Source organism: Vitis riparia, chromosome 14, assembly GCF_004353265.1.
Source record: "Vitis riparia cultivar Riparia Gloire de Montpellier isolate 1030 chromosome 14, EGFV_Vit.rip_1.0, whole genome shotgun sequence".
Taxonomy (NCBI): Eukaryota; Viridiplantae; Streptophyta; class Magnoliopsida; order Vitales; family Vitaceae; genus Vitis; species Vitis riparia.
The window spans coordinates 1200694-1334357 of NC_048444.1; the positions used below are offsets into that span (position 1 = coordinate 1200694).

At 34.4% G+C, this 133664-nt stretch overlaps 16 protein-coding genes, 2 non-coding genes and 3 pseudogenes across 21 annotated transcripts; 13 read left to right on the forward strand and 8 right to left on the reverse strand.

Moving 5' to 3' along the window:
* Positions 1-3219: 3219 nt before the first annotated feature.
* On the forward strand, positions 3220-5419 carry LOC117929953. The gene is made up of 4 exons (XM_034850400.1): positions 3220-3575; positions 3664-4071; positions 4222-4871; positions 4964-5419. The coding sequence occupies exons 1-4, from the start codon at positions 3302-3304 to the stop codon at positions 5417-5419; spliced, it is 1788 nt and encodes a 595-aa protein (XP_034706291.1). The 5' UTR covers positions 3220-3301.
* A 264-nt stretch (positions 5420-5683) lies between these two features.
* LOC117931330 lies at positions 5684-8805 on the reverse strand (annotated as a pseudogene).
* A 372-nt stretch (positions 8806-9177) lies between these two features.
* LOC117929954 lies at positions 9178-9867 on the reverse strand. Its single transcript, XM_034850401.1, has one exon. The coding sequence runs from the start codon at positions 9865-9867 to the stop codon at positions 9178-9180; it is 690 nt and encodes a 229-aa protein (XP_034706292.1).
* Positions 9868-12545: 2678 nt separating this feature from the next.
* Positions 12546-15780, forward strand: LOC117929922 (MDIS1-interacting receptor like kinase 2-like). Of its 3 annotated transcripts, XM_034850368.1 has the most exons (4): positions 12546-13312; positions 13367-14422; positions 15272-15641; positions 15692-15780. In XM_034850368.1, the coding sequence occupies exons 1-3, from the start codon at positions 12547-12549 to the stop codon at positions 15628-15630; spliced, it is 2181 nt and encodes a 726-aa protein (XP_034706259.1). In that variant the 5' UTR covers position 12546; the 3' UTR covers positions 15631-15641; positions 15692-15780. The 3 variants fall into 3 exon arrangements, with proteins under 3 accessions (XP_034706259.1, XP_034706257.1, XP_034706258.1); XM_034850366.1 differs by having other exon boundaries at positions 12546-14422; XM_034850367.1 differs by having other exon boundaries at positions 12546-14422; positions 15272-15771.
* Positions 15781-20446: 4666 nt separating this feature from the next.
* Positions 20447-22096, forward strand: LOC117929957 (annotated as a pseudogene).
* Positions 22097-30547: 8451 nt separating this feature from the next.
* LOC117929958 (MDIS1-interacting receptor like kinase 2-like) lies at positions 30548-32886 on the forward strand (the record flags this gene model as incomplete). The annotated part of the gene is made up of 2 exons (XM_034850404.1): positions 30548-32246; positions 32475-32886. A coding segment is annotated over one exon (1353 nt), but the record flags the coding sequence as incomplete, so codon positions are not given.
* LOC117929959 (MDIS1-interacting receptor like kinase 2-like) lies at positions 31964-32839 on the forward strand. Its single transcript, XM_034850405.1, has 2 exons — positions 31964-32246; positions 32475-32839. The coding sequence occupies exons 1-2, from the start codon at positions 31964-31966 to the stop codon at positions 32837-32839; spliced, it is 648 nt and encodes a 215-aa protein (XP_034706296.1).
* A 6911-nt stretch (positions 32887-39797) lies between the features above and the next one.
* On the forward strand, positions 39798-44038 carry LOC117929847 (probable leucine-rich repeat receptor-like protein kinase At1g35710). Its single transcript, XM_034850268.1, has 2 exons — positions 39798-42741; positions 43589-44038. The coding sequence occupies exons 1-2, from the start codon at positions 39810-39812 to the stop codon at positions 43780-43782; spliced, it is 3126 nt and encodes a 1041-aa protein (XP_034706159.1). The 5' UTR covers positions 39798-39809; the 3' UTR covers positions 43783-44038.
* A 5854-nt stretch (positions 44039-49892) lies between these two features.
* On the forward strand, positions 49893-52792 carry LOC117931189 (MDIS1-interacting receptor like kinase 2-like). Its single transcript, XM_034852101.1, has 2 exons — positions 49893-51588; positions 52467-52792. Exons 1-2 carry the CDS (start codon positions 50094-50096, stop codon positions 52577-52579), a joined length of 1608 nt encoding a protein of 535 aa, XP_034707992.1. The 5' UTR covers positions 49893-50093; the 3' UTR covers positions 52580-52792.
* An 11226-nt stretch (positions 52793-64018) lies between these two features.
* LOC117929963 (probable leucine-rich repeat receptor-like protein kinase At1g35710) lies at positions 64019-67106 on the forward strand. Its single transcript, XM_034850408.1, has 2 exons — positions 64019-65753; positions 66617-67106. Exons 1-2 carry the CDS (start codon positions 64061-64063, stop codon positions 66973-66975), a joined length of 2052 nt encoding a protein of 683 aa, XP_034706299.1. The 5' UTR covers positions 64019-64060; the 3' UTR covers positions 66976-67106.
* A 4136-nt stretch (positions 67107-71242) lies between these two features.
* On the reverse strand, positions 71243-77501 carry LOC117930856 (protein CLP1 homolog). The gene is made up of 10 exons (XM_034851614.1): positions 77250-77501; positions 76253-76321; positions 76084-76179; positions 74536-74777; positions 74233-74371; positions 74070-74126; positions 73040-73174; positions 72085-72320; positions 71632-71676; positions 71243-71539 (listed from the first exon to the last, which is right to left on the reverse strand). The coding sequence occupies exons 1-10, from the start codon at positions 77424-77426 to the stop codon at positions 71452-71454; spliced, it is 1284 nt and encodes a 427-aa protein (XP_034707505.1). The 5' UTR covers positions 77427-77501; the 3' UTR covers positions 71243-71451.
* Positions 77502-78053: 552 nt separating this feature from the next.
* LOC117930857 (probable RNA 3'-terminal phosphate cyclase-like protein) lies at positions 78054-81975 on the forward strand. The gene is made up of 6 exons (XM_034851615.1): positions 78054-78298; positions 78807-78956; positions 80119-80300; positions 80371-80537; positions 80675-80891; positions 81408-81975. Exons 1-6 carry the CDS (start codon positions 78094-78096, stop codon positions 81615-81617), a joined length of 1131 nt encoding a protein of 376 aa, XP_034707506.1. The 5' UTR covers positions 78054-78093; the 3' UTR covers positions 81618-81975.
* Positions 81976-87842: 5867 nt separating this feature from the next.
* Positions 87843-87915, reverse strand: TRNAA-AGC. The gene has a single exon. It is a non-coding gene; the product is annotated as a tRNA-Ala (tRNA).
* A 2728-nt stretch (positions 87916-90643) lies between these two features.
* On the reverse strand, positions 90644-90716 carry TRNAA-AGC. The gene has a single exon. It is a non-coding gene; the product is annotated as a tRNA-Ala (tRNA).
* A 23-nt stretch (positions 90717-90739) lies between these two features.
* On the forward strand, positions 90740-95164 carry LOC117931300 (protein arginine methyltransferase NDUFAF7, mitochondrial-like). The gene is made up of 10 exons (XM_034852242.1): positions 90740-91067; positions 91260-91321; positions 91640-91783; positions 91976-92086; positions 92249-92453; positions 92553-92611; positions 93253-93305; positions 93425-93647; positions 94344-94452; positions 94584-95164. The coding sequence occupies exons 1-10, from the start codon at positions 90842-90844 to the stop codon at positions 94844-94846; spliced, it is 1455 nt and encodes a 484-aa protein (XP_034708133.1). The 5' UTR covers positions 90740-90841; the 3' UTR covers positions 94847-95164.
* A 1868-nt stretch (positions 95165-97032) lies between these two features.
* LOC117931299 (protein NRT1/ PTR FAMILY 2.11-like) lies at positions 97033-99851 on the forward strand. The gene is made up of 4 exons (XM_034852241.1): positions 97033-97241; positions 97318-97535; positions 98136-98695; positions 98781-99851. Exons 1-4 carry the CDS (start codon positions 97154-97156, stop codon positions 99670-99672), a joined length of 1758 nt encoding a protein of 585 aa, XP_034708132.1. The 5' UTR covers positions 97033-97153; the 3' UTR covers positions 99673-99851.
* Positions 99852-101646: 1795 nt separating this feature from the next.
* Positions 101647-102646, forward strand: LOC117929960. The gene is made up of 4 exons (XM_034850406.1): positions 101647-101910; positions 102043-102114; positions 102248-102327; positions 102430-102646. The coding sequence occupies exons 1-4, from the start codon at positions 101647-101649 to the stop codon at positions 102644-102646; spliced, it is 633 nt and encodes a 210-aa protein (XP_034706297.1).
* A 2008-nt stretch (positions 102647-104654) lies between these two features.
* LOC117929964 lies at positions 104655-106911 on the reverse strand. Its single transcript, XM_034850409.1, has 7 exons — positions 106878-106911; positions 105874-106121; positions 105712-105783; positions 105522-105601; positions 105296-105419; positions 105101-105181; positions 104655-104774 (listed from the first exon to the last, which is right to left on the reverse strand). Exons 1-7 carry the CDS (start codon positions 106909-106911, stop codon positions 104655-104657), a joined length of 759 nt encoding a protein of 252 aa, XP_034706300.1.
* Positions 106912-110568: 3657 nt separating this feature from the next.
* LOC117929982 (thioredoxin H2-like) lies at positions 110569-111397 on the forward strand. Its single transcript, XM_034850431.1, has 3 exons — positions 110569-110755; positions 110851-110973; positions 111065-111397. The coding sequence occupies exons 1-3, from the start codon at positions 110612-110614 to the stop codon at positions 111206-111208; spliced, it is 411 nt and encodes a 136-aa protein (XP_034706322.1). The 5' UTR covers positions 110569-110611; the 3' UTR covers positions 111209-111397.
* A 575-nt stretch (positions 111398-111972) lies between these two features.
* On the reverse strand, positions 111973-121384 carry LOC117929981 (ATPase 4, plasma membrane-type-like). 2 transcript variants are annotated; one of them, XM_034850430.1, is made up of 22 exons: positions 121207-121384; positions 121035-121105; positions 120802-120921; positions 120433-120531; positions 120004-120141; positions 119694-119828; positions 119415-119594; positions 118886-119092; positions 118689-118808; positions 118477-118596; positions 118165-118287; positions 117975-118079; positions 117726-117870; positions 116122-116286; positions 115619-115857; positions 115172-115204; positions 114973-115054; positions 114672-114832; positions 113607-113792; positions 113329-113511; positions 113070-113245; positions 111973-112345 (listed from the first exon to the last, which is right to left on the reverse strand). In XM_034850430.1, exons 2-22 carry the CDS (start codon positions 121086-121088, stop codon positions 112249-112251), a joined length of 2868 nt encoding a protein of 955 aa, XP_034706321.1. In that variant the 5' UTR covers positions 121089-121105; positions 121207-121384; the 3' UTR covers positions 111973-112248. The 2 variants fall into 2 exon arrangements, with proteins under 2 accessions (XP_034706321.1, XP_034706320.1); XM_034850429.1 differs by having other exon boundaries at positions 121203-121384.
* A 4606-nt stretch (positions 121385-125990) lies between these two features.
* LOC117929965 overlaps positions 125991-133664 on the reverse strand; it is a 7808-nt pseudogene continuing 134 nt past the window's right edge.

Here is a 133664-nt window from a genome sequence, read left to right on the forward strand (position 1 = left end):
TAGAAATTAAATTTGAAGTCATAATTATAATTTTTGAAAGGACAATATTAGTATAATAAAAGTTTTATTAAAAAAAAAACTTTTATATAAACCAAAATAAAGCTTTTACAAAAAAACAATATATGTTTTGGTTGCTTTTATACAATTTTTTTATTTTTATTTAATGATAAACCCTTTAAACAAAATTAGTGAGAGCTTAAAAGTGAGTTTCAACTTCTTAAAAGTTGATCCAAATAGACTTAAATCTCTAATTTAATATCTGAAAATTTGAGCTAAATGAACAAATTTTAAAACCAATTGAAATCCCAATAATGGTTGTGTAAACAAAAAATATGGCTTTTATCCTAATTATATATCCACATGATTTTTAACTTATCATTGATAAACATAATCATTTACCACTTCATCAATTCATATTTTTTATTTTTTTCAAGTGAATGTTAATAACTAATTTCTTTTTGGATATAAAATTATATATTAGAATGAAAATGATGTTAGCCGTGGTTGAAAAGTTAAGATACATGTGGAAATTTTAGTGATATCCAATAGTCTTACATTATTGAGAGTGCATAACACGTTGTTTGGAATCTTGAAAAGTCTAACAGACAAATGTTGACCTACAATTTTTCTAGGTCGGTCACATAGTTTAGAAAAATGCATATATTAAAAATAATAGGTCCTTTGTAATTTATTTAATCTACCAAGCTTTCTACTTATTTGTTTGAATAGTACATTGATATTACTAAGGAAAAATAACAATAGCATTTTTTTTCTCATAACCTTGCTAATATGTCAAATTACAAGATTTTTCTTGAAAAATGAAGTAACAACAAAGAAGCCAACATACTATTCCAAAAAAATTATTAAAGTCATCAAGTACTTTATTCATGGAATACTAATTATTTGTTATAATATACGGGTTAAATCAATTTTTTTGAGTGCTTTTGACATCAAATCAAAGGAAATATTGTTGCATTAATCTTTATTAGTCTGATAATTATTTTACTTCAATACTTTAATGTTATATTTGATTCTTGAAAAATACTAAAGAAAAAAAATTATTAAGAAAAATGATTTTTTTATTAGATTTTATTATAGAAGATATGAAAGAAAATAAAATAGAATTAGAAATAGTAAATATATATATATATATATATATATATATATATATATATATATATATATATATATATATATATATATATTTTTTTTTTTTTAAATTATTTAATCTTTATGTAAAAAATTTAAATAAATAAAATGAGTTTGAAATAGGATATAAAAATAGTTTATTAAATTTAAACTTATTTTTAGTTTCTTCATTGTCAATAATATTTCTCAAATTACTCAAGTATAGGTGCTCAAACTTCTGTTGGTAGCAAGGATGAAATTTGAGGCTATTTTCCCCCATATATATCTATTCGTTTTGTCCTGCCGTGTTTACAAATTATGTGTCATTGAGTGTAAGTGACAGGTAAATTTTCTACACGTGCCATATGGTGTAGAAAATTGGATATATGGATGTCATTTATAATTTATTTCGCCTACCTAACAATCTTCTTCCTTGTCTGACTCCTCGTTGCCTTAATTTGGCCTACCAAACCAACCCCTATCTGTTGAGGCCTCGTATTCTCAGCGATCCATGTAACTGCTCAATGGATGGATATACGATCTCAACGAATACGAATTCCTGATTCAGCTGTCCCTGCAAAAGGTGTCCGGACAGGGGGTCCGGACACACCCTCCGATGGTTTTGTCAGCCATGGAAAGAGAGATAAAAGCAGATGGCACAGTTGGCCTTTTACTAGGTATTGAGAAGCTTACCTTTTTCTTTGTGCGAAGGTTCATATATATACCATTTAGAAACTCTCTCTCCTCCATAAATGATGGAAGGCTTTCTGGTTTACCATGATTGCCACTAGGTGGTGGCAGGGACATCCTCATCCTACGAACGGCTGTCAGAGGTCGTGGGAAGTGACTAGCTGTCACTTCTGTCTTTTCGCTCTGCAGGTATCGGAATATGATTTGTGACAGGATGTCAGAATGACGTAGTGAGGCACGCTTAGTTTGACCAGTGATCCGGATGATCATATCCGGGTGGAATATGAAAGGCCGCCGGATGAGTGATGGCGGTGGTCCGGGATGAACATATCCGGGTGGGATATGAAAGGTCGCCGGATGAGTGATGGAGGTGGTCCGGATAGGAAAGCGCGCCACGTGTACTCTTGGGGAAATCCGGATGTGGATATTCCGGGTAGGAACACGTGCCACGTGTCGTCAGGGGACGTGTGCCACGTGTCAACAGGGATGGGTCCCTACAATGCCCCCCTTTTAACTTATCGATTTTGCCCTAGCAAAATGGGCGGGTTAAAAAAGAATGATTGACTTTTGAAACCGGAGTTTGCTTTTTGTTCTTACTGGGCCACGTGGCGAGCGGGGGCGAAGAGACAGGAGAGCATTTATGGCAAGCCGCCGTCTCTGGGTATTCCCTAGGCAATGTGTCGGTTCAATGATAGCGTTTTGCTGAACGCTTGGAATACCGAGGGGCTGTCTCTTATAAATATCAGCCTGTGGACTCCCGTTGTTTTTTCTTACTGCATCTTCTTTGTTATCGCTTCATTTGTCTGCTGTTTGTCTTTGCTTGTAAGTGTATCGGCAGCATTCAGGTGGTGACGGTGACTGCATTTGCGACTTTCGACCCTGTTTTCGAGTTTACACTTGGTACGCAACTCTATTCTGATTTCTTTCTTTCTCATATGCTCTTTTCTTGGTTTGCCTTTGATTTGCTTGGGGAAGCTTTTTTTTTTTTTTTTTTTTTTTTTTTTGGGCGAGTGACTGTTTGATGCTAGCTTTTCCTGTGTTTTGGGGTTTCTGCTGCCCCCCCTGTGCTTTTTGCTTTTTGGTGGGGTATTGAATCTCCTGCGGGGTAGGGCTTGAGGTTTGGTGGGGTCGATTTCGCTTGTTTGACTTGCTGGGTTTCTTTCATGCAGATTGTGCTTCATCTTTGTACTGGAAAATGTCTGCTACCAAGGAAGTTACTTCAGCTCGCCCGTCTGGTGACGCTCGTGCTGAAAAGTCTGTAGAAAAGTTGGATGTGAAAGAATTTCGCGATCGGTTTTGCGTTCCTAATGGCGTGTCTGTGGAACTGTTTGATGGAGAGGGCGTGTTGCCTAAGAAGCCGGAAAATAACGCGATACTCTTTACCAAGGAGCGGTTTAATGCTGGGCTTCGATTCCCTGTCCCGTCTCTGCTCAAGGAATTTCTGCACTTCACCCAGATTCCTCCAGTGTACGTACATCCCAACATGATCCGGGTGCTGATGGGGTGCAGCATCCTGAGCATGTTGTTTAATTTGGACCTCTCATTACTGGAGGTTCTTTTCGTTTACTCGATCAAGAAGGTGAAGAGTAACATCTTCAGCTTCGTCGCCAGCCTTCCATCCCTGCAACTGGTGACAAACCTACCGGATTCGAATAAAAAGGCCGCCAAGGGGCAGGTGCTGGTCAAGGGCGTATGGGCAGGTTTGTCTGAGCATCCGGATAGGCCCTTTGTTCCCAATCAGTCACTGGAGATTCCAGGTATAGCTAAGCTACTTTATGTCTTTGCACAGTTTGTAAGTCAGCATTGTTTTTAGGCGGCTGACATATTTTGCTTGCTTGGGTGCAGACCAGGATAAGAGGGGAAAACTGGTGGAGTGGGTGGAGAAGGCTTCGTTCGACCGTTTGAACAAGCTCTTCGAGATAACTTCGGCCGAGCGGAGATGCGAACTGCTTCTTTCTGCGCAGAACCTCCGCTTGGTCGTCCAGCAGCCTCAGGCATACGTGCTGAACATACTTCCCAGGCGGCTGCCTGAAGAAGTGGTAGTCGGGGAGCACTTTATTCTTGAAGACCTTCCTTTCTATGAGGGGGTGCGGAAGGCAGATGCCCGGACACGCAAGGCCCTTCTCAACAATCGGGAGAAGAAAAGACAAGAAGGGCTTCTGCGGAAGGCTCCGGGTGGGAAACGGACTGCGTCCTCTCCACCTGCTGGTGCTCCAGCAAAAAAGAAGAAGAAGCTGAGTAAGAAAAGTAAGGGTAAGGCAATAAAAATCCCAACTCCTCCAAAAGAGTTTGTACCCCCTCCCATTGGCTATGAAAAAGAATGTAATATTGAAGAGCCGGAAAATCCTCTCCCGGCCTCTGTCTCAACCACTTTCGAATTTATTAGGGGCCTTAATCTTTCAGGGCCCTCGGTGGCACCAGACGTTCGGATGGCTCTTCTGGCCGAGGAAGCAGCTTCAATAAATCAACCCGGCTCAGCTCACCCGGATGAGGTTGCCGACTTGCCTCCTGTTACACCCCCAACAGGAGAGATGGGGGCAGATAGCCAGGAGTTGCCTGTACATGAGCCAAGCCCTCGTCCTCTTGTGCCTGTGAAGGGGCCAACTAGAAGAAGGTTGCGTCTGGTACGCGACTTGAAGTCTGGCCTCGCTGGGCGGCTTCAGGGCCGGTTCACAGAAGGCATCGAAGTCAGCTGTTCATCCGTCCCGGAGGGTCATCCGGAAGGCGATGCAGTGGAGATGACGGAAGAGAGCCCGGCCGTCCCAGCGCTGGTGCCGGCTGAGGTTCCAATTCTGGCTCCGGCTGAGGTTCCAATGCTGGCGTCGGCTGAGGTTCCACCCAGAGAGGCTCAGCCGGTTGAGAATGTTGAAGGTGTGGTTCCGGAGGGGGAATCACTCTCCAATGCCTCTTTGGGAGAGGGTCCTTTTGATGATGCCACTTTCATCCCTGCTAGCCCTTTTAGTTATGCGGAGATGGAAGAGAAGCTAAAACAGATTCCCTCTGTTGCAGACGCTGGGATACCTTCAGCCCTGATGTTCGAGACAGTAGAGACGGTATAATTTACTTTTTAATTCCTTCGTCATGCTGATGCGCTTGTCATATGATTTGTAACTTGGTTTTTCTTTGTTTGAGTATTTTCCTGCAGCTGGTGAGTGGCCTTCGCGGTATGGCTCTTCAACGCAATCTTCTTTCTGACCTGCTGGAGACTGCTGAGTATACAAAATCTTTTGTGTCTCAGCGAAAAAATGATGAAGAGAAGTTGCGCTTGAGAGTGGAGCAGGCTGAAGCCAGTTCATCTACTGCTCGAGAGGAGAACAAGGTTCTTCGAGAGGAGAACGAAGTTCTTCGAGAGGAGAACAAGGTTCTTCGAGAGGAGGTTGCTGAGGCAAAGAGCCGGGAGGATTCTATGGAAGTTCGCCTGCTTGAGGCGGAGGATGAGATGGCTCTTTTGAGGAGGGAGGTGAGGCACCTCCGGACAGAGGTGTCTATTGAGAGACGGCAGAGAGAAGAGTTGCAGTTGCGTTTGTCAACGCAAAAGGAAGAGCTGGAGGGTGAGTTTGCTGCGGAGAGGGGGGAACTTGAAGCGGAGTACCAGAAGTAAGTTGATGAAATGTACTTGTTCGGCTACCGCTGCTGTATGAAGAAACATGGCATCAAACGGGACGTTCCTTCAATTCCTCCGGGTGAATTGGAGAAGCTGCACAGCAAACCTGCTCAATGACAGCTTTTTCCTTTTGTAAAAGAAAATCTGCTATCTTCTTTCTATACCTTTGTAGTCCGGAGGTCTTTTTGTATATGATTTATTCCACAAATATCAATAAAAATACATTTGTTCATTTTGTATTCCTATCTTTTGCCTCATCTTTCACTGGTAATACTGCTTTAAATTAGATACATTCCATGGTCGCTGCAATGGGGTTCCATCCAACTTCTGTAGATGATAGGCTCCACTTTCACTTGTTTTAGATACTATGTAGGGGCCTTCCCAATTGGCTTGGAACTTTCCTGCCCCTATGTCAGCAGTATTTTCAAAAACTTTTCTAAAGACTAGCGTACCATTTTTGAAGCTTCTGGGCTTTACTTTGCGATTGTAGTGAGCTGATGCCCTTTGCTGATAGTCTGCCATCCAGATGGCTGCAGTTTCTCTTATTTCGTCCGCCCAGTCCAAATTTCTTCTTAATTCTACATTTGCATCATCCTGCCTTCCTATTTCGGTTCGGATAGTGGGTAGGCCAATTTCGGTGGGAATGATTGCGTCCATTCCGTATGCGAGGGCGAAGGGAGTATTTCCTGTTGGACGTCCGGGTGTGGTTCGATAAGCCCATAGGACGCCGGGTAGCTCCTCCACCCATTTCCCTTTGGCTTGCTCGAGTATTTTCTTCAAGGCAGTGACTAGAGTCTTGTTTGTGGCCTCCGCTTGCCCATTACTTTGAGGATAGCGTGGTGTAGAATATGAGTTCCGAATATTGAGTTCTGAACAGAACTTTCGGAAAATCTTGCTATCAAACTGTGGACCGTTGTCTGCTATGATTGTTTGGGGAATTCCGAAGCGACAAATGATGTTCTTCCATACGAATTTGGTGACATCTTTGTCTTTGATGCTAGCATATGCTTCGGCTTCTACCCACTTACTGAAGTAGTCTGTGGCGACAAGCAGGAATTTCTTCTGGGCAGGTGCGGCTGGTAGAGGTCCTACTATGTCCATGCCCCACTGTGCAAAGGGCCATGGGCCTGAGATCGTTTTCAACTCTCCCGATGGCATGTGTAGTATGGGGGCGTGCCTTTGACATTTGTCGCATTTTTTGACGTATGCTGCCGCGTCTTTTTTCATCGTAGGCCAGTAATAACCTTGCGAATGGGCTCTATGTGCCAGCGATCGCCCTCCAGCATGATTTCCACATACTCCCTCGTGCAACTCAGCTAATACATAAAGTACTTCTGAATGTTTCAGACATCTGAGGTAGGGGCCTGTAAAGGATCGCTTGTACAGGTGCCCTTCAACCAGGGTGAAGCGGGCGGCTTGCACCCGGATCTTGTGTGCTTGCTTAGATTCTTCAGGCAGGGTGCCTGTCTGGAGGTATTCAATGATATCTTTCATCCACCCTTTGTCATCTGTTTCGCCTGCCTTAATGGTGTTGCAAGTGGAGGTTTCCGTGATGGAAGGTTTGGATTGTAGATATATAGGCAGTAGTATTGCTTCTTTGGTGGGAAGGGAGGCAGCTATACCTGCCAGGGCGTCGGCGCGCGCATTTTCGTTCCGCCTGATTTTTTCAATTGTCCACTCGGTGAACCGTTGCAAAGTATCTTTTACTTTGTTTAAGTATTGTGCCATGCGCTCATCTTTGGCTTCGTATTCGTTTTGAACGTGTCTTACCACGAGTTGGGAATCGCTATAGACTCGAAGCCTGGAGACGGATAAAGCCAGGGCGAGATCCAATCCGGATAGGATGGCCTCATACTCCGCTTCATTGTTAGAGGCTTGGAACCCCAGCCGGATGGCTTGCTCCAGCTGTTCTCCGGTTGGGGATTGTAGGAGGAGCCCTACTCCGGAGCCGGATGATCGTGAGGCTCCATCAACCCGCAATGTCCACCATTGTTTTTCACTCGATTCGTCATGTTGGATGGGCCTTCGAGAGTATTCCAACACGAAGTCAGCCATTACTTGGCCTTTTATGGACAATCTGGGTTGGAACTCTATTCCAAATTCACTCAACTCTATGGCCCATTGAAGCATTCTCCCAGTTAGGTCCGGCTTGTGTAAGATATTGCGAAGGGGTTGGTCAGTTAATACGACCACTGGGTGCGCTTGAAAATAAGGGCGGAGTTTCTGGGCGGCACTTCGAAGAGCTAAGGCCGTTAATTCTATCTTTGAATATCTGGTTTCAACATCTGCCAACGCTCTGCTGATGTAGTAGATGGGTTTCTGCTCCTTGGGCGATGGGCAGCGGAATAAGACAGCGCTAACTGCCCACTCTGAGACAGCCAGGTACATATACAGTTTTTCTCTGGGGATGGGGCTGCTTAGGATGGGTGGTTGCATGAGGCGTTGCTTGATTTTTTCAAAAGCGTTTTGACAGCTGTCTGTCCATCCGCTGGGTCCTGCTTTACGGATTGCCAGGAAGAAGGGCTGTAGCTCATCGGTGAAACGGGCTATAAAACGCCCTAGAGCGACAAGCTTGCCTGTGAGGCGTTGTAATTCCTTTTTGTTCCTGGGGGGTGACGTTTCTACGACTGCCTTGACTTGTTCTGGGCACACCTCTATTCCCCTTTGACTGACCATAAAGCCTAGGAATTTCCCAGCACTCACGCCAAAGGCGCATTTGGAAGGATTCAACTTCATGTCGAACTTCCTTAAGAGGTGGAAAACTTCTTGTAAGTGGAGAACATGCTCTTCACGAGTTTTGCTTTTGACCACGACGTCATCAATATACACTTCCACTGTGCGGCCAATTAGAGGTTTGAATATCTTTGTCATCAGTCTTTGATAAGTGGCGCCAGCGTTTTTGAGACCAAATGGCATGACTTTGTAACAGTAAAGTCCGTGTGGCGTTATGAAGGTTGTTTTTTCTTGATCATCTGGGGCCATGGGGATTTGGTGATATCCGGAGAAAGCGTCCAGAAAGGAGAGCATCCCTTGCCCGGCGGTAGAATCCACAATCTGATCTATTCGTGGCAAAGGGAAACTGTCTTTTGGGCATGCTTTATTGAGGTTGGTATAGTCGACGCAGACCCGTCATTTGCCCTCTTTCTTGGGTACGACTACTACATTTGCCAACCAGTCTGGATATTCCACTTCTTTGATGAATCCGGCCTCCAGTAGTTTGTCAATCTCCATCCGGATGACTTTTTGCCTATCCGGGTGAAAACGTCTAACCTTTTGCCGGATGGGTTTTGCCATTGGTAAAATGTTAAGCTTATGCGAGACTATCGAGGGGTGAATTCCCTTCATATCAGAGTGTGTCCATGCGAAAACGTCATGGTTTTGTCGGAGGATGTCTTGGATGTTCTGGGTTTCTTCGGGCGTTAAAAGGGAACTTATATGAGTAAGATGAGAATCTTCTTCTGAAATTTGGATTGTTTGTAAGGGATCTGCTACCGGGGGATCTCTGTCCGTCGGATACAGTGACTGCTATTGGTCGAGCGCATGGGTGGATTCGGGGAGGGGTTCATTCTCCCGACTGGTCCCTGCTTCTCTTGCTATCTGGTAGCATTGGCGAGCGGCTAGTTGGCTGCCGTATAGGTTGGTTTGCCCATCTTCAGTGAGAAAGCTTACCATCTGATGATATGTGGAGGGGATGGCCTTCATACAGTGTAGCCATGTGCGTCCCAAGATAACATTGAAGGGTGATAGATCTTGTACTACCGGAAATTGAACGTTGAGAGTGACTGGGCCAGCTTGGACTGGTAGCACAATGTCTCCCAATGAGATAGTTGATGCCCCGTTGAATCCGGACAAATCCTTCCAGGGTTTTCGAGACCGACTAAGTTGTGTCCCATGTGGCTTATGACTGATGCTTGCACCAGATCAGCTGAGCTACCTGGGTCAATTAAGATGCGTCTTACGTCAAATTTGTCTATCCCCAAGGATAGAATGAGGGCATCACGGTGCGGACGTAATATCCGCGTGGGGTCTACTGGAGGAAAAATGATTGTCCCGTCTATGGGGTGCGGGCCTCCTTCGGTTATCCCAGGTCGGATGGAATTGATACGCTCACGCACCATCGCTTCCCGCAACAACCTCTGCCTTTTTCGCTTGGAATTGAGCTCTTCATCCGACGGGCCTCCATTAATGTAATTTATGACGGCTTTGGGGGCGGCCGGAGCCATGGGGGCCCCAGAGTCGCGGCCCCGGGAGGCATCTCCATCTCCAGCATCTGAACGGAGGTATTGCCTTAAATGACCCGCCTTTATAAGCCTTTCCACCAAATATTGGAGGCTTCTGCACGTCTCCGTTGTATGGCCGTGCTCCTTATGGTAAGCGCATTTTTTGCTATGGTCTCTCCTGGATGGATCCGATCCGAGGGGTCTGGGCCACCTGAAATCGGACATGCTCTAGATCATAGGGAGAAGCTTCTCATAAGTTATAGAGAGTGGTGTGAGAGGTGGCATTTCCGGGCGGCTTGGCCCTTCTTGCCTTCGATCGGATGGTCTTGGCCTGTCCGGAGGTTTAGTGCTTCCCTCTGTAGTACCCTTGGATGCCTGTCCGGCAACCAATACTTGCTGGGTGGCTGCCCGTACGTCATCTTCAAGCATTGAGTATTTGTTTGCACGTCGAAACAAGTCGTCCATTGTCATAGGAGGCTTTTTTGCTAGTGACTCAAAAAAGGGAGTGCCTGGGCAAATGCATCGTTTGAAAATCTGTAGGACAGCGTCCATGCTGCAAGCTTCCACTTGTAGGACAGCCTGGCCAAATCGTTTCACGAACTCCCTCAAGGATTCATTATCCTTCATTTTTATATTTTGCAAGGTGCTGATGTTTTGCTTATGTCGGGCGGAGCATAGGTATTGTCCCACGAAAGCTTCTGAAAGGTCTCTGAAATTATCCACCGAATTAGGAGGTAGGCGATGGAACCATGAAAGAGCCTGTCCTTGCAGACTGGCAGGGAATACTTTGCACAGCAGCGGGTCGTTGCCTATGTCGAGGGTCATGAGCTGTCGATAGTGCATGATATGGTCGAAGGGGTCACTGCACCCATCGTATGTGGAGAACTTTGGTACGAGAAACCCCCTTGGGGGTTCGTAATGAATGATATGAGAGCAGAAAGGCGTGGAGAGCATGTCATCCAACCTTTTGCTAATGGATCCCATGGGTGGCTCGCTCAGGAGATTTTTCCCAATGGTTCGTACCGCTTGGTGCGGTGGAACGTTCTGCATCATGGGGGTGACCAAGGGGTCACGGTGCGAGAGAACGTTCTGTGGTATGGGGGTGACCGTAGGGTCATGGTGCACTCCCCTTGTGGTGGTCATCGGTGGCTTGGGCCTGCCAGTTTGCTGGGGGCCCAGTCTCGCGCGCATGGCGCCCGACAATTGGGATCTTCTGTCACGTCGTCTTTTTGACGAGAAGTGGGTGGAATCTGAGCTCTCTTCACGGGGAGCTCGAGGCATAGGCGTGTGTGGCTCATGCGGCCTAGCGCTGCGTGTTTCAGGGATTGCTCCCGCTGTTCCAGGGTAAATCGACTCCTGGTGAGCCCTTGAGTTGGCCACCTGGCCCCGGGAGTGCTGACGACGGGGAACTCCTGTCGACGATGCCTGGATACGTAGTATTGCATTTTCTTCTCTTAACCTCGTCGTCTCCTGGAGGAGAGTTTGTAGTTGTCGCTCGCTCGTTAACTGCCTTCTTTCGATGGCTTGGCGCCATTCAGAATTATCTTCCTCTCTTCTACCAGATGAATGGCTTTGGGAAGGCGTAGCCATTTCTACTATTTACTGAATCAGCGAAAAACGTTCCCACAGACGGCGCCAATGTTGAGGCCTCGTATTCTCAGCGATCCATGTAACTGCTCAATGGATGGATATACGATCTCAACGAATACGAATTCCTGATTCAGCTGTCCCTGCAAAAGGTGTCCGGACAGGGGGTCCGGACACACCCTCCGATGGTTTTGTCAGCCATGGAAAGAGAGATAAAAGCAGATGGCACAGTTGACCTTTTACTAGGTATTGAGAAGCTTACATTTTTCTTTGTGCGAAGGTTCATATATATACCATTTAGAAACTCTCTCTCCTCCATAAATGATGGAAGGCTTTCTGGTTTACCATGATTGCCACTAGGTGGTGGCAGGGACATCCTCATCCTACGAACGGCTGTCAGAGGTCGTGGGAAGTGACTAGCTGTCACTTCTGTCTTTTCGCTCTGCAGGTATCGGAATATGATTTGTGACAGGATGTCAGAATGACGTAGTGAGGCACGCTTAGTTTGACCAGTGATCCGGATGATCATATCCGGGTGGAATATGAAAGGTCGCCGGATGAGTGATGGCGGTGGTCCGGGATGAACATATTCGGGTGGGATATGAAAGGTCGCCGGATGAGTGATGGAGGTGGTCCGGATAGGAAAGCGCGCCACGTGTACTCTTAGGGAAATCCGGATGTGGATATTCCGGGTAGGAACACGTGCCACGTGTCGTCAGGGGACGTGTGCCACGTGTCAACAGGGATGAGTCCCTACACTATCCACTCTTTACTGTATTCCATGGAATCCAAATATTCACCCCCATCTTCTGTGGAGAGGCAAATAATGGAAATCGTTATAGGAAATGCTTTCTCTGCTCCCCTTCCCTTACTTTTTCCTGGACTTCTCTCAAATGAACCTTCATTTTTTCAAAACTAATTCTTATTAGATATGCCTATCTGGGTACCTCAAACTTGGAAATTATTAGAAATGTTAATCATAAATAGCATTTTAAATTGCGGCAAAAGTAGTACTGTACAAGAGGTGAATATCAAGAATTTAGATGAAAATATGCTGAATGGATTTAATACCTAAAGGATTCACAGTTACAAATATGCTACATGATTTTAGAAAAGCAAGTTTCTTGTTTGTTTTTATTTTGCGTGATTTTTTATTTTTTATTATTTATTATTATTATTATTATTTTTGAAAAGAATACCAAAGAAGACTTGGTTGACTTGCTATGCTTCCGGGAAGAGTTGGCATAGACACCAATGTCACAGTATAAAGCGGGGGTGGTGGGATGTATGGAGTGAGACAAATATCAAATGGGAAAAATGGAGTGTGTGGTATCTAGTGCTGTGGCGGTGCTGCTGCTGCTGGTGGTACACACGGTATCAATGACTCATGCTGCTTCAACTCATTCATCTACTGATCACTCACAGGTTGTGGCTGAGGCTGACGCTCTGCGCAACTCCGGTTGGTGGATATGGAGCGACCCAGCTACCTCGAACCATTGCAGTTGGTTGGGCATAACTTGTAATGAGGCCAAACAAATCACTGGGATAAGATTACGAAATTATCAAGTACCCATAGGTGAGGTTAGTGAATTAAATCTTTCTTCACTTCCCAGCCTCAATTTTCTCATCCTTTCTAGAATGGGACTCAATGGTAGCATATCCGACCAAATAGGTAGTCTTACTAAACTAACCGTTCTTGATCTTTCTCATAATCAATTGACTGGCCCCATCCCACACCAAATAGGTAGTCTTACTAAACTCACCCATCTTGATCTTTTTGATAATAAACTGACTGGTCCCATCCCACACCAAATAGGTAGTCTTACTAAACTCATCCATCTTGATCTTTCTGGTAATCAACTGACTGGCCCCCTCCCACACCAAATAGGTACTCTAACAGGACTCACCTACCTTCACGTCTCTTCGAATGAACTCACTGGTGTCATCCCTTCATCTTTAGGCCGTCTTACTAAACTCACCCATCTTGATCTTTCTAATAATCAACTCAATGGTAGCATCCCACACCAAATAGGTACTCTCATAGAACTCACCTACCTTGACCTCTCTTGGGGTGAACTCACTGGTGCCATGCCTTCATCTTTAGGCTGTCTCACTAAGTTGACTTCTTTGGACCTTGGTATGAATCAAATCAATGGATCCATCCCCCCAGAAATTGGAAATATTAAGGATCTAGTCACTTTAGACCTTTCTAATAATTTAATCAGTGGAGAGATACCTTCCAACCTGGAAAATTTGAAGAGATTATGGCTCTTGGATCTCTCGTATAATAGATTGTCAGGCAAAGTCCCGTCCTTTATCACCAACAATTGCAAGCAAACAACATTTGATTTATCCCAAAATGATCATTTGGAGGGTTACTCCATTTGCACTGGAGGACACGCAACCTCACTCACCCTTATCATCTCTTTGCCCCTCACCTTGTTTTTTGTAACCTTGATACTGGGGATTGCTTTTGGCCTTTGGTGGAAGAAAAGACAACTTCAACCAGAGTCAGTGCCAGTAAAAAAAAGAAGAGGAGATTTTGGCCTTTGGTGGAAGAAAAGAAAAGTTCAACCAGATTCAATGTCAACCAAAAAAAATGGAGATTTGTTTTCCATATGGGACTATGATGGAAGAATTGCTTTTGAAGACATCATCTTGGCAACAGAGGATTTCGATATCAGATATTGCATAGGTGTTGGAGGCTATGGCAGTGTTTATAGAGCACAACTGCCCAGTGGAAAAGTGGTTGCTGTGAAGAAACTTCATCGATCAGAAATAGACGAGCCGGCATACTTGAGAAGTTTTAAGAATGAGGTACAGATGTTAAAAGAAATACGGCATCGGAACATTGTGAAACTGCATGGTTATTGTCTACATAATAGATGCATGTTTCTCATTTATATGTACATGGAAAGGGGAAGTTTGTATTGTATGCTGAGCAATGAGGTTGAGGCTGTTGAATTGGATTGGGTTAAAAGGGTGAATATTGTTAAAAATATGGCCCATGCTTTATCCTACATGCATCATGATCGTACCCCACCAATCATTCATCGGGACGTATCAAGCAATAATATTCTTTTAGATTCAAAACTTGAGGGTTTTGTATCAGATTTTGGTACAGCGAGATTATTAGACCCCGATTCGTCCAATCAAACCCTTGTTGTTGGCACCTATGGCTACATTGCACCGGGTAAGCATATTCATACCTTATTATATTTTCTACTTTAATTTGCATACATACCTTATTAGTATTTCATCTATTTTTTCCTTTCTTTTCTTTTTTTGAGAAGTGATGAATAAGAGAAAATTGAAGATTTCTCAAGAAACTTAGAAAAATCATAATAGAAGTTCAAAAATAACTTATAGTAGTCATATTATAGAAACTCTTAGGAAATATTTTTATCATATATAATAGAAAGAAAAGGGTTGAGAATATTAGAGTTAGAGATGTTTGTAAAGAATATATTTCTCACAAATTTCTTTAATATTTTCATGGTTCTTTAGATGTTTTAAGAAATACATAGAAATTTTTTTTCCCATGTATAGTAAAAAGAAAAGACTTTTAGAACAATAGACTAAGAGATATCAATAAATAACATATTTCCCACCATTTTTTTTTATAAACAAATTCATAGTTTTTTAAATGTTTTAAAAAATTGGTTAGATTGTTTCCACAAATTTTCTATTAACTTGACGAAATAGATTTAATTCATTTGTAAAATCAAGTTCCCTAATTATTGTATTTGATAGTGAAATGAAACTTTGTTTCATATAGTAATTGATAATTTTGTATAATAATATTTTACAATTAAATTTATTTTGAAATTGCCTCAATTATTGTCTATTATTTGATTAACTTATCCTTTAATTAGGGAGGATGAAGAGTCAACATTTTGGTAATTTCTTATGGGAGGATGAATTAGAATGACAACACTTTTATTAAGAATACATGCCATTAAGTTAAATCTTGATCATAGTTGCTAATTAAATTTTGTTTTCTCATGAGTACAATATTTATTTCTTATTTGGTATATAACAGAGCTTGCCTACACAATGGTTGTGACCGAAAAATGTGATGTATATAGCTTTGGGGTGGTGGCACTAGAGACAATGATAGGGAAGCATCCTGGAGAACTTATCACCTCATTATCATCATCGTTATGTCAGGATATAATGTTGAGGGATGTATTAGATTCACGTCTACCACTTCCTGAAGATCTTCAAGTTGCTAAAGATGTAGTTTTTGTGATACTTTTGGCTCTCAAATGCATCCATTCAAATCCGCAATCTCGTCCAACAATGCAACAAGTATCCTACAAACTTCTTAGTAACATACCATTTCCTAAGTCACCCTTTTATGCAATTTCCCTCCATGAATTGAAGAATCAAGAAATGTAATTTAACAACTTGTATATATATTATATAAAATTAGTTTTTCTTGTTTTCATGTTTCCAACATGTGCTTGTTATTTTTTTGTTTCTTCATTGTGTTTGGAGGCTATAATAAAGATGGAGATGTCATAAAGAACATATTCTTTTCATCATGTGTGGTAATTATCAATAATCCATGTCTTTATGTTTTTCTTTAGAAAGTTATAATGATATAGGGATAACAAGAATATAGCACCTTAATTTTTCCTAGAAAATTAATTAAGGATATAATTGTTGATGCTAATTTGGATTGTTGTGAATTCTTAAGCTATGATATTGCTAAAAAATGCTTCAAAATCCTTAAATTATATATTAATAGCCATTAAGGTTGATATATGAAAGGTTGCTTTTGTGTATTTCCTTTTGCTTTAAATTAAGGAATAATGTTTCCTTATACCATCCATGGAATGAGTCGTCAAAATCACTTATGGATTGGATTTGAATTTGATTAACGTATGTCAAAAAATTATTATTCCCACTAACTCAAATTATTACATATAATTGGGAGCTTAGTTGCAGGTTATGAATATGAAAATGCAAAATCTAAAACCAAATTTAAAAGAAGAAAAAGGAACAATTTGGACTTTTTTTTTTTAATCTTCTTTGTTTTCATGGATTTGCCTATTTACCTTATATTTAGAGGTTGGAGTGCAAGAGAAAACAAAAAACAAAAGCAGAAAAAATGACCATTTCCAATTGTCATCAAGGAATCACTACAGAATTGTTTTATTATTTGTATTCTTTCTCAAATTAAGAAACCTTCAGAGGGTCATTCAAAGAGAGATATTTCCTTTTGACTCCTTGGCTTGCTTTTGGGTGCTTAATATTCCCTTTTTTTTTTTAGTGGGAATCATACTTCGTTTTCATGATGTATATTATTTAAGCAATTCAATTCCAATGTCACATGCATCTATTTGATAAATAAATACCCAAACTAGCTTTGAATCCTATCATATATATATGGTCTTATATTTGACTATATGCTCTTTGAAAAATGCATTATTCGGAGCAAAGGATACAAGATTTAAATGGACGGTACACCCCATTTCCTAGTAATTAAACTCACGGCCAACTTCCATGAAATTTCTAAGTCTTGCTTAAGTACTTGCCAAAATTTTCCCATGTGAACACATTGAATGGACTTTGGAAAATATAGGCATGTCTTTATCCAATGAAGTCCATGTCTTTGATTTTTGGTGCCCATAGAGTCATCTGTTGATGATGAGCTTGTCCTTACCTGCAAAATGTTCTACAAGCCAATTATATTTATGTTTGCCTTTTTTTTTTTTCACTTTAGCAATTGTGATGATTATAATTTCTTTATAACACAACAGAAGAATGATATTTTCAAGGAAGGTTTAGAGGCTCTTTTGTGGCTTATAATCCTTTATTATATTACTTGAAAATAAATTTATTCTTTTAATTTATGTTATCCTGCTATTTTATGGTACCCTTTTGAACATTGAAAAAAAAGGATAATTAGTGTCCATATATTTTGACCAATTAGTTTTCATTTGAAATAATTTCTCATTTTTGGTTTTAATTAGAAATTGAAGTTGGAGTCAAAATTACAATTTTTGAAAGAATATATAATATTAGTACAATAAATTTTTTATTAAAAATAAAAGAACTTTTATATAAACCAAAATAAAGCTATTAAAAAAAAAAATATTTTGTTACTTCTATACTATTTTTGTTTTTTTAAAGTGATAAATCCTTTGAACAAAATTAGTGAAAGCTTAAAAAAAGAGTTTTAACTTCTTGGAAGTCGATCCAAATAGACTTAAATCTCGAATTTGATATTTGAAAATTTGACCTAAAAGAACATATTTTAAAACCAACTGAAGGTGTTTTGTTTATTAGCAACTCAAGAATCGTTGCATAAACCAAATCCAAATTATATATCTACATCACTTGTAACTTAATGTTCATAAACATAATCATTTAATACTTCATCAATTCATCTATAAGAATGAAAATGATGCTAGATGTTGTAGAAAAACTAAGGTATGTACATGTGGAAATTTGTATGATATCTGAAAGTCTTGCATTATTGAGAGTAAATAACGCGTTATTTGGAATCTTGAAAGGTCCAACAAAGAAGTTTTGACATATAATTTTTCTAGGTCTATCACATGGTTGAGAAAAATGCATGTATTGAAAATAGTAGGTCCTTCATAATTTATTTGACCTATCAAGCTTTCTACGTACTTATTTGGTTAAATAGAACATTGATGTAACTAAGGAAAAATAACAAATGTTTTTTTTTTTCTCACAACCTTGCTAATATGTCAAATTACAAGATTTTTCTTGAAAAATGAAGTAACAACAAAGAAACCAACATACTTTTCCAAAAAAATTATTAAAGTCATCAAGCACTTTATTTATGGACTATTGATTATTTGTTATGATATACAGGTTAAATCAATATTTTGAGAGCTTTTGACATCAAATCAAAGGAAATATTGTTGCATTAATCTTTATTAGTCTAATAATTATTCTACGTCATAACTTTAATGTTATTTGGTTCATGAAAAGTACTAAAGAAAAAAATATTATTAAGGAAAATGATTTTCTCCTATTAGATTTTATTATAGAAAATATATTTAAAAATAGTAAAAAGAAATAATATATTTTTAAATTATCCAATCTTTATGTAAAAAATTTAAATAAATAAAATAAATTTGAAATAGGATATAAAAATAATTTAAATTTAAACTTATTTTTTAATTTCTTTATTGTGAATAATATTTCTCAAGTTACTAAAGGCATAGGTGTTCAGACTTCTGTTGGTAGGAGAATTCAACCACAAAACAACAGGACTTTTCCACCATTGTGGACAACAATTTCCTTCCATGGTTCGAATATGTCTATATTTATTATTAGTAAACTTGGGGAGAACGTTCCACAAATTTTCCAATTATTGCTTAACTCGGCAAGTTTCTATAATGGTGTAACTATTTGTTTCAGCATCTTGAGTGCGTCGTGGAAACCATATGTCTGTCTCTATCTAATGAAGTCTTCTTTGGTGCCCCGTGGTCACCCATTGATGCTTGAAATATATGAGAACAAAAATATGCTATTATTAAAAGGTTGATGTGGAGAAATTAGTGGCTATTTTCTCTCATAGCTATCATTTTGTCCTGCAGTGTTTACAAATGTATTATTGAGAGCAAGTAACACGTTGCTTGAAATTTTGAAGGTCCAGAAATATTGACCTGTAAAGTTTCTGCACGTACCACATGGTTTAGAAAATTAGGTATAAAGATATCTCATCTATAATTTACTTGACCCATGTACCTAACAATCTTCCTCCTTGTATAAATCCTCATGGACTTAAGTTGGCGTACCAAACTAACCCCAATCCATACTCTTCACTGTATTCAATGGAATCCAACTGTTCACTTTAAAGATAAATTCTCAGTCTTTCAAATTATTGCATATTGTTGGAAAGTAAGAGGGTTATGATTATCAAAATGTTGAATCTAAAACCAAATAAAAAGGGAACAATTTAAACTTTTTTTTTTTTTTTTATCATCTTCTTTTTCATGAATTTGTTTATTTATAGCTTGGATTTAGAGCTTGGAGTGTCAAAATGGAGACAAAAAATCTCCGTTTAAAAAAAAAATAAATAAAGGCCCAATTTCTATAGTTTTCAAGGAATCACTACAAAATGGTTTCATATTTTATGTTCTTTCTCATACGAAGAAAACCAGAGCTAGGGGTGTCAAAAGAGGATTGAAAGTATCTTTTTGACTCCTTAGCTTGCTTTTGGGTCAACATTCCCACATGTGAATGGGAATCAAGTCCCATTTTCATGATTCCATATATACTATTTAAACAATTTCAATTATAATGTCGCATCCATTGGATCAAATAGTCTAGTTTCATGTGTGATTAAAGTTCTTTAGCTTGTAAGTAATGGGATGCCAGATAATCTAATTTAAATCATGGTTAAATTTGACCATTTATCTATTACCTCTTAGATTGGATGGAGACTAGTATGCATTTTGAAATGCAAATCAAGCACTAATTAAATGGCTCGAGGACTCTCCTATTTTGAATTAAAGAGGACAATAAACTCATTGCCTCCTCTTGTGGTGTTGGGTAACAAGTGGGGATTTCCCTATCAAAACATCTCGAACTAACTTTCAGTCTTAACATATATGTGGTCTCATATTTGTTATGAAATAAATAAATAAATAATATATACCAATTAGCTAGCAGAAAGGTTTCACCCGAGATTTTGTTTTAATTCTATGATGTTTATTGTCAATGTCATTATTTTTAATGGAAAATGCTTTCCAAGTTCCCACTTCCTTACCTTTTCCTGGACTACATATCAGTTACCCTAATATTTTGCCTTTACTTTTGGTCACTTCATGGAAACTTCAGTTCTCAAATGAGCCTTCAGCTTTTCAAAACTATCTTTATTAGATATGCCTATCTGAAACTTAAAAATAGAAATGTTAATCATAAATATCATTTTAAATTGCTTACAAGATGTGAAAATCAAGAATTTAGATGAAAATATGCTGAATGGATTTAATACCTAAAGGATTCACAGTTACAAATATATATGCCACATGATCCTGGAAAAGCAAGTTTCTTGTTTGTTTTTGTTTGTGTGATTTTTTTTTTAAATTTTTAATTTTTTCTGTTTGAAAAGAATTCCAAAGAAGACTTGCTATGCTTCCGGGAAGAGTTGGCATAGACACCAATGTCACAGTATAAAGCGGGGGTGGTGGGATGTATGAAGTGAGACAAATATCAAATGGGAAAAATGGAGTGTGTGGTATCTAGTGTTGTGGCGGTGCTGCTGCTGCTGCTGCTGCAGACGGTGTCAATGACTCATGCTGCTTCAACTCATTCATCTACTGATCACTCACAGGTTGTGGCTGAGGCTGACGCTCTGCGCAACTCCAGTTGGTGGAAACGGGCCGACCAGCCTGGATCTAACCATTGCACTTGGGTGGGCATATATTGTAATGAGGGCGGGCATGTCACTGGGATAAGCCTGTAATAGATTATCAGGCTCCATTCCTTCCTTTCTAGGCCATGGCCACAAGTGGAAATCAATTGACTTGTCACACAATGGTTTGAAGGGTCATACACCTTTGGAATCGCAAGACCAGTCCCACCACAAGATAGGACGAAAAAACACAATTGTCACCTTTGGCATCTCTTTCTTCATCACCTTGTTTCTTGCAGCCTTAATCCTTGGGTTTCTTTCCCTTTGGAGGAAGAAAAGAAGATTTCATCCCTCAATTCTTTTCCTTGGTCTGAAGAAAAGAAAAATTCAATCAGAGGCAGCAACAACTACAAAAAATGGTGATTTGTTCTCAATATGGGGCTATGATGGTAGGATTGCTTATGAAGACATCATTGAAGCAACAGAAGATTTTGATATCAAATATTGCATAGGTACTGGAGGCCATGGCAGTGTATACAAGGTACAGTTGCCTAGTGGAAATGTAGTTGCCGTGAAGAAAGTGAGGAGCCAGCATGCATGAAAAACTTTCAAAATGAGGTACATATGTTGACAAAATTAAGGCATAAGAACATTATGAAACTTCATGGTTATTGCCTCCACCAGAGGTGCATGTTTTTAATTTGCAACTATTTGGAAAGAGGAAGCTTGTATTGTATGTTAAGAGATGAAGTTGAAGCTAGGGAGTTGGATTGGACTAAAAGAGTGAATGTGATCAAAAGCATTGCCCATGCCTTATCCTACATGCATCATGACTGTACTCCACCAATCATTCACAGGGATGTATCAAGCAATAATATCCTCTTGAATTCAGAACTTGAAGCTTTTGTATCGGATTTTGGCACTGCTAGACTACTAGATCCCGATTAATCCAATCATTCGTGTAGGCACTTATGGCTATATTGCACCAGGTAAGATGACCAATTCTTTAGTTTAGACTTTGAAAAATTTTCACAAACAGTTCTCATGATCTCAATTTTAGAATTGGGCTTGCTAATGGTGATACAAATTTCATATCTAAACTTTTCTTTCTATTAATGTATTCTATGCTTGAGTGGTTCTAATTGAGAAACATTACCATAACTTCTAATTTTTCCATTTTTAATCCTTTTATTTCATTGTAGCATTCACGAATTATTTTATCATGTCTAATGATTTGTTTTTCATTTTTATATTTGACAGAGCTTGCCTATACGATGAAAGTAACTGAGAAATCCGATGTTTATAGTTTTGGGGTGGTGGCACTAGAGACAATGATGGGAAAACATCCAAGCGAACTGCTCACCTCATTGTCATCCTCATCAAGCCAAGATATAATGTTAAGAGATGTATTGGATTCGCGTCTCATATTGCCTGAAGATCCAAGGGTTGCTAAAGATGTAGTTGTTGTGACATTTTTGGCACTCAAATGCATCCATTCACAGCCGCAATGTCGTCCAACAATGCAACAATTATCCTACAATCTCCTTATTGATGTGCCATTTCCTATGTTACCATTTTACGGAATCACTAAACCAGTTGAAGAATCAAGTAATTTAATTGAATGTTAATAGTAATATATATTAAGAGATTTATTATGCATAGAACTAAATATGAATCAATGACCAATGAACTTGATATCTTTCTTCTGAATGCTATAATGGCAGATGATTAATAAAAATATTGCATTACAATTTTATTACTTATTAATGTATCATTGTGGTTTCGAAGTTATTGTATGCATCCATAAATTATTGGTCATAATAGTGGCTATGAACATGACCCTTATCGTTTTATTTTTATAACTAATAATGTTTTTTATGGGGGTCAAGATTTTTAATTTTTATCTTTAAAATTAAAAAAATGATTTTTTTTTTTAAATTCTATTTAATTACTAATTAGAACCAACATATGTGTTCAAATGACACGTATGTAGTATGAATTGTGCAATACAAAGGCTTAAGTCATTTAACTTACTTTAAATATTTAATACTAAGACCCTAGCATTGGTGCTAACACCTATTTTAAGTTTAACTTCATAGTGAAAAAATGGAAAAGAATGTAAAGAGAAACCCCCACCTCCTACCAAGGAAGAAAGGGAAGGGTTAAGTGAGTAAGGTGAGAAGTAGGACTTATGAAAAATTTAAGAGCAAAGGAAAACAAAAAGAACAAGCCATGGGCATGAGACTCAGATGACAAGGCTTGTGAAGTCGGTTTGAGAAGATAAAATTGTGTAGAAACTACTAGAATATCTGGATTGCTCTATTCCAAGTCCTGGATCACTTAGGGTACATGTTGCTAGTCCTAGGGCTCTTCAAATCTAATTGCAACGAAATACCATGGTAATAAAAACCATAAACAAGATATATATTCAAAGAGAATAAATGTGTCATACTTGAGATTTGGATGTTCCTAGATCAATTCCAGTCGGTGAAGATGTGCTAAAAATGAAACGAATCTCGTACACAAAACAATCTTCCACTCGATGGCTTCTTTTTAGATCCTAACATAGAGAGATGGAATCCTTGGAAGAGTTGGTGGCTAAGGGTCCTTTTCTCTCTAGAGAATGGAAGATTGAATGGAAAAAGGTTTGAAACCCTAACCCTTAAAAGCTTTCATATAAGCTTTTTATGGGTTTAAGTGACTTGAATTCATCCTTGTCTTGGATCACTTAAACTAGTTTACTTGGGTTCTAATTGATTAATTAACCCTATTGAGCTCCAATTAATCAATTAGCATAGTCCAGAGAGACCATTCATGAGCTCTTGTGCAACCTTACATATTTACCAAAATACCTTATACACATAAGTGAATAAAAAACATAACCAAACCTTATAAATTGTGTCACAATGGAAACTAAGCTCGAGTGGAGATCATTAGGACCCAAGGAAAATATTGGCTCTTAGAATCCAATCTGAAGTTGACTCAACATCCCACTATAGAAACTTAACTAGACTTTGGTGTTTGATGTATATTGCAACAAGATACAATAACATAGGTCCATGACCTGCCATCCCCTATATGTAGATTCCCTAGGAACTAGTATCTATCATCTAATAAAGTATGTTCTATCAACCTCTCAAGATTACCTTTCCATTATTGAGTTACAAATCATCATATTATAATGTAATCGACTAACATACTCTTATCTTACAAAGAGCATACGTCAAGTTTTACTAAAAGAATTACTATAACTACAAATTTCTTGATGACATGTCTTTAGGATCATTTAAGGAAACACATTGTCTTAATATCATGAGATATCATGGTACTTTTTTTGAGAATACCTGTTGCTACTAGCTTCCATCAACATTAACCTACTCCATATGGAATATATGACCATCTTAAGGTCTCACTTATAGGTCAAAGCTACTGAAGACTTTAGTACAAGCTTAGTACACTCTCAAGGTTGAGAACTCATACTGTATAGTAGCTTGGTGAGGTCATGATTGCCCAATAGCTAATGTCATAATTCATTGTAGGTTTTAACCAATGTATAACCATGTATACTATTGCATTCACCATAGGAACCCTATTCCGATGACTAAGATCAATCATCCTTCCAATTAGGAGGTAAGTGTACTACAACCTCAAATGAATTGCCTTAATCCATGAACTAATTGTAAACATATCATCTACTTATAAAGAATCTATGACTTGGATTTCCTGTACAACTCTTAATGCACTCAAGTTATGTACAATGCAAGAAATGTAAAACTTGAATGCTCAACATATATAATGCATAAATAAGATAGAAAAAAGAGAAATAGAATAATCCATTTATTGTTACATCATGCCATTTTTTAAAGGGCTTTATCTTAACAATCTTCTACTACTCCTGAAAGCAGACTAGGCACTGCAAAATGAATATGCTCCACAGTCATATCATCTTTATAAACTATCTCACAAAAAAAAAAAAAAAAAAACCACTTCCTCTTTATATGTTTTCTCTTATAGCAGTTTCTTGGTTCTTTAGACTATCTTATTGTTGTCATAAAACATGATTATAGACAATACAACCAAGGGAATTACTCATAGTCCCATAAGAAACATCTTAAACCAAATAGCTTTCTCTATTGCTTTAAAAGTAGTAATAGACACCACCTAGAGTGTACACATACTTAGAGATAGATTTGCGAGAGTCCTTATCATACTAGAAGTCTATATTTGTATACCCGATGGGTACTTGTTGAACTACCAATTTTCCTAAAAGCTAAAACTTGTAAGATTTGGGCTTAATATGTATATCATGCTCCTTAACACTCTTCTTTACATGTAAACCCATAAGGCCCGTACCCAATGTGCAGAGATAAATAAAATTTGGATTCATATCTAACAGACAACATACATAATTTGGATTTATATCCAATAGACAAATGAGAGAAATGCAAATTGCGGATGGACGGCTTAAACATGAGACCTCCCGTTAAACCAAACTCTAATACCATGTTGATCACCAATTTTTCTAAAACCTTATGCTCCTTAATAGTACCAACTCATTGCAATGGAACATAAACATATAATCCCTTATTCTCCTAAAATACTCAAGTATATGCTTGACATCTGTCTAATGTCGTAGTCTTGAATTGGATTAATCTTGATTGATGACAATAACCCTACATCATTCCGAATGAGTAGATTGTCATCTTCAATTAAGGTCTAAAACACTACCATGCTTCCCTGAATCTTTTTATTATATACACATGATACTTATCCTTGTTTTGATCAAAATCAAGAGTCTTGATTCTTGATCAAAACCTTTGTTTCATGAGTAAGATGTTTGCACTAATCCATAGATGGATTTATGCAACTTACATACTAGATGTTCTTGTTCCTTTGCTATGGAAACACCTAGTTGCATCATATAGATGTTATCATCAAGACAACTGTTCAAGAACATTATCTTAATATCTAACTACCATATCTCATAATAGAGATGCACTATAATGGATATGATTACTTTGATAGATTTGAGTATAATGTAGGACCTCAGGCGCTACCAACTCTCCTAAAAGCAATTGCTATTAGGAAAAACGCATACCTTAGCCTTATAGTGTATTCACCTAAGCGCCCACGACAAACACAAGGAGAGTTGATGGACGCGGCCAACCTTCCAATCTGCCAACAATCTCCCTCCCAGCTACACCCTTGGGGTTCGAATCCGTGACCTCAACTTTGATACCACTTGTAGGACCTTAGGTGCTACCAACTCTCCTAAAAACAATTGATGTTAGGAAAGACACATACCCTAACCTTATAGTGCATTCACCCAAGCGCCCACGGCGAACACAAGGAGAGTTGATAGACGCAACCAATCCTCCGATCTGCCAACATATAACTATTAGTGAAAAGGTTTCCCATAGTTAAAATAATGTTTCTAACTGCAACCTTAACAACATAAGTCGATCTCAATCTTTCCATCTACTTTTGTCTTCCTTTTGTAGACCAATTTACACTTATGGATTTTATCTCTTTAAGTACTTCTATAAGAACCCAAACTATGTTAGAACTCAAAATTAATTCTAACTCTCCCTTCATAGCTCTTTGTCATAAATGAATATCAAGAAATTTAATTTGAGCTAGATGAGCCCATCATATTGAAGGTTTTTTTCCAGAAAGAATGGCATGAAAGTACCATTTCGGAAACCAAAAATATGACTTTTATGGTAATTATGATTTTTAACTTAATGATAAATATAATCATTTTCTACATCATCAATTCATACTTTTTATTTTTCTAAGTGAATGTTAATTACTAATGTGATGTCTGAAAATCTTGAATTTGTTAGTTTATAGACCCTTGTTTGAGCTTAGCAATTTCAAGCTTTCTGATCATTTCCCAGCCTCATGTCTCTCGACCCTGATGGTAGTGGACTCAGTGGTAGAATCCCAAGTCAAGTAGGTACTCTTACTAACCTTACCTACCTATATGGCTATATATCTCTCTCCTATAATCAACTCAGTAACACCAAATAGTTACTCATATTAAACTTACCTAATCTTTTTTGAAACACATAAAATATTTTTTGAAAACTGATTTTACTACAAGCTTCTTGGATGATTATTAATAAAATTGTTAATTTTTTTTTTTTTTTTTTTTTTTTTTTTTGCTTATGCCGGAATTCATCAAGAACCTATAACTTCAAGAAGTGGAGCAATGGGGTTAAAAATCAGGGATTTTCATAATTTAAGAGGACTGGAGTTCATCCTCTTAGAGATGAAGGCACGAACACATCCATGTGATCCATGCATAGAAATGTAATTCCATTTGTTAATGATGCCCCATCAGTCAATTTGTTCATCTTAGTCTGCGCTTCTTTTACGTTTTTCTTTTGATGGTGGGGCAATTAAGGTCACTGTAGGTGTAGTAGGCAAGTGGAGAATGATAATAAAAAACTAGGAAAGTTGGCAATAATTCCAAAAGGCGTGTATATGGATAGGAAGATTCAAAAAGACTTGCTTGACTTGCTCTGTGTGGGTGGAACGACACTTCATCACCGATATCATCATATTATAAAACTATGTGGGAGATAAGAACTGAGACAATAATCAAATGAAAAATATGAAGACTACTTGCATACTTAGTAATTTGGTGGTGGTGGTGGTGGTGATGATGAACATGGTGTTCACACATGGTGCTCCAATTCATCATTCTTCTAATCAATCACAGGCTAAGAAGGAAGCACTGCTTGAGTTCGGTTGGTGGAGTGGGGAGACTGATCATGATGTTCAAATTGATAAATGGTAGTTTTTTCATTCATTCTTTCATTCATTCATGTACAAAGTATATATAGAGGGTAATCACCATTCTAAGAATGGGAAAGAATGATATAAGGAAAAAATAATTAATATCCTAATATCTCAACTTTCCTAATATCTCAAATATCTCAACTTTCCTAATATCTAAACATTCCTAATATCTCAACACTTCCCCTCAAGTTGGTGCATAGATGTCACACATGCCCAACTTGTCTAAAAATTTTGAGAACACTTGACTTGAGACAACTTTGGTGAAGATATCGACCAATTGATCTTCTGATCGAATCTTAGGCAATTCCACAATCTTATCATTTAACTTTTCCTTAATGAAGAATCTATCCACCTTGACATGCTTTGTACAATCATGTTGTATTAGATTATGAGCAATGTCACATGCGACTTTATTGTCACAAAGCAATCGGATTGGTTGCCTAGATAGGTAACCTAAATCCTGTAAGAGGAGTCTTAGCCATAATGCGTCACAAAGTCCAAGAGTCATACCTCTAAATTCCGCTTCTGCACTTGAACAAGCGACGACATTCTGCTTCTTACTTTTCCATGTCACAAGATTACCACCTACAAAAGTAAAGTAACCAGATGTAGATCGCCTATCATCCACTGCACCGGCCCAATCAGCATCAATATATACTTCTATACTCTGATGATCAACATTTTTAGCGAATAAAATTCCCTTCCCAGGAGCATTCTTCAAATACCTCAAAATACGCATGACTGCATTCATATGTTGCTCTCTAGGATTATACATGTATTGACTCACTACACTCAATGCATAAGCAAGATCTGGTCTTGTATGAGCTAAGTACATTAATCTCCTCACAAGTCTCTGGTATCTTCCCTTATCGGTTGATACTTGATTAGGCTCAACACACAATTTCAAACTTTCTACTATTGGTGTATTAACAGGTTGACATCCTGACATTCCAGTCTCTTGTAAAAGATCTAAGGCATACTTTCTTTGAGACAGAAAAATTCCTTCACTTGATCGAGAAACTTCAATCCCAAGAAAGTATTTTAGAGGACCTAGATATTTCATTTCGAATTCTCTAGATAGATAATTTTGCAGAGCTTTTCTTTCTTCAGGATAATTTCCTGTAACTACCATGTCATCCACATATACGATGAATGTCGTAATCTTACCATGTTGTTTTTTCAAGAACAAAGTGTGATCTGAGTTACTTTGACGATAGCCAAAAGCTCTCATTGACTTTGTGAACCTTCCAAACCATGCTCTCGGGGATTGCTTCAACCTATACAATGACTTCTTCAATTTGCACACCTTCCGACATTGCTTTTCTGACACCATGCATCCTGGTGGAAGATCCATATATACTTCTTCAGATAACTTGCCATGCAAAAAGACATTTTTTACATCGAACTGTTGTAATGGCCAATCCAGGTTTGCAGCTAAAGACAGTAATAGTCGAACTATGTTGATCTTAGTTATAGGTACAAATGTCTCTGTGTAGTCAATTCCATAAGTATGCGACAGATGTGATTGCTTCTCCCCAATAAGATATCAGTATTTTTTATGCTATCAAGGAAGCACGAACAACCTCTAACAAGTGCCGATTTTTTCGTTCATCGACTCTATTTTGTTGGGGTGTATTGGAACAAGTAGTCTGATGAATGATGTCATGTCCTTCCAAATACTTTTAAAGATCAGAACTCTGATATTCTCTACCATTATCGCTACGCAAAACCCGAATCTTTGCATTGTATTGAGTTTCAATCATTTATGAAAATTTCAAAACAACAAGTTCACTTCATCTTTGGTCTTCATCAAGCATAACCAAATCATTCTGGTACAATCATCAATAAAAGTAACAAACCAACGTGAGCCACTCAAAGTTGGGACTTTGGATGGGCCCCAAACATCAGAATGAATAACCATAAAAGGAAGTGAACTTTTATTCAAAATTAACGAAAACGAAGCACGATGACTTTTAGCCAATTCACAAATATCACAACGAAAACCAGAAATATCACTCTTTGCAAACAAACTAGGAAACAATTTTTTTAAATAACCAAAAGAAGCATCTCCCAGACGTCGATGCCACAACCAAATTTCAGACTTTTTCTTCTCTCCCTCAGATCCATCTGTCATCAAGGCTTATTGCAACTTATTTGAATCCTTTGACTGTAAGTCCAAGTAATAGAGTTTTCCCTGCTTAATACCACAACCAATCGTCTGTCTTGTTTGGATGTCCTTAATAACACAAAATTCAGGCCAAAAAATGACAATACAAGATAAGGCTGCAGTGATTTGAGAAACTGACAAAATATTGTAATCTAAATATGGAACAACTAAAACATAATCCAAATTCAAAGTATCAGTAAGAGTTAAGGATCTTTCCTCAATGACTGAGGTTGTGTTACCATTGGTTGTGGAAAATTTTTTTTGTGAGAAAGGTCTAAGGAGTGAAACCTGTCTAGAATCAAAAGTCAAATGATTTGTAGCACCAGAATCAATTATCCATGCAATATTAATAACAGGTGTAGAAGTATTTAAAAACTTACCACCATAATCTGTAGCGGCTACCAATGCAGAGGCTTTCTCAACAACATTAGCCTCTATTTTTATTTCGGTAACAGTTGCAGTCAAGGTTTTCTTGGAATCCTTTTTCCGTTGATCACGATTATTATCATTAATAACAAAGTGGTGATAGCATAAACATGATCTAAAGGTCCATGGATCAAACCCTCGGTTCCTCATTGTTTTCCTGGTCATACCAAGAGTCGTTGCTTTGAAATTGTGGGATATCCAAACTGGTGGGATCCGTCTTATTGCAGTGAGTGCATTTGAAGGTTAACTTATCAATATTATGGCTTGTCTTACGATGGTTGATTGCTGTCAGACTACCATAACGACAAAATATCCAGGATTTTAGTTCCATGGCTCTGATACCATGTTCAAATTGATAAATGGTAGTTTTTTCATTCATTCTTTCATTCGTTCATGTACAAAGTATATATAGAGGGTAATCACCATTCTAAGAATGGGAAAGAATGATACAAGGAAAGAATGATATAAGGAAAGAACAACTAATATCCTAATATCTCAACTTTCCTAATATCTCAAATATCTCAACTTTCCTAATATCTAAACATTCCTAATATCTCAACACATGATTCTGATCATTGCGACTGGTCTGGCATAACTTGCAACAAGGAGGGACATGTCATTGCAGTTTATATAGAGCCAGCGGTGAACTTAGCAAACTAAAGTTTTCTTCATTTTCCAGTCTCAGAACCATCAATCTTCACGACGATAGACTCAGTGGTAGAATCCCACACCAAATAGGTACTCTTACTAAGGTCATTTATCTTCATCTCTCTTGTAATGAACTCAGTGGTAGTATCCCAGACCAAATAACTACTCTTACTAAGCTCACTTACCTTGATCTCTCTAGGAATGAACTCAGTGGTAGCCTCCCGCCCCAAATAAACACTCTTACTAACCTCAACTACCTCAATCTTTCCCATAATGAGCTCAATGGTAGGATCCCGCAACAAATAGGAACTCTTATTAGACTCACCCATCTCGATCTCTATAGCAATGAACTTAGCGGTAGCATCCCAGACGAGATAGATACTCTTACTGAACTTGCCTACCTCGATCTCTCTAATAATGTGCTCAATGGCAGCATCCCACACCAACTAGGTGCTCTCGCTAAACTCACCTACTTTGATCTCTCTTGGAATGAACTCAGTGATGACATCCCTTCATCTTTTGGCCATCTTTCCAATTTAATTTCTCTATGTCTCAATAATAATCAAATCAACGGCCCCATCCCTGAAGATATTGGAAACCTCGAGGACTTGGTTGATTTGGACTTAAGTAGTAACTCGATCAGTGGGAAGATACCATCCCAAATCCAAAACTTGAAGAGGTTAGAGAACTTGAATCTCTCTCGTAACAAACTTTCAGGTGCCATTCATCCCTCGCTTACCTATGACTACAAGTGGACATCCATTGATTTATCATACAATGATTTGGAGGGTCACATACCCTTCGAATTGCAGTTTGAATCTCCCCCGGGGGTATTTGAGCACAACAAACATTTATGTGGAGAAATCAGACACTGGCCACACTGCAAAAAGGGACAAAAAATCACGCTCATCCTTGTTATTTCTCTACTTGCCACCTTGTGCATTGCATTTGCATTTCTTAAATTTCTCCTCCTTCCAAGAAAGATGAGAAAAATGCGACACATGTCAGCAAGCGCAGCAGAAACAAGAAGGGGAGATTTGTTCTCCGTATGGGACTATGATGGAACAATTGCTTACCAAGACATAATCCAATCAACGGAGAATTTTGACATCAAATATTGTGTAGGTGTTGGAGGATATGGCAGCGTTTACAGGGCACAACTGCCATGTGGAAAAGTTGTAGCCTTGAAGAAGCTTCATGGATGGGAAAGGGAGGAGCCCACCTACCTGAAAAGTTTTGAAAATGAGGCACAAATATTGTCCAAGATACGACATTGAAACATTGTGAAACTTCATGGCTTCTGTTTACATAGAAGAAGCATGTTTTTGGTTTACCAGTTCATGGAACGGGGAAGCTTATTTTGCATGTTAAGCCATGAAGTTGAGGCTCTAGAGTTGGATTGGACTAAGAGGCTGAATGTTGTCAAAAGTATTGCCCATGCTTTATCTTACATGCATCATGATTGTTCCCCACCCATCATTCACAGGGACATATCAAGCAATAATGTCCTCTTGAATTCACAACTTGAAGCTTCTGTATCAGATTTTGGTACCGCTAGACTACTAGATCCTGATTCATCCATTCAGACTCTTCTTGTAGGCACTTATGGGTATATTGCACCAGGTAAGATTACATGACTAGCTCCTTGTTTTCCTATTTTAATTTTACTCTATCAAGATAACGATTTTATCAAATTTATTTTATTTATTAAATTAATTGCTTTAATTACATGTATCTAGACCTTTTCCAACACCAACCAAATGGTAATATAATGTTACGATGTGTATCTTTTTCAATGTCCACCCTTCCATTTTGAAGAATGCATTAATAAAAATTTTTTTTTTTTGACAGAGCTTGCCTACACCATGACTGTAACTAAAAAATGCGATGTGTATAGTTTTGGAGTGGTGGCACTTGAGACAATGGTGGGGAAACATCCAAGAGAAGTTATCACTTCGTTGTCTTCCTCCTTAGGTCAAGATATATTGTTGAGGGATGTATTAGATCCACGCCTTGCACTTCCAGAAAACCCACAAGTTGCTAAAGATATAGTTTTTGTGGTGTTTTTGGCACTTAAATGCATCCATTCAAATCCACAATCCCGTCCAACAATGCAACAGATATCCTACAAGCTTCTTGGTGACATTCCATTTCCTAAATTGCCATTTTATGCAATTTCACTTTATGGACTAAATTATGAAGAAAATGTAATTTAAAAAATGATAGATGATATACAAAGTGAGTTTTCTGTGTTTTGATGTTACTAATATGTGTTTATTATTTTGTTGTTGACAATTCCTTAGACTATTGTAAAAGGCATATTCTTTATCATGTGTGGTAATTATCAATAATCCATGTCTTTATGTTTTTCTTTAGAAAGTTATAATGGCATAGCATTAATTAACAAAAATATTGCATTGAATCACATTTTTTCCTAGAAAATTAATTAAGGATGTAATTGTTGATGCTAATTTGGGTCATTGTGAATTCTTAAGTTATGGAATTACTAAAAAATTCTCTTAAATCCTTTAATTGTACATTAATAGCAACTAGATTTGGATTTTTTTTTTATAAAAAAATCTTCTTTGCTTTCATGGATTTGTTTATTTACCTGATATTTAGAGGTAATAGTGCAAGAAAAAAAAAAAAGACTATTTTCCAATTAATGGTCATCAAGGAATCACTACAAAATTGTTTTTTTTTATTTGTATTTATTCTGAAATTGAAAAAAACCGTAAAGGGCTAAAAGACCCACACTCAGGTAGAGATTTCCTTTTGGCTTCTTGGCTTGCTTTTGGGTACTCAACATTTCCATTTATTTTGATGGGAATCATAATCCATTTTCATGATTTATACTATTTAAGTAATTTAATTCCAATGTCACATCTGTTAGATAAATAAATACCCAAACTATCTTTGAATCTTATCATATACATATATGGTCTTATATTTGACTATATGCTCTTTGAAAAATGCATTCTATAAGATTTAAATGGGTGAAATACCCCATTTACTAGTAATTAAACTCACGGTAAGCTTCCTTCAAAATTTCTAAGTCTTACTTGAATACTTGCCAAAATTTTCCGATGTGAACACATTGAATGAGTTTTGGAAAATAAAGGCATGCCTCTATCCAATGAATCCATGTCTTTAATCTTTGGTGCCCCCACCACCCTCATCCTTGAAGGATGAGCTTATCCCCACTTGCAAAATGTTCTACAAGTCAATTTTATTCTATGATGCTTATACTTATGTTTTTTTTTTTTTTTTACTTTAGCAATCATAATGACTATAAATTCCTTATAACACAGTAGAAGAACGATATTTTCAAGAAAAGTTTAGAGGCTCTTTTATGGCTTATAATCCTTTATTATTTTACTTCAAAATAAATATATTCTTTTAATTTATGTTATCCTACTATTTTATTGTACCCTTGGAACATTGAAAAAAAATGATAATCAATGTATATATATTTTGAATAATTAGTTTTCATTTAGGATAATTTCTTATTTTTTATTTTAATTAGAAATTAAAGTTGAAGTCAAAATTACAATTTTTTTTTAAAATTTAGTATGATAAAAAATTTGTTAAAAATAAAAGAACTTTTATATAAACCAAAATAAAGCTTTTACAAAGAATAATATTTTGGTTCCTTCCATATATTTCTTTTTAAGTCAAATTTTTTTCTAAGTGTTTTAAAATATAAATATATGGTTTAAAATTTTCATCCTCCTGTGAAATTCAAGTTATTGAAAGGAGAGTTCTTGTGTTTATATTTGAATTTTTTTTTTTTTTTAAGAGAAAAAACTCAAGAAATTAGAAAAAAAAAAAAAAAAAAAAAGAAACCTAAAATCCATAATCTAACTTGGATCGCGACTTGATCAAAAGTTTTACATACAAGTAGACCCATGAAGACTTGCTTGACTTGCTATGCTTCCGGGAAGAGTCTTGGACCAATATTTCATTATAAAAATTGTAAATTGGTGGAATATGCCTATACTTGTTATTAATTAAGCTCATGGTAAAATTTCTTAAATTTTCCAAAGTCTTCCTTGACTTGCCAATTTTCTAAAGTGGGTCACATTTTTACACATTGAATGGCTTTTGTAAAATATAGGTCATATTTGTATACTTTGGTATACTTTGGTGCCCACAGAGTCGCCTATTGATGTTTCCACACTAAATCCATATGAGAACAAAAAGGATGCAATCACTCAAGTGTGGAAATCTTTATTTTCTCTTAAATCTATTCCTTTATTGTTATGTGATGTCTAAAAGTCTTCTATTATTGAGCGTAAATAACAAGTTATTTGGAAAATTTTTCAAGACCCATCATAAATGTTGACTTGAGAATTTTCTGAGTGTAAAACGATTTAGAAAATCGCATTATGAATGGGTCCTTTACAATTTATTTGACCCATAAAAAATTATTCTCCTTTATCTGAATTCTCCTTCACCTAAATTGACATTCCAAAGTGTCCATATTCCTAGCTTTATTCAATGAAGACCTGATATTCATCTTGGCCTTTGATAGAAGACTTAAGATCTACGAGCTCTCTGATATCATATTAAACTAACAATTTGACATAAAGTATAGGTCAACAATTTATGAAACATCAGTTACCACACTATTTGGGGTTACAATCACTTCAGTTTTCAAATGAGTCGTCATATTTTCTAAACTATTCTTATTGGATATGCCTATTTGATACAAATCATAAATATATAGCACTAAAAAGAATCAGGAATTTAGATGAAAATATGCTGAATGGATTTACTATTAAAAGGATTCATAGTTACAAATATGCTAAATAGTCATTAAAATGCAATTAGTTTCTTGTTTGGTTTTGTTTTGTGTTATTTTTTTCTTCTTGAAAAGTATACCAAAGAAGACTTACTTGACTTGCTAGGCTTCCCGGAAGAATTGGCTTAGACACCAATGTCACATTATAAAGTGGTGGTGGCGGGACGTATGAAGTGAGACAAATATCAAATGGGAAAAATGGAGTGTGTGGTATCTAGTGTTGTGGGGCTGCTGGTGATGGTGCACACGGTGGTATTTTGCGAGCTTTTGCCATCAAGTTAAAGAAAATATTGTTGCATTAATCTTTATGGTCCCAACCATAGGTCATGACTTTAACATTATATTTGGTCCATTAAAAGTACTAAAAATAAAAAATTAAAGAAAATGATTTTCTCTTATTAGGTTTTATTATAGAAAATATGAAGAAAATAAAATTTAATTAAAATTAGTAAAAAAAACTTATATATTTTTAAATTATTTAATTTTTATGTAAAATAATTAAATAGATAAAATGAGTTTGAAATATGATATAAAAATAATATATTGACTTTAAATTTATTTTTATTTTTTTCATTTATTTTATTTTATTTTATTTATTTTTATATATTTTCCCTCAAACTTTTAGAAAACCAAATATAACCTAAAAAAATTATAATTTTTTCACAAAAACAAAAAAAGAGAAGAAAAAGAAAGGGGAAACTTCCAACAATTATCCAAGAGAAACATAACTGGTAAAAAAAAAAGAGAGAGAATAATCATACACCTTTGGAATCGTAATACCAATCTCTTGCAGGTGAAATATCACAGTCATCATCATTGTCACCTCTTTCCTCATCACCTTGTTTCTTGCAGTCTCCATCCTTGGGCTTCTTTTCCTTCAGAGGAAGAAAAGCAAACTTCAACCAGAAGCATTGGGTATCATGTGAGAGAGAAATTAGATTCAGAAAATTATCTTCATTGGAGGATGAGTTTATGTCTCTATCTAATGAAGTATTCTTTGGTGCCACATGGTCACCCATTGATGTCTGAAATATATGAGAACCAAAAGCTGCTATTATTAAAAGGTTGATATGGAGAAATTTATCTTCTCTCACATCTATCGTTTTGTTTGACCTGTAAGGTTCCTACACGTCCCACATGGTTTAGAAAGTTGGGTATTTATAATTTATTTGACCCACCTAACAATCTTCCTCCCTGAATCCTCATTGACTCAACTTGGCCTACCAAACTAACGTCTATCCATACCCTTTACCTTCTTCAATGGAATCCAAATATTCACCCAATCTTTGTTGCCTATCCTCATATTGGACTACATATGTTAAGAGATACCAATAAAATACATATGTCCACCACCAATATCCTAATTAATTGACTATGAAATAAATAAATAAAAATTATATATATGACTAGCAGCTAATTTGGCCATGATCAATATTTTGCTTTGATCATGCAAGGGATGTGCAGAAGAATTTCATCACTTTTTACTTTGATCAATTTTTACATTTGGGTATTTTATGAATTTATAATATATTTGGTTAGTTGGATAAGGTAAGATATTTTTAGATAATATATCCAATACAAAGAATATTTCAACATATTATATGCTTTATTTCTCTAGTTGACACCTTGATACATACCAATTAGTTATAGAGGTTGGACTTGAGATTTGATTTCAATTATATGATGGTTGTTTTCAATGGTCAACATTATTATTTTTCATAGAAATTGCTTCCTCCGTTCCCATTCCCTTCCCTTTTTCTGGACCACAGGTGGTAGCTGGGTTTTATGAATATCAGTTACCCTAATATTTAACCTTACTTTTGGTCACTTTGTGGAAATTTCAGTTCTCAAATGAGCCTTCATATTTTAAAAATTGTTCTTGTTAAGTATGGCTATTTGACACTTGGAAATAGAAATGTTAATCATAAGTAGCATTTTAAATTAGGTCAAAGGTGGTGTACAAGAGGTGAAAATCAAGAATTTAGATGAAGATGTAAATGTTGAATGGAATATGAAAGGATTGATATGAAAGGTTGTTTTTGTGTATTTCCTTTTCCTTTAAATCAAGGAATAATGTCTCCTTATACCATCCACGGAATGAGTCGTCAGAATCATTAATAGATTGGATTTGAATTTGATTAATGTATATCAAAAAATTAGTATACTCACTAATTCAAATTATTACATATAATCCTTTAGTATTTTACTTGAAAACAAATATATTCTTTTTATTTATGGTATTCTACTATTTTATTGTACCCTTGGAACATTTAAAAAAAAAAAGGATATATAAATTTTGAACAATTATTTTTCATTTGGGATAACTTCCTATCTTTGGTTTTAATTAGAAATTAAATTTAAAGTCAAAATTATAATTTTTGAAAGGACAATATTAGTATAATAAAAGTTTTATTAAAAATAAAAAAAAACTTTTATATAAACCAAAATAAAGCTTTTACAAAAAACAATATATATTTTCATTGCTTCTATACAATTTTTTTTTTTAAGTGATAAACCCTTTAAACAAAATTAGTGAGAGCTGAAAAAAAAATTTTAACTTCTTAGAAATTGTTCCAAATAGACCTAAATCTTGAATTTGATATCTGAAAATTTGAGCTCAATGAACAAATTTTAAAACCAATTGAAATCCTAATAATGGTTGTGTAAACAAAAAATATGGCTTTTATCCTAATTATATATCTACATGATTTATTTTTAACTTATCTTTGATAAACATAATCATTTACTACTTCATTAATTCATATTTTTTTTTATTTTTTTCAAGTGAACGTTAATAACTAATTTCTTTTTGGATATAAAATTATATATTAGAATGAAAATGATGCTAGCCGTGGTTGAAAAGTTAAGGTACATGTGGAAATTTGTGTGATATCCGATAGTCTTGCATTATTGAGAGTGCATAACACGTTATTTGGAATCTTGAAAGGTTTAACAAAGAAATGTTGACCTACAATTTTTCTAGGTCGGTCACATGGTTTAGAAAAATGCATGTATTGAAAATAATAGGTCCTTTGTAATTTATTTGGTCTACCAAGCTTTCGACTTATTTGTTTGAATAGTACATTGATGTTACTAAGGAAAAATAACAATAGCATTTTTTTTCTCATAACCTTGCTAATATGTCAAATTACAAGATTTTTCTTGAAAAATGAAGTAACAACAAAGAAGCCAACATACTATTCCAAAAAAATTATTAAAGCCATCAAGTACTTTCTTCATGGAATACTATGTTACAATATACAGGTTAAATCAATTTTTTTGAGTGCTTTTGACATCAAATCAAAGGAAATATTATTGCATTAATCTTTATTAGTTTGATAATTATTTTACCTCGATACTTTAATGTTATATTTGATTCATGAAAAGTGCTAAAGAAAAAAATATTATTAAGAAAAATAATTTTTTTATTAGATTTTATTATAGAAGATATGAAAGAAAATAAAATAGAATTAGAAATAGTAAAAAAATATACATTTTAAAATTATTTAATCTTTATGTAGAAAATTTAAATAAATAAAATAAGTTTAAATTTTCTTCATTGTCAATAATATTTCTCAAATTACGCAAGTATAGGTGCTCAAACTTCTGTTGGTAGCAAGGACGAAATTTGAGGCTATTTTCCCCCATATCTATTCGTTTTATCCTGCAGTGTTTACAAATTATGTATTATTGAATGTAAGTGACAGGTAAATTTTCTACACGTGCCATATGGTGTAGAAAATTGGATATATGGATGTCATTTATAATTTATTTCGCCTACCTAACAATCTTCTTCCTTGTCTGACTCCTCGTTGCCTTAATTTGGCCTACCAAACCAACCCCTATCCACTCTTTACTGTATTCCATGGAATCCAAATATTCACCCCCATCTTCTGTGGAGAGGCAAATAATGGAAATTGTTATAGGAAAATGCTTTCTCTGCTCCCCTTCCCTTACTTTTTCCTGGACTTCTCTCAAATGAACCTTCATTTTTTCAGAACTAATTCTTATTAGATATGCCTACCTGGCTACCTCAAACTTGGAAATTATTAGAAATGTTAATCATAAATAGCGTTTTAAATTGCGGCAAAAGTGGTACTGTACAAGAGGTGAATATCAAGAATTTAGATGAAAATATGCTGAATGGATTTAATACCTAAAGGATTCACAGTTACAAATATGCTACATGATTTTAGAAAAGCAAGTTTCTTGTTTGTTTTTATTTTGTGTGATTTTTTTATTAATTTTTTTTTTTTTTTTTGGAAAAGAATACTAAAGAAGACTTGGTTGACTTGCTATGCTTCCGGGAAGAGTTGGCATAGACACCAATGTCACAGTATAAAGCGGGGGTGGTGGGATGTATGAAGTGAGACAAATATCAAATGGGAAAAATGGAGTGTGTGGTATCTAGTGTTGTGGCGGTGCTGCTGCTGCTGCTGGTGCACACGGTGTCAATGACTCATGCTGCTTCAACTCATTCATCTACTGATCACTCACAGGTTGTGGCTGAGGCTGACGCTCTGCGCAACTCCGGTTGGTGGATACGGGCCGACCAGCCTGGATCTAACCCTTGCAATTGGGTGGGCATATATTGTAATGAGGGCGGGCATGTCATTGGGATAAGCTTACGAAGTTCGCAAGTACCCGTAGGTGAGCTTAGTAAATTAAATCTTTCTTCACTTCCCAACCTCAATTTTCTCATCCTTTCTAAAATGGGACTCAATGGTAGCATATCAGACCAAATAGGTAGTCTTACTAAACTCACCAATCTTGATCTTTCTCATAATCAACTGACTGGCCCCATCCCACACCAAATAGGTAGTCTTACTAAACTCACCATTCTTGATCTTTCTGATAATCACCTAAGCCTCATCCCACACCAAATAGGTAGTCTTACTAAACTCACCATTCTTGATCTTTCTGATAATTACCTTACTGACTCCATCCCACACCAAATAGTTTGTCTTACTAAACTCACCAATCTTGATCTTTCTGATAATCAACTGACTGGCTCCATCCCACACCAAATAGGTAGTCTTACTAAACTCACCAATCTTGATCTTTCTCATAATCAACTGATTGGCCCCATCCCACACCAAATAGGTAGTCTTACTAAACTCACCATTCTTGATCTTTCTGATAATCACCTAAGCCTCATCCCACACCAAATAGGTAGTCTTACTAAACTCACCATTCTTGATCTTTCTGATAATTACCTGACTGACTCCATCCCACACCAAATAGGTAGTCTTACTAAACTCAGTCTTACTAAACTCACCAATCTTGATCTTTCTGATAATCAACTGACTGGCTCCATCCCACACCAAATAGGTAGTCTTACTAAACTCACCATTCTTGATCTTTCTGATAATCACCTGATTGGCTCCATCCCATACCAAATAGGTAGTCTTACTAAACTCACCAATCTTGATCTTTCTCATAATCAACTGACTGGCCCCATCCCACACCAAATAGGTAGTCTTACTAAACTCACCATTCTTGATCTTTCTGATAATCACCTAAGCCTCATCCCACACCAAATAGGTAGTCTTACTAAACTCACCATTCTTGATCTTTCTGATAATTACCTGACTGACTCCATCCCACACCAAATAGGTAGTCTTACTAAACTCACCAATCTTGATCTTTCTGATAATCAACTGACTGGCTCCATCCCACACCAAATAGGTAGCCTTACTAAACTCACCATTCTTGATCTTTCTGATAATTACCTGACTGACTCCATCCCACACCAAATAGGTAATCTTACTAAACTCACCAATCTTAATCTTTCTGATAATCCACTGACTGGCTCCATCCCACACCAAATAGGTAGTCTTACTAAACTCACCATTCTTGATCTTTCTGATAATCACCTAACTGACCTCATCCCACACCAAATAGGTAGTCTTACTAAACTCACCATTCTTGATCTTTCTGATAATTACCTGACTGACTCCATCCCACACCAAATAGGTAGTCTTACTAAACTCACCAATCTTGATCTTTCTGATAATCAACTGACTGGCTCCATCCCACACCAAATAGGTAGTCTTACTAAACTCACCATTCTTGATCTTTCTGATAATCACCTGATTGGCTCCATCCCATACCAAATAGGTAGTCTTACTAAACTCACCATTCTTGATCTTTCTCATAATCAATTGACTGGCCCCATCCTACACCAAATAGGTAGTCTTACAGAACTCACCTTTCTTCAACTCGATCATAACAAACTCATTGGTGGCATCCCTTCATCTTTAGGCCATCTCACTAAGTTGACTTCTTTGAACCTTGGTTGGAATGAAATCAATGGATCCATCCCTCCAGAAATTGGAAATATTAAGGATCTAGTCTCTTTGGACCTTCAGGGTAACTTAATCACTGGAGAGATACCTTCAGTGCTAAAAAAATTAAAGAGATTAGAGTGCTTAGATCTCTCGTATAATAGCCTATCAGGCAACATCCCGCCCTTTCTCACCAACAATAGCAACTGGAGGACAATTGATTTATCCAATAATTATGATTTGGAGAGTTATACACCTTCCTTTCCCAATGGAAGAGAGAATGCCCAAGTTCCAACCGGAGACACAACATCCCAACTCACCATCATCACCTCTTTGCTCCTCACCTTGTTTTTTGTAACCTTAATACTTGGGTTGGCCTTCCTTTGGTGGAAGAAAAGAAAAGTTCAATCAGATTCAATGGCAACCAAAAAAAATGGAGATTTGTTTTCCATATGGGACTATGATGGGAGAATTGCTTTTGAAGACATCATCTCGGCAACAGAGGATTTCGATATCAGATATTGCATAGGCGTTGGAGGCTATGGCAGTGTTTATAGAGCACAACTTCCCAGTGGAAAAGTGGTTGCTGTGAAGAAACTTCATCGATCAGAAATAGACGAGCCGGCATACTTGAGAAGTTTTAAGAATGAGGTACAGATGCTAGGACAAATACGACATCGGAACATTGTGAAACTTCATGGTTATTGTCTACATAATAGGTGCATGTTTCTCATTTATATGTACATGGAAAGGGGAAGCTTGTATTGTATGCTGAGCGATGAGATTGAGGCTGTTGAATTGGATTGGGTTAAGAGGGTGAATATTGTTAAAAATATGGCCCATGCATTATCCTACATGCATCATGATTGTATCCCACCAATCATTCATCGGGACATATCAAGCAATAACATCCTTTTAGATTCAAAACTTGAGGGTTTTGTATCAGATTTTGGCACAGCGAGATTATTAGACCCTGATTCCTCAAATCAAACCCTTGTTGCTGGCACCAACGGCTACATTGCACCGGGTAAGCATATCCATACCTTATTATATTTTCTACTTTAATTTGCATACATACCTTATTACTATTTCATCTATTTTTTCCTTTCTTTTCTTGTTTTGAGAAGTGATGAATAAGAGAAAATTGAAGATTTCTCAAGAAACTTAGAAAAATCATAATAGAAGTTCAAAAATAACTTATAGTAGTCATATTCTAGAAACTCTTAGGAAATATTTTTATCATATATAATAGAAAGAAAAGGGTTGAGAATATTAGAGTTAGAGATGTTTGTAAAGAATATATTTCTCACCAATTTCTTTAATATTTTCATGGTTCTTTAGATGTTTTAAGAAATACATAGAAATTTTTTTTCCCATGTATAGTAAAAAGAAAAGACTTTTAGAACAATAGACTAAGAGATATCAATAACTAACATATTTCTCACCATTTTTTTTAAAACAAATTCATAGTTTTTTAAATGTTTTAAGAAATTGGTTAGATTGTTTCCTCAAATTTTCTATTAACTTGATGAAATAGATTTAATTCATTTGTAAAATCAAGTTCCCTAATTATTGTATTTGATAGTGAAATGAAACTTTGTTTCATATAGTAATTGATAATTTTGTATAATAATATTTTACAATTAAATTTATTTTGAAATTGCCTCAATTATTGTCTATTATTTGATTAACTTATCCTTTAATTAGGGAGGATGAAGAGTCAACATTTTGGTAATTTCTTATGGGAGGATGAATTAGAATGACAACACTTTTATTAAGAATACATGCCATTAAGTTAAATCTTGATCATAGTTGCTAATTAAATTTTGTTTTCTCATGAGTACAATATTTATTTCTTATTTGGCATATAACAGAGCTTGCCTACACAATGGTTGTGACCGAAAAATGTGATGTATATAGCTTTGGGGTGGTGGCACTAGAGACGATGATAGGGAAGCATCCTGGAGAACTTATCACTTCATTATCATCATCGTTATGTCAGGATATAATGTTGAGGGATGTATTAGATTCACGTCTACCACTTCCTGAAGATCTTCAAGTTGCTTAAGATGTAGTTTTTGTGATACTTTTGGCTCTCAAATGCATCCATTCAAATCCGAAATCTCGTCCAACAATGCAACAAGTATCCTACAAACTTCTTAGTAACATACCGTTTCCTAAGTCACCCTTTTATGCAATTTCCCTCCATGAATTGAAGAATCAAGAAATGTAATTTAACAACTTGTGCTTGTTATTTTTTTGTTTCTTCATTGTGTTTGGAGGCTATAATAAAGATGGAGATGTCATAAAGAACATATTCTTTTCATCATGTGTGGTAATTATCAATAATCCATGTCTTTATGTTTTTCTTTAGAAAGTTATAATGGTATAGGGATAACAAGAATATAGCACCTTAATTTTTCCTAGAAAATTAATTAAGGATATAATTGTTGATGCTAATTTGAATTGTTGTGAATTCTTAAGCTATGATATTACTAAAAAAAATGCTTCAAAATCCTTAAATTATATATTAATAGCCATTAAGGTTGATATATGAAAGGTTGCTTTTGTGTATTTCCTTTTCCTTTAAATTAAGGAATAATGTTTCCTTGTACCATCCATGGAATGAGTCGTCAAAATCACTTATGGATTGGATTTGAATTTGATTAATGTATGTCAAAAAATTATTATTCCCACTAACTCAAATTATTACATATAATTGGGAGCTTAGTTGCGGGTTATGAATATGAAAATGCAAAATCTAAAACCAAATTTAAAAGAAGAAAAAGGAACAATTTGGACTTTTTATTTTTTATTTTTAATCTTCTTTGTTTTCATGGATTTACTTATTTACCTTATATTTAGAGGTTGGAGTGCAAGAGAAAACAAAAAACAAAAGCAGAAAAAATGACCATTTCCAGTTGTCATCAAGGAATCACTACAAAATTGTTTTATTATTTGTATTCTTTCTCAAATTAAGAAACCTTAGGAGGGTCATTCAAAGAGAGATATTTCCTTTTGACTCCTTGGCTTGCTTTTAGGTGCTCAATATTCCCATTTTTTTTTAAGGGGAATCATACTTCGTTTTCATGATATTTAAGCAATTCAATTCCAATGTCACATGCATCTATTTGATAAATAAATACCCAAACTAGCTTTGAATCCTATCATATACATATGGTCTTATATCTGACTATATGCTCTTTGAAAAATGCATTATTCGGAGCAAAGGATACAAGATTTAAATGGACGGTACACCCCATTTCCTAGTAATTAAACTCACGGCAAACTTCCATGAAATTTCTAAGTCTTGCTTAAGTACTTGCCAAAATTTTCCCATGTGAACACATTGAATGGACTTTGGAAAATATAGGCATGTCTTTATCCAATGAAGTCCATGTCTTTAATTTTTGGTGCCCATAGAGTCGTTGATGATGAGCTTGTCCTTACCTGCAAAATGTTCTACAAGCCAATTATATTTATGTTTCCCTTTGTTTTTTACTTTAGCAATTGTGATGACTATAAATTCCTTGGAACATTGAAAAAAAGGATAATTAGTGTCCATACATTTTGACCAATTAGCTTTCATTTGAAATAATTTCTTATTATTGGTTTTAATTAGAAATTGAAGTTGGAGTCAAAATTACAATTTTTGAAAGAATAATATTAGTACAATGAAATTTTTATTAAAAATAAAAGAACTCTTATATAAACCAAAATAAAGCTATTACAAAAAATATTATTTTTGTTACTTCTATACTATTTTTGTTTTTTTAAAGTGATAAATCCTTTGAACAAAATTAGTGAAAGCTTAAAAAAAGAGTTTTAACTTCTTGGAAGTCAATCCAAATAGACTTAAATCTCGAATTTGATATCTGAAAATTTGACCTAAAAAAACATATTTTAAAACCAATTGAAGGTGTTTTATATATTAGCAACTCAAGAATAGTTACATAAACCAAAAATATGGCTTTTATCCAAATTATATATCTACATCACTTGTAACTTAATGTTCATAAACATAATCATTTAATACTTCATCAATTCATCTATAAGAATAAAAATAATGCTAGATGTTGTAGAAAAACTAAGGTATGTACATGTGGAAATTTGTGTGATAACTGAAAGTCTTGCATTATTGAGAGTAAATAACGCGTTATTTGGAATCTTGAAAGGTCCAACAAAGAAGTGTTGACATATAATTTTTCTAGGTCTATCACATGGTTTAGAAAAATGCATGTATTGAAAATAGTAGGTCCTTCATAATTTATTTGACCTATCAAGCTTTCTACGTACTTATTTGGTTAAATAGGACATTGATGTAACTAAGGAAAAATAACAAATGTTTTTTTTTCTCTCACAACCTTGCTAATATGTCAAATTACAAGATTTTTCTTGAAAAATGAAGTAACAACAAAGAAGCCAACATACTATTCCAAAAAAATTATTAAAGCCATCAAGTACTTTATTTATGGACTACAGACTATTTGTTATGATATACAGGTTAATAAATATTTTAAGAGTTTTTGACATCAAATCAAAGGAAATATTGTTGCATTAATCTTTATTAGTCTAATAATTATTCTACCTCATGACTTTAATGTTATATTTGGTGCATGAAAAGTGCTAAAGAAAAAAATATTATTAAGGAAAATGATTTTCTCCTACTAGATTTTATTATAGAAAATATAAAATAAAATAAAATATATTTAGAAATAGTAAAAAGAAATAATACATTTTTAAATTATTCAATCTTTATGTAGAAAATTTAAATAAATAAAATAAATTTGAAATAAAATATAAAAATAATTTAAGTTTAAACTTATTTTTTATTTTCTTCATTGTCAATAATATTTCTCAAGTTACTTAAGGCATAGGTGTTCAAACTTCTGTTGGTAGGAGAATTCAACCACAAAACAACTGGACTTTTCCACCATTGCGGACAACAATTTCCTTCCATGTTTGGAATATGTCTATATTTACTATTAGTAAACTTGTGGAGAACGTTCTACAAATTTTCCAATTATTGCTTAACTCGGCAAATTTCTATAATGGTGTTTTGTTTCAACATCTTGAGTGGGTCGTGGAAACCATGGGTCCGTGTCTATTTAATGAAGTCTTCTTTGGTGCCCCGTGGTCACCCATTGACGTTTGAAATATATGAGAACAAAAAGATGCTATTATTAAAAGGTTGATGTGGAGAAATTTGTGGCTATTTTCTCTCATATCTATCATTTTGTCCTACAGTGTTTAAAAATGTATAATTGAGAGCAAGTAACACGTCATTTGAAATTTTGAAGATCAAAAAATATTAACCTGTAAAGTTTCTGCACGTACCACATGATTTAGAAAATTGGGTATAAAGATATGTCATCTATAATTTACTTGACCCACCTAACCCCGATCCATACTCTTCATTGTATTCAATGGAATCCAAATATTCACTTTAATCTTCGATGGAGAGGCAAATAATGGCATATTGCTATAGGTTAGAACCATTTTTAGATTGGATCTCAATCTATGTTTAAAGATAAATTCCCTGTCTTTCAAATTATTGCACATTGTTGGAAAGTTGGAGGGTTATGGTTATCAAAATGTTGTGTCTAAAACCAAATGAAAAGGAACAATTTAAACTTTTTTTTTATCATCTTCTTTTTCTTGAATTTGTTTATTTATAGCTTGGATTTAGAGCTTGGAGTGTCAAAATGGAGACAAAAAATCTCCGTTTAAAAAAAAAAAAAAAAAAGGTCCAATTTCTATGGTTTTCAAGGAATCACTACAAAATGGTTTCATATTTTGTGTTCTTTCTCATATGAAGAAAACCAGAGCTTGGGGTGTCAAAAGGGGGAAAGCATCTTTTTGACTCCTTAACTTGCTTTTGGGTCTGGCCGAAAGAAGATTGAAAGTATCTTTTTGACTCCTTAGCTTGCTTTTGGGTCAACATTCCCACATGTGAATGGGAATCAAGTCCCATTTTCATGATTCCATATATACTATTTAAACAATTTCAATTATAATGTCACATCCATTGGATCAAATAGTTTAGTTTCATGTGTGATTAAAGTTCTTTAGCTTGTAAGTAATGGGGTGCCAGATAATCTAATTTAAATCGTAGTTAAATTTGACCATTTATCTATTACCTCTTACATTGGATGGAGACTAGTATGCATATTGAAAATATGCTGAATGGATTTAACAGCTAAAGGATTCACAGTTACAAATATGCTACATGATAATGGAAAAGCAATTGAAATCCTAATAATGGTTGTGTAAACATAATCATTTACATGATTTTTAACTCATCGTTGATAAACATAATCATTTACTACTTCATTAATTCATATTTTTTTTTTTATTTTTTTTCAAGTGGACGTCAATAACTAATTTCTTTTTGGATATAAAATTATATATTATAATGAAAATGATGTTAGCCGTGATTGAAAAGTTAAGGTACATGTGGAAATTTGTGTGATATCCAATAGTCTTGCATTTTTGAGAGTGCATAACACGTTGTTTGGAATCTTGAAAGGTCTAACAAAGAAATGTTGACCTACAATTTTTCTAGGTCGATCACATGGTTTAGAAAAATGCATGTATTGAAATAATAGGTCATTTGTAATTTATTTGGTCTACCAAGCTTTCTACTTATTTGTTTGAATAGTACATTGATGTTACTAAGGAAAAATAACAATAGCATTTTTTTTTCTCATAACCTTGCTAATATGTTAAATTACAAGATTTTTCTTGAAAAATGAAGTAACAACAAAGAAGCCAACAAACTATTCCAAAAAAAATTATTAAAGCCATCAAGTACTTTAGTCATGGAATACTATGTTACAATATATAGGTTAAATCAATTTTTTTGAGTGCTTTTGACATCAAATCAAAGGAAATATTGTTGCATTAATCTTTATTAGTCTGATAATTATTTTACCTCAATACTTTAATGTTATATTTGATTCATGAAAAGTACTAAAGAAAAAAAAATTATTTAGAAAAATGATTTTTTTATTAGATTTTATTATAGAAGATATGAAAGAAAATAAAATAGAATTAGAAATAGTAAAAAAACAATTATACATTTTAAAATTATTTAATCTTTATGTAGAAAATTTAAATAAAAAAAAATGAGTTTGAAATAGGATATAAAAATAATTTATTAAATTTAAACTTATTTTTATTTTCTTCATTGTCAATAATATTTCTCAAATTACTCAAGTATAGGTGCTCAAACTTCTGTTGGTAGCAAGGATGAAATTTGAGGCTATTTTCCCCCATATATATCTATTCGTTTTGTCCTGCCGTGTTTACAAATTATGTATTATTGAGTGTAAGTGACAGATAAATTTTCTACACGTGCCATATGGTGTAGAAAATTGGATATATGGATGTCATTTATAATTTATTTCGCCTACCTAACAATCTTCTTCCTTGTCTGACTCCTCGTTGCCTTAATTTGGCCTACCAAACCAACCCCTATTCACTCTTTACTGTATTCCATGGAATCCAAATATTCACCCCCATCTTCTATGGAGAGGCAAATAATGGAAATTGTTATAGGAAAATGCTTTCTCTGCTCCCCTTCCCCTACTTTTTCCTGGACTACAGTTGATAGCTGGATTTCATGGAAACTTCTCTCAAATGAACCTTCATTTGTTTCAAAACTATTCTTATTAGATATGCCTACCTGGGTACCTCAAACTTGGAAATTATTAGAAATGTTAATCATAAATAGCATTTTAAATTGTGGCAAAAGTGGTACTGTACAAGAGGTGAATATCAAGAATTTAGATGAAAATATGCTGAATGGATTTAATAATACCTAAAGGATTCATAGTTACAAATATGCTAACATGATCTTGGAAAAGAAAGTTTCTTGTTTGTTTTTATTTGTGTGATTTTTTATTTTTATTTTTTGATTTAAAAATTTTTATTTTTGAAAAGAATACCAAAGAAGACTTGGTTGACTTGCCATGTTTCCTGGCATAGACACCAATGTCACAGTATAAAGCGGGGGTGGTGGGATGTATGAAGTGAGACAAATATCAAATGGGAAAAATGGAGTGTGTGGTATCTAGTGTTGTGGCGGTGCTGCTGCTGCTGGTGGTGCACACGGTGTCAATGACTCATGCTGCTTCAACTCATTCATCTATTGATCACTCACAGGTTGTGGCTGAGGCTGACGCTCTGCGCAACTCCGGTTGGTGGATATGGAGCGACCCAGCTACCTCGAACCATTGCAGTTGGTCGGGCATAACTTGTAATGAGGCCAAACAAGTCACTGCGATAAGATTACGAAATTATCAAGCACCCATAGGTGAGGTTAGTGAATTAAATCTTTCTTCACTTCCCAGCCTCAATTTTCTCATCCTTTCTAGAATGGGACTCAATGGTAGCATATCAGACCAAATAGGTAGTCTTACTAAACTCACCATTCTTGATCTTTCTCATAATCAGTTGACTGGCCCCATCCCACACCAAATAGGTAGTCTTACTAAACTCACCCATCTTGATCTTTTTGAAAATCAACTGACTGGTCCCATCCCACACCAAATAGGTAGTCTTACTAAACTCATCCATCTTGATCTTTCTGGTAATCAACTGACTGACCCCCTCCCATACCAAATAGGTACTCTTACAGAACTCACCTACCTTCACGTCTCTTCGAATGAACTCACTGGTGTCATCCCTTCATCTTTAGGCCGTCTTACTAAATTCACCCATCTTGATCTTTCTAATAATCAACTCAATGGTAGCATCCCACACCAAATAGGTACTCTCACAGAACTCACCTACCTTGACATCTCGGGGAATGAACTCACTGGTGCCATGCCTTCATCTTTAGGCTGTCTCACTAAGTTAATTCTTTTGGACCTTTGTAAGAATCAAATCAATGGATCCATCCCTCCAGAAATGGGAAATATTAAGAATCTAGTCACTTTAGACCTTTCTGATAATTTAATCAGTGGAGAGATACCTTCCAACCTAAAAAATTTGAAGAAATTAGGGCGCTTAGATCTCTCGTATAATAGACTGTCAGGCAACATCCCGTCCTTTATCACCAACAATTGCAAGCAAACAATAATTAATTTATCCCAAAATGATCATTTGGAGGGTTATGCAGGTTACTCCATTTGCACTAGAGGACACACAACCTCACTCACCCTTATCATCTCTTTGTCCCTCACCTTGTTTTTTGTAACCTTAATACTGGGGTTTGCTTTTGGCCTTTGGCGGAAGAAAAGACAACTTCAACCAGAGTCAATGGCAGCAAAAAAAAATGGAGATCTGTTTTCCATATGGTACTATGATGGGAGGATTGCTTTTGAAGACATCATCTCGGCAACAGAGGATTTTGATATTAGATATTGCATAGGTGTTGGAGGCTATGGCAGTGTTTATAGAGCACAACTGCCTAGTGGAAAAGTGGTTGCTGTGAAGAAACTTCATCGATCAGAAATAGACGAGCCGACATACTTGAGAAGTTTTAAGAATGAGGTACAGATGCTAAGACAAATACGACATCGGAACATTGTGAAACTTCATGGTTATTGTCTACATAATAGGTACATGTTTCTCATTTCTATGTACATGGAAAGGGGAAGCTTGTATTGTATGCTGAGCGATGAGATTGAGGCTGTTGAATTGGATTGGGTTAAGAGGGTGAATATTGTTAAAAATATGGCTCATGCATTATCCTACATGCATCATGATTGTAACCCACCAATCATTCATCGGGACATATCAAGCAACAATGTTCTTTTAGATTCAAAACTTGAGGGTTTTGTATCAGATTTTGGTACAGCGAGATTATTAGACCCCGATTCGTCCAATCAAACCCTTGTTGCTGGCACCTATGGCTACATTGCACCGGGTAAGCATATTCATACCTTATTATATTTTCTTCTTTAATTTGCATACATATCTTATTAGTATTTCATCTATTTTTTTCTATTTTTTTCTTTCTGTTGTTGTTTTGAGAAGTGATGAATAAGAGAAAATTGAAGATTTCTCGAGAAACTTAGAAAAATCATAATAGAAATTTAAAAATAACTTATAGTAGTCATATTATAGAAACTCTTAGGAAATATTTTTATCATATATAATAGAAAGAAAAGGGTTGAGAATATTAGAGTTAGAGATGTTTGTAAATAATATATTTCTCACAAATTTCTTTAATATTTTCATGGTTCTTTAGTGTTTTAAGAAATGCATAGAAAATATTTTTCCCATGTATAGTAAAAAGAAAAGACTTTTAGAACAATAGACTTAGAGATGTCAATAAACAACATATTTCTCACCATTTTTTTTTATAAAAAAAAATCATAGTTTTTTTTTGGATGTTTTAAGAAATTGGTTAGATTGTTTCCTCAAATTTTCTATTAACTTGTAAATAACTAACTTGATGAAATAGATTTAATTCATTTGTAAAATCAAGTTCCCTAACTATTGTATTTGATAATGAAATGAAGCTTTGTTTCATATAGTAATTGATAATTTTGTATAATAATATTTTACAATTAAATTTATTTTGAAATTGCCTCAATTATTGTCTATTATTTGATTAACGTATCCTATAATTAGGGAGAACGAAGAATCAACATTTTGGTAATTTCTTATGGGATGATGAATTAGAATGATAACACTTTTATTAAGAATACACCTCATTAAGTTAAATCTTTATCATGAGTTACTAATTAAAATTTGTTTTCTCATGAGTACAATATCTATTTCTTATTTGGTATATAACAGAGCTTGCCTACACAATGGTTGTGACCGAAAAATGTGATGTGTATAGCTTTGGGGTGGTGGCACTAGAGACAATGATAGGAAAACATCCTGGAGAACTTATCACCACATTATAATCATCGTTATGTCAGGATATAATGTTGAGGGATGTATTAAATTCACGTCTACCACTTCCTGAAGATCTTCAAGTTGCTAAAGATGTAGTTTTTGTGGTACTTTTGGCTCTCAAATGCATCCATTCAAATCCAAAATCTCGTCCAACAATGCAACAAGTATCCTACAAAATTCTTGGTAACATACCATTTCCTAAGTCGCCCTTTTATGCAATTTCTCTCCATGAATTGAAGAATCAAGAAATGTAATTTAATAACTTGTATGTTTATTATATAAAATTAGTTTTTCTTGTTTTCATGTTTCCAACACGTGCTTGTTATTTTGTTGTTGTCAATTCTTCATTGTGTTTGGAGGCTATAATAAAGATGGAGATTATCATAAAGAACATATTCTTTTCATCATGTGTGGTAATTATCAATAATCCATGTCTTTATTTTTTTCTTTAGAAAGTTATAATGGTAGAGGGATAACAAGAATAGAGCACCTTAATTTTTCCTAGAAAATTAATTAAGGATATAATTGTTGATGCTAATTTGGATTGTTGTGAATGCTTAAGCTATGATCTTACTAAAAAAAATGCTTTGAAAACCTTAAATTATATATTAATAGCCACTAAGGTTGATATATGAAAGGTTGCTTTTGTGTATTTCCTTTTCCTTTAAATTAAGGAATAATGTTTCCTTATATCGTCCATGAAATGAGTCGTCAAAATCACTTATGGATTGGATTTGAATTTGATTAATGTATGACAAAAAATTATTATTCCCACTAACTCAAATTATTACATATAATTGGGAGCTTAGTTGCAGGTTATGAATATGAAAATGCAAAATCTAAAACCAAATTTAAAAGAAGAAAAAGGAACAATTTGGACTTTTTTTTTTAAATCTTCTTTGCTTCCACGGATTTGCTTATTTACCTTATATTTAGAGGTTGGAGTGCAAAAGAAGACAAAAAACAAAAGGAGAAAAAATGATTTCCGGTTGTCATCAAGGAATCATTACAAAATTGTTTTATTATTTGTATTCTTTCTCAAATTAAGAAACCTTCGGAGGGTCATTCAAAGATAGATATTTCCTTTTGACTCCTTGGCTTGCTTTTGGTGCTCAATATTCCCAATTTTTACTTTTTTAGTGGGAATCATACTTCGTTTTCATGATGTATATTATTTAAGCAATTGAATTCCAATGTCACATACATCTATTTGATAAATAAATACCCAAACTAGCTTTGAATCCTATCATATACATATGGTCTTATATTTGACTATATGCTCTTTGAAAAATTCATTATTTGGAGCAAAGGATTTAAATGGGCGGGACACCCCATTTCCTAGTAATTAAACTCACGGCAAACTTCCTTGAAATTTCTAAGTCCTGCTTAAGTACTTGCCAAAATTTTCCCATGTGAACACATTGAATGGACTTTGGAAAATATAGGCATGTCTTTATCCAATGAAGTCCATGTCTTTAATTTTTGGTGCTCATAGAGTCATCAGTTGATGATGAGCTTGTCCTTACCTGCAAAATGTTCTACAAGCCAATTATATTTATGTTTCCCTTTTTTTTTACTTTAGCAGTTGTGATGACTATAAATTCCTTATAACACAACAGAAGAATGATATTTTCAAGGAAGGTTTAGAGGCTCTTTTGTGGCTCATAATCCTTTATTATTTTACTTGAAAATAAATTTATTCTTTTAATTTATGTTATCCTGCTATTTAATGGTACCCTTGGAACATTAAAAAAAAGAGGATAATTAGTGTCCATACATTTTGAACAATTAGTTTTCATTTGAGATAATTTCTTATTTTTGGTTTTATTTAGAAATTGAAGTTGGAATCAAAATTACAATTTTTGAAAGAATAATATTACTATGATAAAAGTTTTATTAAAAAATAAAAGAACTTTTATATAAACCAAAATAAAGCTATTATAAAAAACAATATTTTTGTTACTTCTATACTATTTTTGTTTTTTTAAAGTTATAAATCCTTTGAACAAAATTAGTGAAAGCTTAAAAAAAGGGTTTTAACTTTTTTGAAGTCGATCCAAACAAACTTAAATCTCAAATTTGATATCTGAAAATTTGACTTAAAAGAACATATTTTAAAACCAATTGAAGGTGTTTTGTATATTAACAACTCAAGAATCGTTGCATAAACCAAAAATATGGCTTTTATCCTATTTATATATCTACATCATTTGTAACTTAATATTGATAAACATAATCATTTAATACTTCATCAATTCATTTATTAGAATGAAAATGATGCTAGATGTTGTAGAAAAACTAAGGTATATACATGTGGAAATTTGTGTGATATCCGAAAATCTTGCATTATTGAGAATAAATAACATGTTATTTGGAATCTTAAAAGGTCCAACAAAGAAATATTGACATATAATTTTTCTAAGTCTATCACATGGTTTAGAAAAATGCATGTATTGAAAATAGTTTGTCCTTCATAATTTATTTGACTTATCAAGCTTTGTACTTATTTGTTTAAATAGAACATTGATGTAACTAAGGAAAAATAACAAATGCTTTTTTTTTTCTCTCACAACCTTGCTAATATGTCAAATTACCAAGATTTTTCTTGAAAAATGAAGTAACAACAAAGAAGCCAACATACTATTCCTCATCACCTTGTTTCTTGCAGTCTCCATCCTTGGGTTTGTTTTCCTTTGGAGGAAGAAAAGAAAACTTCAACCAGAAGCATTGGGTATCATGTGAGAGAGAAATTAGATTCAGAAAATTATCTTCATTGGAGTGATGAGTTTATGTCTCTATCTAATGAAGTATTCTTTGGTGCCCCATGGTCACCCATTGATGTCTGAAATATATGAGAACAAAAAGGTGTTATTATTAAAAGGTTGATGTGGAGAAATTTATCTTCTCTCACATCTATCGTTTTGTTTGACCTGTAAGGTTCCTACACGTCCCACATGGTTTAGAAAGTTGGGTATTTATAATTTATTTGACCCACCTAACAATCTTCGAATCCTCATTGACTCAACTTGGCTTACCAAACTAACCTCTATCCATGCCCTTTACCTTCTTCAATGGAATCCAAATATTCACCCAATCTTTGTTGCATATCCTCATATTTGACTACATATGTTAAGAGATACCAATAAAATACATATGTCCACCACCAATATCCTAATTAATTGACTATGAAATAAATCAAAAAAATTATATATATGGCTAGCAGCTAATTTGGCCATGATCAATATTTTGCATTGATCATGCAAGGGATGTGCAGAAGAATTTCATCACTTAAAGTAAGATATTTTTAGATAATATATCCAATACAAAGAATATTTCAACATGTTATATCCTTTATTTCTTTGGTTGACACCTTGATACGTACCAATTAGTTATAGAGGTTGGACTTGAGATTTGATTTGAATTATATGATGGTTGTTTTCAATGGTTAACATTATTATTTTTCGTAGAAATTGCTTCTTCCATTCCCATTCCCTTCCCTTTTCCTGGACCACATGTGGTAGCTGGGTTTTATGAATATCAGTTACCCTAATATTTAACCTTACTTTTGGTCACTTTGTGGAAATTTCAGTTCTCAAATGAGCCTTCATATTTTAAAAATTGTTCTTGTTAAGTATACCTATTTGACACTTGGAAATAGAAATGTTAATCACAAGTAGCATTTTAAATTAGGTCAAAAGTGGTGTATAGGAGGTGAAAATCAAGAATTTAGATGAAGATATAAATATTGAATGGAATACGAAAGGATTGATATGAAAGGTTGTTTTTGTGTATTTCCTTTTCCTTTAAATCAAGGAATAATGTCTCCTTATACCATCCACGGAATGGGTCGTCAGAATCATTAATAGGTTGGATTTGAATTTGATTAATGTATATCAAAAAATTATTATTCTCACTAATTCAAATTATTACATATAATCCTTTAGTATTTTACTTGAAAACAAATATGTTCTTTTTATTTATGGTATTCTACTATTTTATTGTACCCTTGGAACATTTAAAAAAAAAAAAGAAAGGATATATAAATTTTGAACAATTATTTTTCATTTGGGATAACTTCCTATCTTTGGTTTTAATTAGAAATTAAATTTAAAGTCAAAATTATAATTTTTGAAATGACAATATTAGTATAGTAAAAGTTTTATTAAAAATAAAAAAACTTTTATATAAACCAAAATAAAGCTTTTACAAAAAACAATATATATTTTCATTGCTTCTATACAATTTTTTCTTTTTTTTTTAAGTGATAAACCCTTTAAACAAAATTAGTGAGAGCTTAAAAAAGAATTTTAACTTCTTAGAAATTGTTCCAAATAGACCTAAATCTTGAATTTGATATCTGAAAATTTGAGCTAAATGAACAAATTTTAAAACCAATTGAAATCCTAATAATGGTTGTGTAAACAAAAAATATGGCTTTTATCCTAATTATATATCTACATGATTTTTAACTTATTGTTGATAAACACAATCATTTACTACTTCATTAATTCATATTTTTTATTTTTTTTTAAGTGAATGTTAATAACTAATTTCTTTTTGGATATAAAATTATATATTAGAATGAAAATGATGTTAGTCATGGTTGAAAAGTTAAGGTACATGTGGAAATTTGTGTGATATCCAATAGTCTTGCATTATTGAGAGTGCATAACACGTTGTTTGGAATCTTGAAAGGTTTAACAGAGAAATGTTGACCTACAATTTTTCTAGGTCGGTCACATGGTTTAGAAAAATGCATGTATTGAAAATAATAGGTCCTTTGTAATTTATTTGGTCTACCAAGCTTTCTACTTATTTGTTTGAATAGTACATTGATGTTACTAAGGAAAAATAACAACAGCATTTTTTTTCTCATAACCTTGCTAATATGTTAAATTACAAGATTTTTCTTGAAAAATGAAGTAACAACAAAGAAGCCAACATACTATTCCAAAAAAAATTATTAAAGCCATCAAGTACTTTATTCATGGAATACTATGTTACAATATACCGGTTAAATCAATTTTTTTGAGTGCTTTTGACATCAAATCAAAGGAAATATTGTTGCATTAGTCTTTATTAGTCTGATAATTATTTTACCTCAATACTTTAATGTTATATTTGATTCATGAAAAGTACTAAAGAAAAAAAATTATTAAGAAAAACGATTTTTTTTATTAGATTTTATTATAGAAGATATGAAAGAAAATAAAATAGAATTAGAAATAGTAAAAAAAATTAAACATTTTAAAATTATTTAATCTTTATGTAGAAAATTTAAATAAATAAAATGAGTTTGAAATAGGATATAAAAATAGTTTATTAAATTTAAACTTATTTTTATTTTCTTCATTGTCAATAATATTTCTCAAATTACTCAAGTATAGGTGCTCAAACTTCTGTTGGTAGCAAGGATGAAATTTGAGGCTATTTTCCCCCATATCTATTCGTTTTGTCCTGCAGTGTTTACAATGTATTATTGAGTGTAAGTGACAGGTAAATTTTCTACACGTGCCATATGGTGTAGAAAATTGGATATATGGATATGTCCTTTATAATTTATTTCGCCTACCTAACAATCTTCTTCCTTGTCTAACTCCTCGTTGCCTTAATTTGGCCTACCAAACCAACCCCTATCCACTCTTTAATGTATTCCATGGAATCCAAATATTCACCCCCATCTTCTATGGAGAGGCAAATAATGGAAATTGTTATAGGAAAATGCTTTCTCTGCTCCCCTTCCCTTACTTTTTCTTGGACTACAGTTGATAGCTGGATTTCATGGAAACTTCTCTCAAATGAACCTTCATTTTTTCAAAACTAGTTCTTATTAGATATGCCTACCTAGCTACCTCAAACTTGGAAATTATTAGAAATGTTAATCATAAATAGCATTTTAAATTGCGGCAAAAGTGGTACTGTACAAGAGGTGAATATCAAGAATTTGGATGAAAATATGCTGAATGGATTTAATACCTAAAGGATTCACATTTACAAATATGCTACATGATCCTGGAAAAGCAAGTTTCTTCATTGTGTTTGAATTTGATTAATGTATGTCAAAAAATTATTATTCCCACTAACTCAAATTATTACATATAATTAGGAACTTAGTTGCGGGTTATGAATATGAAAATGCAAAATCTAAAACCAAATTTAAAAGAAGAAAAAGGAACAATTTGGACTTTTTATTTTTTATTTTTAATCTTCTTTGTTTTCATGGATTTGCTTATTTACCTTATATTTAGAGGTAGGAGTGCAAGAGAAAACAAAAAACAAAAGTAGAAAAAATGACCATTTCCAATTGTCATCAAGGAATCACTATAGAATTGTTTTATTATTTGTATTCTTTCTCAAATTAAGAAACCTTCGGAGGGTCATTCAAAGAGAGATATTTCCTTTTGACTCCTTGGCTTGCTTTTGGGTGCTCAATATTCCCATTTTTTTTCAGTGGGAATCATACTTCGTTTTCATGATATATATTATTTAAGCAATTCAATTCCAATGTCACATGCATCTATTTGATAAATAAATACCCAAACTAGCTTTGAATCCTATCATATACATGTGGTCTTATATTTGACTATATGCTCTTTGAAAAATGCATTATTCGGAGCAAAGGATACAAGATTTAAATGGACGGTACACCCCATTTCCTAGTAATTAAACTCACGGCAAACTTCCATGAAATTTCTAAGTCTTGCTTAAGTACTTGCCAAAATTTTCCCATGTGAACACATTGAATGGACTTTGGAAAATATAGGCATGTCTTTATCCAATGAAGTCCATGTCTTTAATTTTTGGTGCCCATAGAGTCGTTGATGATGAGCTTGTCCTTACCTGCAAAATGTTCTACAAGCCAATTATATTTATGTTTGTCTTTTTTTTTACTTTAGCAATTGTGATGACTATAAATTCCTTATAACACAACAGAAGAAGGATATTTTCAAGGAAGGTTTAGAGGCTCTTTTGTGGCTTATAATCCTTTATTATTTTACTTGAAAATAAATTTATTCTTTTAATTTATGTTATCCTGCTATTTTATGGCACCCTTGGAACATTGAAAAAAAGGATAATTAGTGTCCATACATTTTGACCAATTAGCTTTCATTTGAAATAATTTCTTATTATTGGTTTTAATTAGAAATTGAAGTTGGAGTCAAAATTACAATTTTTGAAAGAATAATATTAGTACAATAAAATTTTTATTAAAAATAAAAGAACTCTTATATAAACCAAAATAAAGCTATTACAAAAAACATTATTTTTGTTACTTCTATACTATTTTTGTTTTTTTAAAGTGATAAATCCTTTGAACAAAATTAGTGAAAGCTTAAAAAAAGAGTTTTAACTTCTTGGAAGTCGATTCAAATAGACTTAAATCTCGAATTTAATATCTGAAAATTTGACCTAAAAGAACATATTTTAAAACCAATTTATCGTGTTTTGTATATTAGCAACTCAAGAATCGTTGCATAAACCAAAAATATGGCTTTTATCCAAAAACATAATCATTTAATACTTCATCAATTCATCTATTAGAATGAAAATGATGCTAGATGTTGTAGGAAAACTAAGGTATGTACATGTGGAAATTTGTGTGATATCTGAAAGTCCTGCATTATTGAGAGTAAATAACGCGTTATTCGGAATCTTGAAAGGTCCAACAAAGAAGTGTTGACATATAATTTTCTAGGTCTATCACATGGTTTAGAAAAATGCATGTATTGAAAATAGTAGGTCCTTCATAATTTATTTGACCTATCAAGCTTTCTACGTACTTATTTGGTTAAATAGAACATTGATGTAACTAAGGAAAAATAACAAATGTTTTTTTTTTCTCTCAACCTTGCTAATATGTCAAATTACAAGATTTTTCTTGAGAAATGAAGTAACAACAAAGAAGCCAACATACTATTCCAAAAAAATTATTAAAGCCACCAAGTTCTTTATTTATGGACTACTGATTATTTGTTATGATATACAGGTTAAATCAATATTTTTAGAGCTTTTGACATCAAATCAAAGGAAATATTGTTGCATTAATCTTTATTAGTCTAATAATTATTCTACCTCATGACTTTAATGTTATATTTGGTGCATGAAAAGTACTAAAGAGAAAAATATTATTAAGGAAAATGATTTTCTCCTACTATATTTTATTATAGAAAATATAAAATAAAATAAAATATATTTAGAAATAGTAAAAAGAAATAGTACATTTTTAAATTATTCAATCTTTATGTAGAAAATTTTAAATAAATAAAATAAATGTGAAATAGGATATAAAAATAATTTAAGTTTAAACTTATTTTTTATTTTCTTCATTGTGAATAATATTTCTCAAGTTACTTAAGGCATAGATGTTCCAACTTCTGTTGGTAGGAGAATTCAACCACAAAACAACAGGACTTTTCCACCATTGTGGACAACAATTTCCTTCCATGGTTGGATTATGTCTATATTTACTATTAGTAAACTTGTGGAGAACGTTCTACAAATTTTCCAATTATTGCTTAACTCGGCAAATTTCTATAATGGTGTTTTGTTTCAACATCTTGAGTGGGTCGTGGAAACCATGGGTCCGTGTTTATTTAATGAAGTCTTCTTTGGTGCCCCATGGTCACCCATTGATGTTTGAAATATATGAGAACAAAAAGATGCTATTATTAAAAGGTTGATGTGGAGAAATTTGTGGCTATTTTCTCTCATATCTATCATTTTGTCCTACAGTGTTTAAAAATGTATAATTGAGAGCAAGTAACACGTCATTTGAAATTTTGAAGATAAAAAAATATTAACCTGTAAAGTTTCTGCACGTACCACATGATTTAGAAAATTGGGTATAAAGATATGTCATCTATAATTTACTTGACCCACCTAACCCCTATCCATACTCTTCATTGTATTCAATGGAATCCAAATATTCACTTTAATCTTCGATGGAGAGGCAAATAATGGCATATTGCTATAGGTTAGAACCATTTTTAGATTGGATCTCAATCTATGTTTAAAGATAAATTCCCAGTCTTTCAAATTATTGCACATTGTTGGAAAGTTAGAGGGTTATGGTTATCAAAATGTTGTGTCTAAAACCAAATGAAAAGGAACAATTTAAACTTTTTTTTTATCATCTTCTTTTTCTTGAATTTGTTTATTTATAGCTTGGATTTAGAGCTTGGAGTGTCAAAATGGAGACAAAAAATCTCCGTTTCAAAAAAAAAAAAAAAAAGGTCCAATTTCTATGGTTTTCAAGGAATCACTACAAAATGGTTTCATATTTTGTGTTCTTTCTCATATGAAGAAAACCAGAGCTTGGGGTGTCAAAAGGGGGAAAGCATCTTTTTGACTCCTTAACTTGCTTTTGGGTCAACATTCCCACATGTGAATGGGAATCAAGTCCCATTTTCATGATTCCATATATACTATTTAAACAATTTCAATTATAATGTCACATCCATTGGATCAAATAGTTTAGTTTCGTGTGTGATTAAAGTTTTTTGGCTTGTAAGTAATGGGGTGCCAGATAATCTAATTTAAATCGTAGTTAAATTTTACCATTTATCTATTACCTCTTACATTGGATGGAGACTAGTATGCATATTGAAAATATGCTGAATGGATCGATTTAACAGCTAAAGGATTCACAGTTACAAATATGCTACATGATCATGGAAAAGCAATTGAAATCCTAATAATGGTTGTGTAAACATAATCATTTACATGATTTTTAACTTATCGTTGATAAACATAATCATTTACTACTTCATTAATTCATATTTTTTTTTTATTTTTTTTCAAGTGAACGTCAATAACTAATTTCTTTTTGGATATAAAATTATATATTATAATGAAAATGATGTTAGCCGTGGTTGAAAAGTTAAGGTACATGTGGAAATTTGTGTGATATCCGATAGTCTTGCATTTTTTAGAGTGCATAACACGTTGTTTGGAATCTTGAAAGGTCTAACAGAGAAATGTTGACCTACAATTTTTCTAGGTCGATCACATGGTTTAGAAAAATGCATGTATTGAAATAATAGGTCATTTGTAATTTATTTGGTCTACCAAGCTTTCTACTTATTTGTTTGAATAGTACATTGATGTTACTAAGGAAAAATAACAATAGCATTTTTTTTCTCATAACCTTGCTAATATGTTAAATTACAAGATTTTTCTTGAAAAATGAAGTAACAACAAAGAAGCCAACAAACTATTCCAAAAAAAATTATTAAAGCCATCAAGTACTTTAGTCATGGAATACTATGTTACAATATACAGGTTAAATCAATTTTTTTGAGTGCTTTTGACATCAAATCAAAGGAAATATTGTTGCATTAATCTTTATTAGTCTGATAATTATTTTACCTCAATACTTTAATGTTATATTTGATTCATGAAAAGTACTAAAGAAAAAAAAATTATTTAGAAAAATGATTTTTTATTAGATTTTATTATAGAAGATATGAAAGAAAATAAAATAGAATTAGAAATAGTAAAAAAACAATTATACATTTTAAAATTATTTAATCTTTATGTAGAAAATTTAAATAAAAAAAATGAGTTTGAAATAGGATATAAAAATAGTTTATTAAATTTAAACTTATTTTTATTTTCTTCATTGTCAATAATATTTCTCAAATTACTCAAGTATAGGTGCTCAAACTTCTGTTGGTAGCAAGGATGAAATTTGAGGCTATTTTCCCCCATATATATCTATTCGTTTTGTTCTGCAGTGTTTACAAATTATGTATTATTGAGTGTAAGTGACAGGTAAATTTTCTACACGTGCCATATGGTGTAGAAAATTGGATATATGGATGTCATTTATAATTTATTTCGCCTACCTAACAATCTTCTTCCTGGTCTGACTCCTCGTTGCCTTAATTTGGCCTACCAAACCAACCCTTTCCACTCTTTACTGTATTCCATGGAATCCAGCTATTCACCCCCATCTTCTGTGGAGAGGCAAATAATGGAAATTGTTATAGGAAAATGCTTTCTCTGCTCCCCTTCCCTTACTTTTCCTGGACTACAGTTGATAGCTGGATTTCATGGAAACTTCTCTCAAATGAGCCTTCATTTGTTTCAAAACTATTCTTATTAGAGATGCCTACCTGGCGACCTCAAACTTGGAAATTATTAGAAATATTAATCATAAATAACATTTTAAATTGCGGCAAAAGTGGTACTGTACAAGAGGTGAATATCAAGAATTTAGCTGAAAATATGCTGAATGGATTTAATAATATCTAAAGGATTCACAATTACAAATATGCTACATGATCCTGGAAAAGAAAGTTTCTTGTTTGTTTTTATTTTGTGTGATTTTTTATTTTTATTTTTTAATTTAAAAATTTTTTCTTTTTGAAGAGAATACCAAAGAAGACTTGGTTGACTTGCTATGCTTCCCGGAAGAGCTGGCATAGACACCAATGTCACAGTATAAAGCGGGGGTGGTGGGATGTATGAAGTGAGACAAATATCAAATGGGAAAAATGGAGTGTGTGGTATCTAGTGTTGTGGCGGTGCTGCTGCTGCTGCTGCTGCAGACGGTGTCAATGACTCATGCTGCTTCAACTCATTCATCTACTGATCACTCACAGGTTGTGGCTGAGGCTGACGCTCTGCGCAACTCCGGTTGGTGGGTATGGAGCCACCCAGCTACCTCTAACCATTGCAGTTGGTTGGGCATAACTTGTAATGAGGCCAAACATGTCACTGGGATAAGCTTACAAAGTTATCAAGTACCCGTAGGTGAGCTTAGTAAATTAAATCTTTCTTCACTTCCCAGCCTTGATTTTCTCGTCCTTTCTGGAAGTGGAGTCACTGGAAGCATCTCAGACCAAATAGGTATTCTTACTAATCTCACCTACCTTGATCTCTCCCACAATCAACTCACTGGCTACATCCCACACCAAATAGGTAGTCTTACAGAACTTACCTACCTTGACCTCTCTTGGAATGTACTCACTGGTGTCATCCCTTCATCTTTAAGCCATCTTACTAAACTCACCCATCTTGATATTTCTTATAATCAACTCAATGGTAGCATCCCACACCAAATAGGCACTCTTACAGAACTCACCGGCCTTGACCTCTCTTGGAATGAACTCACTAGTGCCATCCCTTCCTCTTTAGACCGTCTCACTAAGTTGACTTCTTTGAACCTTTGTAGGAATCAAATCAAAGGATCAATCCCTCCAGAAATTGGAAATATTGAGGATCTAGTCTCTTTGAACCTCTCTAGTAATTTAATCAGTGGAGAGATACCTTCCAAGCTCAAAAATTTGAAGAGATTAAAGAACTTAAATCTCTCGTATAATAGACTATCGGGCAACGTCCCGCCCTTTATCACAAACAATTGCTACAGGACGACAACTGATTTATCCTACAATGATGATTTGGAGAGTTATACACCTTTCTTTTGCAATGGAGGAAAAGTTCCAACCGGAGGCAAACCCGCAATTGATCCATTCCAGCTCACCATTATCACCTTTTCGCTCTTAACCTTAATACTGGGGTTTGCTTTGGGCCTTTGGTGGAAGAAAAGACAAGTTCAGCCAGATTCAAAGGTAGCCAAAAAAAATGGAGATCTGTTTTCCATATGGGACTATGATGGGAGGATTGCTTTTGAAGACATCATCTCGGCAACAGAGGATTTTGATATCAGATATTGCATAGGTGTTGGAGGCTATGGCAGTGTTTATAGAGCACAACTGCCCAGTGGAAAAGTGGTTGCTGTGAAGAAACTTCATCGATCAGAAATAGACGAGCCGGCATACTTGAGAAGTTTTAAGAATGAGGTGCGGATGTTAGAACAAATACGACATCGAAACATTGTCAAACTTCATGGTTACTGTCTACATAATAGGTGCATGTTTCTCATTTATATGTACATGGGAAGGGGAAGTTTGTATTGTATGCTGAGCGATGCGGTTGAGGCTGTTGAATTGGATTGGGTCAAGAGGGTGAATATTGTTAAAAATATGGCCCATGCCTTGTCCTACATGCATCATGATTGTACCCCATCAATCATTCATCGCGACATATCAAGCAGTAACATCCTTTTAGATTCAAAACTTGAGGGTTTTGTATCAGATTTTGGTACAGCGAGATTATTAGACCCCGATTCATCTAATCAAACCCTTGTTGCTGGCACCTATGGCTACATTGCACCCGGTAAGCATATCCATACCTTACTATAATTTCTACTTTAATTTACAACATACCTTATTAGTATTTTATCTATTTTTTTCCTTTCTTTTGTTGTTTTGAGAAATGATGAATTAGAGAAAATTGAAGATTTATCGAGAAACTTAGAAAAATCATAATAGAAGTTCAAAAATAACTTATAGTAGTCATATTATAGAAACTCTTAGGAAATATTTTTATCATATATAATAGAAAGAAAAGGGTTGAGAATATTAGAGTTAGAGATGTTTGTAAATAATATATTTCTCACCAATTTCTTTAATATTTTCATGGTTCTTTAGACATTTTAAGAAATGCATAGAAAATATTTTTCCCATGTATAGTAAAAAGAAAAGACTTTTAGAACAATAGACTTAGAGATGTCAATAAATAACATATTTCTCACCATTTTTTTTAAAAACAAATTCATAGTTTTTTAGATGTTTTAAGAAATTGGTTAGATTGTTTCCTCAAATTTTCTATTAACTTGTAAATAACTAACTTGATGAAATAGATTTAATTCATTTGCAAAATCAAGTTCCCTAATTATTGTATTCGATAGTGAAATGAAACTTTGTTTCATATAGTGATTGATAATTTTGTATAATAATATTTTACAATTAAATTTATTATGAAATTGCCTCAATTATTGTCTATTATTTGATTAACTTATCCTTTAATTAGGGAGGATGAAGAGTCAACATTTTGGTAATTTCTTATGGGAGGATGAATTAGAATGACAACACTTTTATTAAGACTACATGCCATTAAGTTTAATCTTGAACATAGTTGTTAATTAAATTTTGTTTTCTCATGAGTACAATATTTATTTCTTATTTGGTATATAACAGAGCTTGCCTACACAATGGTTGTGACCGAAAAATGTGATGTGTATAGCTTTGGGGTGGTGGCACTAGAGACAATGATAGGAAAGCATCCTGGAGAACTAATCACCTCATTATTATCGTCATTATGCCAAGATATAATGTTGAGGGATGTATTAGATTCACGTGTTTCACTTCCTGAAGATCTACAAGTTGCTAAAGATGTAGTTTTCGTGGTCCTTTTAGCTCTCAAATGCATCCATTCAAATCCGCAATCTCGTCCAACAATGCAACAAATATCCTATAAACTTCTTGGTAACATACCATTTCCTAAGTCGCCCTTTTATGCAATTTCCCTCCATGAATTGAAGAATCAAGAAATGTAATTTAACAACTTGTATATATGTTATATAAAGCTAGTTCTTTTTGTTTTCATATTACCAATGTGTGCTTGTTATTTTGTTGTTGTCAACTTCTCATTGTATTTGGAGGCTACAATAAAGATGGAGATTATCATAAAGAGCATTTTCTCTTTATCATGTGGTAATTATCAATAATCCATGTCTTTATGTTTTTCTTTAGAAAGTTACAATGAAAAAGGGATAACAAAAATATCGCATCTAATTTTCCCTAAAAAAATTAATTAAGGATATAATTGTTTATACTAATTTGGATCATTGTGAATGCTTAGGCTATGATATTACTAAAAAATGCTTTGAAATTCTTATATTGTATATTAATAGCCACTAGGGTTGATATATGAAATGTTACTTTTGTCAATTTTCTTTTCCTTTAAATCAAGGAATAATATTTCCTTATACTATCCCTAGAATGGGTCATATTATTGTTCTTACTAATTCAAATTATTACATATAGTAATTGGGAGCTTAAATGCAGGTTATGAATGCAAAAATGCAAAATCTAAAACCAAATTTAAAAGATAAAAAAAGAACAATTTGGATTTTTTTTTTTTTAATCTTCTTGCTTTCATGGATTTACCTTATATTTAGAGGTTGGAGTTGCAAGAGAAAACAAAATACAAAAACAAAAAAGGACCATTTTCCAATGGTTATCTAGGAATCATTGCAGAATTGTTTTATTATTTGTATTCCTTCTCAAATCTAGAAATTTTGAAGGGCTAAAAGACCCACACTTAGAGATATTTCCTTTTGGCTCCTTGGCTTGATTTTGGGTACTCAACACATTCCCCTTTTATTTTGAGTGGGAATCGTACTCCACTTTCATGATTTGTACTATTTAAGCAATTCAATTGCAATGTCCCACACTCCACTTTCCTTCATTAATTTTGAATTGTAATATATGGTCTTTTATATGCTCTTTGAAGAATACATTACTGGAAGCAAAGGATATAAGATTAAAATGGGTGGCATGCGTCATTCTAATTAGTAATTAAACTCATGATAAATTTTCTTTAAATTTTTTATGACTACCTTTGATCCCGAAAAATTTGAGGGAAAATGCGAAGAAAATAAATTAAAAAGAAAAAAAAAAGGAAGAAAGAAAAAAGAAAAAAAATAATAAATAAGTTTAAAGTCAATAAATTATTTTTATATACTTTTTCAAACTTATTTTACTTATTTTCTTTCATTATATAAACTTTTAACTTTTAACATTAAAAATTAAGTAACTATGTATGTCATTTTGAACTATTAGACTTCATTTAGGATATCTTTCTTTTTTCTTTTTCTTTTTCTTTTTCCTTTTTTTTTTTTTTTTTTTTTTTGAATTGGAAGTTGAAAATGAAACTGAAATCATCAATTTTAAAGGAGAATATTAGTATGATAAAAATTCTATTAAAAATGAAAGAATTTTTTGTGTAAGTCAAAATAATGCTTTTACAAAAAACCAATATTTTTGTTGCTTCTTTATGAAACTTTTGTTTTAAAAGCGATAAACTTTTTAAACAAAATTAATGAAAAGCTCTTATATATTGAACCTAAAAATGAATTTTGACTTCTCAAGATTCCGTCCAAATAAGATTTAAATAAGGAATTTGATATTTGAAATTTGACCTAGATAGTAGATTTTAAAACATATCGAATGTGTTTTATATATTAACAAACTAAGAGAATAACATGAAAGTTTCATTGCATAAACCAAAAATTTGAGCAAGACAGTAGATATTAAAACATATCGAGTGTGTTTTATATATATTAATAAACAATTAAAAAAATATTTTTTGAAAATACTATATTTTTTATTTTTAAGAACAAAAAAAAATTGTTTTATGTTTCTTGGTTTATATTAAAACAGTTACCAAACAAGTCTAAGTTACACAAGAAAATTTGAATCAAAGTCCAAGTTATATGTGAAAATTTGAATTCATATATTTTCTCTTATATATATCATTGTAGTGTGATGTCAGAAAGTCTTACATTATTGAGACTATATAACATGTTATTTGGAATCTTAAAGGAACCATCAAAGAAACGTTGTCGTGCAATTTTTCTAGGTTAGTCATATGGTTTAGAAAAAGGTATGCATTGAAAAAAAAAAAAGGGTCCTTCATTATTTAATTGATCTATAAAGCTTTGTACTTCTTTGTTTGAATAGTACATTGATGTATGGAAACTAACAAAAGTTTTTTTTCCTACTATCTCACTTATTGCTTATTATTGACGACTTAGAGGGTTATGGTTATCGAAATGTAAAATATAAAACCAAATAAAGAATGAATAATTTAAACTTTTTTTTTTATCATTTTCTCTTTCATAAATTTAAACTTTCCTATATGGTGGATAAACTTGTAGTTTAGTTTCATGCGTCTAGTTAAAGTTTTTTACTTTGTAATCAAAGAGGTGCCATATATATAATCTAGTTTAAATCATGCCTAACTTTCACTAATTATCTATTACCTCTTAGATTGGATCGAGATTAGATATATATATATATATATATATTAAAATGCAAACTTTCTTTGAATTTTCTAGTCTTGCTTATGGAAACTATTGGCCTGTCTCCATCCAATGAAGCCCATATATTTATTCCTTGGTGCCCACATGATCCATTGATTTTGAACATTAAATCTTGAATATTATTTTTGAAATTTTTGTTGTTTATGAGTCTTATATTATTGAGAGTACATAACACGTCATCTTGAAAATTTGAAGATCCATCAGAATTATTCATCCATAAATTTTCTATGCGTCTCATATGGTTTAGAAAAAATGCACATATGGATTCCCGCTTTATAATTTATTTGACCAACCAAATTTTTTTCTTCTTTGTTTAAATGCTCATTGATTTGAATTATTGCCTATCAAATTGACCCACAAAACTCTCCATGGTCTTGGCTCTATTCTATGGAATCCAAATATTTATCCCAATCTTTAATGTCTGCCTATGTCTCTGTCAATAATGGACCCATTGAGAGAGGCAAATTAATGACATGGGTTACAAAGTATCGGTCGTGGACATTAATCAAGCTAAGAAACTCAAAGACCTCTAGCTCTAATATCATGTTAAACTATCAATTTAATTTAAAATTTAAGCAATTTACTAGGTAAGGGGGCTTATAATCTTTCCTAAACTAGCTAACAATATTTACCTTAGCTCCCCTTGTAAAGTTGTCATCTTGAGTGTATTAAGAAACTCAAATTCATCGACTATTTTTGTTGTCTAGCCTTTTGGCCGAGGTTGAAGGTCCTTTTATAGTGGCATAATAAAACCTTTATATAAAGAATATATGTTGTAAGATTTATAATTCATAACTGCTTTGGTAGTCCCTGCAGGAAGTACTTCAATTTGTTTGAATGTAAGTAAAAATTAGGCCAAACAAATGACCATTGAAGCAGCGAACACATTGATTATTGAGTGTTTTTATGCTTCCAATACGAGTTTCAGTTCCACGAACAAGTTGCAAGTCGCAAGTCGCATCCAGAATTTGATCTATGAAGACTATTGACTAGTCAATTTGTTGCAATATTTATCTAACAGTAGTAAATCGACCTGGCCTTGAAAGAGGTTTATGAAAGGCAACAAGGAAAACAAATGGAAAGGGGAAACTTAAGACGCAATTCTGGTGGACGGTGGTGAGATCTTAGCCTGCCAGTGAATCCATTCAAAGTCATAATTCCACCCAACAATGCTAAAGGTGTCATACAAGCTTCTTGCAGACACACGATTTCCTAAGTTACACTTCAATGCAATTTCAATGCACTTAACCATAATTTTTCATTGCATTACATAGTAGAGACTACTAAGGATGTAATCATATGGTATCACTCAAAAATTGTCCCAACATCGTTAAACAAGGATTAAGGTTTTTTTGGGCTCAAGACCAATTTTAATTAAGGTTTCAATCTTGTGTTGAACAGTTTATTCTCTCTTATGCTCGAAAACCATTCCTATAGATAATCAAAAGTGGAACACATAAGGTTATGACTTGATTTTGATGTATGATTATCATAACATATTGGACCTATCTCCACAAACATTAATGAATAAAAATTAAGGAACATTTTTTATATAGGATAGATAGAAGTTCAATGTCCCAACTTGATTGATTACCAAAGTTGACTGGGCCTTATATGTGAGGTTACCTCTTCCTCCTATTAGCTTAGGCTTTTAGTAGTGTATGCAATCTTGCATCATTTGGCATCAAATAACACTGGAGCAGCTGAAGAGAGAAGATTGAAGCTATACGCATTTACCTATAATTGAATTCCAAGAAGCACTACATCAGATCAAGCAGCAAATCTTTACAGTCATGGCCGTAATTGTACATTAAATTGAAGTTTTATGTCTTGATTAACCCTCTTATAATGGTAAATACATGTAGAAAAACCTGGACCACTACACTAGGGTTTTCAGTTACAAACAGTTCATGTCTTTGTAAATCTTCAGCTTTCAAGCCATGTCAAGGTCCCTACAATCAAGAATCTGCTAGGAAGTTCACCCGCTGATGGTGCAAGGTATGTAATTTTCTCCCTGTCAATTATGGTTACAAGTAGTTAGGATCAGATGAAACCGGCATTCCTAGAATACATGCCAAAGAATGGGTGGTTAAAAATTGATGCTACCTCTGGATGTCGATGTCAGTGACATAGATGAATCCAGCTACATTACTGCAAAACCGAAAAATAATAGTCAGCAAACACATTATGGAGGGGGTGAGGGTGGGAGGAGAAGGGGAGAAAGAGAGAAAGAGACAGAGGTATGCACACTGATCATGCTTTTGGATGATCCCTTGCCATGGGGGGACTCAAACAGTAAAATTGAAGAGTTTAAAAAATAAAATGATGCCTGAATCAGGAAGCTTGGACCATTCCCTCAGCTTGAAAGAGCAGGAGCTCATGGCATGCCTAAGGTACAATTAGAGCTTCATTTTTTTACAAGGTAATGTCATTTTTAGGCCTCTTTCATAATATAAACATATATATTCTCATTATTTAGTTCTCGTCCACTTCAAAAAACAGGTCAGTAGAAGTGCAGAACATAGAGGGGTGTTGGAAATTTCAGGTGTAGTGACTTACCTTGAAACAATTTGATCAGCTTCTTTAGCAAAAGAAACAGCAAGAACTAAATGGAGCATATCCCTATTGATATTCACTCGAACCAATCTCAAAGGATCCGCTGCAGGCTCTGCACCGATTGGCAAAGCTGATCGTGGTGCTTGGGGGCCACCGCCGATACGATAGACAAATAAATCGCTGAAATTTGAAACATTGGAGTATGGTGCAAGATCATTTGAAAGGCCATAAAAGTATTCCTGGAAGGAAGAAACACCAGCATCAACCAGCCTTCTCATCCCAAGTTAACACCAGCAAAAATGTTGAAAAGGTAGCATACTTAAATGAAGGAGATATTTTTGATAGATTGAAGAGGATGGACAGGATTGCCCCACCAAATAGACAAGAAAGGATCAATTAGTGTATACACCATGAACCGAGATTTGATACCATAAAATTACAGTTATAAGGCACATATATTATCAAGGTTTAGCTTAAGCATGGGGTAGCAAATCAAGGAAAACAAATGTTTAAAAAAAGATTAATTCTATCATTTAAAGTTCCAAACTGGAGAATCTTAGACAAAGCAGCTATATATCATTTAAATGCATGATAGGCGCATTGCATATTGCAGCTAGTCTATAGTGAGTGCAAAAATAATAATGTCCATGAAGTGGTGGGACCACCTTTGCTAGTTGTCTAAAACAGTAAAACTCGACTGAATTTGAATGAAATTAATTATTTGATTAGTCAACTCCTTCAAGACCCTTATTGTAATAATTTTTTTCCCTCTTTTCTAAATGGACCATTTTTGCCAAATTCATCATGTTCTTATGGGATGTTGCATCATCAAACTGAAAAACATGAATTCTTCACGTGTGATAGTCATGCATAGAAGAAACCTAGTGCAATGCTACAATAACATTTCCCTCTAAATGCATCACTGAAAAGGCAAAGAACTAGAATGGTTGATATTTACCCTTATCCTGTAGCTCCTGGCCTTTTGACGGAATTTTGCACCCCTGGATACAACACCACCTGACTTTTGAAGTTTCACGACATCCACATTAGGTTTGTTCTTTAGCACATCTTTAAGCATGCTGCAAAGTTTTTCCTGCAGAGTTTTATTTTAGATACCATACAAAAATATCACCATCAACAAAGCCTTTACTAAAAACCGATTCTCTTTAGTTTGAGAATGTATCAAGAGAGATCATTATCAGGTCCCAAATAAATTGGAAAAAGGAATATGCTGGGAAAACCAAAAAATAAAAATTTGTAAACAATAATTGCAGAGATACTACATATGTTGAAATTAAGTATTTTGAAAAATTACTACGAAAGTATTTTTGGCTGAAATTAAGAACAAATAAATAGCTTTGAAATAGAGTGCAGGAGCAACAACAAAAAAAGTAGAATAATCACTATTCAATAGCTAACACCTGATGGAGTCATACTTTATCCAGGTAAAAATGTAGACTTTGGAGCCAGTTCCCATGCCACAGGCAACAATGGCCTCTATAAGATCACCTCATTTTGCACAAGTGGGAGTCAGGTTCTCCAAGACATTTTTCCATAAATTTGGTCAAAATACCCAAAGTTGCAGTCCAATTCACCCAGATTTTTCAACTTGCATTTTCCTTATGTCCAGATAAAATCTGGAAATTCCAATCAGATACTTAAGAACTGCATTTTTCAACTATCAAGCTTATGATATTGCAGAAGCACTTAAGGCAAAAAATTAGAAAAAAAAAGGTTTGAATGGATTTTAATTCACTGGTTGATTTTGACATCAGAAGCTCCTCATTGAACCATATGTAACCTAGTATGGCTGCAATCCATTTCAAAGCTTGAGTTATATGTATCACACTATATCAGGACATACCAATTTGTTGAAATTCTTAACCAGTAGGAAAAGAGACCACAACAGAGATGTCTGATAAAAGGATTGCAGACTGAACTTCTTATTAGTAAACAAAACAATAAACCCTGAACGGAAAGCCACTTACCTGACCCGAAACCAAAACAACATTGGCATTGAATGTATCTATAGCATGGAGAATCAACTGCAATAAGGCATAAACCAAAAGGGAGCATTAAACAACAAATCACACATATTCAGTAGAAATAGAACATAATCAAAGTGCTCATAAAAGCCTGAAACTTAGCTACCTCATAACCAACACCTTCTATCCATCCCATGGTATTGATCACCATGCCAGCAGCTCGAGATTCAGCATTTCCGGAGAACTGCCTCTCCAGTGTTCGAGCAAGCTCCTTCACAAGCACTTTGTATAACTCTACATTGACACTGTAACACCAAACCCAAAACATACCAGAAGAATTTAGGACAAAATGACTTTATTTTAAACTAAACAGAAAGTGTCCAGGGGCACATTCTTAGCTAAATGGAAATTAGTATATGAAGGGGAAAGATGACAATAACCATAAAAAGTGTTAAACAATGCAAGTTACCTAGGAGTTGTGTGGCCATAGAAATAAACAAGAGGCATTTCAAGAGGAATTCCATCCACTGGATCAATTGGCATTTCAATTGGGGTAGCAGCAATACATCCAGGAATGGTTATAGATCCTTGGCCAATGTCCAAGTCCACAAAAGTAGGCTTCCAACCCTGCTTAGCAGACCAACTAAGAAGCATCCTTGACAGTGTACTCTTCCCGGAATCTACAGGTCCAACAACAATCACCCTTGGGCCCTGAACCACCAAAGAGTATTATGACTTGACATATGAACCAAATGATGCATGAAAGCACAATGAACTTCAAGTAAAGGTATATTATTAAATTGCATGGAATTTTATGTCCAAGCAGACACGGAAAAAATTCACAGCAGCAGCGGAATTATATGAATACAACTTAGAAATGACAATTCCAAGCTAATTATCTTGAAGAATTTCTTTCCTAAGAGCCGCATTCAGATAGCAAGGAAATGCGCTGCAAGTAAGCAATGCACTACCCTCCATTTGCTAAAGACCTGTCTAGGGATACTTCTTTTGAAGCTAAAAATCACCCTAACAACATGGATGAGTTCAAATGATTTGATCTGAAACCTTGGGACTACATTCCACAACTTGCAGTAACATGTTATAGTTTCTAACAACTAAATCAGACAACCCTAAAATTTACCATGCATATTGCCTAGTAGGGCCTCATTTGTTCTTGGATCCAACCTTCCAACTGAAAGCAAAACACTATGTTTACAGAGATATGAAGAAAACTTTTCTGAAATTTATTTTATTTTTGAGAGAAGGAAGGTTTTTGTTATAACAAAACATGAAGATTATTTTAGAAGTTACACAAACAATGTGCATCAGCTAAGGTTTTCAGAAGTAATTCAAATAAAGTACATTCTTTAAGGTGCTTTTGGTTTCTTGATATTTGGTATTCCCACAAATCCGCAGCTTATGTCACCAAAACACTTTAGGATACACAGCACCCAATTCAAACACTTCAAATATAGTTAATGCATTCCACTCATGTTGTACTGGCTCAAGAGCAACAAGATGGCAAAACCACTAGCCAAAAGGATGCTATCACTCGTGTTATTATTATTATTATTTTTAAATATTGTAAAATTGCCTTCACTCAACAAGGGAAAGCTAAGATGTATCTATGTCTGTATGATGTTCAAATATTTCATTCACAAATTACCTGCTATATGATGTCAAGAAATCCATACATGCACCCATCGAAATGATTTATACATTTGAAGAAAAGTTAAGAAAAGTTTTAGGCCAATGTGGCACAAAAAAATATTAGGGTGAAAGAAAAACAAGAGGGAACTCATTTTGTACATGTGGGCCCAGACAAAGAGGCTACCAGGATGCAACCCTCTCCCTTATTGCAAATAAAAATGCTGTTTCTTCCATGCTGTCTTAAAAGCGCACCAGAAAAGGAAATATTTTGGACATTTTAAACAGATTCCACAATGTGAATAATAAAGAAAAGTTGAGCAATTTATATATACATTTTTCAGTATGCTTAGATAAAACAAAGAAATACCTGAGAAGCTTCAGTATCACCAGATGAAGAGGCTTTGGCACGATTTCTTCGTCCTTCCAGAACAGCATGCACATTAACATAACTGATCATGGGTGTCTGAAATCAAGGAATATGCTACTATAATTAGTCTGAATTACTGGGCAATAAAGCTACAAAAAAAAAGGCATACCTCATCGGCGGTATAATCAGTTTCTGTAATACCATCCATTTCAATTGTGGCTCCATACCAAGTAAAAACCTATTCATGAAATTCAAATATGTGTCAATAGAAAGCAAAGAGAAATTAAGTATCAATTCATTATAGAAGGGTTGTTTCATTTTCTTTAACTTATAATAAGAGCTATATAAGGATCAAAATGTTGATTCAAATCTTCCTGGTTGTCCTTCATATAAGTACCAAATTTTTGTTTTTGGACTTATTTCAGGATGCCCTTAACATGAACTGAAGGCAACCAACTTCCTATTTCCTTAATATATGGTTAGTAGGACAGAAATTTAAAAGGAAAAAAAAATTAACAATGCAATACATATCATGCAAATTTCTGTAATTATTGGGGCACCAAGCGTTTGCTAAGATTTACAGGTGTGATCACTGAGGATTCATTTGGATGCATGAAACTACAGTCCATTAGAAATTCCTATTCCATGAAATTTGAAAATCTTTACCGTGGAACTGTTTTAAAAAGATTTGCTCAATTTAATTCTAAATCCATAGCCACATAGAAGCTGCGGAATTGTAACTGGAGCATCCAAATTCCAATATCGAGGACACATTCCATGCAACCAACTGCAGCCTTAGCAATTTCATTCTTTCTTCTTTTTCCATTATACAGTTTTGTGTTTTATCACACCTCAGAATTGGTCTATTATTCATTAACATCTAATATCAAACCCCACATACTACAAATCAGATGCTTTTTGCATACTACTTGAACCAGAAATTTCACACAATCAATACTGACTGTCCCTTCAAAGCTCCACTTGGCTGCAGAGATAAATAAGAGGAAAATAAAGAAAACTAAAAATCAGAATCCTAAATTGAGCTATTATACAGTATCCTGCGGAGGACAAAAAGCACAAAGTCCTATCTTTTTTGTCTTCTCCTTCAATTTTCTCAGAGAACTACTTAAAACAAAACAGAAAAGTTAGAGCAATACAGTACTCACAGCGAACTTGAGTCTAGGAGGGAAGGAGAGCCAGATTTCGGGAGGAATCTCGGTGCCGAAAATCTCAGCGGTCCCGTTGAGAAGCCGGAGACGGAGAGGAGCGTTCTCACTGACTTCAACCCTGAGCTCGCACTCTTTTTCGAGCTTCACCTGCCTTATCGCTGACGAGGACGCCATCGTCGCCGTTGCTCTTCTCTTGGCCTGGCTTAGGGCCAAAGGAGATCACTCGAGAACTGTAAAAGGTGGACCGTTGCCGAACCGGAATTTACCTGGACGCGAACCGAATTGACACGGTTGAGGTCCGGTCCAAATGTGAAGAAAGAAAGAGAAAAAAAATTCACGTATAATTAAAATTAATTAGAAATTCAAAATTATTTATTTATATAGAAGATGAAAAAAAGAGTGAAATAGATTTGAGAAAAAATGTAAAAATATTTTTTTATTTTTAAATAATTTTTTATTTTTTTCTCTTTGTTTTATTTTCCTCGTGTTTTTTCTTAATATTTTAATGAATAATAAATGTTATATTTATATTGTTCCTTTAGTTTTTATTTGAATATATTTCTTTTTTTTTTAAATTAAAAGTAAAAATTTTATATTAAGACTCTTATCCTATATAAAAATTTTATATATTATATTCTTAAATATTTTTTTTAAATTTATGAAAATAAATTTTTTTATTTTTTAAACTTAAAAAAATTGATATATCTGTACCTACTTTTTATAAAATTCTTACATTTTATCCCAAGATCGAAACGACGTCGCGTTGAACAAAAACCCTAGCAAAGCCCCTCTGCATTAGAATAGAGACCGCGGAGTCGTGCAGAGCGCAGAGCAGAAGAGAATGGCGAAGGCAACGTACATGAAGCTGAAGGGAAGCCAGAACCTCAGGCTTCGTCTTCTCCTCGCTACTCTTTCTGCGACGCCGGTGCTTATAGACGACATCCGTCATGAAGACACATGGCCCGGCCTCCGCCCCTACGAGGTCTCTCTTCTCCGCTTGTTCGAGAAAATTTGCGATGATTGTGTTGTCGAAATCAACGAAACCGGTATGTCATCTTGGACGGTTTATCATATGAAAAAATGGGGTTTAGAGTGGTTTGCGTTTATTTGCTTCAATGTTTCATGGTGGTTTATGGTTTTAGGTTTGGCCCCCATGTTTGGGTGCGCCGAAAAATTGAGGACGAATGTGGGATTTTGAATTGTATTGTGTCTGAATTTGTTTAGGTTAGCCGTTAGCAGAAGAGTTTGTATTGGCATTACCTGACTGGATTTGAGGGGTTTGATTTCTCGGAGGTTTTGGAGATGGGTTTGAAAACAACAAAGATGTCTGGGAATACTGTTTTCCGCGGTTTCCTTTTTCCTTGAAACTGATCGATTTGCTAAAAAAAAAAAAAAAAAATCTAAAATATAGAATTTTGGATGAAGAACTGTTTTCCCAGCATTGATTGGAAGCACACTTCCATTTTGTCCCTTTTTTCTATGTTTTCTTTCTTCTTCTTTTTTTTTTTTTTTGGGTGCTTTTGAGTTTATTTTGATTTAGTTTATATGTGGCAGGCACAAAATTGAAGTATAAGCCAGGCATTATCATGGGTGGGAAAAATCTTGTGCATGATTGTGGTGTTGGTCGGTCCATTGGTTATTTCTTGGAGCCATTGATTGTGCTTGGTTTGTTTGGGAAGAAGCCCCTGTCCATTACGCTCAAAGGTATATTCTTGCTTGTACTTTTTGCATAATATATTCATTTGAAGCATTTCCTTAGTCTTTGAGATGCTGATTAAGTTAGCCAACAAGACTGCAGGATCATCCATACTTCCAAATTTCTTCTTTTGTGCAATATACAGTATGAAAAATATATAAAACAATTAAAATTAATGAAAGGGGAGAAATAATAGATAACAATTAAAATTTAAAAAGTACAAAGATGCTATGTATTGGATCACTCAAGAACTCTTCCGTTTGCATCTTGCACTTATGGTCCTGTCAACCTCTTTTTGATGGTTTTCTGTCTTTGTTGGTCTTCATTGATTGGTTGGGGTTCAGATATGGTTTGTTGTTGAGGATGTTTGTGTGTGTGTGTTCGGGGTGCATGCCCTTTTTGTTAGGCACTTCTTATGAATATGATACTGATTTTGCCTGTCATATCTTCTAAAAATAACTATCACTTAACGCCCATGGAAAGAATTACTAAGGCTATTTTTGGGTCCCAGAAAATTTGAGGGAAAATGCAAGGAAAAAAAATAGAGAGGAAAAGTGGAAGGAAACAAAAAAAAGATTTAGAGTCAATAGATTATTTTTTTATGTTACTTCAAACTTATTTCACTTATTTTAACTCTTCTATAAAGATTAAATAATTTGAAAATACATATTTTTTTAATTAATTTTAGTTATGTTTGATTTTCTTTGGTATTTTCTATAGTTTAACTAAATATGAGAAAATCATTTTCCTTAACATTTTTCTTTTCTTTTCTTGGTACTTTTTGGAAACCAAACATAACCTAAGTTCTCCATGTTTGAAGAATATATCGTCCTTCTCTTTGTACTATTTCACTCATTTCAATGGATTGTTTATTTCTGATTTTAAAAAAAAATCATTAAGTTTAAAAGGAAGAGGAAATAAGACCTCGTGTGCCAGCCCCTACCCTTTCTTTTTGGATATATTACTTCACAAGATGTAATACTAATACATGTTCCTCTCATTCCAATTATGATGATGACATGAGATTATCTTCGAAATATCTGCTCTCAAACATGACATTCTTCATTGATGGCAGTGTGATTTGTATTTCTTGTATAGCAAACTATGTATAGGGACAAACTCATGCAGTAAGAAGCTGTCATTTAGTATAATATTTTATATTGTTTTCAGGAATTACAAATGATTCCAAGGACCCATCTGTTGATACTTTCCAGTCTACCACCTTATCCATCTTAAAGCGTTTTGGAGTTCCTTCAGAAGGATTGAAGCTCACAATTAGGAATCGTGCACCTCCTCCTCATGGTGGTGGCGAAGTTGAATTGAAGATTCCTATTGTTCAAAATAGTCTAACAGTGAGTTTTCAAATCTAATGGTTGTTCATCTATTTTGGATCCTGTCTCTCTTATACATTTTTCTCCGCAGGCAGTCACATGGATTGATGAGGGAATGGTTAAGAGGATTAGAGGACTAACGTTCACATCCAGAGTATCTTCTCAATTTGAACATACCATGAGATATGCAGCTCGTGGAATCTTTAATCGCTTACTTCCAGATGTCCACATATCTACTTATCATTCAAAAACTGGAAAGTATGCCTTTGGTCTTGGTAAAATCATGCAGTATATTACCCACATGCAAATAGACACACATATAATTTTTGTGCATAGTCTCTTATAGTAGTGTATCTGGCATGATTTAGCTAATTTCTACAATGATAACATGGCAGATCACCAGGCTATGGAATTTCAGTGGTTGCAGAAACTACTTCAGGTTGCTTCATCTCTGCTGATACTGCAGTTTCTTATGGACGAGGAGAAGAATCAGGTGAAGATAAAGATGGAGAGAATAATGATCTAATGCCTCCAGAAGAAGTCGGTGAGCAAATTGCTTCTGTTCTGCTTGGGGAGATTGAGCAAGGAGGAGTCGTGGATTCAACACACCAGGTTGGTGTTCTAAACCACTGCACACCCCTTCACCCACCTCAAGAGACCCCACCCCTAGCATGTCACACACACAAACTTCACTGTTTTACTAATAATTTTGAGATTTCCCTCTGCTTAATATCTTGATTAGATAATGAAGAGCTATAAAAACTCTTGGGCATTCTTCCTTGTAGTAGAATGTCTCTCAATTATTTTTGGACATGATACAAAAGGGACATAAGAGCATGACAAAATTGAAGCTAGCTGAATCTTCATTTTGTTTAAATTTTTTTCTTTGATGATAGATCCACCAAGTTTTTGGTTTCTGGATAAATCAGGTGGTTCCATGTGCAAGAAGTTTCTTTTTGAATAATTCCCACTGTCCATTGCAAAATGAGACAAGAAACAGGGCCAAACATCGGACAGTAGTTTTCAAATGGAGTTCCTCTTTTGAAATGTACCTTTTTCTATATGTGCTCTAATAGGAGTAAGCATTCTACCGTCCCATAATAATCACTGCTCTAATTTGGCTTGCAGGGTCTGTTGTTTCTCCTTTGTGCATTATGCCCGCAAGATGTTTCAAAGATTCGTGTAGGAAAGCTCTCACCAAATGGAATCGAAACGCTGCGACACATCAGAGATTTTCTAGGTGTTAAGTTTGTCATTAAGCCTGATCCATCGACCGAGACAGTCATACTCAAATGTGTGGGATGTGGATTGAAGAACCTATCCAGAAAGATATCATGAAAAGCAAAACATTGTGATAATTGGTCCTACCCACAAGTATCAAAGTTTTAGTTCTCATAGATCAGACGTGGAATCAAAAGTGTTTGGCATGCATGAACTGAGAGAAAAATTAGGAACATGCTGATGCTCTGGCTCCAGTGATTCTCTCAGGTAGAAATTTTGATGCAACCACTGTAGGTTATGATGAAGCTCTTACATCTTGTCACATTTTGAACCTATGAGGTCAGTTTTTTATGACTGTATACCATTGAGAGAAACTTGCCATGCATTTTTGTTTTTCTGTATACACGATATTTAATTGTCTAGGTTGATGTTGAATTGCAAATGAATGCAAAAATGAGATAGTTTATAGGGTGCATATCCTTTTTCTTGGTTTTTCTTGGTTTTAATGTAAGATAATAGCTTATGGTTGATGTAGTCATTAAGGCTATGTTTGGTTTGAAAAATACTAAGAAAAGAAAAAAATGATTTTTTTATTTTTTATTTTACTATGAAATAAAGAAAGTTAAATATAATTAAAATTATTAAAAATTTTATATATTTTTAAATTATTTAATCTATATAAAGAAGAGTTAAATCCATGAAAATAATTTAAAATAATATATAAAAATAATTTATTGATTTTAAATTTATTTTTTATTTTCCTTCTTTTTTTTTTTTTAGAACCAAATATAGTTTAAATATTTTATTTTTTTAGGTGGGTTTCTCATTGAACTATGATCTATTTATTCAAATGAATATTTATATTTTGAAGTATTTATGCTTTGTTTGGCTTATCATAGAAAATAGGAAAGTAAATTAAATATAATTGAAATTAATTATAAATTTATGTATTTTTAGATTATTTAATCTTTATTGACTCATTAAGCATAACAGTTTTGTAATTTCATCCCAATTACATGCCCCTTTCCTCTCTTTTATCTCAGACACATATCCTTATACCCCTTTTTCACTAACCCTAACCCTAACCCCAACTCTACCATTTAGTTGCGAAGAAAGTTCAAGAAAAACATGAGGAAAACCGAAACAAAACTCTACCATTTGGTTGCAAAGAAACTTCAAGAAAAATATAAGGAAAACCGAAACAGATTTTCAACATTTGTGTCGTTATCATATCAGGAAATTTGTCAGCTCTTATTTTTCTTCTTTTTTTCTTGGCAACCAAACACACCACAAAACTTCCTTGACACTTCTTTTACAGAATCTAATAAAACAACCAAGAAAAAAAAACCTTCAAACAAACTTATTTTAAATGTTATTATTATAATTATTTTTATGATTAATTATTTAATTAAGTTTTTATAACTATGATGCCAATATGTAACCAATACTTTGTTTTGAGCCATGATCAAATTTGTACATGTAAATTTTTTTTTATATAAAATTAAATAATAAAAAATATTAATAAATTTATATTTAAAAGAGAAAAAAATAAATAGATGTACTCTTTTAAGATATTTTTAAAACAAAGAATATATATAATTTTCTTATTCAATTTCCTATGCGAGTCAAAAGAATTTTATAAATAAAGTTGGACTAATTTCAAATTTCAAATGATTGAATTTAAATTTTAAGTTTTTTTTTAATTTAAAATTTAGTTATTTTTTAATTAAAGCATGTGTCATAAAAGTGGAGTTTCTTTTTCAAAAAATATACTTTCATTTTATTTTAATTTTATAAAAGTTAAAAACCAATAGGATTAATATTTTAGTTTTTAAAAAAAGTTTAGAAAATATTGTTTCTAATAAATTTTATTTAAATTGTTAATAATCTTAAAATTTTAGGAAATTTGAAGCCATACTCGTTATGTTATATTTTTGTCTTGAAATTAATGGACTCCATTCAAGAATGGTCAGGACCATATTGAGATATGCACAACATCATCATCCTGCAAATCATTCATCATTCTTCCCAAAAGGAAAAAACCAGAAAAAATATACCATAATTTGACATCATCAACAAATCTAAGAAGCAACTTTTAAGAAGCAGTAGTTATGTACATAGAATAAAATGGAAAAGTGACCGAGGCTCAGTTTCCTCTACTCGTACACCTCCTCTTCACGCTGCAAAGACCAAACCCTAGGAAGTTCAAAACTTGATATGAAGAAGGAATCTACTCATCTCCTCCGGCGAACCCAAAGAAATACGTTTCTTGAAATTTTCTCTTCTGTGGAAGTACTTCTCTTGGTCTTTGTTTTTCGGGGCCGACGGACAGCTTAGAATTGGTGGGATCTTGTGAGCGCGAGAAGTTGGCGTTTTACACTCTTGAGGATCATCTGATGTTAAGGTTGATTCACGATTTTCTTCAACAGACGGCGATGATGGTGGCGGTGGGTTTACTTGAAGTTGAGGGCGTTCTCTAGCCATGGAGGTCAAACAAGGGTCTAGTTTGAAAACTGGAAGGGTAGAGAAAGAGAGACAGAGTTTGCCTTACAATATTTCTTTACCTTACGAGTTGGAGGGTTTTTATATAGAAGGGAGGTTTCTAATTAAAATTTAGAACAACTTCAAACTTTAAGTTGGTACTTGGAAACTTTTATAGGAAAGTGTTTCAATTTAGAAGGAGTCTTATATTATATATAGAGAATATTTATTAAGCTCGTATGTGATTGGAATTTGATTCATTGTAGGATAAGGAAAGTTAGGAAGAATATTTTTAGAAGTTAAATTTCTTTTTGGAAACTTTTATAAAGAAGTGTCTCAAAATAGAAGGAATATTTTGATTTAGTTTATATGTGGCAGGCATAAAATCTCTAACATACGCATCTTGCTCTTGTGCTCATGCACGTGAACCTCCTTTTGATGGCTTTCCTGTTAGAATAATTCTAGACTCACATATATTTAATAATTGTTTATGATTAAGTTATTCATATATATTTAATTTATATTTATTATAAAGTATGAGTTACCTTATGTGTAGAGCCCAAGTCACATGTGTCTTACATGATGGATCTAAAACACATGTGACTCAACAACCCAATAGGTATGATCCCTAAGGCATAAAAGAAATTAATATATAAGGAATCAAAAAGAGGTTTGGCGTTAATTTTCAACCCTTTGAAATGTAAAACGTACCCTCTCCTGCCTCCCATCACAAGAAAGAAAACATAAGGTGGTTTATTCATCTATCGCTTTAGAAAAACCATATATCTTCAAGATTGTTAATAGATTCAGGTTTGTCTACATCCTCCAAAATAATATGCATGTGTTCTTTTTTATTTAACATGAGATTTTTGGATTGGGTTGATAAATGATGTTTTACAATATTTCCATCTTTGTTGGTCTTCATTGATTGGCTGGGGTTTTAGATTTGATTTGCTGTTGAGGATGCTTGTGTGTGTGATTGGGGTGCATCATTAAACCTTGAATCAATAATTTTTTTTTGTTCAATAACTAATCCGATTCTAAAAATATTAGCTTTAATCACCTTTTAGTATATGATTTTCAAAATTTATACTAATAAAACAATTAACATTCAAGAGAGGTGACTAGAAATTAATTGCATTATTCTTTGTATGATGCCTTGTTTGAAAACTATCTGTAAAAATAGTTTATTATTTTTTAATTTAAATAACATTTTTAATAAACTTTTGATAGAAAATAAGATTAAGAGAAATTGAATTAAATATAAAATATTTTTGTGAATAACTTTGAATTATTATTAATTTTTTTTTACAAAATGTTTTAAGTAATAATTAAAAATATGAAGAATGTGTTTAAAACTTTTATGTGTATACATAATATTTTTATAGAGAATAAACTGCCAAAACTAATTTTACTTTTATAAAACCATTTTTCTTTTTATATTCAAGTTCTTAAATAAAATTTTATTTAAGGATAATCCTATAAAACTATTTTTATATTTAAATTCCTAAATAAAATCTAATATTATGAAATATATTCTAAATAGCATATCTACAAATTTCATTAGGAGAATCAATATTAATAATTAATTAGAGTTTGCTCTGATAAAGCTTTGGGACAAGAAAAAAATTCTATTAGGGTCTTGGTCATATAGCTAACTTGCCCCCATTGACTTTTTTATTTTATTTTTTTAAATAGGTTAAAATATAATAAAATGATAAGGCACTGTAATGGTATCTATAGAATAAAAAACCGGAACGGTTAAATATATATGATAAGATTTAAATCATCTAATAAGATACAAACAAATAAGATCGATATTAAAATATAAATGATAAATCTTAAAGAATGTATAGATGACATTATCCAATTGATGGTACGTTTTTGGTAGGTACCCTCCAAAAAGAAATTGATATTATATGTGCCAGAGAGTTTTTAATTTTTATTGATCATTTCTCATTGGATATATTTTGCACCCAAAACATTATTGTAGAGGAAACTTAGGAGAAGAATTTAGATTGGATAAAAGTTGTAATTTTACATAAATAACAACAATAGGTATTATATTTTAGATGTCCTGTCGTATAATTATAAAAGTAATAATTATAGACCCAGACATAAAAAAAATAAGAGTAAACTATAAATAAATGGCAAAGTAAAACAATAATACTATAAAAGTGATATAATTATTTTATTACATGACTAGTTTTTGTACCACATCAAAATTGAAGCTATATTTTACTCCGGAAGAGGATATTTTTAAAAAATTTTATATATATTTTTAAATTATGTAATTTTTATATAAACAAAAAATAAAATCATAATTTTTTTTTTCATTTTCTTGAAAAAAGAAGGGATGCAATTTGATTTAGATGGGTTTGAAAAATCATTTTCAATACTCATATTTAGTTTGTATTAAGTTTTTTCAACCCGATTTCAATTTGGGTTGAGATAAAGTCAAGATTCTTGCTATCATAGTCCAGCCCAAACATATTATCTTGTATAATAATATTTAATTTTTTAATTTTTAAGAAAAATACCAAATTATATCATTTTATATACTTTTTTATTATTTTAGAAAAATATATAAATTAATATTTACTTTTTATTGTTATCTTAAAATTTTCTGCTATTTATTATTTAGATTACTGATTTTGAATTGTACAATTTCATCAACTAAATCAATTCGAATTTAGAGTGCGTTTGACACTGAAAATGTTTCTAGTATTTTTTACATTTGAGAATTTTTATTTTTAAGTATTTCTAGTATTTTTGACACTTGAAAATTTTTATTTTTCAAGTATTAGAAATACTAAAAATACTTAAATGATAAATGCACTCTAATCTTACCAACTCACTATAGGAGAAATAAAGTTGGGTTAAGTAACTTGGGTAAGAGTTCGGGTAAAACCGCAAAAGAAGTTGTTTTTTAACTTTGGTTGAGTTTGGGTTACCTATTAACCCGACCATCTAGTAAAAATGACCGGATCTTTTGACTTTTCGGTTAGATTGACTTGGAAGACTCCCCGAAAAGTGCCAAAGTAAGCTTCGGGGAAACCCAACCATGGCCCCCTTTCCCATTTGCTGGAGCGTTGCGAAGAAATTTCCAGTAAAGTTCCAAAACCCTAAAATTGTCAATTTCCCAACTTCTTGATCATCTCCCAGATGTTTCCTCGAAACCTTCAAGTGATTCAATATATACACACCGCAACAAATTGATCTGCCCATAGCATCTCTACTTGCTTACTATCTTCTTCTTCTCTGTTTTCTGACAATGCTAAGTAACCAGCGCGGAAGCATGGAGGACCTTATGCCTTGCATTTCCTACTGTTTCTTGACCACCAACTGTATGAGCACAATCTACAAAGCCTACGTCCACGACGACTACGTCATGGTCGCCTTCATCATCTACGTCTACATCGGCCTCTTCATGCTCGACCGATGCTTGACCGCCTTCCACCGCCTGCCCCGCGGGAGTCGTCCCCCAAGAAGACCTTCCTGAAATTCGCGATATGGTTCCTGACATCATCGATTCTGTTCGGGTTTGTTTGCGAATTTGCGCCGCTGTTTTCGGTGGTCGGGGCGGTGGCTCTGTTTGCGATTGTGGTGGTTGGGTGTTCAGGGCTTTTTTATGTGTATTTCTTCCTGGATGATAAGCCTGCCAGTGAGGAGAGTAGTGGGAAGAAGATGGAGTACGTTTCGGACCAAGTGTAAGCTCACCATCTGTTTGATAAAAAGACGCGTGAGTAGTAGTTTTGAAAGGGAACACCCTTGGGTATTTTAAGTTTTGAGAGCTACATATGAAGTCTTGGTGTTAATCTATTAATCTTTTAAAACATGATTATAACTTTGGAAAAATAATGGAGATGCGGGGTATCGATCCCCGTACCTCTCGCATGCTAAGCGAGCGCTCTACCATCTGAGCTACATCCCCATGACCATGAACAGAGTCTTGTATCACAGGCTAGAAATTTACAAATTGAATTCAAATAAACCACTGTTTGTATACCTATATTACATTTAAAGTAATTAAAGACATTACGCTAGTTAATTAAAGTTTTAAAAATCTATTTTTTTAAAATAATAATTATAATTTCAATCATCTTTAATAATAATAATAATAATTTTAATAATTGAGATGTGAAACCTAAGGGACCTGTTTGGGAAGTGTTTCCTAAAATTGTCTTCTGTTATCTGGAACAAAAAACATTAGAGAACATGTTTGGTCATCTAGTATTGTTTTATTTTTGTTCTCCGAATTCTCAAAATCTCATAGAACACAAAAAAAAAAAGTTGTGGTCTTGTATCTTCATTAGGCTTGTTCTTCATTTTCTGTGGTCTCTAGTGTATCCTTTCCTTGTGATGGTCTTCATCACCACCAACACATTCATTAAAGAGAAAAACAACCAAGTGCATCTTTTTTATTGCTTTCAAATCAAAATAATATAACCAAAACAAAGACAAAAATTGAAAAAACTAAGGAAAATTCTCTAAAAAAGAAAAAAAAAAAAACACTCTAAAAATATAGAGAAAAATCTCAAAAAAAATATGAAAAAACGAAGAAAAATCTCAAAAAAATTAGATATCCTCTTAAAAGGAAAAACAATCAAGACCTGTGAGATGAAACTGGAAGAGATCCAAACGATTAATGAATTGAGTAAAATGTCTTGGTTCAAATGATGTCGTTGTGGTAAGAGACATTCCGGTCTAGGATTCGATAATTCTCCTTTCTCTCTATGCTTTTGGCATAGGTGACTAGGTGTGCTGTATCCTCATTGCATTTTGTCATGGATATCTATTTGCATTAAGTCATGGTATGCCTTTGTGGTGTTTGGGAATTGGAAATGAGAAGCAAACTTGACAATATTATTTTATATAATAAAAGGTTATTATTTTATTTGTGTAACAAGAATATTGAATCAAATAGATCACATAATGTATTAATTTATTTATGGTAACAGTAACATATATATGGTGTATTATATATATATAATTTCTTAAAAAACTAAGAAAAAATCTTTTAAAATACAAAGAAAAATCTTTGGAAAAACTAAAAAAAATTGTGAAAAAAACACAGAAAAATCTCTAAAAAAAAGTCAGATATCTTCTCAAAAAGAAAAAGCTATTAAGACTTCTGAGATGAAAATGAAGGTGGAAGAAACCCAAATAATCGATGAATTGAGTAAAATGCCTTGATTCCAACGATATCGTTGTGGTAAAAGACATTTGATTCTTCTCATTAACCGCGAGATCGATGATTCTCCGTTCACTCTTGCTTTTGGCATGGATAACTTAGTGTGTTGTCTCCTCTTTGCATTTTGTCATGGGTATCTCTTTGTATATGGTCATGGGTATGCCCTTGATGGTGTATGGGCATTGGAAATGAGAAGCAAATTTGACAATGTTATTTTATATAATAATAATTTATTATTTTATTTGTGTAATAAGAATATTGAATCAAATCGGATCACATAATGTATCATTTATGACAACGATAACATAAATATGGTATATCATGTAAATTCTAATGACATTGTATGATTTGAATAAGATTTGGTAATATATTATTATATATTATTATGATGTATTATTTTATATGCTAATGCTATAATATTATCAAATAATATGGATTTAATGATAATGTATCATGACAAAGATTTAATAATATGATATAAATTTAATGATTTAAACTTATTTAATTGTAAACATTCTTTTTAATAATTCTTTTATAATTTTTTGAACTTTTCAATTATCATATTTTGCGTTTCACCCCGATATACTTGAGACATAGAAATTAATATACCTCAAAACCCTTTGACTTAATGATCAAGATCACAACTTTAAACACATTTTGAGAAAGTCCCCACCAATACATTTCTATTGAAACATAAAATGAATTTCCATTATTTATAATTATTTAAAAACTTTGAAATAATGCAAATAAGAAATTTGATGAAATTTCAAATCTATGAGGGCTAAATGTATTTAGTCGAAACCTTAAGGAAATAAATGAAATTAATCATACATATGGTATGATTAGAGTAAGGAAATGATGAATGCCTTGCCTAATAAGAATTGACTAATAAAGTCCTTCTACTTAAGAAGTCGTATTCAAAAGGACTTGACCTAAGAAGCCTTACTTGGAAAGACCCAAATCAACATGGTATTGATTAGTAAAAACCGATCTATCATAACCTAAAACTCAAGGAGCCTAACCCGTGATTAATTGGGTTGCTCCGAATGTATGATGCTATCCTAGCCCACACATCAGCCCACACCCAATAGGGCAAGAGAGGTTTGGCCTCAACTAGGTTGTGGGTTTGGAGGAGTTGGGCCTAACAAGTGGAGGATTGGAGGATCGATGCAACTATCTACCCCATATTAATCTAGGGTACTTAGGCTACTCTTAGCTCACTAACCTATTTACCCTAACTATGGTTAGAGGGATTATAAAAAAACTTGTGTTTGAGATGAATTAATTTTCTAAAGTTTATTCTTTGTTTTCTATGACATTCATTGGTCACCAAATCTTGGTTTATTTTTGGCGTGTGGAACATTCATCCAATTAAGCAAGAAGGTTGCTGGGTCGTCCAACAAACTATTTAAAGTAATTCAAAGTCTCTTCATTATGAAAATTTAAACATTATATAATGATCGCGAAATGGAGATGCGGGGTATCGATCCCCGTACCTCTCGCATGCTAAGCGAGCGCTCTACCATCTGAGCTACATCCCCTTGATTGGTCTTGCTGACAGGAAGGCTTTCTCTATTTTAATCTTTTATTCACTTGTCATACACATGTTGAACACCCTTTTTTGAATTCTCAAGTGTCTCTCCACAGTTGCAAAACATCGACAAACATGATGAGAAAATTACTACTCCAGGCCTCGGCTCTACGTCGCCTCTCCACTGCCCACTCCCTCCCATCTCTTCTCACCTCTTCTTCTCGACGATGTTCTTCTTCTTCTTCTTCCAAGACGACGTCGCCTCAACCCCCCATCACTTCTCTCGAACACTTGGACGACGGACCCAGTCAAGCTACTTCCAAAATCTCCATCGATCGCTCCGCTCTGTACAACCCCCCAGGTGCCACCCATTCACTCCAATTCTACATTTCATGGTCCCGTTTGGTTGCCCTGAAATGTCGAATAAAGAGTTGAAATTGAGATATATTGGGTAAAATGAAAATGTGTATTTTCTATACAAATCAAACGGACTGGTGGGCTTTTTTTAATTTTTAATTTTTTGGACCCTCAATCTGGATTTTGAATTTTGCAGAGCATTCCCATGAAACCTCCTCCGATTCCGAGCTCGTTAAGCACCTGAAAGGCATTATCAAGGTTGTACAATTGGCACTTTTTGTCTTCTTCTGTTACTTCAGTTATGCAGCTAGGATGTTTGTGGAAATGTCGTTGAAGTGGGTTTTTGTTTTTACTTTTATAACGTGGAAATTATATTATCATACCCACAAAAGCGAAATGAAAAATGATTTATCTTCTTTGTAGTGAATTGTCTAATGTTTGTCATTGGTGTTAGTTTGAGGCTTGAAACGATTGTGTTGGAGAATTGAGTTGGAAAGTGTAGCATCAATTAGATAAAATGGACATGAGATTGTTCACTGGAAGTAGAAAATGACAAAAAATAAATTAGTTTTTCAGTTCCGCGGTGGGCCAATCTCAGTAGCTGAGTACATGGAAGAAGTTTTGACAAACCCAAAGGTTGGATTCTATATTAACCGGGATGTGTTTGGAACAGAAGGTGATTTCATCACCTCTCCTGAAGTGAGCCAGATGTTTGGGGAGGTAATTTGATTGCTGTTGAATGCTTAATTGTTATACTTTCTTGTAATTTGTTGAGTAGATTCAAGGAGTAATGGAAGTTTTATTTATGCCAAAGATCTGTTCTACTTTGGTATTCTATTGCTTTGATTCTCACTACCTCAAGAGTTTATCACTAGAGAATGTTTTCATTTTTCTTACTGATTTCACTTTTAGATGATTGGTGTTTGGGTTATGTGTCTGTGGGAGCAAATGGGTCAACCAAGTAAAGTGAACCTAGTTGAGCTGGGTCCTGGACGAGGAACTCTCATGGCTGATCTTCTTCGTGTATGTCACTACAATTCTCACTATCTATTTCTATTAGAATTTCTCATCTTAGAAACCTTATACTTCAGAACCTTTGATTTTTCTTTTACATTATTATAGTGAATAATGGTTATATAGGAACAGTTCCAATTTTGATTGAAGCTGCATAGCTTCTACTTGCAGGGTACATCTAAGTTCAAAAACTTCATAGAATCATTGCAAATACATATGGTTGAATGCAGTCCAACATTACAGAAGCTTCAGCACAAGAACTTGAAATGTGTGGATGAAGACAGTCACAATGGAAATGTTAACAAAAGGACTATTAGCATGTTGACTGGAACTCCTGTCTCATGGCATGCTGCATTGGAGCAGGTTCCATCTGGATGTATGGAGATATTCTTTCTGAGTCATGTCCTTACAAACCCCTTATGTGCTTGAGCCCTCTTTTTGTCTCATAACTTGCATCTGTTTGCTCTTTTTCCAGTGCCAACAATCATTATTGCCCATGAGTTTTATGATGCTCTACCAGTTCATCAATTTCAGGTTCATTTGATAAATTTAAATAAACTCTTTGATGACTGGGTTCTTGTGCTAACTGTTCTTTTATTAATAATGATTTTTGAGTTTTTCTTAATTTTTCATTGGCCCATCCAAAAATGAATTATACACTTTGAAAATCCATTAAATTTCTTAATAAACGTCTGAGCTTTCTGTCAAAATCCATTAACTTGCTTAATAAAATTCTGAAATTCAGAAAGCTCCATCTTGTTCCCAATTATTATCTGCAGTGCCTTATAACAATTATCTGGGTTCTCAATATGTGCCATATGGTTTTCTAGGATGTTATATTTCTTCTTGGTAGTTCACTCCTCTTTGAGACCAAACTTAAAAAAGTAATACTGAACTAACTCATTGAGTAATGTGTCATATTCTTGTCAATAGGACAGGAATAGATTAAAAGACTAGTCTTGCAGCCATGTAATAATGACAGTAGATATTAGCCATGTAAATATTGGAAATTGTTCAATGATTTGAGCCTTCAATAAATACTAAAACATATATAAATGAGAAGCTAAGATGAGATTCTTGTTGTGCAATCTATTCATAATTGTCTCCTGGTGTTGGCATGTTTGTACTCTCAACATTTTCTTATTATGCATTCTGATTTCACCATTTGAATGCAGAGGGCTTCTCGTGGTTGGTGTGAGAAAATGATTGATGTTGCTGAAGATTCATCGTAAGCTTTTGGGACTGCAGTCTGTCAGAATTTGTTTGTTTGTTTTTTCTTTTTTTGCTTTAGAAAATTTTACTATTTGATAGGTTTTTTTTTTTTTTTTTTTCACATATATTGGTTAGGTTTCGTTTTGTTCTATCTCCACAGTCTACACCTGCAAAACTCTATTTGATGGAACGTTGCAAGCGGGCTGGGGCTGAAGAAATAGCAAAGCTTGATCAGATCGAGGTTTGCCCCAAAGCAATAGAGTTGACTCATACAATTGCTAAGAGAATAAGCTCTGATGGAGGTGGGGCGCTTGTAATTGATTATGGCCTGGATGGAATTGTCTCAGATAGTCTTCAGGTCTGTTGTCGGGCTTTGTTAATTTTGGTTTTTCCCTTATATTAGATGCCAATCATGATTTGTGTTGAGTCTCAATTTTCTCTCTACGGCATAAAATTTATTGATCCAACTAGAGAGCCTTCAGGTGGAATTTGTTTTTATTTGCTTTTCTCTCAGACCATAAAGAAAAAGAAAGTTGTGCATACAAGTGTTTGAGAATTTGTTAGAGATAAGGGATGATTTGCATTTTTGGGTACTACTGTTTTCCGGTTATGGGACTCTCAACTCTGTCCCTCTCTCTCTACCCTACAAGTGCTTGGTGGGTTGGGAGGGGATTGGATTTAATTCTTTTCTATCTGTTTCAGCATCTTGATTTTGAGATAGGAAACTCCTTGGTTGCCTATTGATTAGATGTCATGTCACTACAATCTCCACACGTGATATTGTTCAGTTCTTTTCCTTTTCCATAGAAGCCTTTCATGTAGCACTTATATATCGCTCATGCAACTGAAGCTAATGGCCCATGACAAAATTTCAATTCCAAAGATTTCTTGTGCATTATAAAATATAGCTGTGTGTTAGTTTTGTGGAGACTTTGATTGGCATTTAATTGGTGTTTATGCCCAATCTTCTGATGATCCTGCCTCTAACTTGTAAACTGACTTTTCAATTCTCTGTTTGGCTTTTGTTTTCTTAATCAATATAAAATTCATGCAGGCAATTCGGAAACATAAGTTTGTCAACATATTGGATAATCCTGGGTCTGCTGATCTCAGTGCATATGTTGATTTTGCATCCATCAGGCATTCTGCTGAAGAAGCTTCAGGTGTATATTCTTAACTTCTTGGTTGTAGTGGTAGCAGAATCTCTCTCTCTCTCTCTCTCTCTGATGTTAATAAGCATAAACTCTGAAAGAGGAATGAAGATCGATTCCATAATATTTTGATGTTTTTACAGACGATGTGATTGTCCATGGGCCCATTACCCAGTCTCAGTTTCTTGGTTCTCTTGGGATAAATTTCCGAGTTGAAGCACTACTAAAGAATTGCACAGATGAACAGGCAGAATCTCTGAGGACTGGATATTGGCGTTTGGTTGGCGAAGGTGAAGCCCCATTCTGGGAGGGACCTGATGATCAGGTGCCCATAGGGATGGGAACTCGGTATTTGGTAATGGCTATTGTGAACAAGAAACAAGGCATTCCAGTTTCATTTCAATAGAGTATGTGGAATTCTCTCCGTACTTTAGGGCTATGTACATTTACTAATTTATTCTGCTGCGGAATCATCTTCCTGAGTTTTTGGCAGAACGATGTCCAGTTTATTTTGGAATTTGGGCCTTCTTATGGTTTCCATTTCTGGCAATTTTGGTAGCTCAGAATTATTAAGAGAGTTTACTGAGCCATGGCAAAAGTTACGAGTGTTTTGCGGTGATATGTACTCCTATGCTTGGTTTATCTTTTGTGTCATGTTCATTTTTCTCCATCAAAAACAAAGAATATTTGATTGGGCAACATAATAATATTTGTTGTTTGGATATTTTGGTGGCTTCATTGGATTCCTCGGATCCATCGTTGTGCTGGGAATAGGTCAAACTCCAAGTTGAATCATCTAAGTCAATACTCTTTTAACACTTTAGGATTCCACCTCCTAGGTACTCTAAACCTTCAGACTTAGAAAACCATGCTTTAAGCTCGCCCTTTGATGCTGTTTCATATGCTTTCATTTCATGTCATACACCAAGTTTCTGAATCCTGCAAGATCCATGCTAGGCTTGGCTGGTTATCACCCCTTCCCCTTCCTTTTTCTGAATCAACTTGAAACTTGGTAGGTTTCTTCCAAACTTGACCTATCAGCCCTATCAATATGACCACTCCATTGCCTTCCATGGATATTAGTAAAATAAGTTGAAATGTTTTGACTCCAGTCCTATACGATTTTGAAGGTGGCCATCCCTCTCCTTTTCTCAGATATTTGATAAAAATGGTTTGACTCCTAATCACTGCCCTTGCTGTATGGAACATGTGCTGTTGTTGAGTTAGGCGAAAATTTGAATTCATGACTTCAGTTCATGCTGCATGGAACATCTGCTGCTGTGGTAGGAGGACATTGAAAAGGGTTTGAGCTTTGTTGCCTACATTAGATTATCGTATAAAGAGGTTCTAAATTGATCAATATAAGCCTTGTTTGAGGGATAAATAATAGAGAATGATGCTACCTTGAATAGATACATTCACTAAGGATTCTGTTCACACACACAGAGCACTTGAATAAGAAATTATGTGAGCAGTAGGCACCATTAGAATGGTATGAGGTCAACTCCCCACACCTCATTGATGAGTTACTGAAGCAAAAGCACCAACTGTATGGATACAGAAGTGGGTGTCCCATGGGTGTGGCATGCCTCAACCACATGCAACTGAAACAATATCCAGAAACATAACCATTCAATTTTCAGAAAAAAAAAAAAGAAGAAGAAGAAGAAAATAACTTACCTGAAACATTTGTTCTACAGGAAAATATCAAAATCATTTTCTCCATCAATTCATCATGGTACCACTTCTACAGCTTCCTCAACAGTGGGTCTAGTTGTGCAGTGAAATGAGTGGACATTGAAATAGTTCAATTCCCACATGGGTTTTCATGAACCTCACTTATGGGAATCTTGAATTTATTTTTCCTTAACTTAAAGAAGAAAATGGTAAAACGATGAGGCACCTAATGGACTAATTTCCAAATTCAAGCCATTGTTCCTTTTATGAAAGTTGGCTGTATAGAGGTAGAACTAAGAATCCTTAATAAACAAGTTTGCCAATTGCTTTCCACACTAGGATTTTTCCCACATCAATTAAGAGAAAAATGACTCATTACACTGACATTCTAGGAAGGTAATTAAGGCTTGTTTGGGCTGACTCTACATTGTCCATTCCAATCAAAGTAGTGTTTTTTTGGTTTTGTGGACAAACTATTTACTAGTGATTACACTCTTTCTCAAAATTGGCAGTTACTTCAGTTATTGGGTAACCTTTCATCACAGCTTTTCAGTCATGGATACGGAAATTCAGACAGAAGAGGAAAGAATATTTCAGTGATGTTGGAATTCACAGCCATTTTACCTGATTTTTTAGCCAATTTTAGTTTTAAAAAATAGGTAAACAACATTCAGGGCTCCAAAATGGCAAGAGAAAATGTCTTCACCCATGACTCAAGAACATATCAATATTCATGGGAAAGGGGAAAAAATGAAGCAAAGTATTTTGCATTATCGCAATGCACATGCACAAACAGACCCTTTTTGCCAATTATCCTTCATAATGTGGTCCAGGAACAGGCCAGCACTATTCTCACTTTCCCCAAACAAAGTGCTGTCACTGCAGAAAGCTTTATCAAACATGGGAGGGGGGGGGGGGGGATGAAACTTTTTTCCCTTTTCCTGTTGTCAACTCTTCATCCTTCATATTGTAATGTGCTTAAATCCCATATAAAAGAAGATAAAGAAGACTACACTTCCAGTTGTGAAATATAGAAATGGAGAAGGAGAAGAAAGCTATTCTATCTGATGAGTCTCCTGAAGTCATCAACTATAGAGGAGTTAAAGCCATGCCCTTCATCATTGGTAAGAGAGTGAGACCTAGCTGCTTCATTTTGAACCACCCATCTTCTTGAATCAGTGTTTTCCAAATTTGTTGCAGGAAATGAGACCTTTGAGAAGCTTGGGACTATTGGGACTTCATCCAACCTCATGGTGTATCTCACATCTGTCTTCAACATAAAGAGTGTGACTGCTGCAACTCTCATCAACATCTTCAGTGGCACCACCAACATGGCACCCTTGCTTGGAGCCTTCTTGTCTGACTCTTACTTTGGACGTTTCAAGACTTTGGCTTTGGCTTCCATTTGCTCCCTTTCGGTAATCTTCCATCTACTAATCCAAAATCTTAAGGCTGACTAAAGTTACAGTATGATATCCTATATATATTAGATAGGTGAGGAAGTTCCTGACACACTCTCTATCTATATATATAGTTTCTCTTATATATTTATTTTGAAATGTGAGAGCCTTTTAAGCTCAAAACGGACAATATTTACATTAAAGAGAACGGGTTGTTGCATACAATCTTCCCATAAATTTTTTAAAAACTTTGATAGGATTTTAACTACCAATTTAACCTAAAAGTGACAAACAATCATGTATAAACATCTAATTTTTATGACTTTTGAAAAGCAGAAAAAGCTTACTTGTGTCCATCCAAGTTTTGGAATTGAGATTCCTTCAAGCTATCTCTGCTTGGTGGCTGCAAAAAGTTAATTGTTTTATCCTTTTTGATTGGATACAAACTGAAGGAAAGTTCTTCTCTTCGACTTTTTCCTTGAATAAAAAGGCGCACAGCCATTTACTCCTACTTTTATGGTACTATTGTGCAAGCCCTTTAGTCTCTCCATTCATATTTTGAGTGCCATATTTTCTGGATTTATATATTGACATGAAAATGACTTGTTTTACTTCAAGGGGATGACTGTAATAATGCTAACAGCAGCCATCTCCAAACTGCACCCTCCTCATTGTGGAACAAAAGAGAGTGAGCTCTGCAGAGGACCAACCACTTCACAGTTGGCCTTCTTGCTAACTGGTTTTGGCCTCCTAATAATCGGAGCAGGCGGCATTAGGCCATGTAACCTTGCCTTTGGAGCAGATCAGTTCAATCCAGCAACTGAATCTGGCAAGAGGGGTATCAACAGCTTCTTTAATTGGTACTATTTTACCTTCACATTTGCTGTGATGATATCGGGAACATTCATTGTCTATGTGCAATCTAACGTGAGCTGGGCTCTAGGGTTGGGCATTCCTTCATGCCTCATGTTCGTTTCTTGTGTACTTTTCTTTGCGGGTTCTAGAATTTACGTCAAAGTAAAACCCCGGGAGAGTCCCTTAACTGGTGTGGCACAAGTACTGGTGGCTGCTTCCAAGAAGCGATACTTAAAGCTACCTGACCACCCAGAACTTAGCCTTTTCAGCCATGTTCCCACAAATTATATGAACTCCAAGCTTCCTCACACAGATCAATTCAGGTGAGCAGATAGTAAAATTCATAGATCTTTGCCATTTGTCCCTTATTGTTAAACATGATTCCAAACTCAATGTTAATTGCAACAGGTTCCTCGACAAGTCTGCAATAATAACCATGGAAGACCAAATCAACACTGATGGATCTGCTTCCAACCCTTGGAGACTTTGCAGTATGCAACAAGTTGAAGAAGTAAAATGCTTAATGAGAGTGATCCCCATATGGGCATCATCCATCATCTACCATGTTGCAATAGTCCAACAGCACACCTATGCAGTCCTCCAAGCTCTTCAATCAGATAGGCATCTTGGCAGTTTTGAGGTGCCTGCAGCCTCTTACAGCATCTTCTCCATGCTAAGCCTTACCATCTGGATCCCCATCTACGACCGGATCGTGATCCCATTCCTTCATAAGCTCACTGGCAAAGAAGATGGAATAACACTTCTCCAAAGAATGGGCACTGGAATTGTCCTCTCAGTCGCCACCATGCTTGTTTCTGCAGTAATCGAAGAGCAGCGAAGAACTTTTGCACGTACAAGGCCAACCATAGGCACTGCACCAAAGGGGGGCGTTATATCATCCATGTCCGCCTCCTGGTTGATCCCCCAGCTCATACTCGCCGGACTGTCCGAGGCCTTTAACTCAATAGGCCAGATTGAATTCTACTACAAGCAGTTCCCAGAAAATATGAGAAGCATTGCAGGGTCTTTCTTCTTCTGTGGCATAGCTGGTTCTAATTACCTAAGTGGCTTTCTAGTTTCAGTTGTTCATCAGATCACCCTAAACGGAGCTCGAGGCGGTGACTGGCTGCCTGAGGATCTCAATGAAGGGAAGTTGGATTGCTTCTATTACATGATTGCAGGTCTGGGTGCTGTGAATTTTGCGTATTTTCTGGTGTGTTCAAAGTGGTATAGGTACAAAGGTGGTGACAGGGTTGAGGTTGCCATGGAAACAAAGGGGTCCAGGAAGCATGTGGTTTGATGGTAGTGGGATTTGTATGGGATTGAGTTAGGAAATTGCTTGATGCCTGGCTTATACTACATATACCAAGGTTGAGAAAGTGCAATGTTTTACAACTATTAAAAGCTAAGCTTCCTTTTCTGTTTCAAGAACTGTGAGCAGTGCTATATGTTTTTATAAAGGTTAATCTTCTGAACTAATTTAAAGTAAAAAAGTTGTTACTTGTAACCCTAAAATACCTCAAATTAAGTAACTTAATACTATTAAGAGAAGAAAGATCCTACAAGGATTATGTCTTCATTTTTAGGTTGTTTTTTTTATAATTAATTTTTTTTTTATTATTATTGGATTATGTATATATATACAACTTGTTCATATATGTCATAATTGAAGATAAAGGTGTAAAATTAAAGTACACTGAGTGCTAAAGATGGTTTTTAATTACACGAATTTTTAATGAAATATTTTGAAGAAATTTCATGAAATATATATATATATTTAGTGCTTTGATCTCCCAATTTTGTTAAAAATAATTTTAAATTTCAAATATCTTTTACTTGAAATTACTTTATTAATCAATTAAATTATATATATTTAATTTAATAAAAAGATACTTAGGACATATAGGAAAGACTTATAATAATAAAATTGAAGATTTCTACTAATAATTTGAAAAATTAATGCTAGCTATAGCAACAAAGGTACAATTTACCTTTATTTTTCAATTTTGTATTTAATAAAAATGAAAACTCGATTATTGAATTCTTAATAAATATAGTGCGAATAATTACATCAAGTTACCTCTCAAATATAATTAAATTACTTCTAAATATAAATATGATTATGTGACTAAAATGGTGTTTATTTTTTATTGAATAAAAAAGACCAAAAAATATTTAACCTATTCAACTAAAATAAAATAAAATAATGTGAAAGGATTATGAAGGAGAAAGAAGGATAGAATGTGCACCGATCAACAGTAAATATGAAAATTCCAAAACAAGGGCATTCCAGTAACTTCACCACGGAGACCCACATGCACTTCTTTGGAAGTATCGCAGAGGACCGTAACCGCAGCACATAAAAGCCAAAAGCACCCCCCAAAAAAAAAAGCAAAAGCAAAAGCACATGAAAACAAAATCAAAAGCACATATAAACAAGATTTATTAAAAAAAAAGCAGAAGTGCTTACGAAAGGTCATTTTATGTGTCGAATCTCTGCATGAAAATCAAATTTTTTGTGCTTGTGTCAACCGCAAAGCTCTACATCTGTAGAAATGGTCTCACGGACGTGTCTCTATGAGCCCAGAAGGAGCTTCACTTCGCCATTTTCTCTATAAATTGGGCCATTGGGTTTCTTCATCTTTACACAACTTTCTTTCTCTCTTAGACATTGTCTTCAAACACAGCGCTGAGAGAACTAGGTTTCTCTATTTGGTATATACATAGTTCTTCCTTTTTGTTTCTGTGGTCTTTTTGGCTTAGAATTTGGTTATGGTTATGATGCTTTTATAAATTTATGAGTTGTATGTATGGGTTTTGGGTTTGTTTGGTCGAAGGTGTTCAGGTTGTGGAGGTGTTTGAAAGTAAAAAATGGTTCTTCTTTTTTTTCGTTTCTTGGAAATTTGTCCGGGAAACTTCTAGGAATTTACTGCTTTATGAGTCTGAGGCTCTGCATCTGTGTGTTTTGCTTTGAAAAATGTGAATTTTCTGAGCATTACACTCAGTTTGGTACGTGAGAAAAAGTAGAGTTGCTGCACCCCACTTGTGCAAACTGAACAAAGTTGAAGAATCCAACTTCCTTTTTTTTCTTTCTTTTTTTTCTCGACAATGGCATCCTAGGTTGATTTGAAGAAATCCATGGAGATTTTTAATGACTTCCTGCGAAAAGTTCAACTTTACATGACCATTTCTATGGATTGTCTTGAATTCAAGCTCATTTAAATTACTGAATGCATTGATACCGATTAACTTAATTAGATCAGGTCAGAGAAGGATGGCTGATCACTTGGCACTCTACTCTAATCGCCTCATCACACCCCCTACTTTGGATCTGATGCACAAAGAAGAGGAGAAAAGACTAGACGGAGAAGGCTCCTCCCAACAGACAGCTGAGCTCAACTCTAACCGGGCAATAGACGGATACAGCTTCTCTGACGAAGAAGATGGGTTCAGCATAAAAGCTGAATGTCGCATTTGTCAGGAAGACGATCTCGTCCAAAACATGGAGGCCCCTTGTGCTTGTAATGGAAGCTTAAAGGTAAAAATATTTCCATTTTTTATTCTAATTACTTGTCACCAAACTGCTAATCGGATACTAGTCCGTTGTTACATCATTTTACTTGATTATATTTCTAGATTGAATGACAAACAAATACCATGTCTGTCACAGTATGCCCACAGAAAATGCATCCAGAGGTGGTGCAATGAAAAGAAAAGCATCGTCTGTGAAATATGCCAACAGGTATATATACCACTGAAATTCTGGATATGAAGTATTTTCTCGAAGTTGAGAAGGAAAAAACATATCCACCCACATGTCATTGGGTATAATACTATTTTAAGTTTGCTGATCATTCCCTGGTTTTAACCTGCAGATGTATCAACCTTCTTACACCTGCCCGCCACTCCCAACTCCACCTACTCGTCTCCGAAATCATGCAGCCATTAATGTCAGGTGAGTACATTCAATCTTTATTACATGCTTCCAGAACTCCCAGCTCTTAATAATTAGCTGTGTATGATGGTTCTTTGGCATTTGAAAATTTATTATGATCAGTGATGAAGAAAGCGATGATCATTTAATTGATCAGAGAGGTGACACAGGCATTAATGTACTGGAGCCGGATTGTGCTGCTACAACTGCCCGCATGACTTCTCTATGCCAGACGCTACTCCTGATTGTAAGTCCTTATATAATCATATACATTAAATTTTACAATGAAAATGCATTTTGGGACAACTTGTTCATGTTTCTATGTTGGAATAATCTCTAGTTAATGTCATTTCCCTGGCAGGTAACAGCTTCGATCCTACTGGGGAATGCTGCTCCCATCCCGGGACGTATTCATGATGGATATGTCTCATTTTCCACAAATGTAAAGTCTGAAAACTTATCATCCCTTCCCATTAAATCACATTGTTCATGTGCAGATGTTTGCTTCTCCTTTAAATCTCTTCCTTATTATAATGACTTAGCTTAACTTTAATGGCTGAACAGGGGTTTCTGGGGCGATTGATGGAGTTCCTCCTCCCCTCCTATGCTCTCATATGGGCCATAAGCCTCCTAGTTAAGCTAAAACGGAGATTTGTGAGTACCTTACTACTGTTTTGCAGTGTATATATATATTTTTACATATATAACCATTTTTTGAACAAATTCTAATTATTATTCTTTCATAATATTTATGCATCAGGAGGGGAGAAGAAGACTGCCCTTAGAAGCTATGAGGTTGCAATCTGTTAGAAGGGAAGTGGAGCTGAGAGAGGATGACTTGGATATTGAAAATGGGACTCTACACCATTTCTAAGATTCATCCTCGGATTGATAGGCAATATGTTATATGCATGTATGAGAAACGAACCTCTCTAATCTTATGGGAGTCTTGAAATATCATAGATTGTGCATGAAAGTATAGTGTGGCAGCCACATATTTGAGCTGTTTTTTGTCTGTAATAATATTCTTGTTGTGTACATGTATACTGGGAGTTCATTTGTAAAGTATTTTTTTTTTTATTTTTTATCAAATATTATTCCAAGAAACAATTCTAAAAATATTTCAAAATCTGATATTATTTTGATAGATATGCATAAATCATGTGAAGGATTTTAAAGGGGAAGGAGATAATCGTGCACCTTTCAACAATAAATATGAAAAATTCCAAAAACAAGGCTATTCCAGTAACTTCACAACCGAGACCTGCATGCATCACACTAGCAGAGAACTGTAACAGTGTAACCGCAACACAAAAAGCCAAAAGCACACAGAAAAGGTAGGAGGCAAAAACACATGAAAACAAAATCACAAGCATATAACACCAAGGTTTAGCAAACGTAAAAGTGCTTACAAGAAAGTCATTATGTGTCGAAACCCTGAATTAAGATCAATTTTTCTGTGCTTGTGTCAATTGCTACAAATGGTCTCATGGACATGTGTCTATGAGCCCAGAAGGAGCTTTGTTTCACATCACTCACTGCACCATCTTTTTTTATGGATAAACCACAAGTATTCGAAGGGTGTTAAATATAAGTAAAATACTTTGCCGGTAAAGAAGAAGTTGAAAAACAAAGGCTGTCAACCAAATATAGTATACAATTGCAAATTCATTAACAAGAGGATTGCTGTCAAAGACATTTAATGAATATGTCGAAAAAATGGACATTATTGGGTACTGTTATTGACATTGTGTTATTATTTTATGTTCTAAGCTTATTTAAATGTTGTTTCTAATACATATTTAAATATCATGTTTTTTATCGTTAGTATATACATGAATGAATCATGTGAGTTTTAATAAGATTTGCCTTTAACAAAGACATTATTATTGGATCATTGTGATATGTTTCATTACAAGTCATGTTAAGTTTAAAATTAAATATTATGATACAGAGGAGGGATAATATCGAGATAATGGCATATGACCGTTGTAATCCTTATTAGTTTTTGTTTAATAATGATTTATAATGTTACCAATATAAGAAATGATTTAACTTATTCTATGCATATTATGCTTCGTTCTTAAACTATAATAATCCTACATGGGTTAAGGGGGAGAATGTTAGAAAGATAATTATTTTCTTTCTGTCAAACAACATATGTCAAACTAAAAAGGTCAAGAAAGAGAAACCAAGTTTTTTTTTTTTCTAAATTTGTTATTCTCTACAAAAAAATTTCTCTTCAAGATCAATCTCATATATGTTTTCTTGACTATTTATTTTATCTGTTACAATCATAAAATTCTAAGACTTAGGAATTAGGGTTATGCATAATTGTTCTGCATAAATTAAACAAATGGTAGCAAAATACTTCCATTTTCAATGTCCAAGTCATTCTCTCTTAGCTCCACTTCCCTTCTACCAGACTGCAACCTCATAGCTTCTATGGGCAGGCTTCTTCTCCCCTCCTGATACATAAATATTTATGAAAGCGATTAGAATTTGCTCAAAAAACCGTTATATATAAAAATATATATGCACTGAAAAAAGTGGTAAGGACTCACAAATCTCTGTTTTAGCTTAACTAGGAAGCTTATGGCCCATATCAGAGCATAGGAAGGGAGAAGGAACTCCATCGATCGCCCCAGAAACCCCTGTTAAAGTTAAGCTAAGCTATTATAATAAGGAAGAGATTTAAATTTCCAAATTGGGTGAGGGATAGAAAGCAGAAGCAAGCATATGCACACGAGCAATGTGTTTTAATGGGAAAGGATGATAAGTTTTCAGACTTTACCTTGATGGAAAATGAGACATATCCGTCATGAATACGTCCCGAGATGGGAGCAGCATTCCCCAGTAGGATCGAAGCTGTTACCTGCCAGGAAAATTAAATTAACTAGAGATTATTCCAACATAGAAACATGAACAAGTTGTCCCAAAATGCATTTTCATAGCAAAATTTAATGTATATGATTATATAAGGACTTACAATCAGGAGTAGCGTCTGGCATAGAGAAGTCATGCGGGCAGTTATAGCAGCACAATCCGGCTCCAGTACATTAATGCCTGTGTCACCTCCCTGATCATTTAAATGATCATCGCTTTCTTCATCACTGATCATAATTCATTATGCAAATGCCGAAGAACCATTATACAGAGCTTATTAAGATCTGGGAGCTGTGGAATCATATAATAAAGATTGAATATGTACTCACCTGATATTAATGGCTGCATGATTTCGGAGACGAGTTGGTGGAGTTGGAAGTGGCGGGCAGGTGTAATTTGGTTGATACGTCTGCAGGTTAAAACCAGGAATGAACAACCTAATAATATTAAACCCAATTACTCATGTGGGTGGAAACTTGAGAAAATACTCCAAGTTCAGAATTTCAGAGGGTCGTATACCTGTTGGCATATTTCACAGACTATGCTTTTCTTCTCGTTGCACCACCTTTGGATGCATTTTCTATGGGCATACTGTAAAAGACATGGTATTTAATTTTCATTCAATCTAGAAAGTCATTCTATGGACAAGTAATTAGAACAAGAATGGAATAATATGTTTACCTTTAAGCTACCATTACAAGTACAAGGGGCCTCCATGTTTCCGGCGAGATCGTCTTCCTGACAAATGCGACATTCAGCTTTTATGCTGAATCCGTCCATTGCCCAGTTAGAGTAGAGCTCAGCTATCTGCTGGGAGGAGCCTTCTCCGGTTAGTCTTTTCTCCTCTTCTTTGTGCATATGTTCCAATGTGGCGGGTGTGAGGAGGCGGTTAGAGTAGAGTGCCAAGTGATCAGCCATCCTTCTCTGATCTGATTTAAGTTAATCAGTATCAATGAATCCAGTAATTTAAATGAGCGTGAATTCAAGACAATACAAGATAATCCATTATATCTAATATTTTCTTCTATATATGTTCTAAGTATTTGTATTTCCATAATAGAAATTTTCATATTAACAACCATTCCATGTTTATTTATTTAGCATATTAAACTTTTGTTGGAAAACAATACTAGATTTATTAGTTTCTAACCATTTTGTGTATGTCAATTAACAAATTCTTTTCATCAATTAAAAAAAAAAAAATTATAGTAAAATCACCCCTTGCGGCAAATATTAACATTCACTACAGTAAGTGGCGCCTATGGAGGGTGAAGATCCACGCCTAAAGATAAAATCGTTGCCTCCATATCTTATTGCTACAATAAAATTAGGTATAAGGGCAACCAAGAACCTTTTCTCCCACTATAAGTACCTGAATTAGAGAGGCGTATAGCTGCAGGTGTGTCAAACATTCAGCGGTGGTTATGTATGTGGCTGTCTTCATAGACCACTTTCAATGCGGGTTTTCGTTTTGGCCGCCTCCATAGAGTACTTTCAATGGGGATTTTGGTTATGGCCTCTCCATAGGTCTTATTTAATGGTGGTTTTGATGTGGCCGCCTCCATATATTATATTCAATGGTTGTTTTGGTTCAAGTCGCCTTCATAGAGTCCTTCAATTTGGTTTAGATACCTCCATAGGTCATATTTAATGGTGGTTTTAGTTTTGGGGCCTTCATGGAGTACCTTCAATGGTGGTCTTGGTTTTGGCGGCCTCCATAGGGCCCTCCATATATATACATTCAATAGCGGGTATGATTTTGGCCACCTTCATGGATCACTATTTTTTTTTAAAAAAAATAATTTTTAAAGCTCATCCAATCCACGTAAATCAATTAAAAAGCCCATATAACTCCTCCAGTGTAAATAATTCAGTGAATCTGAAGAAACTCCAAAAGATAAAAAGAGCGTAAGCCGGAAAATTCAAGCCATGGATAGAAGAAACAATCATTTTTACAAACTGAAACCAATTCACTGACACTCTTTGTGAATATGTAGTGAATTCAGTTATCATAGGATGAAGAAGAGTTTTCTGTTTGTGCAGAAGAAGAAGTTGGAGCAGAGGTTTAAGTTCCCCTCTTCACAAGCAGTTGCCTCTCTCTTTTTTCCTCACTGAGTTCATCTCATGCACAGCAGCAAGCAGACCCTGCAAAAATTATGCTTCTAAGCTTGAACTCAACAAGATGCCTAGGAATTTAAGAAAAATTTCAGGTGTCAACAAGTTCTTGATCAGATGCTTGGGTAATGCAAATGTGTCAATTTCTTTTTGGATGAAATGTGAGTGTATGAAAGGATTTATGCCAAAGTTCCAAAGCAATTGAGACATGGCAGATTGGTCTAATGGATGCATTCCTAGTATTCCACTGGATTGTCTAAAGGATTTGTAAATTCAGATATCACTAAAGAAAGCTTAGTGGTGAAAGAAAATTCATGCTAAGATTTAAGACTCCATTGAATTGTGTATCCGGCCTTACATCTCTCAATGTTTTTTGGGCTCATATCCTCATGCTTGCAGTGATATTTTAAACTCAAACATTTAACCATTTTCCCCAAAATAAAAAGAATTATTGGTTGAAAATAAAAAGATGGAAGATCACTCCACCCTAGAAGTAAAAGAAAGAATCTGTACCCATGAGATATAGCAAAATCTCTTCATCACCATTACAGTAATGTTCTAGGATTCAAATTCTATTCTGGAACCACTACAAATAATAGAAAATGTAGCAAGTTTCTCAAAACCAAATTCCTAATGACTTGAAGTAAATAAATTGGCATGCCATATTTGGTGTGAGTGATTAAGGGTTTAGTAAAAATAATTGTATTGAAACCATAGAACAAAATAATGCATGTACTTGTCACAACATTATTAATTAATTAATTACTAAGAAACCCACAGGATAGTGCAGATGCTCATTTGGTTGCAAAAAAACAAACAGAAGGAGCTAGGGAAAGTTACCCAATAGATGCCAAAAAACTTAGCAAGTGCCATTGCCAGGCTACCAGAGAACTTGTTTCTGGTACTGAATTGGTTGAGTCATATCATGTTTGACTGAGGTTGCCTTATTTTGGTTTGGCAGTCAGCATTTTACTAGAGATGGTATTTATTATGCTTCTGCTTGCATTAAGTGAGGAGAGATGACCAATTAGCCGCATTCGAAAGGCAAGGATATAGGAATATAACATCTTTGTTATGCATTTTCTGCATTTATTTCTTTCATGATTTTGATGTCATTTTGTTCTTGTTTTGGTTTTTCTTAGGTATTTTGTATACATTGTGTTGTTGTTGGGATGGTCACTTAGATCACTATGATCATGTACCCTATTCAGAACCAAGATCTTTTTCTTAGAATTGACAATGTTCCTATGCTTCTCATTGGAGGAATCTTAGCTCCTATTATAGAGCAACTAGAGATGAAAAAGGAAGACACTAAGAATTAGTAAATCCTACATATTTCAAGGGCATAGTAGGAAGTCTTTGTTATTTGACTTCTATCGTACCAAATATTATTTATAGAGTAAGAACTTTCGGTTGATTTACGGAAAAACCATATAAATCACCCTTACAAGTGGCAAAGCGAATTTTAAGGTATATAAGTGATACTCGTAATCATAGAATTTTCTACTCCTACTCAAGTTACGTCAATTTAGTGAGCTATACTGACTATGACTAGGGAGGTGATATAGAGACTAGAAATAGTACTATTATATATGTTTTTTTTTACTTGGAACAAAAGCATTCTCATAGTCATCAAAGAAGCAACAAATTATAACATTATCAACTACAAAAGTTGAGTACATGAAAGTTACTTCCTATGCATGTCAAACAGTTTGACTTTGTAGAATGCTTAGTAAATTAAAGTGTGAACAAAAGGGACCTACAAAAATTTTGTGTGATAATAAGTCTACTATTGCATTGACAAAGAATCTAATGTTTTATAGTAGAAGCAAATACATAAGCATCAAATTTCATTATATTAGGGAGCTCATGAAAAATGAAGAAATCGAACTTGAGTTTTGTAGATTATAAGATCAAAATACAGATATTTTTACAAAACCACTAAAGACGGATTGTGTTTGAGAAATTGAAGATGATGCTTGGTGTGATTAACTTTATAGCTTGGCTTAAGGGAGATTGTTAAAATTATAATCCGACTTAAAGTCAAATTAAAAGAATTTTAGGAATTTGAGAATTAAACATAAAGAATTATTATTTATTTAGGTTTCCTATGTTAATTAAGACTTTTGGTTTAATAGGGATTAAAGTGAGAGTGCAAGGATGATTAGTTTATTATAAATAAATTTGTTATTATATTAAATAATAGAATGCAATAAAGTATTATTTTAGCAAAAATATTATCAATATCCGATTGTGTGGGTTCCAATAACAATATGTAGAAGGGAAGTGGAGTTGGGAAAAAATTACTTGGAAATTGAATATGGGATTTTACACTAGTTCTAAGAGTCATTCTCAAATTGACAAGGGCAGAAAATATGTTCATCAATTAAAATGATGTTTTCTATTTTTTGTTCTTAAAAACAATAAAAATGATGTTTTTAAATAATATATTTTAATTATTTTCACTTGTTTTTTTTTAATGTTGTTTTAAAAATTAATTATACAAACATCTTTTGTAATAACAAAAAAAAAAATTCCATCAACTCTATAAAATTTAAGTTTTTTCTTCTTGTGAACCTTACTCGAAACTACTGACATCTGATATCTACACATTAAGAGGCTTAAGACAACATGTCTACACATGTCTCTCTAAACTAGGTCAACTTTTCTTTATTTCATTTTAATTTGTTTATTTCAATGTTCATTATTATTTAATTTATGTATTTAAATTTCTAAGTTTATGGAATAATTTCCTAACAATCTAAAGCAATTATCAAAAAGGAAAAAAAAAAAAAAAGAGTTGATTGTGAATTATTTAAAGGTAGATAGAAAGATGGTATTAAATTTAGTTTGATTCTTGATGCTCATTATTAGAATGAATTGATAGAGTTTAGTTGCTTAAAATGTGAACAATCTTTCATCATCTAATTTTGCCTAGTTGGAGGTTTTCTACTAAATTAAAAAACACAAATATTTGTATTATTTTATTATAAAGTTTAGGAAAACATGGGGTTTCAATTTCATGATATTTTGATATTGACGGCCCAAAGCCCACTTTCCGAAGTTGTTTTTTTTTTTTTTTTTTTTAATATCTAATTATTATTTATTATTTAAATTAAAAAGGAAAATAAAACAGGAGCAACTTGTAGTAGAAGGGAAACCGCGTAGCTCCTTCACAAAGGTGGGTCCTACGTTAGCAACACTCATGAAAATAATCGGAAATCACTTTATAAAAAAATAAAAATAAATAAATCCGCAGTATTTTAACGTGAAGAAGAGAGAGAGAGAAGGGCCAAGGGAGAAAATGGGAGCTGTGTTGTCGAATTTGTTGGGAGGAGGAGCTGCAGACGCATCAGATTCGGCTTTGGAGGGATCTGGAGTCAATGTATTTCACTCATCTGAGAGATGGTTGCTCCACTTCAATGCTTCCAAAGAATCCAGCCAATTGGTAACCCTAACCCTAATTTCAGTCTCTCTTTTTTTTTTTTAATCTTCTTTGTAATTTGGGGTTTGACGTTTAATGTGTGATTTGATTGGATGAAGATGGTGATTGACTTCGCTGCGACCTGGTGTGGGCCTTGCAAATTCATGGAGCCTGCTGTCAAGTCCATGGCTTCCAAGTACACCGACGTCGACTTCGTCAAGATCGATGTTGATGAGTTGTCTGTATGTCTATGCAAACTCCACATCTCTATGGATGATGATTATGATGATGTGTTTGGATTCTGAATTTTGATTCATTTCTTTGCGATAATAGGATGTGGCGCAGGAGTTTGCTGTGCAGGCCATGCCGACGTTTGTGTTGTTGAAACGAGGGAAGGAAGTGGAAAGGGTGATCGGGGCCAAGAAGGATGAGCTGGAGAAGAAGATTCAGAAACACAGGGCAGTTTCCAATGCTTAAATTTTTATTTTTATTTTGGAATAAGCTGTGAATTATGTCACCAAAAGTTCTACGCTCTAGCCCTGTCTTTATACCTCCTGAATTGGCATAGATGAATGTTTTATGAATGTGAATGCTTCTTTTGCATTTCTTCGTGGGTTTGCTTTGATCAAATGATTCGATGGTTATATACCTTTTTATTTTATGGTATTATTTTGTTGGGATGGCCCTGAATACAGTTCTAATGGAGATTATTTTCAGAACCCACAAAAGAAAGATGGAAAATTCTGCATTTGTTAACGAGAGATTTTACTTTTCTGAAACTGGGGAATGCATGGAATGCATATATGACTAGTAGTTCTTGATAAAAGCCAGTAAGTAAATTTTTTAATTCAATTCCTTAGCCTTCTTAGTTCAAGTAAAATCCAACACTAGGCATACGCCTTGGGATTTAGTCCATCTTTTGGCCTGTAGAACCCGAACCCTATAATGGGGAAGCAGAGAAGCAGAATGGTATAAGTGGTCCGACTCCCCTCTCATTATATTTCCTGTATGCGTTAGTTTGCCTCTTTTGGAGCTTCAGCATGCATTCACATTCTTTACTTATCAAGACGGAAAATAAAAGTGAGACTCCAACTCCAGTCTTTTGGCTTTTAGGCTAAGCCAAGAGACTGATTCCAAAGGCTCTTACAATTTCCAATCAATGTGTAGTGCATATCTACTGGTGTCTGATCCATTCAAGTCATGAATTTCAAGCCCTGAACCTGAACTGTCCTCAAGCTCCATAGGAATTACATGCAGACACAATATTACATACTCCATGATACTAGGAACACCAGAAGAGAGGGGGGAGGAGTGAAGAAGGGCCACCAATTTTATTTAAAAAAAAGAGGGAAAAGAAAGGTGCTGATAATGCAAGCATGGCATATCCAAATGGAAGTACTTGTCTTAAAAGTGCCGGAGGACAAACTAATAGAGATGGGTCACAGTACATTAGGATGATAAGTTACGGTTTTTTACACAAGCCCTAGCAAAATTATAGGCACCGCTGATCTCCTTCATCAAACCGTATATGCTTGCTGAATTGTGTTTATATCAAGGCCCTTCAGCCTCACCACGGATTCGACATGGCCCTTGAGTGTATGCAGTTCTCTCAGCCTGCAAGAAACAAAGTTAAAATGGAAACATGTCAGACAATGCATCCTCCTGTGAAAACATTTCAGTCTCCAATCCTGCACGTAACCATCATCTTGAAAAGTATACCATCTTAAAAGCTCCTACAAGCTCCATTCCTAGTTAGAAGTTTGCAGACTTATGCATTAGCACAGTAGTATCATGGTAAAATTAACCATGTTCAAAATTTCCTGGTCATGAGCTAACTCTCCCTTTTCCCCGAGTCCAGAAGAATTTTAAATTATCAAAACAGTATTGAAGCAATCAATCATTCACTTGTTGATTCAACCTGCAAAATGATTTACAGCTTCTCTGTGTCTATTCACAGCCCTCACAGGGTTATTTTCAAGCAGTGACAATATATATGATATGCAATTTAATTTGCATAAGATTAGTGGTAATCCAATATGGAGGCGCTCTATTCCTCCCACGAAGTAGGCGGATGTGATGATTTACTTCACAGGTAAGGTCTCCAGTTTGAGTAAAATACAAATACCAACCTTGGATCCTCAGACCTAGAAAACTGAAGCAGAGGTTTCTTCTAAAGAATCCCATACAACCAATTTAAGTAATCTTTAATTTAGTTTTATATAAGTGAAACCAAACAAAAACGAGAACAAAGTCTTGCTATAGGTTTAGTATGGTTCACAAGAACAATTGTTTTTACTGTCAAAGTAAAATAAGTTCATTGTTAAAATAAATGTGTTACCTTGCAATCTCAGCTCGCCGTTTTGCCTCTTCAGCCATCTGATTAAGCTCTGTGATATTGTGGTCAGTGAACATCTTGGTCTCAGGTGGGTGCAGCCCATGGAGGGTCCTCTGTGCAAGTGCCCATTTAAGCTCACGTGCTTCCTTTCCAAAATCCTTTTTCCTTGTGAATGCAATCTGCAAAAGAGAGTTCCATTACAAACGGTCAGCTATCAGTTCCACCGGCTAGATTAATTCTTTTCAACCATTTCCATTCATACCCTTTGCTCGATAACAAGATCCCAAGCTTTCCCACTCAGGGCATAGCGGATAATAAACTTTATAAAATCTAGTGGGATGTAGCAGACAAGGTTGTAAAGCCAAATCACACCGGCCCAACCCCATCCAATTCCTTCAATAGCAGCAAAGCTCCAATTTGCATAGACAGCAATCAGCGTAGCAATCTGCTTGCAAAAAATAAGAAAGAAGACCAAAGGATGTTTACTTGTATAATCAAAGGCACTTGTGCAGAGTTGCAGGATAAAATCAGGTCACTCACCAGCTGTGCAATAACAAAAGCCACTACAAGTAGAAGGCCAGGACGCTCAATGAAAGACCAACTCCTGGCTCGTGTCACAAATATAAGGGCCTGACTAATGATACTCACTTGTAGATACACAGCTGAGGCAAGTTTTCTTATGTCATCCCTATCTTTTATCTGAAGGCTTGAAACATTAAACACACGCTGGAAATTTATGTAGTGTTAGTTCCAGAAAAGAATATAAGGTCAGTAGTATTGTCATTGTCAGGAAACTAGCACACCATTCATAGAGCAGACAAATTCAACATCTAGCCTGGACAAGGGAAAACGTATTCAAATGGATAAAAGTAGAGAAAAATAGTCATTTAAACATATGATGTTGCTAACTTTATAGGAAAATATCATTCCACACCGTAGGGCCTGCCCACTATATATGATGCAATAGTTTGAAAGCATATACAACTTACCTAGTCTACTTATATTTCCCTTCTTGATGAAACCATAACCAATTTAATTTATTGAAAAGGATGGACGTGTTTTATGGTTGAAATGTGAAATGGGATACATGGAAATTAGAAAATATAAAACTGTGGAACCAGGCTTGTGAATCCAGAGACTCAGAACATGCAACAATATAGGCACAGGCTGACTAAATTTAGGAAGGACAAAGATAACATGGAAAGGGACAACTACTTTGTAAAGAGGACCAAACTATAGCTTCAAACAACCAATTGCTTTCTCTGGTACGTATAGAAGGATTTAAAAGGTGAGGGGGATAATGATAAGGGGAATAAAGGTAAGAAAAGAGTTGAATTCTTGGAATTTAGATGGGGGATATCATGATAGGTAGAGTGGAACAGTGAAACAAGATCTTTTCAGACAGTCCAACAATGGTGGATTGCAAGTGGATAATTTAGATTATGATAACGACTAAAACAAATTTTAGCTTGACAAAATCAAATTATGCACCATTCAAAGACCCAGAAACCAGCAAAACCAAGCTGATGACTAAACAATCATATAGCTATGCTATGCCATTCGAAAGGTTTGGTGATTTTCCACTACAAAGATAAATTTTCTTACGGGAAAGAAGTCAGTCTCGTATGCTGCCCAAAAGAAAATGACTGTCATCATTGCCAAGTAACTACCAAGAACAACTCCAGTTGCAAAAATCTCAGCCAGCTTCCAGCTGTCTGGCAGAGGAGATGGTTTCACCCTATCCTTTGATATTGTCATAATAGTACCTGGATGTCAAAGAGCTAGTAACTAGAAGCAAAAGTTTTTTGAGGTTGAGAGAAACAAAAAATGAAAGCGCGTAATAAGATGAAATCTAAGTTTAGCAAAGTGCATGATTTAATCTTTTTGGTAAAAGAAAAATACAAACCATCATTAAGAATAGCAATGATCAGCACCATGAAGGGTGGAAAATCAAACCGCCATATGAGGGCCAGCAACATAAAACCAAGCTGTCACATTACACATAAGTGCTTAGATGGTAAAAAAAACACATGCCAAGGTGATGAGCCCAGCACTTAAGGGCTGGCTACCATACAAAATTTTGCCTAAAATTCCCACCAACTTACCACTATACGAATCGTAATGGAAACTGCATAAATCTGCAACAGGAAAATCGAAATAACATTAAGCATTTATGTGAAGAAAACCGATTAAGATGAACTTTAAAACTAGTCGCAATCTCTTTGAGGGCAAGGTATTGTTTGGTGATAGATGGAATGTGCAGGACTTGATGACAATAAAATGTCTTTTGATGTTTCTTTGCAATCCTTCCCCACCTTTTCTCCAAATCTACCAACACACAAATAAGCCTTCAATCCTATAGAATTGGGCACTTTCTCCTACATCAGGCATTAGAAGCATTGTAGCAATGCCCAGTTGGAAGATCTTCAAGTGAAAATTTTCTGGATTTTCTGTGTGCTGTGGGGTGGAAGGGAATGCCTAACACAAATATCACCTGCCCTCTTGTGAAATTATCAAATGTTGAACCACATTTTCATGGAATGTAGCCTGACCGTGTAATTTTTCATCCTCTGGAAAATTGCACGACTAGTTAGTACAGCACTAATGATAACGCTAAGGCCAGGTTCTGTCAGGACAATGTCAGAAGCACTTCGTGCTGCATCAGTTGCATCAGCAACAGCTATGCCAATGTCAGCCTTTTTAAGTGCAGGAGCATCATTAACTCCATCGCCGGTCATCCCACACACATGTTTCCTAGCTTGCAAACGCTTTACAATCTCATACTTGTGCTCTGTACCAGCAGAGGAACTAAGGTCAAATCAAATACAAACAGCTGAAGCACATTCAACAATAACAATTCTTACATCAGAAAGAATAGTAACCACTAGCCTTGAGGCAGTGGTAATGAAAATACTTCATCCATAGAGGAGTTCAAGGGGTCAAATGTTCTGCCCTGAGAAGCTTAAAGTGGTTGTTGTGGGATCCTAGCCTAGGTTACAAAGAGTAGAACTAAACACAACCCCCCAAAAAAGGAAGTCAAAATAAGAAATAGTACCAGGGAAAACACCAGCAAAACCATCAGCCTTTTCGATCAGCTCATCAACTGGTAATGCAGCAATGGACTCGTCCTTGTTCTGTCCTAGCAAAGCAGATGAAGGATACATATTGGTTCCCATTCCCAGACGGCGGCCTGTTTCCTTTGCTATGGCCAATTGATCACCTAATGGAAGTTGGCAAGGGACATTAGGCAAATAGAATATCAAACAAATAAACGAAATAACAGTCAATAAAAACAACGAAAAGTGAGAATAAAAAACTTTGTTAACATTATTCTAGATTTGGAGGATCCTGAAGGAATTTGTAGATGCCATATGAGAATAGAAACAGATGTACAAGAAGATCATCATGAGTCAATGTAATGACCATACATTGATGGAGCACTTGAGTTCAATAAGATCTGATATTTAATATAAAATAAAGGAAACAGCCATGGCAGCCAGTTTTTGAACCAACACAATCCAAACCCGATTAATACTTCAACTACGATCCACATACCCATTTTTTGGGGGAAAAAAGAAAGAAAGAAAGAAAGAAAGAAAGAAAGAAAAACCAAGTGCATTTCAGAACTGGTGGTAAATTCTATTATGAACTAGACAATAATAAAATTGTAGGCAAAAGGGAATGTGACTCACAGGCATGATCAATTGACAATAGGTAGATGCAATGATATAAGGAAAAACAGGTGTTTTAGAACTATTTAGAAAATAAAAGGGTCCGTTTGAAAACTGCTCTTGAAAACAGTTTTTTAACTTTGAAAACACATTTAGCCAATTTTTTTTAAAACAATTTTTTAAAAATTTGTTTTTAAAAGCAGGTTGTTTTTAACGATGATTTTTTGATAATTGCTTTCGAAAACATTGCCAAACAAATCTAAAATTGTTTAAATATTTTTTGTCTTCAAGTTATGGAATAAAAAGTTAGTATGGAGGACATTATAAAATGCCAACACCTAGTAGTTTGATAGGGGAACAGGAAACATAGAGGTGGCATCTTTGGGATTTGGGAAAACTTTTGCACATTCCTCTGCCCTACTCCTTTCTTTTATTTGTGTTTCTTCTTCCTAATTGCACACCATTTTCTAGCCTCGGCTTAAAAATGTATTTCATGCGTTCTCCAACACCACATAAATTAAGAGTCTATTTGGCAGTGCTTTTAGAAAACATTGCCAGCATAAAAAACATTTCTAAAGAAAAATAAAGTGTTTAGCAAAATTTAAAAAACACCTTAAAAAGTTAAAACATTACTTGTAGTGCTTCTTAAAGAAACACTTGAGAAGTGATTCTTTCAAAAACACTTTTTCAAAAAGCACTTCAATAAAAAAGACTTCAAGTAGAAATACTCTCAAACACACTCTAAGTTATCCCAAGTTGCATTCCATCTGGAAGCGATTTCATATAACCAAATACATCCAAAAGATAAGGTACTATTTCATCTATAGTGGCATGCATCAAAAGGATGTTGTAGTACTAAATCTAATGGATAAAGTTAAGTTTCCTTTCACATTTCTTCTAGCAGAGGCAATTCCATTTGTGTATAAGTATTGATTGTGAGTCTCCAACTGCAAAATAATAACAGATGATATTTTAGAGACATGCAAACCTGTGATCATTTTCACATTAACCCCAAGATTCAAAGCCCTCCTTATTGTATCTGCACTGTCATGTCTAGGTGGGTCGAAGAGAGGCATGAGGCCAACAAATTGCCATAAACCTCCCAAGCTCTCTTTCCTTCCATCAGGAACTTCCTATACAACAATATCGAACACAGCCCAGAAATAAAAATGTTAAGTAAAGCACACACTGATTTGAGTAGATTATAGAACCAGCAAAGAATAACAAGATATGGTACCTGGTATGCCACTGCAAGAGATCGCAACCCCCTATCTGCAAACTTATCGATCACAGCATGAACTCTGCGTTCTATTTCTGACTTGTTGTGTGCGAGATTCAGAATCTAATGATCGTATCAGATGCAAAATCATGAAAAAAGGACATAGCACTCTAGAGACACCAAGACAAATGGTGAATGAAAATTGTACCTGCTCTGGTGCACCTTTGCTGACCCGATGCATTTTTCCTTGGCCATCAATATATGTAAGAGCTGTTCGCTTATCAGTTGGGTTAAATGGAAGGAAGTGAACCTCTTGAATACCAGCCCGTGCCTTATTGAGTGGGCCAGAATAGAAACAAGGAAACCATAATGAATATAAGAATCAACATCAGAATGTAATACACAAGCAAAATTTTCTTATTATTCTGAGTGCCCTATCTCAAGCATTATATCAATAAACAAATACTCCTCTGCTCTCCCAGCATAATAATGAGAGAATTCTTTTAATCAATTCATATACCTCCCTAGGATCAGCCAACATCCCCACTATAGCAGTGTCTATTGCATCTTGGTTTTCCAATCGTGAAGCTCGAGCTGCCATCAAAATAACAGTATCTGGGTCTACTCCTTTACCAAAAACCTATGTGGATACATCCAGGACAAAGGTTGGCACAGGCATTGCAGTTGGGAAGTTAGACACGCAATGATGAACCACGGTAACATGCAACTAACCTCGATAAGGTTCCTGTCAACTGTTAGCTTGTTCAATGTCAAAGTTCCAGTTTTGTCACTGCAAAGTACATCCATGCCTGCCATTTCTTCTATTGCTGTCATTCTTTTTGTGATAGCACCCTGAAATGATTTACAAAAGATTAGGATGCCTTAGAACACATTAGATAGAATAATAGCATCAGAGCACTCATACAAACCTGCTGAGACAAGCGATGGGACCCAATTGCCATTGTCACAGATAAAACTGTGGGCATTGCAATGGGAATTCCTCCAATAAGAAGCACCAGGAGATTGTCAATTCCTGGACGATACTTCCGGTGTTGAATGGGGAACATGACAATGATCTCTATTACCATACCCACAGCAATAGAACATATACAAAAATTCCCAATAGCAGTCAAGACCTGTTAATCAATGAGAAATAACATGGAAAGGGTCAATCCATTTTTGAGAAAGATGTATGAGTCAGAAACATTGATCAGGACATCAAAAAGACAAGTGGACTTGTAGAAGCAAGAAACAAAAATGGCAATGATAAAGCACACATTGTAAATTCCTTTCTCTATGTCTCAATTTCCCCTAAGATGGCTACTTCTCCATCATTCTTGCATTAGCCAAAATTTTTAGAGTGCATTTCCATTTACCTTTTCTTGTAATTCCCATTATCCCTTTTTCCTTCTCCACCAAAGTTTTTAAGTGAAGGATTTTCCTTTCATAACCCCTCACCTTTTGGAAATGCCCAACTTGATTTGTGGTGTCAACGAGGTGAGCAGCCTTGCCAAAGAAGGTATGGACGCCTGTGGCAATTACCACTGCTTCAATCTCTCCTTGTTTACATGTAGAACCTGAATAAACACCATCACCAGGACCTTTGGTCACTGGAAGGGACTCGCCTGTAAGTGCAGACTGCAAAAGGCGAAGAGGAATCTTACCCAGACAGCTCAAATTAAACCTATTAATTTAATTTCAGCCAAAAAAAAGAAAAAAAATGATGGCTGCAAAGACCTGGTCAATTTTCATTGGATCGCCATCAAGAAGACGAGCATCTGCAGGAAGAATATCTCCAAGTTTAATACTGATTATATCACCGGGAACAAGAATGGCTGCATCCTCCTCACTCCATTTTCCATCTCGAAGGACCTGCCATGATTTCATTTCAGATGATATCAAAATTCAAGACTGACAGCATAAAGTTAAATTCATATCAATTTATATCATAATCCTATGGTGGATTGCAGAAGATGTATACAACTCATAGCAACAATTATGTCAAAAGGTCAAATCCCACTACAATTCATAGACCTTGATCAAATACCTTAGCTTTGGGTGCAAGACGAGCCATGAGAGCAGCAGCAGCATTACCGGCATTGTTCTCTTCTATAAAACTTATTGTTGAATTGATGAAAAGCAGAGTAATAATTCCAACAAAATCTTGCCAATCAGGAGGTTTTCCCTGGAAAAACCAAATGCAGTACGAGTGAACAACACCAAAATCCTCCAGGAAAATTAGAGATGTTGATACAAACAATATTACTACTTGGTTTGGATGCAGAGAAAATGCAATTGGGTAACAAACCAAACGAATCTGCTGCCCCACTGAACCTTAAATAATCATTTATTTAGTTTTGTTATTATCTGAAAAGCAGAATAGAGTAGAGCATTCAAGTCCTATTTTCTTTTCTTGTCCAATCGGATTTCTCAGCAACCAAACAGGGGAAAAAAATGAATAAAATGCAGCACTAACTCCTCCATTGGCCAGCGCAATGGCCATGATAGCTGCCGCTTCCATGACCCATGAAAGAGGGTTCCACATAAACCCCAAAAACTTCAACACCTTGCTCTCCTGCAAAACCCAAAATCCCCCGAAACATCTCAGAGTCGCAGTCAGAACCAAACAAAAACCTCAAAAAGGTACTGTTCATTTCAACTGAAAGTAATTTCTGGAAGAGCATCGCGAGGAAAAACAATTACTTTCCAGGATCCGTACAAGAAACTTTTTCTCAGAACTCTTAAAGAAATTCATCTTGTCCTTTTCTAGAGAAAAAAAATTCCCGGAAAACAATTTCCGTTAAACCAAACAGAGAGACAAAACAAATCACGAGAGAGCAAGCACCTCCTTCTCCTCAAGCTTGTTGTGACCAAAAATGGCCAACCTCTCATTAGCAGCCTCCGTGGTGAGCCCATTGGCGTTACACCTCAAGTTCTGAAAAACCTCCTCTATGGGTATGTTCTCCTACACCAACCACCACAAAAAAAAAATCCAAATTCAACACAGACCCAGAAGCCAAAACACAAAAACAACAACCCCGACAACAGAAGCACAAAAGAAAAAGATCTGGGTTCAACCAAGTCCACCGCCTCCTTCAACACGGCCTCCAACACCTCTGGCTTGTCAGCCATCTCAGTTGCTCTGGGCTCTGAAAAAAGAGGAAAAAAAAACCAAGTACAGATTACAGCAGCCCAGCAACAAAAGCAAAAACAACACAGAGGAATCCAACAACCCAAAGGACGTACCAACCAATTCAGACTGGAAAGCCCTTCACAGTTTCTTCTACTTTATCTCTCCACCAGGTTTCTATGGCTTTCTCTTTCTGGGCAACAAACCAGCACACGAACGGTGTTTTCCTAGGGCACAGAAGGGTGTCAGAGTCCGAACTAGCAGTCAGAGAAGATCATGTACTTGGCGGGTACACTCTGTTTTTTTTTTTATATATTGAAATCATCCTTGCTTTTGTATTTATTCTTCTTTTATTTTTAATATTTTATCATCATTCGTCTTTTTCTCTTTCCAGAAAGGAAATTGCCTCAGCTGATTTACTCTTTGGGCCACTACCTTCTGGAATCTCCACAGATTCATGACTCGCTATTTTCTCTGCAAGTTAATTAATTCTTCCTATTTTGTTAAAAACAATCTAATTTTTTTTCCTAAAAAAAAGGGTAGGGGTTTGGTGGCACATTAATTTATCTGAGATCAAATATAATAATCTCATGTATCAAGACGCTTACTTCAAAATTTTCTACCATAGCAAAAATTCCCATATTAAATTTTCAATATTAATAATTAAAAATTCAATTTATTAAAATCATTTTTCAAGTTTTAATATAGTCATTAATTTTGGATTTATAATGCATGATTTTTACTTGAGATCTTTTTTTAGTTGAATCATAATTTCAAAACATGGTCCAATTTTGGAATTTTTTTTTCATTGCCTTGTGACAATGCTTTTGACATTAGATTTTTATTTTCTAAAACAAAAAGTATAAGAAAACACATTTTATAATTTTTTTAAAAAAAATAAAAAACATGGTGTCTTTAATAACATATTTTAGTTATTTTTATTGTTTTTCTTTATATTTTTAGAATTATTTTTAAAAACTAATATACAAATATATAGAATGATTAAAAATAAATATAAATTTTAAAATATATATAAAAAAACATATTAAAAATATTTCAATTCTCAAACAGTGTTTTATTTTACAAAACATCATAAAATAGTTTCTAAAAATCGTTCTCCAAAACTGTTTTCTAAAACTGTTTTTGAAAATAACTACCAAACAAAGTTTAATTACATTCTTTATATTTTAGTTTAATTATTTTAATTTTTATCATATTATTACCTAAAATTTTGTATCTTTAATGATATTTTTTATATCTTACATTTTACTTTTTCATATGTCAAAGTAAGCTTTTACAAGAAATTACCCATGGCTGAACCTTCTTTATAAAACATGTATTCATTGAAGTATGAGATAAGTCATACTAAATGCGACGTCAAAACACGTGTCAACAACCCACATAAGAAAAACTAGACACATCCAACAAATCAAACTAAGATAAAATTTTATTTTTTGTATTAAAATTTTTATATTATTTTATAAAAAAAATTATTTAAAAAAAAAAACACAAATATCACTTAGAAATAAATCAAGTAGATGATGTAGCTCTATCATAAAAGGTATCCAATGTAGAATTGAAAAACTACCCACCAAAATAAATTAAAAATAAATAAATATTCTATTGTATTTTCTTCAAGTTGGACTATGAACTTCCATGGAAATCCGGGAGGAGTGTGTCATTTTCTTCTCTAAGTCGTCCTTCCCCTCTTCTTTTTCTGACCTCTCCTTTGATTTTTCTGAGCTGAGTGAAGGTGGGCAGGGCTCAGATTCTCAGAACAATGTAAAACGGCGTCGTTTCATGAAACACAGTGACACAGTCGTCATCTCCTCTTCAATAATTCGATCTGTAACGTCTGTTGGACGTGTCTCATTTTCCTTCTGTGGACTTTTGACACGTGACGGTGTCAGTTTTTTTATATCCGGTACCATGGTTCAACTGTGCATGACAAAATAGAAAATTTGCTTTCAACACTTGAAAGTAATTGTCAAACTAAAATGAATAAATAATTATTTTTTAAAAAATAAAAAATATAATATAATATAAATTTTATTTTAAATATTAAAAAATAGTATATATTTTAATTTATATCACAAAAAAATATAAATATATATTAAAATAAGATGATAAATAATAAAATATGAAATTTTAGAATATAAATTGAGGAAATCTAGGTTAGAGATAAGGTGAAGAGAGAGAAACTTAGTAAGGATCCCAAGACTTTTACCATAAGAGTGTGTTGGTAGAATACAGAGGAGACAAACTTGATGTTGCCAGTTGCCACTCGCCTCCACCTTCTTCTGTCGGGTGAGTTTGATATATAAGCATTCTCACCGCCCCTCGGTTGTTTTACCTACAATGGATACTTACCTACCATCCTTCATAATCTTCCCCCTCAATAATTTGGTTTTATATTATCAAACCACACTTCTCCTTACACTCCCCATTAAGTATATATTGCAACATTGAATCCATCATACATGTATGCATGTGTGTATATATATATTGGGTACTTGTTCCACTCTACCCCTAATGGGAAGGGTCGGGTTATAGGACAGGTATAGGAATTTCTAATATTTGTCCTATTCGGTCTCGTCTTGTTTAAATTTTGAATGGGGATAAGAAAAAATATAAATAAAAAAGTCTCATTATGTTGTCATTCATAAATTCAAATATAATTCAATTTTTTTTAGTGTGATGTTATACTTCAAAATCTAAAAAAAGTGATAAAATTTATTTTAAAATATTTATGATGGTTCAATATATTAAAAAATGTTAGGGAAAGATAATTAAAATTTAAAAGTCAGATGACATGATTACTTGAAAAGAATCGCATAAACATCATCTATGAATAAGTTATAACAAATGTGAAACATTAGGAATAATATGTGATTCATTTATGTGATGTTGAATTCGAAATATGGAAAAAAAATCTATCAAAACGAAAAGTGATATTTGATTAGATTAGAAAAGATCAGGACAGGACGTGAAGGGAACATATCCTCCTTCCCACCTTGGTCGTGGTGGCCACCTTTATATCTTCTTTAATAAAAATTATATTACGTGTCCCTTTTCCATCTCCTTTACCAAAATCATATTAGATTGCAGGTAGAAAATAATTTTATTTATTTCTCTTTTTTTTTCTTATTTAATTTAAAGTTAAAGCAACTACACATGTAATTAACAAAATTTGCAAATTTCATGTTTGAAAAAGACATTACAGCTAAAATAATATTATTTTCCCAGGCTTTCCTGGATTTGGAATGTGGGATTTGTGCTAGTCCAACAACTCATTTGAAAGTGCAAGATTGGAAATTTTCCCATGAGCTTCATTGAAGGGTTCTTCTTGTGGTTGCCCTTAATTTTTTCACACAAGTCATTGACTTTGTGAGGGAAATTAATGACACTGTAAAGCAGAAATAAATATGCCTTTGGATATATTTTCTATGCAAGATGTTTTACTTTTATATTTATTTATTTATTTTTACAAAATATTTGTTTTTATTTAAAATTTTCTAATTTTAAAAATATATCCAAACGGGCAGGTAGTCCCAATTGTAATTATATTTTTCTTTTACATAAGAGACTATAAAATCCAACCTAACAGTCATTCCAATAATGCAAGCTTTCTTCAGCAAACCAAGGTGGAAAGAAAAAGCTTGGAAAAGAAAGGAAAAAAGGATCAAATTCAAAAAGACTGAATTCTCAAAATCAGTGCTTAGTGGAGGCTGCTTTACAAAGACTCTTAACATCAACAAACACCAGCCAGTACCTACTTGCCAGCCAGCATTCTCGTCTCTCTATTATGACTTTTTTGCTTTCTCACAGCCATGAAAATGGAGAAAAAAAAAGAAAAAAAAAGAAAAAAAAAAAAAAAAGAGACCCTTTATCAGGTTGAAGACAATCTTGAGGAGGGCCCACGTGGATATCAATCAATGAAAGACTATTATCATTTGATTTGATTTTCAGTAGGAGCCCATATGGAATTTGGCTTTGTAGGACTAGGACTGGGTTTCGTGGACCCAACAAGAGCTTTCTGGTCTTGAATAGCAATGGCAGACGTGGAAGCCACAATTTGTACACTGCAGGGATCCACGTTAAATGATGTTTCTGAAGTTTTTTTGTTACGTGACAATGTAAGTTTGGCGGGGACCACCTGTATATTGTTTCTATGTGAATTCTCGAAAGTGAAATTTGCTCGTCCAGAAAACACTGCCACGCCTTTTTTTATTCTTTTGTTTCTTCACGTGAGAGGAAGAGGGACTTCAATTTATTTGTGATGGAAACAGTGAATAGATATAGATAGGATGGAATAAAAGCCCTTTAAGTAGATGAGATATGAGTATCCATCAGGACCGAGATATCCCATCTTACTTATGTTTTTCAGTCATATTTTTATTCCAGTGAAGAACTAACAAAAAATTTATTAATTTCATTCTATCCTATTAGGCCCAGGGTGGTAATTCCTTTTATTTTGGTTAATAAATATAACTTGAACATGTTACATGTGGGTGTGAAAGAACATTCAATGGAATTCATCAGTTAAAAAAAGACGCTCTTTGAGCAATTATTATTATTATTATTATTGTTGGTATGAAAGGCGGTGGGTGAGATGATTCCATTCTTGTGAATATTACGACAAATGACAATAAATGAGTGTAACGTTTTCCCTCAAGAAGAGGGGCAATTAGAGAAAGCAACTTGATATATTTGATAGGGCAGAGCAAGAGAAAGCAGGGTGATCTTGTACTAGGATAAAGATGGAATTGAATTTGAGGCAACTGATTTGCCCATCTAGTGTTCAAGTCACCGGCCTACGAGTAATGTCCGATCTTAGATTGGATTTTTTGGGTGAAAGCAATTATCAAATGTTGGAAACATGTGGTAGTGGGACAAGGGAGCAGTTATGAAAAGGTGAATTGAAGCTAAAGGCACTGTCGTTGCTCACACCAAAAATTTTGCCTCAAGTTTTTGCTTCTTGCTAGGGAGCTGTCTGTTTTGTAAAAGGTGCCTGAAGGACATGGCAAGGAACACAACATATCACATAAGATTTGACAGCTACATTTAGTTTCAATTCCTCATAGGTTCCTACTTCTGATACTGATGGTTTTGCTGAAGCAAAATGCATATTACCTTTACCTGTGGTCTTCATTTTCGTGCCAATGATCTCCTCGCACCACTGTCAACCCAGCCCTCTGGAAACAATAAAACGCTATACTCGTGTGTTCAAGACGACTTTTAGAGGCGCATGGGACGTAAGCACTCATTTCCTTGACCAGCATGCATCATGTCTTGTGATCGATTTGGGGGCCCAGCAATGGAGAATTTTTTGGATCATCCACATGAAGATGTGGGAGTAGACGTTGCAGTCATCACTAGATGAAGAGGTCATTACACTAAAAGAGCATTGTTATTCACATTTTTATGAACATGAATGTTACAAAAAGAACATACGCGAGGTCAAGCTCATTTTCAACTAATATGACTCTATGCAACAACCTTTTTTTTGGTTGAGATTTTTTGGAGTAGAAATTTCCTTAAGGACAGCAGATTTTATACATTGCCAGTGTAATTCTAGCTACCAGTAGTTGCATATATGATAAGATGATCTATGGAACAACCAAAGAATGTGAAAACAAATGGGCTGTGAGAAAAGGGAAGCGAAGGTGGTTACTACTTCCCATTAGCATTTGCATGCTTGTGAAAAGGCCAAAGATTTACCAGGCGCTCCAGCACTGATGCACTTTTGGAGAAGTAGCCTGAGAACCCTTGGGGTGTTGATGGTGGAGGAAAATCTTCAGCTGGCATGGCAAATGGGCGAACCATCTTCTCCATCTTCTCTAACGTGAGATATGATCCAACTTCTTGCAGCCTTTCTGGGCCATTGATTGGCAGCGTGTGTTCCTGATGTAATGAGGTAGCCTCACTATCGTTCTTCTGCTAAGCAAAACAGAAAGCAGATTAGAGTTTGTTAATCAAGTAAAGGTCACTCAAACAAATTAGTACACAGAGATTTATTGCTTTTCCCAGCATCAAAACATAATTGATAGACATAAGTCAGCTTTCATAAATATTATTAGTTTTGAATCCTAGACCAACAACCACTCCACTCCTGGCCACCCTACTCATCTCCATTCCTTCACCACCTAAGCCAACAAGACCCAGGAACAAGAAAAGATATCCATTGGTTATATGTGCTTGGACAGTTTGTATATGAACAACCCCATGCCAAAGAAGTTCCTGATTGATTGCACAATAAAACAGTGTTCAATAAGCAGATTTAAAGAACTAGTACTTCTATAAAATTTTTACAGTAAGTTAAAACTAGAAACCATTGCATGAATCCAGGAGTCGGTGTATGTTATGGGGCATGTTCCAAAAATTTATAATGAATGATGGGATGAACATCATAAGCTTCATCTATTCAGTAAACTTTCAATAACTACTTCTGTTCTTTTAATTGAACATGTTTACCTCTAAGGGGGATAGATCTGCACCACGACTAAAAGTCATCTCTATGCGGAATCTTTTCGGGTCTTCCAGAGCTACCTGCAGATCAATTTCAAAAACTCAAGGTATTAGCAAAATAACTTTATTTATACATAAATATTAGAAGAAAAAATTACTTTCTAAAGAGTGTGTATCTAACTGAAACCCATGTTCAAAAGGTACCAAACACTATGAAGAGTTGGTATTAACAGACTGATAATCAGCAGCATAAACATGCTCCTTCCCTACTAATTTTGATTCATCTCCAATCTTTAAAAGCTTCAAAAGTTAAAAAATTTGAAACATGGAACATAGATTGACAACAACAATGATACCAACCTCTGTGTTCTCAAACATCCTCAACACGATATAACTCATGTAGTCAAGCTCCTTAGTTCTATACAATCGCTCCAAAGCATTATCGCAAACAAGGCTATCCTCACCAGAAGAGAATCATCCAAGTTACAGTAGCGGAGAACATTCATTAGGGAATGGATGTGTGATTCCTGTTATCAGAAAAAAAAAAGAAAAAGATTCCAACTTAAATTTAATCAAATTACCACATGCAAATAAGGAACCAAAAAATGAACAGAAGAAAAGAAAACCAGTGGTTTTTATTTTCACATATATTCATTAGAATTGTATGAAACTCACTGATGTAAATAAAGCGTGTGCGCACATGGCGTTCTGGTGTCTTCACATTTGCATACCTGATTGAAAATAACAAGGAATTCTTAATATAAATAATTGTGGTGTACAGGACTAAGACAAACTTAAGTGGTTCATGTATTCACTTGGGATCCAAACGGTATTGGGGCTCTTTGTCATCATCGTCATCTTGATCCATTGACTTTTCACTTGTGGTACTAGATCTTCTTGTGTCTTCATTCTTATTGTGAGGCTTTGAATGTAATCTGCATCTTCCTTTCCAGATTTAGCAGACACTGAATCTTGGTCTTGATTACTCTTTAATTCAGCAACACTGATAGCTTCTTCACGAGTGTTCCTCAGATCAATTAAAATTTTACCCAACAAACGACGTGCAATCTGAGTTTAAACAAATATTAATTAGGTACAAGTAATTAATATGAATATTTAGTTGGTGCTACAAATAGAATTCCAGTTACAAGATTAAGCCAGAGATTGTAAAAGGATTTTAGACATGAAAAAATACATCACATTGTAAAAGGATTTCAAGAAAATTTGTGCGCACATAATTACGAAAACTGGTTAACCATGTTGATGAAATCACAGATAGTTGTCTACCAACAGTAACTGGATGTTGCTTTTAGACATATCATACATTTCTAACTGTTGTACCCACACTTCTTTAGACCTAAATGCACACAGACCCATACATAAACCCATGTTTTGTCTGATAAAGCTTCATATTGCCTTTCAAGATAGTTGCTCCCCTGAAATGACTAAATGGGCTATTGGCTATGTCTATGTCCACTTACCTCTTCCACATGGGAACTAAGATCAATCCCTTTCTTGTGACTTACAAGCTGCTCTATTTCGATTTTCACCCATACATTTTTATAGAAACAAATATTCATTGCATTGAATGGTAAATACAAAGAAGGATGAGCATAGGATTTATTTATGCACCTAAATAATGAAATATATTTGTTCAATTCATTGAACTAATTCCCTAGAAAAAAGAAAGAAAAGAACAGAAAAAATGCATGTAATTTTCAGTGAGACTGTCTAATCTACTCATCTACAATGCTGAGAACATGTTTGAAGAACTTATAACTGAGGGAGCACTTTTTTGTATTTCCCTCTTCTGGACTAAACCTTTTGATGCCCATTTGTATACATCCTGTGTAACTTGGTGTATAGCTCTTTTCATTAATATATATCTTATGATCGCTTACTCAAAAAAAAAAAATTATGAATCATTAACCCGATGACTGGTCTTTACACCATTGGTTGCCATACAATTATGATCAAGTTAAAAAAAAAATAATACATGGTTCACTATGGCAATAAGAAATAGCAACTATATGCAAATGTTCCAATTATTAAATTCATGGTTCCTGACAAATAAAACTAGGAGTCTTGTATTACAATGATTTTTCTCTAGCATTAGTGTAGAGTATGAATTTACAGAAGAAACTTTTACATTAAGGGCATCCTCTATTAGCAATTGAAAAGACAAGAAAAAGAAAAGACCATCCATGGATTAACAAAATCTTAATGTTTGCTGTCCCCAAAAAAGGGTTGATTCATAATTTATTATACATGCAGAATGTTAAATGAGATGCCATGTTATAAAAAATGGTTTACCTTTGATCCAATCTTCAACTTCTGCTTTGGGTTAATGCCATACTCATTTGGGATGACACCATCTGCAAGTAACTGCAACAACAAAATGGACAACCCTTAGCCTACAAAATGGGTCACAACCTTTAGCTACAAAAAGGGTAACTAGATGTAATTTGATGATTGATATGCATTCCTAGGGAAGGTCAATAAATGGGGCTCATTTCCGCTGCAATCTATTTCCTGCAACCCCCATAATTCAGGTTTCTTAATTATATTGTCCACGGTCTTTGATTTGAAATGAAGATATTTATTATCTTTTATAGTAAGGCACCAAGCAACAAAAGGCAGAATTTAAGGATGCACAAAAGTAGGTTGCTAAGGAAATGAGTCCCGAAAAGTGCATTGCTATATAGATACAAAGTCTGTATCACTTGATATTATAGCAAAACAAAAACAAAAACAAAAAAGAAAGAAAGAAAAAAAAAAACTGTAGAGGAAGAAATGGCATTTATAGAAGGATTTCTTTTCTTTTCTAAACATTGTTGGTGTTGATTCCATTTGTACCTGAGCAACTTTGAAAAGCTCATCCAGACCTTCTAGATTAAGATGTGCATTGTGCAAGAGATCATATCTGTGAATTGGCAGGTCAACAATCAAAAGCACAAGCAATGTTAGCATAGAACATAAGGACTCATATAAGAGCAAGGAGCTTTTTTGTTAATAGAACACTGTTAATGATTTTTCAATAAGGAAAACCATCAGCTTGATTCTCAATTTCAATACATAATGGAGTGAAGCAACATAAGATAAGTGAAGACAAAAGGACCAAACTGGTTTGCACAAAATAAAAATAACAATTAAAAAATTTGCCCTTGTGTCACACCATATGTACACCCTTTTTATTCAACGTAAAATTGTTAAACCCACATGGATGCTTCATGCATGTACTAGTATGAATATGTATTACTCAAAATGTTTGCCTGTCATCATATGCAAAACTAATCTCCCTCCCCAAGTGTAAAAACCATCTTGATATGTAATTCCTTTAACAATAAGGTCTATGAAGTTCCACTATCAACTTTCAGTGCTCCATCTACAGGAAAGTCGAGCAATAAATCCAAAAATTGGTACAAACTTGCATGATCTAAGAATCAAAAGTTTGTGCATCAAGAAAAATTAAAGTGAAGAAAAAAAAGGAAATTACGAGTGTGAGTGTGTTTTCAAATTCTCTTACAAGTTGAAATTTGAGTTCCCATCAACAAAATTTAAAGTTTTAGACATTAAGGTTGATCTCAAGGAGTTACTTTGGTTACCATTAGCAACCATAGTCGGTCAAGCAAGCAACATGCTAAAATCAATTGATGCAAATATCTCTCTCTCTCTCTCTCTCTCTCTCTCTCTATATATATATATATATATATATATATATATACTCAAAGATGGATAACACTGCCTCATAGTGTAACATGAAATGACACTGTGATGTAGGACAACCTAGGATGGTTGCCTACACTCAAGGGTAGGTGGCTAGGGTTTTATTTTTAGGTGTAAGGAGAGGAACAAGGAATAATTTTATGGTAGAGAAAATTATAAGATAAGAAATAGAGAGAAAGAAAAACAATGAAGAAAAGATGGGAAAACCTAGAATCTCACTAAGGCCTTCTAGGAGTCTCACCTAGAAGAAAATCAATGGAGTCTCACCATTGAGGGTTGCAACCTTGCAATGAAAGAAATATAATATATTCATCAATTCATCCCTTTGATTTACATTGATTAGCCTATTTATAGGCTTCTCTAAGAAATCCAAAGTCTACTAGAACTCTAATAACCTATCATGACTCAAATTCTAATTATATTATAACTCAACTAGCTAATCCTAATTAGACTCCAATAAATGTCAATCCTATTCAATTCTAATTAATATTAATCCTACTTAAAGTTTATTTAGGTCTTCCCTTTCTTCCTTGAATAAACTTTAAAAGACTTTCCCCATCACACTGCATCAATGATCAGTCAGTATTTGACCAATATTTGATGTAAAATAACTCCAGTGCACAGTGTCACACCATATGTAAGGGCAAAGGTCCCTCGAGTTAAAACAAAGTAAGACCAAAATACATCTTTCCAATCTTATGAGTCCAAATGCTTCCCCTTTTCGGATATATTATATATAACCAAACACAAACGGACACTGACAGACAAGAATATACAGTAGGCACCCCAAGACACCCTCCATAATCCCTAAATGAAACCCAGCATAAGCCAACAACCTCATCCAGAAAGCACCACTCAAGGGGATTCTAGAAAAACCTCTGGTGCAGTAGCCCAATGTGGAACTAAGCTATCCACTATCTGCTTTGTAGATCTAGGGTTCCAAAACAAAGCAGCACCCCACTCTCGTGAGAGGTCAAATGATATTACAAAAACAAGGTTCCAATTCCCTTAGCCTCGTCTTCTTGAAGACAGTCAAGATGAGGATATACTTATCTGACACTCTGTATTGCAAGTATTTGATAAAGACATGCTAGTGCAGATTGTGTTTGTAAGCGAGTATTACTTATCTGACACTATGTATAGCAAGCATTTGATAAGACATACTTGTGCAGATTATGTTTGTAAGTTTGTTTTCAAGAGACCAGCCATTGAGTCTAATATTTCTGGAAAGGGGAGACCAGCCATTGAGTCTAATATTTCTGGAAAGGGCAAACTTATGATTACTATAGAGGGAGAGAGAACTAAGGAGCAACAAACTGTGGAAAGCTAGGAAGGAATATCATACCAACATAATAAAGTCAGTACTTGGAAAATCATGTGGTAACAAAAGATATTCCCATAGTTTACTGCTCAGAACCACCATATTAGTATGATTTGAGATGTAATTACTTTCAGATAATTTGCAACCAATGGTAAAATTCAACTATGTGACTTACTTGCAAGAGTCATAAACATCTGGAATTTGTGTTATATCAAATCGACTGCAAGTAAATACAAAATGTCAGTGAAACAGACAAACTCTCAGGACAATTCTAAAATTCCCAACACTAAAATATGGTTTCAGAAATCTTTCCCATTCTGACCACAAAATCAAAACAAATTTCAGAACTTCATTGATATACTGGAAATTATATCAAAGAAAAATTTATAAACATTGAGTGATAGTTAAAAGTTTGAAACAGCCATTTTTTTTTAAATATCAAAACATTGATTATACCTCAGATAAGGGAAAAAAAATTAAAGCAAACAGTAGAGAATCTTGGCTCCTCATACAATCATGCTGATACAAGTAACAAATTATAGATGCTTACTCTTTGCGTTCATTGTATAAGTCTCTCTCAAGTTTTCTCCAGCGAGCAAACATCAAAAGGAATCCCTCACTACCACACGGTAATCCAGCAGCAATACGGTCTACATCAATATTGGTCTTACCAAGTGCCCTTGCTTGGTCATATGGAGGAATCACATCATACGAACTTGTCACTGAAAGATTCTCATCTTCATCCTTAGCTAGTAGTCTTACTTGTTCAGTGACCTTCTTAGTCAATTTTACCTATTCAATAGAAATTAAGAAACCAACAATGAGTATCAGAAAGCAGACCTAATTTAGATTTCCTTAGTGAGTCTTCTTTGAACAAGTCAATAAGTCACCGCCTGTGTATCACAAAATTTTCTACAAGAGAAATCCTAGGTAAAACAAATGGAGTTTAAGGCTTTGTTTCAATATGATACAGAATGAGTTAAAAAGTGGATGATCGATAAGATGGATTTGTTGACCACATCTTATTTTGGAGGGTGCGTGAGTGTGGAGGCAGAATATAGTT

Bases quoted from the DNA above. Each gene is read 5' to 3' on its own strand.
- LOC117929953 (XM_034850400.1), top strand. From the start codon at position 3,302: ATGATCCGGGTGCTGATGGGGTGCAGCATCCTGAGCATGTTGTTTAAT. The intron at 3,576-3,663 runs GTATAGCTAAGC...GCTTGGGTGCAG, and splicing joins TCAGTCACTGGAGATTCCAG to ACCAGGATAAGAGGGGAAAA. The intron at 4,872-4,963 runs GTATAATTTACT...ATTTTCCTGCAG, and splicing joins TGTTCGAGACAGTAGAGACG to CTGGTGAGTGGCCTTCGCGG.
- LOC117929954 (XM_034850401.1), bottom strand. From the start codon at position 9,867: ATGTCCGATTTCAGGTGGCCCAGACCCCTCGGATCGGATCCATCCAGG.
- LOC117929922 (XM_034850366.1), top strand. From the start codon at position 12,547: ATGGAGTGTGTGGTATCTAGTGCTGTGGCGGTGCTGCTGCTGCTGGTG. The intron at 14,423-15,271 runs GTAAGCATATTC...GGTATATAACAG, and splicing joins CTATGGCTACATTGCACCGG to AGCTTGCCTACACAATGGTT.
- LOC117929959 (XM_034850405.1), top strand. From the start codon at position 31,964: ATGGAACGGGGAAGCTTATTTTGCATGTTAAGCCATGAAGTTGAGGCT. The intron at 32,247-32,474 runs GTAAGATTACAT...TTTTTTTGACAG, and splicing joins TTATGGGTATATTGCACCAG to AGCTTGCCTACACCATGACT.
- LOC117929847 (XM_034850268.1), top strand. From the start codon at position 39,810: ATGGGAAAAATGGAGTGTGTGGTATCTAGTGTTGTGGCGGTGCTGCTG. The intron at 42,742-43,588 runs GTAAGCATATCC...GGCATATAACAG, and splicing joins CAACGGCTACATTGCACCGG to AGCTTGCCTACACAATGGTT.
- LOC117931189 (XM_034852101.1), top strand. From the start codon at position 50,094: ATGGGACTCAATGGTAGCATATCAGACCAAATAGGTAGTCTTACTAAA. The intron at 51,589-52,466 runs GTAAGCATATTC...GGTATATAACAG, and splicing joins CTATGGCTACATTGCACCGG to AGCTTGCCTACACAATGGTT.
- LOC117929963 (XM_034850408.1), top strand. From the start codon at position 64,061: ATGGGAAAAATGGAGTGTGTGGTATCTAGTGTTGTGGCGGTGCTGCTG. The intron at 65,754-66,616 runs GTAAGCATATCC...GGTATATAACAG, and splicing joins CTATGGCTACATTGCACCCG to AGCTTGCCTACACAATGGTT.
- LOC117930856 (XM_034851614.1), bottom strand. From the start codon at position 77,426: ATGGCGTCCTCGTCAGCGATAAGGCAGGTGAAGCTCGAAAAAGAGTGC. The intron at 71,677-72,084 runs GTAAGTCACTAC...TCGGTTTTGCAG, and splicing joins GCTGATCAAATTGTTTCAAG to TAATGTAGCTGGATTCATCT. The intron at 71,540-71,631 runs GTAGCATCAATT...CATAATTGACAG, and splicing joins ACTGACATCGACATCCAGAG to GGAGAAAATTACATACCTTG.
- LOC117930857 (XM_034851615.1), top strand. From the start codon at position 78,094: ATGGCGAAGGCAACGTACATGAAGCTGAAGGGAAGCCAGAACCTCAGG. The intron at 78,299-78,806 runs GTATGTCATCTT...TATATGTGGCAG, and splicing joins TGTCGAAATCAACGAAACCG to GCACAAAATTGAAGTATAAG. The intron at 80,892-81,407 runs GTTGGTGTTCTA...TTTGGCTTGCAG, and splicing joins TCGTGGATTCAACACACCAG to GGTCTGTTGTTTCTCCTTTG.
- LOC117931300 (XM_034852242.1), top strand. From the start codon at position 90,842: ATGATGAGAAAATTACTACTCCAGGCCTCGGCTCTACGTCGCCTCTCC. The intron at 92,612-93,252 runs GTTCATTTGATA...ATTTGAATGCAG, and splicing joins TACCAGTTCATCAATTTCAG to AGGGCTTCTCGTGGTTGGTG. The intron at 94,453-94,583 runs GTGTATATTCTT...ATGTTTTTACAG, and splicing joins TTCTGCTGAAGAAGCTTCAG to ACGATGTGATTGTCCATGGG.
- LOC117931299 (XM_034852241.1), top strand. From the start codon at position 97,154: ATGGAGAAGGAGAAGAAAGCTATTCTATCTGATGAGTCTCCTGAAGTC. The intron at 97,242-97,317 runs GTAAGAGAGTGA...AATTTGTTGCAG, and splicing joins AGCCATGCCCTTCATCATTG to GAAATGAGACCTTTGAGAAG. The intron at 97,536-98,135 runs GTAATCTTCCAT...TTTTACTTCAAG, and splicing joins CTTCCATTTGCTCCCTTTCG to GGGATGACTGTAATAATGCT.
- LOC117929960 (XM_034850406.1), top strand. From the start codon at position 101,647: ATGGCTGATCACTTGGCACTCTACTCTAATCGCCTCATCACACCCCCT. The intron at 101,911-102,042 runs GTAAAAATATTT...TGTCTGTCACAG, and splicing joins CTTGTAATGGAAGCTTAAAG to TATGCCCACAGAAAATGCAT. The intron at 102,115-102,247 runs GTATATATACCA...TTTAACCTGCAG, and splicing joins TCTGTGAAATATGCCAACAG to ATGTATCAACCTTCTTACAC.
- LOC117929964 (XM_034850409.1), bottom strand. From the start codon at position 106,911: ATGGAGGCCGCCAAAACCAAGACCACCATTGAAG. The intron at 105,784-105,873 runs GTAAACATATTA...TGTCTTTTACAG, and splicing joins CTTGTAATGGTAGCTTAAAG to TATGCCCATAGAAAATGCAT. The intron at 104,775-105,100 runs GTAAAGTCTGAA...TTTATGTATCAG, and splicing joins ATGTCTCATTTTCCATCAAG to GAGGGGAGAAGAAGCCTGCC.
- LOC117929982 (XM_034850431.1), top strand. From the start codon at position 110,612: ATGGGAGCTGTGTTGTCGAATTTGTTGGGAGGAGGAGCTGCAGACGCA. The intron at 110,756-110,850 runs GTAACCCTAACC...GATTGGATGAAG, and splicing joins CCAAAGAATCCAGCCAATTG to ATGGTGATTGACTTCGCTGC. The intron at 110,974-111,064 runs GTATGTCTATGC...TTGCGATAATAG, and splicing joins TCGATGTTGATGAGTTGTCT to GATGTGGCGCAGGAGTTTGC.
- LOC117929981 (XM_034850430.1), bottom strand. From the start codon at position 121,088: ATGGCTGACAAGCCAGAGGTGTTGGAGGCCGTGTTGAAGGAGGCGGTG. The intron at 120,922-121,034 runs GTTGAACCCAGA...TGGTTGGTGTAG, and splicing joins TGAAGGAGGCGGTGGACTTG to GAGAACATACCCATAGAGGA. The intron at 112,346-113,069 runs GTAACACATTTA...TGTTTCTTGCAG, and splicing joins CGGCGAGCTGAGATTGCAAG to GCTGAGAGAACTGCATACAC.